The sequence below is a fragment of the Homo sapiens genome, chromosome 3 (assembly GCF_000001405.40).
Source record: "Homo sapiens chromosome 3, GRCh38.p14 Primary Assembly".
In the NCBI taxonomy this organism is placed as follows: Eukaryota; Metazoa; Chordata; class Mammalia; order Primates; family Hominidae; genus Homo; species Homo sapiens.
Genome location: NC_000003.12, coordinates 86,888,398 through 87,032,576, shown reverse-complemented (window position 1 = coordinate 87,032,576; position 144,179 = coordinate 86,888,398). Strand labels below are relative to the sequence as shown.

General features: G+C 36.5%; 1 protein-coding gene and 1 long non-coding RNA gene across 9 annotated transcripts, besides 3 other annotated features; both read left to right on the top strand.

Moving 5' to 3' along the window:
* Positions 871-1,071: a silencer, noted in NCBI's record as "peak4738 fragment used in MPRA reporter construct". NCBI's record gives its function as "represses an SCP1 promoter by STARR-seq MPRAs in K562 erythroleukemia cells {active_cell/tissue: K562}" and the evidence as "EXISTENCE:reporter gene assay evidence [ECO:0000049][PMID:32103011]".
* Positions 41,428-94,604, top strand: VGLL3 (vestigial like family member 3). Of its 4 annotated transcripts, none has more exons than NM_001320494.2 (4): positions 41,428-41,959; positions 53,934-54,051; positions 63,454-63,987; positions 85,510-94,604. In NM_001320494.2, exons 1-4 carry the CDS (start codon positions 41,834-41,836, stop codon positions 85,551-85,553), a joined length of 822 nt encoding a protein of 273 aa, NP_001307423.1. In that variant the 5' UTR covers positions 41,428-41,833; the 3' UTR covers positions 85,554-94,604. The 4 variants fall into 4 exon arrangements, with proteins under 4 accessions (NP_001307423.1, XP_006713201.1, NP_057290.2 ...); XM_006713138.5 differs by having other exon boundaries at positions 53,778-54,051; NM_016206.4 differs by having other exon boundaries at positions 53,775-54,051.
* A 12,750-nt stretch (positions 94,605-107,354) lies between these two features.
* Positions 107,355-128,545, top strand: LOC105377196 (uncharacterized). Of its 5 annotated transcripts, XR_001740802.2 has the most exons (6): positions 107,355-108,146; positions 116,234-116,328; positions 123,519-123,591; positions 123,967-124,196; positions 126,423-126,558; positions 128,259-128,545. It is a non-coding gene; the product is annotated as an uncharacterized LOC105377196 (long non-coding RNA). The 5 variants fall into 5 exon arrangements; XR_002959628.1 differs by lacking the exon at positions 128,259-128,545 and having other exon boundaries at positions 126,423-127,735; XR_001740803.2 differs by lacking the exons at positions 116,234-116,328; positions 128,259-128,545 and having other exon boundaries at positions 126,423-127,735.
* Positions 117,631-117,831: a silencer, noted in NCBI's record as "peak4737 fragment used in MPRA reporter construct". NCBI's record gives its function as "represses an SCP1 promoter by STARR-seq MPRAs in K562 erythroleukemia cells {active_cell/tissue: K562}" and the evidence as "EXISTENCE:reporter gene assay evidence [ECO:0000049][PMID:32103011]".
* Positions 140,944-141,694: an enhancer, noted in NCBI's record as "OCT4-NANOG hESC enhancer chr3:86940033-86940783 (GRCh37/hg19 assembly coordinates)". NCBI's record gives its function as "activates a minimal SCP1, AML or CMV promoter by ChIP-STARR-seq in naive and primed H9 embryonic stem cells {active_cell/tissue: H9 hESC(naive and primed)}" and the evidence as "EXISTENCE:reporter gene assay evidence [ECO:0000049][PMID:30033119]".

Sequence of the window (144,179 nt, the reverse complement as noted above, 5' to 3'; positions counted from 1 at the left end):
AAAATGTCAAATTTGAATCTTTTGTACTGCTTGGGTACAGCTGGTTTTCTACATTCATGGAGAAAACAGGCAGGTAGTGCTTGTTAACTAAAAGAAGGCTAAATTCTTTGACTTTCATTTTATATAAAACAATTGGGAAATAGGCAAAACATGTTATCTATTTTTTCTCCAAACTGCTTAGATTTAAACATATGTCCTAAATCCAGGTTTAAAAAACTTTTTTTTTTTTTTTTTTGGAGACGGAGTCTCGCTCTGTCGGCCAGGTTGGAGTGCAGTGGCGCGATCTCGGCTCACTGCAAGCTCCACCTCCCGGGTTCACGACATTCTCCTGCCTCAGCCTCCTGAGTAGCTGTGACTACAGGCGCCTGCCACTGCGCCCGGCTAATTTTTTGTATTTTTTTTTTTTTTTTTTTTTTTTTAGTAGAGATGGGATTTCACCGTGGTCTCCATCTCCTGACCTTGTGATCCGCCCGCCTCGGCCTCCCAAAGTGCTGGGATTACAGGTAAAAAACATTTTTTACGTTACTTTGGAGAACAAGAATGTACTAGGTCAATACAAGACTGTATTGACTATATGAAGTGTGGATTTAGAGATTAAGGCAAGTCGTTGGATATTAAGATTGGCAGAGATGATTCTCTTATTTCTTGCTCTACTTCCAGGAGGTACAAAATCTAGTACTGAGAATACAACATGCTTGTTTTAGCTGATGGAGTGGCCTGAGGGTTCCTGGCCTATTATAAACTTCCTCACACAACGTTCCCAAATTCAGATGTTTGAGCAGGAAAGATTGCGAGCATTGCAAATTAGTGCACATATGAGCAGACTCTCATTAAATACTTGTTGACTGAGTTGCTAGCTGGAGGAAGAACTGACATTCGAAATATGGTCTGAGAAAAGACTTGGGGAAACTTGTTAAGGAAGAAAAGCAGGGAGCAGTTGGAAAGTATGTTTCTTAGAGCAGAATAAAGGTTCAGACTGATCCTGGATTTGTGGTCTAAGTGGGAGGAAGAGCAAAAAGGAGGTTTTTTTAAAGGTTTTTTTAAAAGAAGAATTTCTCCTTGCAAAATTGGGTCACAACTGGCACTAGAAGAAAATAACTAGACTTGAGCCACAAGATAATTGGATTTTTACAAATTTGAAAGTAGTTGAGTTGTAACCTGGAGCAAACTGGTTCACCAGCATTGTGTCTAGCTCCTACTTTTTACGATGCCACAGGCTGGTATATTTCTCGGGAAGAACACCCCAAGCCCCTCAGAGTGGTTGTCTCTCTCAGAATAGGCAGCTGGCACTGAAAATCTCTGGGCATCAAATTCTTCATCAAAATGAAAAGGATGAAATTGATAAGATCTAAAGTTATTCACAAATTGTTTGATGTAAAAATGAATAAATTATCAATGAATCCTGAAATTCTGCTTAATCAATTAGCCAGGTAATATGCGTTCTTTCATTCAGTCATTCGTTCTTCAAATATTCATTAAGTGCCTACTATGTGCCAGATATTTTGGCAGCAGTGAAAATATATTTATGGGTCATAAACAAAAGCCTCCTTTCATTTATTATAAAAATAAAAGTCTTTATTATATTAATATGTTTTGGTAGGGCCTCTGAGAAGAACTTTGATTCTTCCTTCTGCTTCAGATAGCCAGACTCCAGACACCATCCTCATCCTGAAGACCTTCTTTAATGCGTTGGAGCCAGGTAACCAAGAACAATAAATGAAGAAATAACTTAGAAGGGTGGATCTGTTAAAAACATTTATATGCTTTTCCCTAAAGGAATCTTGGACTAGAATAACCTGAGATCCTTCATTCTTCTTACCTATAAGTCTCCAGTATGTTGCTGGGGAGTTTTGCTAGTTTACTTACAGAAAAGAAATATGTTTCTTCAATTGACTTGTAAACGTCTTTTTATAGTACTAGCCAAGTTAGCTGGTGCAAAAAGTTCTGAAAACTTGTAATTAGAGTTTGCTCCATTGAACAGTGAAACAAAGATACCCAGGTATGACCACACTGGCAAATACTACTGGAATAGCATAAAATGATAAAATTCAAGCATACAAATAAATGTGGATCATTTGTAAATATATGTGTGGTGACAAAAAATGCATACGTTGTCTGGTTTCTTTGCCATTTTTCTTCTCAAGATTTGTAAGCAGTTTTACTAATCATTTTGGGCTTGGGCATGGGGGAGCATAGTGTAGCTACAGGTTTTTGGATTTGTCTTGCATCACAAAGAGTTGCCTTTGCTCTGCTATCCTCATTTAGCATGAACCAGGAGGGAATTTCAAAGTTCTGCTCATTACTTTTTTGGTTCATCACAGTACTTCATAGGGAATAGCAAAATTCCTGAGCCAAGCAACTCAGTCTACAGAAGAGGTCAACTTCAGGAGGGGTGTGTTATTCAGTGTTTAAGTATTTATAGTCCACAAGTGAAATGGCAACACCATGAGGTAAACAGCATGTGTGGCTATGTGCTGATGCTTTTTCCATAGGGTGATCTTGTCAAACTCTCCTCTAGTCTCTAGAAGGATGCTTATAAGAGGAGAGAGAAAGAAACAGAGAGAGAGAGAGAGAGAGGGAGAGACAGAGACAGAGAGACAGAGAGAGTGAGTGTGGGTCACATGAAGAAAATAAATCTGTAGATTATGTGTCTAAAAGCATCATACACAGAATATATTATCAATACTTACATTTTCATTTAAATCAATTAAATAGACATCTCTAAAGTAACGTAAATCCTGAAAGTAAAGATGATAACAATCTTTGTGGACTGACAGAATACAGAAAATAATGAGTGGCTTTTCTTGAAAGTTCTATAAGGGTTTTCTTTACAATAGTCCATGATCTTAGGCCTTAGCAATATGGTTTATCAAAAATATAAAAATTGATCTATCTGTCTGTCTGTCTATCTATCTATCTATCTATAGAGAGAGAGAGAGTGAGAGATTGGGTCTCACTCTGTCATACAGGCTGGAGTGCAGTGACATGATCACAGCTCACTGAAGTCTCAACTGCCTGGGTTCAAGTGATCCTCCCACCTCAGCCTCCTGAGTAGCTGAAAGCACAGGGGCACACCACCACACCTGGCTAATTTTTTATTATTATTTGTAGAGACACAGTCTCACTATGTTTTCCAGGCTGGAAATATTTTTTATAAAAGTGCCAAACTATAAAATCTTGGGAGAATTTAAGAGTAAAAGTAAATATTGTATCATGACAGTCATAATTATAACTATCACTTGTAGAGCTTATCCAATATTTTAAATATTATAAAAAGTTTTATTCAAGCATTGATACATCATTAACTCCTTTGATTCAAATGATTATACAATCATTGACTCAACACGTATCATACAAGGGTTCCTCCGTATGAGATATGGTGAATACTGGGACTAGGGAAGGAGCCAAGCAACACACATTTATAGAACTTATAGTTCTGGAATTAAATGGCACATCCCATTGATCTCTAATAACAAATGCATGAGGCAGATAATTATCAGTACTGATATTTGTAAAAATGGAACCTAAGGTTTCCAGAGAGTAAGTAATTCTCCAAGGATACTTGACTGGTTGGCTGAACCTATGGAGTTTGAAGTCAGTTTGTTAGGTCAAAGAGCTGTCTTTATGATCTGTGCCTCCTTAAACCTTAGTACACAAAGAAGCAGTGCGATTCAGATTCTAGAATAAAAATAGAAGTGCTGTGTTAATGGTTAGCCTAAAGAAAAGTGAAGATCTGAAATGTCTTGGATAAATATTGACAGTCAAAGCATAATAGCAATTTCATTCTTGGCTATCAGAGTCTAGGTTAGAAAAAGGAAAAGTTTTACAACCAGTGGAAAGCAAGATTTAATTCATTGATAACCCCAAAAAAGATCTCCCCAGATGAATTTATTTTCAAATAAAATGTAAAATAAATTAAAAATCAATTTGTCATTATAAAAATTGCTGAATAAAATAGAAAAAATATAAGCATTCTTTTGGTTGTTCAGTCTATTCAATGATTAGCCTCTAAAATTAGAAATATATGGAAGCCTAAGTTTTAAAAAAATTTACTTGGATTTTCTGACATTGGTACAACTTTTTGGTGATAGTTTTGAAGTTAGGGGAAATATATTTTTAAAATTCCTTTTATATTTAAAACATTACCATATAACACATGAAATCATGAAAATGTAGTCAAAAAGGGAAAACTTAGCCATATTTCTTGGAAAGAGGAATGACTTGGAAAATAATATACACAAACACTGCATTTTTAGTAAAATTGAGTCCATGTGCAACATTGTTTTCCAAAAGATAGAAACTAAACCATCTTTTCTGGATATAAATTAAAAGCAGAAGAGGAAAATATTCTCTATACCCCATTTCTCTTTATGGTTTATATAAAACTAATTTTGAAGTCTTTTTATTTTATTATAATTGCCTGTCATTAAATAGAAGCATACTTGTGCTTCAAGTGTTGTTGATTGTTTTAAAAATAACCCTTCTACAGGGCATATTAATGTAATCGATTTTTGGAAACCATACTTTTATGGCCTGATATTAGCCTTGTAATGGAAGTGTGTTTTCTCTTAAATAAAATAGAATCATGAAATGTAAGTGTTGAACTTAGTGAAGGCTGTGCTACACTGTGTTAACAAATAACCCCCAAATCGGCCGGGAGCGGGGGCTCACGCCTGTAATCCCAGCACTTTGGGAGGCCGAGGCGGGCGGATCACAAGGTCAGGAGATCGAGACCATCCTCGCTAACACGGTGAAACCCTGTCTCTACTAAAAATACAAAAAATTAGCCGGGCGTGGTGGCGGGCGCCTGTAGTCCCAGCTACTCGGGAGGCTGAGGCAGGAGAATGGCGTGAACCCGGGAGGTGGAGCTTGCAGTGAGGCGAGGTCGCGCCACTGCACTCCAGCCTGGGCGACAAAGCGAGACTCCGTCTCAATAAAACAACAAAAAACGAAACAAAAGAAAACAAAACAAAAATAACCCCCAAATCTGAAAAACAACAAACATTTTCACTCACGCTATTTATCCGACACAGTCCATTGTGGTGCGTTGCTCCATCTCAATCCCTTCTTCCGGTCACCACAAGGGAGGGAGAAAGAAGGAAAGAGTGAACATTGCAATGTCTTACAAGGGGCATATGTCACTTATACTAAAGTCACATGATCATGCCATACTTCAGACTAACATGGGCCTGGTAGGTGGAGCACCAGGATATTTATGAACAAGGCTAATGGCTACCGTAGAAGAAATTGTTGAGATCCTCTTGTTCATACTCATTTTATAGATGTGAAAACTTACTCCCAGCAAAAGGAAAAAGTTTGCTTAAATCATACATCAAATTAACTTAAAATAGTGGTCTTAACCAAGAGTTTCCTTGGTTCATTTGGAAGGTTTGTATTAAATAGCTTTTATATACCAGCTCTGGCTTAGGATCTTGAAATTAAGAAAGAAGAGCCTCAGAGAGACTGGAGGGTATGGACATGCTATCAAGGGAAAACAAGATGAGATGAGACTACAGGAAGAAGTAGAACCTGTATATAGTTATTGAAGCAATTTTCACAGAAGAGGTGACCTCAGAGTGACATTTTGAAGTAAAAATTAAGGTTCAGAAAAAAGAAAAACACAGGAGTGAAATAGAATGTTTAGGTAGCAGAAGTGAATCAGAAAACAAGCATAAAATAGCAGTGTATTTTCATTGAGCCACACATAGTGTAGTACGGATGACTCCCAAGGTATAAATGAGACTCTGGTCAGCTAGAAGGAAGAAGGACTCTAATATGAGGGAAATACTAGGAGCTTGAATGCATTTGGTGATCTACTGGTAGGGAGGGTCCTTCTGACTTCCATTCCAACACTATTTTAAAACTTCATGTTACTACCAATAAAGTATGTAAGTTAATGACCTGATTTTTCCTAAGGAAGAAGGCTATTTCAGGGGCTATATTCTGGGGTCATTTGCATCTGTTTGATACAAGAGAGGTGGGGTTGAATCCATCTTCTGTAACTAGATTTTTTTGGTGTTTCACAAGCTGGAAGAGTTAATCAGTGATTCAAAAGGTCAACTGGCATAGGTCCAGATTCACAGTCCCCAAACAGGATTCAACAGAATGGGAATGGACACCCCTGAGATTATGCTACAGGCTTTGCAGGCTCTTCTGCATTCCAGTACCAGAGAAAAGCCATGCGTCCACTTCTTATGTATTTAGGAGGTTTCCCTCTTCCAATTGCATGCTCCTTGCTTGATGAAAAAAGGGCTTGATTTTTCCTCAGCAGGGCCTGAACCCAGCTTGATTAAAGAACTCAGTGGCTCATTTAAAGGAAGCTCTCTTCATTTTGCCTTGTATTTCATCCAAACCACATGCTGGGAGGGTATCATTGATTTTCTTGAGAAACAGGGGAAATATGTATGCAGAAAAATGCTAATGTCAGAGAAGCAGAAAAACTGGCTCAAAATATAGTTATCATGAAACTGACTCTCTATAGACTTTAATATTTGGAAAAGTACCACTCATGTTTTTTTTTTTTTTTTCCGACCTGAAACTTTCTTTATGGTAGGCAATTTTCTGCATTTTATAATACACATTAACAAACATGGTTGAAACTTTAAAACAACAGAACAAAACAAAACCCAAAAGAAACATTTCTGCAGCAGTCCAAACACCCTAGACTACAACAAACTTTAACTCTGACCACATGCAAAGCATGTTGCCTAGAAACCCAGAGCAAAGATGTTGCCCAGCAACTTTAGATCCCACCAGCTGCCCTGGTGACGAAACTGATGTTGGTCACCACAACATTAAAAATATGTATAAATTGAAGTCATCTGAAGAGGATAATAAAAGTAACATAAGCAGGTCTAAACAATTTAGCTTTTGTTTAATGTTTAAGAAATGGTATAAAATCTGAAGCCCTGACTTCAGTGTTTGGATGTAAGATCAAATTCATACTGCTTATGAGGGTTACAATCTCTGTTATGGCTTTCTGCCTCCCTGGTCAGAAACTATTGACTCTTGACACTAATTTTAAATAGTCAAGTTGGGGGTATGTTTAAGTATTTTTTTTATTAGTCTCAAAAATAGTCTCACAATCCTATATGGTACTACATGTGGTTATAAACTTCCCTGTGACTTCACATTAGGAATAACCGTAACCCAGATGTAATAACCAAAGGTTATGGATTGTATGGAGTGAAGCCATCTCTTAGCCAGATTATCACTGTAGTTCCATCTGTTTCATGGTGGTCTGTCCAGTCCTCAGGTCACAGATTACGTTAATAGCAGAGAAAACTTTCTAAAACGCAAATATGATCTTGTCACTTAGCTAGCTGGAAATTGCTGTTGGTTCACCAATTAAAACACAATAAAATCTAAACTCTTTAATATAGCATACAAAATGCTGTTATTGCTTCCCAATATTCCATCCTATTTTCACTGCCTTGTGAACATGCAATGTCCTTTCAAATTTCCATGTATTTTTTCAAGCTGTTTTATAGCCCTGGAATGTTTCTCCCCCTCCTCTCAGACTGATGAACACCTACTCACACTAAAACCCAAGGAAAATATGATTCCATTGAGGAAAGGCTTCCTGATTTTCCCCAGAGAAACGTAATATTACCACAAACACAAAGCCTTGGATATGGCCCAGTGGAGGAGCTTAATAACATGTGTTAGCTTATGAGTGAGATTCCTTTTCCATCACATATTTGACTTTCAGATATAGGTAATCTTCTAGTCATAATTATAACTTCATTACATGCGGTACAGTCCGGAAGTAGTTGTAGTTAAAGAAAGTTAACCTGGCATCACTGTATCAAATAATATCTTCTCATTGACTTACATTTAAATTTTGAAACTATGATTCTTCCAAAGGAGTTATGACCTACCCCCAAATTGATAAAGATAGTACAATTTTGTTATATAAATTCTTTTCTTCAAGGAGCTTTTTGGCTTAATCCAGGTATAACATCGATTACTCCCATTGTCTTTAATTATTTATATGTTTGAATTAAATAAACACATATTAGAAATCAATTTTTATTTATAAAGAATTCAGACCATGTGATTATCTGGTCATTCTTATTTTATTCGACGTGAGAATTCTGGGTTTTTATATTTCATTGATTTACCCTCATTTCTGCATCCAGTCCATCAGACACTCTCATAGAACCAACTAATTTCTTCATAGAGTTACACAGATAAAATGTTAATCATTTATTTGATATGGACTTTTTTCCTTTGAAATGCACAATACATAAATACAGTGACCTGGATATGACATCTTGCTCAACAATCTCTCCTTAGTGATTTATCCAAAGTATGAAGCACATGAGTCTCTTAACAAATGTTTATTGAAGGAATGAAAACAAGAATTGGATACCTAACACACATATTCAATTTTCCTTTCTTGAAAATATTAAGCACAGAGTTTTAGCATAAAGGACTTTGAGAATATTTACTTTAATTTACACAGTATAACTTGGTAATAATGCCACCCTCTCAAACATTATTAATTGATTTTTCCAAAAAGAAGAGTTTCAAGTACTTATTATTTATTAAGAATAGCATTTATGATAAAGACTGGACCAAATGGAGATGATAATACCATCATCATAAGTAGCAATTTCAGCAGTTAGTGGGCCTGTAATGAATTTTGCAGATGATGAATATTTTAAAAGTTTCTTTTGTGGCAAACTATCTGCTACTAAAAGCACTGGGAGTTTTTGTTTGTTTGTTTGTTTGTTTGTTTGTTTTTTGGTGTGTGTGTGTGTGTTTTTCAGACATGAAACTTTACTAAATGAATGGGCAAATTTGGACTTTTACAATCTCTATTGATGTAGGAGATAAATGGATGGTTAAGCATGAGGAAAAGTTAACACCTAAATCTACTAGTTACAAATACTACTAGGAAGAAAAGATTAGGTTTTTGTTTAAGAAGAGAGTGGTGTGTTAAAGACAATGAGGTCTAAAAGCAGAGGGCAGAGGGGACTGAGTGTGAAAGAGAGTCCAAGGGGTGGTTGGAAGGTTGGAAAGAGAAAGAAAGAGTGAGAGAGAGAAAGGAAGAGACAGAGAGACAAAAAGAAAGAGAGAGAGAGATCAAGACACGTTTGATCTGAGTAATTATATTCCAAACATGATGAATTGTTTTATGAAAGTATTAATGGATGGGAAATTTTTCATCAAGCTGAAAAAAAAGAAAATATGCTAGAGGTGGTGCAGGGGACATTCAATATGAAAGAAAGAACATCAATATATTTGTAATTAGAGAGTGCTAAGATTCTACATACTTTGAAAAAACCAACGGTAATGCTTTTAGCAGAATAAGAGATATTTGCTCGGATTTTGTCTTCTTTTTTTTTAAATTATTATACTTTAAGTTTTAGGGTACATGTCCACAACGTGCAGGTTTATTACATATGTATACATGTGCCATGTTGGTGTGCTGCATCCATTAACTCATAATTTAACATTAGGTATATCTCCTAATGCTATCCCTCCCCCCCTGCCCCCACCCCAAAACAGGCCCCAGTGTGGGATGTTCCCCTTCCTGTGTCCATGTGTTCTCATTGTTCAATTCCCACCTATGAGTGAGAACATGCGGTGTTAGGTTTTTTTGTCCTTGCGATAGTTTCCTGAGAATGATGGTTTCCAGCTTCATCCATGTTCCTACAAAGGACATGAACTCATCCTTTTTATGGCTGCATAGTATTCCATGGTGTATATATGCCACATTTTCTTAATCCAGTCTATCATTGTTGGACATTTGGCTTGGTTCCAAGTCTTTGCTTTTGTGAATAGTGGTGCAATAAACATACGTGTGCATGTGTCTTTATAGCAGCATGATTTATAATCCTTTGGGTATATACCCAGTAATGGGATGGCTGGGTCAAATGGCATTTCTAGTTCTGGATCCCTGAGGAATCACCACACTGACTTCCACAATGGTGGAACTAGTTTACAGTCCCACCAACAGTGTAAAAGTGTTCCTATTTCTCCACATCCTCTCCAGCACCTGTTGTTTCCTGACTTTTTAATGATTGCCATTCTAACTGGTGTGAGATGGTATCTCATTGTGATTTTGATTTGCATTTCTCTGATGGCCAGTGATGATGAGCATTTTTCATGTGACTTTTGGCTGCATAAATGTCTTCATTTGAGAAGTGTCTGTTCATATCCTTTGCCCACTTGTTGATGGGGTTGTTGGTTTTTTTCTTGTAAATTTGTTGGAGTTCATTGTAGATTCTGGATATTAGCCCTTTGTCAGATGAGTAGATTGCAAAAATTTTCTCCCATTCTGTAGGTTGCCTGTTCACTCTGATGGTAGTTTCTTCTGCTGTGCAGAAGCTCTTTAGTTTTATTAGATCCCATTTGTCAATTTTGGCTTTTGTTGCCATTGCTTTTGGTGTTTTAGACATGAAGTCCTTGCCCATGCCTATGTCCTGAATGGTATTGCCTAGGTTTTCTTCTAGGGTTTTTATGGTTTTAGGTCTAACATTTAAGTCTTTAATCCATCTTGAATTAATTTTCATATAAGGTGTAAGGAAGGGATCCAGTTTCAGCTTTCTACATATGGCTAGCCAGTTTTCCCAGCACCATTTATTAAATAGGGAATCCTTTCCCCATTTCTTGTTTTTGTCAGGTTTGTCAAAGATCAGATGGTTGTAGATATCTGGAATTATTTCTGAGGGCTCTGTTCTGTTCCATTGGTCTATATCTCTGTTTTGGTACCAGTACCATGCTGTTTTGGTTACTCTAGCCTTGTAGTATAGTTTGAAGTCAGGTAGCGTGATACCTCCAGCTTTGTTCTTTTGGCTTAGGATTGACTTGGCAATGTGGGCTCTTTTTTGGTTCCATATGAACTTTAAAGTATTTTTTTTCAATTCTGTGAAGAAAGTCATTGGTAGCTTGATGGGGATGGCATTGAATCTATAAATTACCTTGGGCAGTATGCCCATTTTCACAATATTGATTCTTCCTACCCCTGAGCATGGAATGTTCTTCCATTTGTTTGTATCCTCTTTTATTTCATTGAACAGTGGTTTGTAGTTCTCCTTGAAGAGGTCCCTCACATCCCTTGTAAGTTGGATTCCTAGGTATTTTATTCTCTTTGAAACAATTGTGAATGGGAGTTCACCCATGATTTGGCTGTTTGTCTGCTATTGGTGTATAAGAATGCTTGTGATTTTTGCACATTGATTTTGTATGCTTAGACTTTGCTGAAGTTGCTTATCAGCTTAAGGAGATTTTGGGCTGAGATGATGGGGTTTTCTAGATATACAATTATGTCATCTGCAAACAGGGACAATTTGACTTCCTCTTTTCCTAATTGAATACCATTTATTTCCTTCTCCTGCCTGATTGCCCTGGCCAGAACTTCCAACACTATGTTGAACAGGCGTGGTGAGAGAGGGCATCCCTGTCTTGGGCCAGTTTTCAAAGGGAATGCTTCCAGTTTTTGCCCATTCAGAACGATATTGGCTGTGGGTTTGTCATAGATAGCTCTTATTATTTTGAGATACGTCCCATCAATACCTAATTTATCGAGAGTTTTTAGCATGAAGGGCTGTTGAATTTTGTCAAAGCCCTTTTTTGCATCTATGGAGATAATCATGTGGTTTTTTTCATTGGTTCTGTTTATATGCTGGATTACATTCATTGATTTGCTTATGTTAAACCAGCCTTGCAGCCCAGGGATGAAGCCCACTTGATCATGGTGGATAAGCTTTTTGATGGTGCTGCTGCATTCGGTTTGCCAGTATTTTATTGAGGATTTTTGCATCGATGTTCATCAGGGATATCGGTCTAAAATTCTCTTTTTTGGTTGTGTCTCTGCCAGGCTTTGGTATCAGGATGATGCTGGCCTCACAAAATGAGTTAGGGAGGATTCCCTCTTTTTCTATTGATTGGAATAGTGTCAGAAGGAATGGTACCAGCTCCTCCTTGTTCCTCTGGTAGAATTCGGCTATGAATCCATCTGGTCCTGGACTTTATTTGGTTGGTAAGCTATTAAGTATTGCCTCTATTTCAGAGCCTGTTATTGGTCTATTCAGAGATTCAAGTTCTTCCTGGTTTAGTCTTGGGAGGGTGTATGTGTCGAGGAATTGATCCATTTCTTCTAGATTTTCTAGTTTATTTGCGTAGAGGTGTTCATAGTATTCTCTGATGGTAGTTTGTATGTCTGTGGGATCGGTGGTGATATCATTTTTTATTGTGTCTATTAGATTCTTCTCTTTTTTCTTCTTTATTAGTCTTGCTAGCGGTCTATCAATTTTGTTGATCTTTTCAAAAAATCACCTCCTGAATTCATTGATTTTTTGAAGGGTTTTTTGTGTCTCTATTTCCTTCAGTTATGCTCTGATCCTAGTTATTTCTTGCCTTCTGCTAGAATGTGTTTGCTCTTGCTTCTCTAGTTCTTTTAATTGTGATGTTAGGGTGTCAATTTTAGATCTTTCCTGCTTTCTCTTGTTGGCATTTAGTGCTATAAATTTCCCTCTACACACTGCTTTGAATGTGTCCCAGAGATTCTAGTATGTTGTGTCTTTGTTCTCATTGGTTTCAAAGAACATCTTTATTTCTGCCTTCATTTTGTTATGTACCCAGTAGTCATTCAGGAGCAGGTTGTTAAGTTTCCATGTAGTTGAGCAGTTTTGAGTGAGTTTCTTAATCCTGAGTTCTAGTTTGATTGCACTGTGGTCTGAGAGATGGTTTGTTATAATTTCTCTTCTTTTACATTTGCTGAAGAGTGCTTTACTTGCAACTATGTGGTCAATTTTGGAGTAAGTGTGGTGTGGTGCTCAGAAGAATGTATATTCTGTTGATTTGGGGTAGAGAGTTCTGTAGATGTCTATTAGTCAGAGCTGAGTTCAATTCCTGGATATCCTTGTTAGCCTTCTGTCTCGTGGATCTGTCTAATGTTGTCGTGGGGTATTAAAGTCTCCCATTATTATTGTGTAGGAGACTAAGTCTCTTTGTAGGTCTCTAAGGACTTGCTTTATGAATCTGGGTGCTCCTGTATTGGGTGCATATATATTTAGGATAGTTAGCTCTTCTTGTTGAATTGATTGCTTTACCACTATGTAATGGCCTTCTTTGTCTCTTTTGATCTTTGTTGGTTTAAAGTCTGTTTTATCGGAGACTAGGATGAAAAACCCCTGCCTTTTTTATTTTCCATTTGCTTGGTAGATCTTCCCCCATCCCTTTATTTTGAGCCTATGGGTGTCTCTGCATGTGAGATGGGTTTCCTGAATACAGTACACTGATGGGTCTTGACTCTTTATCCAATTTGCCAGTCTGTGTCTTTTAATTGGAGAATTTAGCCCATTTACATTTAAGGTAAATATTGTTATGTGTGAATCTGATCCTGTCATTATGATGTTAGCTGGTTATTTTGCTCATTAGTTGATGCAGTTTCTTCCTAGCCTCGCTGGTCTTTACAATTTGGCATGTTTTTGCAGTGCCTGGTACCGGTTGTTCCTTTCCATGTTTAGTGCTTCCTTCAGGAGCTCTTTTAGAGCAGGCCTGGTGGTGACAAAATCTCTCAGCATTTGCTTGTTTGTAAAGTATTTCATTTCTCTTTCACTTATGAAGCTTAGTTTGGCTGGATACAAAATTCTGGGTTGAAAATTCTTTTAAGTATGTTGAATATTGGTCCCCACTCTCTTCTGGCTTGTAGAGTTTCTGCCAAGAGATCAGCTGTTAGTCTGATGGGCTTCCCTTTGTGGGTAACCCGACCTTTCTCTCTGGCTGCCCTTAACATTTTTTCCTTCATTTCAACGTTGGTGCATCTGACAGTTATGTGTCTTGGAGTTGCTTTTCTCGAGGTGTATCTCTGTGGCGTTCTCTGTATTTCCTGAATTTGAATGTTGGCCGCCTTGCTAGATTACTGGGGAAGTTCTCCTGGATAATATCCTGCAGAGTGTTTTCCAACTTGGTTCCCTTCTCCCCCTCACTTTCAGGTACACCAATCAGACGTAGATTTGGTCTTTTTACATAGTCCCATATTGCTTGGAGGCTTTGTTTGTTTCTTTTTATTCTTTTTTCTCTAAACTTCTCTTCTCGCTTCATTTCATTCATTTGATCTTCCATCACCGATACCCTTTCTTTCAGTTGGTCGAATCGGCTACTGAGGCCTGTGCATTCGTCACATATTTCTCGTGCCTTGGTTTTCAGCTCCATCAGGTCCTTTAAGGACTTCTCTGCATTGGTTATTCTAGTTAGCCATTCGTCTAATTTTTTTTTTCAATGTTTTTAACTTCTTTGCCATGGGCTCGAACTTCCTCCTTTAGCTAGGAGTAGTTTGATTGTCTGAAGCCTTCTTCTCTCAACTCATCAAAGTCATTCTCCGTCCAGCTTTGTTCCATTGCTGGCGAGGAGCTGCGTTCCTTTGGAGGGGGAGAGGTACTCTGATTTTTAGAGTTTCCAGTTTTTCTGCTCTGTTTTTTCCCCATCTTTGTGGTTTAATCTACCTGTGGTCTTTGATGATGGTGACGTAGAGATGGGTTTTTGGTGTGGATGTCCTTTCTGTTTGTTAGTTTTCCTTCTAACAGTCAGCACCCCCAGCTGCAGGTCTGTTGGAGTTTGCTGGAGGTCCACTCCAGACCCTGTTTGCCTGGGTATCAGCAGCGGAGGCTGCAGAACTGCGGATATTGGTGAGCAGCAAATGTTGCTGCCTGATCATTCCTCCGGGAGTTTCGTCTCAGAGGGGTACCCAGCCTTGTGAGGTGTCAGTCTGCCCCTACTGGGGGGTGCCTCCCAGTTAGGCTACTTGGGGGTCAGGGTCCCACTTGAGGGGGCAGTCTGTCCATTCTCAGATCTCCAGCTGCGTGCTGGGAGAACCACTACTCTCTTCAAAGACAGGGACGTTTAAGTCTGCAGAGGTTTCTGCTGCCTTTTGTTTGGCTATTCCCTGCTCCCAGAGGTGGAGTCTACAGAGGCAGGCAGGCCTCCTTGAGCTGCAGTGGGCTCCACCCAGTTCGGGCTTCCTTGCTGCTTTGTTTACCTACTCAAGCCTTGGCAATGGCGGGCGCCCCTCCCCCAGCCTCACTGCCTCCTTGCAGTTTGATCTCAGACTGCTGTGCTAGCAATGAGCAAGGCTCCGTGGGTGCAGGACCCTCTGAACCAGGCAGGGGATATGATCTCCTGGTGTGCCATTTGCTAAGACCATTGGAAAAGCACAGTATTAGGGTGGGAGTGACCTGATTTTCCAGGTGCCCTCTGTCACTCCTTTCTTTGACTAGGAAAGGGAATTCCCTGACCCCTTGTGCTTCCCGGGTGAGGTGATGCCTCGCCCTGCTTCAGCTCACGCTGGGTGCGCTGCACCCACTGTCCTGCACCCACTTGCCAACACTCCCCAGCGAGATGAGCCTGGTACCTCAGTTGGAAATGCAGAAATCACCCATCTTCTGCATCGCTCACGCTGGGAGCTGTAGACTGGAGCTGTTCCTATTCGGCCATCTTGGCTCCACCCCCTGATTCTGTCTTGTAAACCAAGGAAGCACTTTATTCAGGAAGAATGTACCTTTAGTAATTTATTCTAGTAGTTGAAGAGTCTAACATCCAAGGAATGGGTAGATGTGAACATGATCAGCAATGTGTTCTGCACTGTGTTTTTCACTGATATTATAAAATTTAATAGCTTTCGTGTGTTGCTTTTTTAAGGCTAAAAACATATTGACATTAAATGCAACTTATTAATAGGAAAATTGACAGGGGAAATTAGAGTGTAGTCCAACAGGAAAGTAAAAACTAAGGCATTTTTTTTTCACATTTACAATGGCATATTCTGCACATTTTTTCTGACATGAAATGCTAGTAATACTGATTAGTTAACATTTTAGTTAAATAAACAGCCCTAGGTTACACAGCTGATAAATAAAGCTGGGATTTGAACTCAAGTTTGTCTGACTCAAGAGCTTGCACTGTTGACTTTGTGACATTGTCACTACATAAGAAAAAGGAGGCAGCTTATCCCTGGGTGTGCTGAGTGACAAGATCTCAGGGGGGTGATGTGAAGATGGTGAGAAAAAGCAAGAGAGCTAAGTTAAGTGAACCAAGGAGAGAACATGGATGGACTCAGTGTGGAATAGAGCCATTTTATGTCTGTGTCTAAGACCTCCACTTAGTGAAAGTTACATAATGATGAAGGAGCAGAGGTTGAAGGCCCAACATTCTTGACATATGATATATCTTAAATTTTTTCTTTACCAACTTTCAAGCTGATATTTAAACTCTGCACAAGAATCACTTAATCCATTACTATGCCCAAGCCACCTTTTGCATAGAACTCAGGGATTAAGTCACCTAACAATTTAATTTAAAGAGAAGGAATTTAAAATTAATACTTATAAAAGGGGTTCAAAGTAATAACTAATTGACATAATGTTTATGTGGTTACAGTGGAAAGCACTGGGTGATCTGATAATATCGAAAGTTATCAATGGAATAAAATGGCGAGTGTAGTGCAAACCTTTATAAGTCCTCAAAGAAAATATGATTTTGGAGATGTTTTTGTCACTGGAAACATATCCATTAAATTGATCTAAGGACATGAAAACTATATCTAGATTTTTTAATGTCATAGAAAATTCTCAGTTAACTCATAGGCAACTAAACCCAACATTATAACTTACACAAATAGTGATGCTCTAACACACTTATATCAATTCAGAACCCCTATAGTTGATAAACTACCTGAAACTTCCTAAGGAGTGTCAGAAATACATTTGAAGTTTTACAAATCGGATGCTGGGTTTTACATTAGGATCTCTGGATGATTATAGTTAAAAGGTACTTGAAACAGTTGATGACAAACATCTTCCTGTTGATTTCACTGTTGCTGAGGGTATGTGCAATAGCTTAGATTGTGTTAGATGAGGTGGTATTTTATAACGATTAGTAGTGCTGGCTCTACGTTCTTCTCATCTCAAGACATAAATCAGAGTTGTCACTTGATAGTTTTGTGACTCTGAGCAAGTTCTTTAATCTGTGCCTCAGTTTTTTCATGTGCCCAAAGTAAATTTTCATAGAACCCTGGTCAATAGACAGCACTTGGTACCATGTGTGACTCACAGTCAGTGCTCAGTGAAGAACAACCATTACCATTTCAGTGAGTATCATAGTTATAGTTGCCAGATTTCACCAATAAAAATAAAAGATTCCCAGTTAAACTTGAATTTCAGAAAAACCACTCATAAATTTACTATAAGTGTGTCCTAAGCTATACAGAAAGCATACACTAAAAAATTATTCATGGCTGAGATTTTATCTGGCAACCCTAATCGCAGTGCTTGGGATGATAGTGCTCAAGAGTTTTTGCTTGAGTAGTTTTGTTTGAGTATGTAAATGACACTATGGACTAAATTTTTTAAAATAGCAAGATGTTGTTGAGTTTAAATATATAAATCTGGCTGCATCTACTAACCTTCAGTTGGTGAGTACTCTTATTCAGTAATAGCCAGAAAGCATGCGTTTATTCGACTAATAACTTAGGATGCTTGGATGTGTTTGTTGGAATAGCAGTGATGCAAACAAAAAAATTAGCAAGGAAGAGTGACAAAGACTTAAATTACAAATCAATATAAGACTGTCAATCAGTATGATAATGCATAACAAATGAAAGATAAAGACAGAAGGAAGGGCCCAGGCATCATGGACTTTTTGAGTAACAGTCAACAAATATTTATTGAGGGTGTACAGCATGCCAGATACTGTTCCATGGGTAGAGCAGGTCTATAATGCTGAAGTCCAAGCAGGTAGATAATGTAATAATCCAAAAATAAATATAAAAGTACAACAATACTACATACTCTGAAGGAGGGGTAGATAAATCATGCTATAAAGGCATGATCAAAATAAAAAGTTTGGATCTGCACAGAGAGGTCAGAGGTTTCTCTGTGGAAGTAATAAGAGAATTAAGAACTGAAGGAAAAGAAGGGGTTAACTATAGAACGACAAAGAATCACATTCTAAGGAAAGCAAATAACAAGCACTAAGATCCTGTGGTTGGAGAGAATATGGTATTCAGTAGAGCCACAAGATGGTACCTGTGGCTAGAATGCTAGAGAGAGAGTAGAACAGATAATACCTCTGTAGATTCTTCAAGATTTTTAGTATTTTTTTCCCTAAATGCCCAGTGAAATAATTTAAGTAGGGTAGAGAGAAGGGATGAAGGATATGTGTCGTTGAAAGGTCATTCTTGCAGCTTTGCAGAGAGTGGCTTGAAGGGGTCAATGGTAACTCAAGGAAATCAGTAGAAAGAATTTCTTGGAAAGAATGGAATTTAAGATATATGTGTTGGAGGATTTCAAATGATGGAAAGAAATAGGGTTCAAAAGAGACTGAAATATATGCTGCAAATCCTGAAACAAGGAGTATACCTGTACAGTTTGAAGAGTGTTAATTCAATAGAGAAATGGAAGATGCTTGCAATGGTAGAAGTGGCAGGGAAGGCAGTTCAGAAACCAACTGAAGGACCTTGTTAACAAAGGTGAGATGGTCAGATTAATCCTATAAATCATGAGTGGTTACTAATGATTTTTAGTAGAAACATAATATAAGGCAAATATTGTTTTTTAAGTTCAATCTAATGTCACAAATACATAGTCCAAGCTAGGGGATTATAGATTCAAAATTGTGAAACTAATTAAACATTTACTACAGTACAATTAGTGTGTGGAGGTAAAGGTGTGATTTACAAATTTAGTTTTGTAAAGAATGGCAGTAGAAAGAAAATCCAATGAAAATAAGAATGAAAGGAGCAAAGAAGAGGTTAGAAAACAAAAAAAAAAAACAAATCATAGATCAAGTTAAAGGGGATAAAGAAAGAAGTCCAAGGAAGTGGGCTTCAAATGATGCATGAAGTTAAGTGGAGTAGAAAGGAGTTTCCACAGTTTATCAGTTAACTTTGGCTAGGTTATGGTGACAAACTCAGAGCCTCAGTTTTACATGCTGGCAGATGTTTGTTTCTCACTCAAGTTACATGGAGGCTGTGGATTGATTGTGGCCCTGCTTCATCTATCATCTTCATTCCTAGATCCAGGATGAAAGAGCAACTTTATTAGGTACCTGTGGTTCTCTCAGTAGAGAAACATACATGAGGAAGAATCATGCATTCTTTTTTGGTTGTTTTGTTTTTGTTTTTTGATTTTAATAGACTTTATTCTTTAGAGCAACTGTAGGATCACAGCAAAATTGGGAGCAAATTACAGAGATTTCCCATATATCCTCTTCCTCTCACCTGCATAACCTCCTCTATTATCAACACCATCCACATAATCGTATGTTTCTTACAATTGATGAAAATACAATGACACATCGTATTCACCAATGTCCATAGTTTACATCAGGGTATACTTTTTGTGTTGTACATTCTATGGGTTTGGACAAATTTTTAATAGCATTTATGGATCATTATAGTATCATAAAGAGTATTTTCACTGCCCTAAAAATCCTCAGCAGTCTGTCTATTCATCCTCTGCCTCTGTATTCCCTCCAGACCCTGGCAACAACTGATCTTCTTCTGTCTCTGTATTTTTCCCTTTTTCAGAATGTCATGAAGTTGGGATCATATAGTGTGTAAGCGTTTCAGGTTGACTTCTTCCACTTAGCGCATGCGTGTAAGTTTTCTCCAAGTATTTTGATTGCTTGATAGCTCATATCTTTTTAGTGCTGATGGGATTTTCTTGTCTGAATGTATCACAGTTTATTTATTCTTTCCTACTGAAGGACATTTTGGTTGCTTCAAAGTTTTGGCAACTATAATTAAAGCTGCTGTTAACATTTATGTTTAGGTTTCTGTGTGGACATACGTTTTCAACTCCTTTCAGTAAATACCAAAGAATATGATTGCTAGATCACATGCTAAGAGTATGTTTAGTTTTATAAGAAATTCTCAACTATCTTCCAAAGTGGCTGTACCATTTTGCATTCCAATCAGCAATGAATGAGAGCTCCGGTTGCTTTACATCTTTGCCAGTATTTGATGTTGTCAGTGCTTCGGATTTCTGCCCTTCTAATAGTTGTAGTTGTGTAGTGGTTTCTCATTGTTGTTTTAATTTGCATTTCTGATGATATATGATGTGGAGTATGTTTTCATATGCTATTTGTCACCTGCTTATCTTCTTTGGTGAGGTATCTTTTAAGGTATCTTTTTGCTCATTTTTCTATTCAGGTTGTTTGTGTTTTTCATTGTTGAGTTTTAAGAGTTCTTTGTATATTTTGAATAACAGATTTTTATCGGATACTTCTGCTCTGTGAAAGATATTGTCAAGAAAATAAGGCAAGCCACAGACTGGTAAAAGATATTTGCAAAAGACACATGCTTTGTTTCTTAAAGCTTTTACTCCAAAGCTGCACAGGTATATTTATTCACATTTTATTGGCTAAAGCAAGTTACACGGAAACCCTTAATATCAAAGGAAAAATTATACAATGCTCTTGTAGGGGAATACAGTAAATAAAGTTAAATATATGTCAAATATTATGACTCAGCAATCCCTCTCTCTGTGTGTATCATATAGTGAATGGAAAAATGAATTGTGGTACATTCAAAAAATGGAATACTATTTAGTCACAGAAAGCAGCAAACTATTAGTGATACATGTAAAATCATGGATGAATAGCAAAGACATTATGCTAAGTGAAAGGCCAGACTTAAATGGTTACATAACTTATTATTCCATTTGTATTACCTTCTGAAAAAGAGGAAATTATAGATAGAAAACAGATCTGAGGTTGGTAGGAGATGGTGGTTGGGAAGGGCATTGACTATAAGTGGGAACAAGGGAATTTGGGGAGGATGATGGATATTTTCTATATCTTAAATGTGATGGTGGCAACACAACTGTATTTGTTTGTCAAAACTCATAAAACTGTACTCCAAAAGGGGCAAATTTACTGTATGCAAATTAACCTCAATATGTATTATTTTAAAATAAGAAATTATATTTACTGCCATAAGTAGTTACTTCATACTTAAAAAATTTAACTCATATTTTTAAAACAAAAAAAGACTATGTATCAACAAATTGGAAAAACTAGAAGACAATTTCTGGACATACACAACCTACAAGATTGAACCATAAAGAAATAGAAAACCTGAACAGACCAATAATAAGTAATGGGATTGAAGAAGTACTAACATGTCTCCCATCAGAGAAAAGTCAGGACCTGAAGGCTTCACTGCTAAATTCTGCCAAATGTTTAAAGGTGAACTAATATCATTATACTCAAATTATTCCAAAAAATTAAAGGGGAGAGGATACTTTGAAACTCATTCTATGAGGCCAGCATTACTCTGATATCAAATCCAAAGATACAACAAAAAAAGAAAACTACAGACCAATATCCCTGATTAACATATATGCAAAAATTCTTAAGAAAATACCAGCAAATTGAATTCAGCAACACATTAAAAAGATCATTCACCATGATCAAGCGGGATTTATCCCAGAGATGTAAGGATGGTTCAACATATTCAAATCAATAAACACGATACATCACATCAACAGAATCAAGGACAAAACCATATGATCATTCCAATAGATGCTGAAATGTATTTGATATAATGCAACATCCCTTCATGAAAAAAACCTGAACAAACTGAACATAGGAGAAGCATTCTTCAAAACAACAAGGTCATATATGACAAGCCCACAACTAATATCATACTGAACAAAAAAGAAAAAATGAAAAAGCTTTCCACTAAGATCTGGAATAAGACAAAGACGGTACTTTCCACCACTTTATTCAACATAGTTCTGGAAGTCCAAGCCAGAGCAATTAAGCAGGAGAAAGAAATGGAGGGTATACAAATTGGAAAGGAAGAAGTTGAATTATTCTTCTTTGCAGACAACATAATCTTATATTTAGAAAATCCTAAAGATGCAAACAAAAAACTCTTACAACTGATGAGTTCAATAAAGTTTCAGAATCCAATATCAACATACAAAAATCAGTAGTGTTTCTGTTTGCTAACAGCTATCAACCTGAAAATAAAATCAAGAAAGAAATCTCATTTACAATAGCTACAAAAAAAATCTGGGAATAAATTTAACCAAAGAAATGAAAGATTTCCACGGGGAAAACTATAAAACACTTATAAAAGAAATTGAAGAATACACAAAAATGAAAGCCATATCTCATGCTTATAGATTAGAAGAATTAATATTGTAAAAATTTCCATACTACCCAAAGCAATCTACAGATTCAATGCAACCCCTATCAAAATACCAGTGACATTACTCAGAGAATTAGGAAAAACAATCCTGAAATCTGTATGGAAACTCAAAAGACCTTGAGTGGCTAAAGCAATCCTGTGCAAAAAAAAAAACCACAAAAAACAAACAACAACAACAACAAAAAACAAAGCTGGAGGCATCACACTACCTGACTTCACATTATACTACAAACCTATAGTAACCAAACAGCATAAACTGGCATAAACACAGACATGTAGACCAATGGAACAGAATACAGAACCTAGAAATAAATTCACACATTTATAGCCAACTCTTTTTTGACAAATGCATAAAGAACATACACTGTGAAAAGAGCAGTCCCTTTAATAAGTGGTACTGGGAAAACTGTATGTCCATATGAAGAAAAATTAACTACATCCTATCTTTCACCATGTAAAAAATTAGCTCAAAAGAGATAAAGACTTAAATGTTAGACCTAAAACTATGAAACTACTAGTAAAATACTTTGAGGAAACACTACAGATTTTTTGGAAAAGACCTCAAAATCATAGGCAACAATGGCAAAAATAGACAAATGAGATTACATAAAACTGGAAAGCTTCTCCACAGCAAAAGAATCAACAATGTGAAGAGATGGCTTACAGAATGGGAGAGAACATTTGCACACTATCCATCTGACAAAGGATTGATATGTAGAGTATATAATCTGCTCAAATAGCTCAATAGCAGTAAAACCAAATAATCCCATTTAAAAATGGACAAAGGACCTGAATAGACATTTCTCAAAAGAAGACATACAGTCAACGAGAAAAAAAAAATGCTCAGCACCACTAATCATCAGAGACATGCAAATCAAAACCACAATGAGATACCATTTCACCCAGTTAAAATGGCTGCGATCAAAAGGAAAACAATTACAGAAAGAAAAAATTAATAACAGATGAATGAGAGTGGGGAGAAAGAAGAATGCTCTCATATACTCTTGGTAGAAATTTAAAGTAGTACAGTCACCTTGGAGAACAGTATGGAGTTTCCTCAAAAGACTAAAAATAAAACTACTGTATGACTCAGAAATTTTACTGCTGGGTATATATCCAAAGGAAAGGAAATCAATATATTCAAGAGATATCTGCATGCTCATGTTTATTGTAGCACTAGCCGCAATAGCCAAAATAAGAAATCAACCTTCATGTCTATCAACGGATGAATTGCTACAGAAAATGTGGTATATATACACAATGGAATACTATTCAGCTATAAAAAAGAATACAATTTTGTCATTTGCAGCAACATGGACACAACTAGGAGTCATTATGTTAAACAAAATTAGCCAGGCACAGGAAGACAAATATTGCATGTTTTCACTCATATGTGGGAGCTAAAAAAGTAGATCTCATGAAAGTAGAGATGAGAAGAATGGTTACCAGGGGAAAGGGTAGAGAGGAGGGGTGATGAAGAGAAGTTGGTTAATAGGTACAAGAATACAGTTAGAAAGAAGAAATAAATTCTAGTATTCAGTAGTATAGTAGGGAGATTAATGGTTTAAAATTTATTTTATATTTCAAAATAGCTAGAAGAGAAGGATTGCAACGTTCTCAACAGGAAGAAAAGAGATGGCAGGTATCCCAATTACCCTGATTTGATCATTATACATTATATACATGTATCAAAATGTCACATGTACCTCAAAGATATATACAATTGTTATACATCAATTAAAAACAAGTAAAAAAACCTAATAGATACATGAAAATATGTAACCAAACTAATAAAGACAAAGCAAAGTATTCATTTATATATTGTTTTGGAGGAGCAGTAATTTATGAATCTAAATATAGCCTTTGATAACTACCACTTAGATATGAAATTTTACAATTAAAAATTTAATTTTTATTTTATTTTTAGAGAAATAATATTTAGCATATAATGCCTATTATAGATTTTATGGCCTGTTTTACAAAAGTAGGTCTCAATAAATAATTATAAAATGCTTTTGAGTCACTCCCATTACTTAAGAAATAGTGCATAACCTAAATAAGGAATGCTACATTTTGATGGGCATAATATTTTAATTTGGTAGTTTTACAAAACTGTGTTCTGGCAATTTATAAATTATATAAGCATATGCAAATTCAACTGGCATGCGTTATTCAAGAACAAATAACTGTCCAGAAATATGAGTGGAGAAAAAAACAATAAACTATAACCTCTCTCCCTCTCTCTCTCTAAGATAGCATAGTAAATGTGGAAAAGGGGAAATATTATTTAGTTATTTTCAGTAACAATCCAGTAAACAATAAAAACAAGCATTAACAAACAATATGAGGAAAATAGTTCAGAACTTTGTTTCTGTCTAAAGTAGAATCTTAAAGTGTCTTAGTCCATTCTGGCTACTATAACAAAATACCATAAACCGGCTGGCTTGAAAACACCACAGATTGATTTATTTCTCACAGTGCTAGAGGCTGGGAAGTCCAAGATCAAAGTGCTGGCAGAGTCGTGGTCTGGTGAGGGCCTGCTCTCTGGTTCATAGATGGTACTGTCTAGCTCTGTCCTTATATGGTAGAAGGGGCAAGGCAGCTTTCTGGGGCCCCTTCTGTAATGTCACTGATTCCATTAATGAGGGCTTCACCATCTAACTAGTAATTAGACCCCCGCAAAGCCCTCACCTCCCAATACCACCACACTGGTGATCAAATTCCAACATACAGGTTTTGGAGGCACACAAACATTTAGACTCTAGCATGGAGTAAGCAAATATGTTTCCTAAGAAGATTGAAATAATGTGAGCAAGTCATTGATCTCAATCATCTGAAGTCTAAATTGACAGCAGGGAAGGGACATATTTTCATCATGTAATGACTGGGAAGTTAACTGAAATTGAGTTTTTTTGTCCAGTCCAGCTCCTGGACATTAGAATAGTGCTTTTTATAAGAAGGTCTTCATCTCCATTTCCTTGCCCCAGGAATTGCTGATGAGTAGATTCACTATAGGAGAATCATTTGACATTTGGTTTCTACGCTCCTCTAACTAGTTTTTCCAACTTCCAGTTTCCAAGAATTTTCATTTGCACCCTTTTGCTCCCTTATAAATATATGGATTACTTTTCTGCCTTTTGTTCTCCCATGTTAGGATGGACAGACTCTTAGAGAGGAGCATAACCATGCATTAGAATAAAGCCCAAATCCATTAACAATTTAAAACAAGTATTTATTCTTAATTAAAGATAGAGATAACTTTGTTTTAAGAAAATTGATTCTCATGCTTAGCTCAAGTCTAACAGGAAAAAAATAGATGCTTCATGTTATTCTGGGAAGGAAGTATGCCCTGAAAGTTGCGACTGAATGGCTCCTTCTAGTGGAATACAAAGGAAACTGGAACTTTTATATAGAAAACACATGTTGAAGTTTTATATATTATTAGGAGAAAGAATTCACTCAATTTACTTTAAAATTGTTACTTCATTCTATTTTTTTTTCTTTTTTCACTTTTTCCTTTCTATTTCATATTTTCATAACGTATACCCACAAAGCGGTTTGGAAAAATTATTGAGATTCCAGGTGAAAAGGAAAAATACAATTAAATAAGAGCATCTACTGATACAGTCTTTTCCTTCAAAAAGCTGAAAAAATTGAGTTTTTGAAAGGCCATTATAAAATATCCAAATGCTCATTCAAGTATAGAGGCAGTAAACACAAGCTAAAAGGATACTAATAGGGAAATATTGTTCTATTTTTATGACTTAGTTAAGTCTCTCAGTTTCTTTAGTCCTCAGCTTCTCCACTTGAAAATCAAATAACTATACTAGAAAAGCGTATAGTGCTAACAATCTATGAGCCTACCCCATTCCCAGCTTATTCTTATCCTTAATCATTATAACAGTCTGACAGTATATAAAATCCCTCCTATTTATTGACTCTAGACAACTAAAACACTGCGCTGATGAGATTCACACCTGATCCCTTTACCCAGCCAATTACACACGTGCTTACAGTTGGACAGATTTTCTTAATGTCAGATAATCCCATACTAGGTATTTCATAGCAATGATGAAGCAAGAAATAACATTCATATATACATATGTACAAATGAACTTGCCTGGATTGTATGCATAGGACAAAATGGGCACCATTCGTTTTCTGCTTTCTTCTTCTGCTCTATCAAACCTGCTCCTTCTTTGTTCTTATAAATGCATAGATGATTATAATAAGGCTAGATTTTAGTATTGCAGTGGTATGTACATTTTGAAGGAGGGCAGTTGTGAAGCTCTAACCTTGAAATTTCAAAAATCAGCTATGGGTAAAGGAAATCCCAGGAGAATCATTCTTTGGCACCTCTGGAATTATTCAATGTCAATTCTGCTGTCAGAGAATTCAATGTGTTAACATTCAGGCTCTGTAATGTGAATCTTGCCCAAAACAGAGAAGACTGTCTAAAGGCAGCATGCACAAGTCCAAAGGAAATGTGAGCTGAAAGAACACACTTGTATAAAATACAGAGAAAAAAGCAGTCTGACAAGATGTTCAGTATGAGGCTATTTCCTAAAAATTATGTTTAAATAAAAATAGAAGGAAGGAAGAAAGGAAAGAAGAAAAGGAAATTGCAAACAGCAAATATAACAACCATAAAAAAAGTAGTTGAAATCATTGGCTATTTTGTTAAGATCATTCAGTCCTTTAAAAATGATGATTATGAAAACCAATGAGTAACCTGGAAAATGATTAAAAGTTTAAAAGATAGCATTCAAAATGTTATACGTACTATCTAGAAAACCATCTCTAGAATGTATGCAGGAATATTTGTTTCATTTTGTATACTGCTATATGCCCAGCACCTTAAATGGTATCTGACATATAGTAGGTGCTCAATAAGTATGTGTTGTGTGAATTTGTTGATGAATCACTTAAATATTGGAGGAAAAAATACAAGTTAATATGATAATGGTTCTACATTGGGGTATGGAATTATGTGCACATTTATTTAATTTCCTGATTTTCCAAACTCCTCTTTTTTCCCACCTTTTTCTCCATTATATCCCTGCTGATATGCAGTAATATATATTTTTCAGTCTCCTTCTATCCAAATGCATGCCACTTTATATTTACAACCTGGAAAAAAGAGATCATTCTATGAAGAGGGGGACTAGAAATGAACAGAGTATAATTTCTGAAAAACAAAAATCGAGACATAGAGCAGTATATACTTTGTGTAGCTACAGTCATGTCTATATCCAGGGACAGCTACATAGCACAGAAATGACTTCTCTCTCTTTTAGGCATGAGCTAGTTTTTCCATTGTACATTTATTCCACAGCTAATAAAACAGAGCCATTCTTCTTGTTTTTTAATGTTCTGCCAGTGGACATACTGCTAAGAACAATCAGTATGAAATAAATTCTTGTATTTTTCAGATAGAATTAGTCTTTTACCGTGAACTTTGGCCAAGTCAGGCAAATTAAACCTAGACACTAAAGCTTCCATTAGATATGTTACAGCACAGGCATCCTTGTAGATTCCCTGAGCAGATTGCAGTTACAGAAATCAACAAATAGTAAAACAATATGCATTAGCCTCTGGTTTTAATAGTATGTGAGGTCTGGAGAAAGAACTGCACTGTGTTCAAACTCATAATTGCAGCCTGATACATAGCTTGATGCATATAATCACACAGCCTTCTTTTCTGTTTCATAATTTTCCAGCCATCTATTAATCCAATTTACGTCTTCTAGAAATATATATATATATATGTATATATATATATATATATATATATATATATATATGCTCCAACTGTTGTTAGTTGTTTGGTCTTAGATGAGTTTCTAAATTATTTTGACTTCAGTTTCCTCAGGTGCCAAATGAAGGTAACATTTGTAACTATATAATAGTAGTTAGAATTGAGTTTACATACACGGTATTTGAAAAGTTGTGACATATCATGAGACCTCAGTAAGTCTTAGCTCCTTATACTGTGCACTATGCACTAGACAGTGGGGAAGAAATTGAATATGGTGATGAAAAAGATGGGATCTGGTTCATGGTAACTTGAAATCTAGCAGGTATGATTATTGCAAGACAATTTCTATGGATCTCTAGCGTTTCTGTGCGTCTTGGGAACGGAAGTACTGACAGCCTTTTGTTCTATCTTTTCAGAGAAGTTTCAGGTTTGTATAGAAGACAACTTTTGAAGATAGAAAGTGTCTCATTTGAGGGCAGAGACCAGGCTTGTTTGCTATCCATTATGAAAATAAGTAATGTCTTCCTCAGGGACAACGTTTGGGCAGGCTTGCTTGCAGCCCATTCTAAAAGCCTGAGATTTCCTAAATTTGGTATTCCTCCCCTGTAATCTAATGCAACCCGTTGCGTGTGCGGGCATCACTTGGCCTTCCTCACATCTGCTTATAGGAATTGGGACTCAGGCAACCAGTGTAAATGCTGATATTTTGGTTACTGCTATTGATGTAAGCGATAAACCGTCCTTTGTTTCTGATTCAGGAGTCTTTTGCCTTCTGTTAGCATCCATGAAACTAGGGCAAGCTAACTTGTTATCTTACAAGTAGGATAAAAATCTCAGATTATTTACAATTCTTAAAAATCATTAGGCAAGTTATAAGAAATATAAAACTGTGTATAAATAAAAATGCAAAAATATGCATACACACTAATGTATATGGAAAAAATGAGATGGCTGAATATTATAGGAACTTTAATGTGCAGTAGGATTTAGGATCTATTATTAAATTGATCCTAAAACTTTTAGGATCAGAAGCAAACATAAAAATCACCTAATCAAAACAACCAGTCAATCTGTAGAGGCCATGCTGATCTTGCCTACCAATTTTTCTTCATTGCATACTAGAATAGTGGGCACATAGTATGTACTCAATGAAGATACGTATTTTAAGAAATGTAAAAGTAAATTTAAGGAAACATTTATTGAATAAATGTATTCTTTTTACTGCTCAATAATTTCCATAATAGAATAGGTACTTCTGCATGGGAAATCCAGTTCATTGCTAAATATCTGTTCCAGGAAATTCTTCCTTACTATATGATTCAAGGTAGGAGAATATGCTGTGATAAAATAAAAATCACAAAATATTAGTGATGGCATTACATAATAAAAATTTTATTTCTCCCTCATATCACCATTTGATATGTGTAAAATGCATGCCTTCCTCGTGGCTTTTCCCTTCAAATCATATCTCAGGAATTGGGGCTTTTCTATAATGTTGCTCTATCCAGAAGTAAAATGAAAATGGCAATGTTTTGTCTGCCATACTTAATTTGAACTAAAGTGAGATTTCTTAAATATAATTCACCGATTCTAATTCATTCTGCTCTTGGAACAAGCAACAACAATAGCAAAAGCTTACTTACTTTTCCCTATAAATATGATAGATATTTAAATATTTATTTCCTCTTAGTCTATTTTTTTGTAGGCTAAGTAATCATATTTCATGTAATCAGGCCTCACAGGAAATCATTCCCAGACACCTTTCCATTTTGATTCTTTTCCTAAGACCATCCCTTAGGTTGACAATGACATTTAAAGAGTGGTACCAAGAACTGAATTCAGTATCTAAAATATTCTCAGACAAACAGATTAGATGAGCCCAAGTTTCCATGGTTTAAACTCTAGAAAGTCCAATGCTCTAGACTTTCATATATCTCATGAGAATTATAGGACACCAGAAAGGACAATATTTTTAAATATTAACCGATGCTTGCCATACCTCATTCCATTTTACCCCGTTACCTCTCCTCCATTTAGGTCACCAGACGGACTTGAGGCAGGCATTGCCTTAAGGGGAAGTGGCAGCTATGGAAACTGAAAAACAAAACCATCCAACTCCTGACTTTTAAGCTTTAAAATTAAAGCCACATAAGAATACTGGAAGATCTAGTTTTTCTTGCCTTTGAAGAGATAAGAACTCTCTGGGCTAGAAGAAATAGCGAAGAGTTGTACAGGAAACTAAAGAGTAGAGAATTGGTGAAAGCATATGAGAGGGGGCACCTCTGGCCTGTCCACTCCTCTCCTGTCCCCACCCTTGGAGTTGGATCCTAAAAGGGAAGAGGAGAAATAGAAGCCAGTCATAAATGGAATTTTACAGGATGGAATGCCTGTGCCTCTGCTCTCTGCCTAGCATGCCAAGAGGCAGCAGACTCCCAAGAATGTCACCATGGCAAGGGGAAAGAGTAGAGATGGCTACGTGGGGTGTCAGGACTAAGAACCTGAGGCAACCACAGCGTCTCCTCCATACCATGGCCCCACATGTGCACTCCCCTACCCCACCAAATAGCCTAATAAACATTTCAGGCAGAAGAAGGGAAACATCTGAAATGTCTAGTTTAACCTCAAACCATTGTGTTTATCCAGAAAATGTCAAGAAAATCTTAGAGTGGTGACATAGTTTACATGTGCTTGACTAAATCACATTTTCTACCTTCATGAAGACCGGAAATTGTACTGGGAATACATTGTGTCTCAGAAAAATAGACTGTCAACTCTTCAGAATTTCCTGAACACAACTTAATAACGTTCTGACAACTGTAGTTGCTTGTCTCAGAAATGGAAAAGGTCTCACTATGTCTCAAAGGTGAGGGTGTTAAAGTGGATTTGGATACCGAATTTGGATTTGCAAGATAAAGGTTTAAACTACCACCTCTGTGTATTTGTCCCCATGATAATTTCTCTCTTAGCAACAGTTTACCATTAAAAACATGTACATATTCTGAATTTCTCAAAGGCAGAATAAGGATTTTACATGAGGTAAGTGCCCGGGAAAGGGCTTTATATATTTAAATTGCCATAAATATAACATAATTAGTCTATTTTTTAAGGTGGCTGTGGTCTAAAAATTAGGCTAAAAGGTAATATAAGTGATGTGATTTTACATTTTGATATTGGGTATAGAGAGACACTTTAGTTCAGTGAATCTCAAATTTTAATGTGCTTGGAAGATCTTATCAAAATGCAGATTCAGATTCTGCAGATTTGAACTGGGGCCCTGAGATTACTCATTTCTAACTCAGGTAATAACAATCCTGCTGGACCATAGACCACACCTTGAGTAGCAACGCTCTAGTTAATGTCTAATTTTTGCACATTTCCTGAGTTTGAAGTAACAATTAATATTCAGCATCGTATCTCACATTGTCCAAGAATAGCTCCCAATATCTTTATCTCTCCCATTTGTTCACATTGAGTTCCTCATATTCTCATCATTCCTGAAGTTGATGATGTCATGACCTGATTACCAAATGCTCAGAAATTTCTTTTAGGTTTTCTTTTTAAATTGTTTTTATCTATACAGAACATGGTGTGCTCCCAAGGAAAATATAAACAAGCAGTTCAGTCTTTGAGAATTTATGAGATTTAATTCTACAAAGTTGGCAGCGGGCGTGCCATTATTTCAGTTATTCACTTTTAAGAAAGAATAAAATTTATATTTGGATTCTACAAATAAGATAACTGGGCAAGTATTATATTAAGGCATTAGGTGTTGTTTTATTTTAGTTGGTTTGTTTACTTTCACTGTCCCTGTCCCCTTGAGATTCCAAGAAGCTGGCATATGTAGGGGACAGGTTATTATCACCCACAGTTTTTCCTTCTAGTGAAGATCATTGTTGTCTAGAGTACAGAACATCATCTTAGATTTCAGAGATGATGTTATCTGCTCAGTTTCTAGGAACAAATTGTAGACAAGAGACTATGACTTTTTATAATAGAATGGGTAAAATGATCTAGAACGGGCAAAATTACACATCAACTTTCTTCAACACCCTCACCTTTGAGACATAGTATGCACACTGGTTAAGGGCTGAACTGTGGAAACAGATTGACTGGCTGGATAACGTTGAAAAAATCACTTAACCACTTAGTGCCTCAATTTCCTAATCTGTATGATGGGGAAAATTATTGTTCTTACCTCATGAGGCTGTTGTGAGGAGTAAATGAGTTAGTATGTGTAAAGCACTTAAGACCTGCCTACAATATTGTAGGCACTCTAAAGGTTAACTGTTATCATCATTATTACTATTGCTGTTATTGCTGTTACTTTATTCCTTTATATTCATCAAGTTTATGTTATGGTTAGATAATTTCAGGAAATCTGTCCCTTACTATACCACCAAGATGAACTTGATTTTGCAAGGCCTCAAGATACAAACATGTGAAGATGAGATGCTAGTATTTATAGTTACTGAAGGTGATGCACAGCTTCTGAAATAATTTATTTTATATTTTTCAGTTTTACTGTAATTGTACTATACTAACAAAACTGCTGTAGTTAGAATTCTTAGAAAATAAAAAACTTCAAAAGTATTGCCCATCACATTCAACATTTTGACATTATTCTGTAGATATTTTTTTCAAAGAGACATCTACTTGAAGACATAAGTTACTCATAAAAGTAAATTAGGCAATTAAGCTAAAAAATAATGCAACATATATTTCTTGTATAATGTTCACATAAAAATTCTTAGCATCTCTGTTCTTCTTATTTGGTGTTGAAAGAGACCAAAGCAAGAACATTTGTAGATTAACAATCCCACAATATTCATAGATCACAGGTGTAATTGTTAAATTCAAATAAAATTCAGCAGGTACAAACTTTGTGCCTACCTTTTGTGCTGTGTGAGTCATCCAAGAGGTATCTAATTCTGCCTTTTCCTTTAAGGAATTTGTCTTCTCATTAGGGAGACAATTACGATAATGGAAATGATTGGAGCAAAATAAGGAGCAACAATAATAATTACATACAATCAAGTCTCCAAATGTAAGATGCAGGCAACACAAATTATAACAGTATAGGGAAGTCAATTTTCAAATGTTAAGATACACTTCCTAAAGGAGGTACTACTTATAATGGGCTTTGGAAATAGATGGGATTTTGAATATATTCCAGGAATCAAAATCCACAGGGACAATAATGCTAAGACATCCTCTCCAGTGACCTATTTATACAATGAGAATGAATTGGGCAGTTGGGATGCAACTGAGTTACTTTTAGGATGTGAAAATACATGCATACCTCATTTTTGGATCAAACACAAAACTGAAAATCTGGAAACAGCAACAACAGAGCAGAAGATTTTTGTTTTTCATAACAGTACTTTATTTTCATAAAAGCTATTGGCCTTCAAAGTGGTTCAAAAAAGCTTTCCTTATATACAAAGCTTCTTAAACATAAATTACTTAAAAGAATTGTGATTTTCTCTCAACGTTCTCAGCTGACACCTCTCGTAGAAAGCGAGAGCACATCTCATAGTCTTACTTTGTGCTGGGAATTCGTGTGGGATAGCTTTTCCTTCCTGCTTTCTCTCTTCTGAATGATAGCAACATTGCCTCTGGCTTCATTTCTTCCAAAGTTTTTATTTTTCTTTTCTCTTTTTCTTTTTACATTTTTTATTTTAAAATATTTAAATCAAATTATAAAAATAATGTATTACAAATGAGATATAAATGCAAACCAGATACTTCTGGCTGCTGTGATTTATTAGTCCAATTGGTCTTTGTCTGTGGTTAGTTAGCCTGGTGGGTTAGAACACAGTGCTAATGATGCCAAGATCAAGGGTTTAATCCCCTTGGCCTACTTAGCTTTGTTCCATTCCATGGACAGAACTGTACTCATACCCAGGCCAGACTTCATGTGAATGTATTCCACTTGTCAGAGGCCGAGAGAGACAATGTGGTTACATTAGCCCAGATCTGTCATTACTATGAGGAAAACTAGCAAAGAAACAAACAACAAACTCAAAGTATGCAATGAACTCAAGGTCTGTCATTTGTGAAGACAGATAACCCTATTATACAGTTAAGTACATATTCTTTGCTAATATTTTAAAAATAATTAACATTTTAACAGCACATAGTTAAATGATGAGGTGATGTTATCTGAACATTTGTTAGACTAACCTGTATTTTTTTAAACTTCATTTTAATTACAAATAATAATGGTATACACTTAAGGGTGTACAATGTGATGTTATGATATATTGTAGAATGTAGAATATGTATATATTGTGGAATGATTAAATCAGGTTAATTAACATATCTATCACCTCACTCTGCTGATAGATCCTAAGTAGTGTCTTGACATCTTTTCATCTCACCTCACTATTTCTCATCTTGGATTCCTCTATGTTTAAGTATCTATAAAATATACTAGTAATATAGTATCATACACATATATTTGCATATGTGTGTGTGTATGCCTTCTAGTGAAATCCTGTAGCTCCAGGCAAATTCATGAAAAAATATGAAAAAATTTAATGAAATTATGGAAAAAAATCATTTAACAGAAAGAGTGTGCTGACTCTTTCAGGAGTGTATGCTAATGGTAGATAGAGGTGCTAAGAGAGGGTCCTGGCCAACCCTGGCTGGGCTCCCAGCGAATGAGAATTTTGTGTGAAGCAGGTGCTATCATTTGCTATGTGTCTCTGCTGAGTCAACCAGAAATATTTAAAGTCTCGTTTTTCATTAAATAAATCAAACCATGAAGATTGAAAGTAGCCCATCATTAATTGTTACAGTTGAAACCCCAGCCTCAGAGTCTTTATATGAGGTGTACTCTAACAACCTCATAAGAGTCATTAATAAGAGAAGGGAGTACTTCACTAGATGTTGTAAACTCATCAGGAAAAAAAAAAAAAAAAAAAAACCTCGAATTAGAGTACATATAAAATACCTTCAAGAAGTACTACCTAAGGATGAGAAAAGGGCACAGGACCAAATACTAAGATACTCAGCGTTTAAAGTTTAGGTAGAGGAGGATGTAGCAAAGGAAACGGGAAGAACAGCCAAAGTATAAAGAAACAGATGCAGACAGGAGGATACCATGAAAAGATGTCAGTAGAAGAAAGAATTTTAAGAAGGGATTAATTCACAATGGCAAAATTTATAAAGCATCAATTAGGATGAGGTTTTAACAGTTAACTTTGAATTGGGCAACATGTTCAGTATTATTGACCTTAATATATGTTGGTGAGGTGATGGAGCAAAATAGGGAACAGAGATGGAGAACGTGGATAAACTTGAATTGGACAGATATGAGAATGGTGGACAAGACGGGAAGCAATAGTTGCCAAGAGGATGTGGGTAAGCACATTTAGAGAAACATAGTAAAGTTTCAGTGCCATTGAGGAGGGCAGGTGATCCTGAATGACAACTGATTAAAATGATCTTCATTCTTACATGCAAGTTTTGACCTCCTGTTTTTACTTCTATCCCATTGGCACCATTGATACCACTCTTAGATCCAGGCAACTAGAGGCCTTCCCTGGCCCTGAGCTTTACAGTACCCCTCACTAGCTCTCTTCCTGTGGTGGCTTTCCCCATAGGAAATTGTAGGGCAAAGGGGAATTGCTCACCCAAAACCTCTTCCAGCGTCTCCTTCACCATCCTACCATTGTATTTGGGTTCTATTGTTACTGTAACCAATTACCACAAACTTAGTGGCTTTAAATAAGGTAAATTTAGTAACTTATGGTTCTGCAAATCAGAAGTACAAAAACAGGGCTCACATGTGTCAGCAGGGCTGTGATCTTTCTGGAGACTTTAGGAAAACCCATTTTCTCGCCTTTTTCAGCTTCTAAAGGCTGTCTGCATTCCTTGGCTGATGATTCAATTCCCCTCTATTTTCAAAACTAGCAATGGCCTGCAGAGTCATTTTTCTTTCTTTGCATCAGTATGGGAGACTCCTCTGTCCCTTGCCTCCCTTATATGAGGAGGCCCACCTCATAATGATTACATTGGGCCCGTCCAAAGAATCAGGCTTATCTTCTTAAAATCCTCTCATTAGCAAGCCTTAATTCCATCTGCAGTCTTAACTCCCCTTTTCTAAGTAACAGAACATTCAAGAGTTCCAGGAATTAGAATGTGGACATCTTTGGGGAGGGGCATAATTCTGCCTAGAACAACTATGTTTCTTTACTCAAGACCTGACAATTTCCTGCACAGATGACGCAGGCCCATTTCCGCAGAGCCATGGTTCCTAGAGCAGGCTGCATTGTCAGTGGACTCAGCTTAGGGTAAAGGACTGGTCAAAACTCAACTGTTTGGTAGCAGGGGGCAGGTAGAGGAGATTTAAATACTTAGTTTGAGATATCTACATGTACGTACTGCAGGGTCCAGGGAGTTCTCTTACATTGGGATCCCAAGTTAAAGGCAGGGGTGGCTGTCACCACTCAAAAAATAAGCTGCCCCCACTTTTTACCCTATCTTATTCCAAAATATATTAGGAAAACCCACTTCAAGTTATCCCTCCAAATAAAACTAGAGGCGGGGGGTGGTTCACCTCACTAATTTCCAGTTGGAGAATTTGGAAACAAACATTTTGAGAAATTTGGTGGTGGGGGCAAAAATGTAGTGACTGTAAAGTCACAATTCAGAAGAGTTGGAAATGTTTAAGTCCATTTATTTAGATCAGGTACCACATCAGAATTGAACCAGAAAAGCGGTGGAGTAGTGTAAAAGGATAAATCAAAGAAGGGTAAACTTTGAGGAACTTTAGCTCAGAACTACATAGAATTAAATTCCATACCATTGCTGCTTTTTCCAAGTAATTGTGACACCCTTACATAGCAGAGACGACAATGAGTACACCAGCGGTCAGATCACATTCTCTGATCTGAGTGACTCACTCTTGCTAAATGCAATTGGCCCGCATCCCCACCCCATACACACACTCCTCTTCTTCAACTCCAAGTTGACCCAAGGACGATCTGATCAAAAACTTCTTCCTTTGTATATGTATGTGTGTGTGTGTGTGTGTGTGTGTATATATATATATTATATATAATATATATTATATATATATTATATATAATATATATTATATATATTATATATAATATATGTATAATATATATTATATATATAATATATATATACACACATACATAAGTAATATCTAGGAATATGTACACACATGTATAATGTATGTATGCATATACATATGCATATGTATTTGTTTATATATCTTTATTATGCAATTATGGAAAGAGAACTAAATCAAGAGTCAAGAGAAACAGGACTTTGGTTTTAGTTCTGCCACTAGTTCCCTAGAAGACATTAATCAGATCATATATTTACTTATCTATGAAAAAGGATGTTTTAAGCTTGATGATCCTTTTTATTATTTTCCACTTTAAAACCCTAAATAGTTACCCAGGGGAAGTCAGGTACATCTGCTTTCCTACTAGAACTCAAATGTAGATTTCCCTAACATGAATTATCGGAATTTTTATTAATGACCTCACTAAGACTGCAGGCTTTGACAAGCTATTTTCTCTCTCTGTCCACTTCTGTAGATTCTAAGTCTAGGTAGAATTAATCTTTACTCTCTTATCTTCTTCCAGCAGTACACAATATAGAAACAAAGAAAGGTATCAAAAAAGATATTGCATTGTAGGAAGATTTTGCCAAACACCTACAGACTTTTGTGTCCATGACGTATTAGTACCAAATAACTTTTTTTTGTCATAGAATAAATATTTGCACTAGAGGCCATAGGGAGCACGGAAGATGCAGCAATGAGGGGTATGGACATGTTGAATCAAGTTCTGGCTTTATTTTATCATTTGGAAAATATATATAGAATGTCTTCGAAGTGTTAGATATGGAGATGAACAAGATATAAATAACCTCTGCCAAAGTCTAGCTAAAAAGACAGATATTAAACTCATAATTGTACAAAAAAATCAACTACAGATAAAAGTTATTTGAAAAAAGTTGGAGGCATTAAACATTTGAACAGGAGGTTTGGCATTGAGAAGTGGCTGTCCTCACAAATTTGCTCTGTGTCCTAATTCAGTCACTTTATATTCTAGGTCCTATTTTTTTTTAACATCATAAGGATTTTCTCAATCTAACATACAGCAGAAAGCCTAAGACAGAGTTTGAAATCATATTCTACATTATAGCTTCACTGATTTTATATGTGCTCAGATCCCACCAAGAATTTGTAAGTTATTCTAATAGTTTTTGTTTCTCCTCCTATTATATACTTTACTTATTCAAAGAATATTTACTAAGCCAGATATCATATGATTGAAATTTAGTGAAATTTAGAGATAAAAGTCACAGTCTCTCCTCTCAAGCAGCCATGGTCATATTGGGGAAACAAGCAAATAAGCAACTTCAAATCAAGTAGTTAATTATTAGTATGATGGGAGCGTATTCTTAAAAGAACAAGAGCTGGTGAAAATAGGAGCATTAAAGCTGATCCTCATCGGATGTTTTGGAAGACAATTACATGAAGAGCAAGAAGGAGTTAACAAGTGAAGAGGGTGAGGGATGTGTTGGTGCAAATGCTCTGCTCATATGTAAAATGACATGCTGGTAGAAAGTACCACGGCTTCTTCGCAGAATGCAGATCTCAATTCAGATAGCTGGTAAACATTTGCAGGAGGTAGTGACATGGGCAGGGATCAGAATCTGAAGGTTAAAGAGTTGTTTCTACAGACTGCGGGATGTGACTGTGAAATTTTTAAAAGAAGAATGAATCATCATTGCACAGTTGGATTTGCAGTGGCTGGGTCATTAAAGAGTAGTATAAACTATGAAGAACAGGAAGAAGTCTCGCCTTGGGACCCGGAAATCACTAAGAGTCTCTTGCAGGAGTCTGAGTGAGAGATGCCGAGCAAACTAACGATTATAGCAACAGAGATAAGGAGAGAGTCAGTAGAAATGGAAAATTTGGGGTCAACTTGACTCCAAGACCAGGTGTGGGGACTGTGAGGAGAAGGAAGGAGTGCCAGAAGATTCCCACATTTCTAGCTGGGACAACTGGTAGTGGGGGAGTTTCAGTAGAGATGAAGATTAAAAAAGAGGATCAAACTGGGGACATGAGACAATCAGTACTATTAGGATTGAGGTCCTTATGTAACACCTATGTGGAGCTACCTAGAAAGAACTGAATAGATAAATCTGGAACACAGGAAGGGATCTGATCAAAGGAGGTCAATTTGGGAAAAGACAATAATAAACGTTTAAAGTAAATTATGAAACATATTATTGCTGGAAATACTCTTGTACTACAAAGAGCACAATTTAAAGTCCAAGAACTGTGCAAACCCTTAATAAATATGTTTTTAATATTCAGTGATAAAATGATTGAATAAAAGCTGTTGCGGCGTAGCAAAAAGTTCCTATCCAATTTTTATAGTGTCAGTGTGTGTGTGTATGCCTGTGTGTTTATACATGTGTATGTATCTGTGTACCTAGACATACACACAGACACTTATGTAAACATTAACGATATATGATAACTGTATATCTGCATTAGTGTGCTAGGGCTGTCATAAATACCACAAACTAGGTGGCCTAAAAAAACAAATTAAGCTGGGCATACCGTGGCTCACGCCTGTAATCCCAGTACTTTGGGAGGCCGAGGTGGGCGGATCACCTGAAGTCAGGAGTTCAAGATCATCCTGGCCAACATGGTGAAACCCTGTCTCTACAAAAGTACAAAAATTAGCCGGGCATGATGGCGGGTGCCTGTAATCCCAGCTACTCGGGAGGCTGGGGCGGAAGAATCACTTGAACCGGGAGGAGGTTGCAGTGAGCCGAGATCGTGACATTGCACTCCAGCCTGGGCAACAGAGCGATACTCCGTCTCAAAAAAAAAAAAAAAAAAAAAAAGTTAATTTTTTCATAGTTCTGGAGGATAGAAGCACAAGATAAGGTGTGGTCAGTGTTGGTTTCAAGGTGAGACCTTTCTTCTTGGCTTGTAGGTAACTCACTATGACTTCAGATGGTCTTTCCTCTTTGACAGAGCAGAGAGACAGGGAGTGGGGTTTGGGGGAGACATAGATATCTCTGGCGTGTTTTCTCTTCTTATAAGGAACCTAGTCCTATTAGATTAGGGCCCAACCTTTTAAATCTCATTTAACCTTATCACCTCCTTATATGTCCTGTCTTCAAATACAGCCATATTGTGGGTTAGGGCTTCAATATATACATTTTTGGGAAGACATAATTCAAACTATAAAAACATTAGTGCATTTGACTTTCAAACTGACTTTTTCTCTGAGAAAAGATAGACTGTAAAAATGAGAGATTGCTGTGAGTCATAAAAGAGGATGCCTACGTATAAGGAGAGATATGTTTGCTGAATCTCAGAGCTAGAGTTTGCTCATTTATAAAATGAGGCCCAGTGCGGTGCCTCATGCCTGTTATCCCAGCACTTTGGGAGACCGAGGCAGAAGGATCACTTGAGGCCAGGAGTTGGAGACCAGCCTAGGTAACATAGCAAGACCCCTTCTCTATAAAAAAAAAAATTAAAAAAATTACCTGGGCGTGGTAATGCACGCCTGTAGTCCCAGCTACTCCAGAGGCTGAGATGGGAGGATCTCTTGAGCGTGGGGGTGGTAGCTGCAGTGAGCTGTGCTCATGTCACTGTACTCTAGCTTGGGCGGCAGAAGGAAACCCTATCTCAAAATAAATAAAATAATGTGAGTATAATTATTTCTACTGATTATGTCAGAATACAAGTATATTCTCACAGACGTTTTTTTCCCCATTTTGGAGAGGGTCAGATCCAATTGCAAAGAGATAAACCTTTATTAGCGAATGGGCTTAATCAACTACCCTTTATTGCTCTGTGAAAACCAGGCTGTAAAAGCCAGAAATGGTGGACGTCTCACAGCAGTGTCATACCATGAAGATGTAAACTTAAAGCAGAGATTGCTTGTGGAAAACTGTGTTGCATTCTTGGCATGTGGGCACTTGCAGAGATGTTAACTTTCACTTATGATTATTTTAATGTAGGAGCTAATCCCCGTGTATTCTGCGCCTGCTCTGTTTTACCCCTTTGTACACTCGGCTTTTGTTTGGTCCCAGCCTCTGAGTTGGTGTTCCCTGTAAAATCTCCTTGGAGTAGGGAAGCCCTCGCCCTGGCGGCCAGGTGACAGAGACAGGGTGGGAACCTGCCGAGCCTTGAGGGCGCGGAGCCTCTGCATACCATTCCCCTCCCACCACCATCCCATGCTGGGAGGCGGAGAGGGCTGCAAACTTCGCTCCAATCCGCAGCCAGCCTTCCCCGGGGTCCCCCTGCAGGGTGACCCGCCCGCTGCAAAGCGAGTTGGAGAAACTTTGCAAAGTTCCGCGTCAGAGCCTGGGGAGGCAAAGTGCTCCCCCTTCTCCCCGGCGTTCCCCCTCCCTCTGCCCCCGCCTCCCTGTCCTCGCACAGCCGGGAGCACCCGTGATAGGACGAGCCCCGGGCGTGCATTGTGTATATGCAAACCGGAGCTGGGCTCCCCACGGCTGCCCGACCCGGGCCTGGGCTGTGGCTGTGACTGGCGCTGCCGTGGGCGCCGCAGCCCTCGCGGGAGCCGGACGCGGTAATGCCCCAGCGGCGCAGCGGGCGGCTGCGTCCCTGAGCCGCTATATAAGCGCGGCAGGGAACATCCGGAGGGGCTGAAGATGAAGGTGCCCGCGCATGGGCCCCCGCTGATTGCCAGTCCCTCCCGACCCCGCGCCCCGCGCGGAGCCCGAGGCCGCCGAGGACCCGCCTTCGCCGCAGTAGCAGCTGGAGCAGCGACAGAGGCGGCAGCTGCGGCGGCGGCGGCGCCCGCGCCCCTCGCGCCAGCGCGTAGAGCGGCGGCGGCAGCTCGGGGGCCGCCACTGCCCCGGCTGCCATGAGTTGTGCGGAGGTGATGTATCACCCCCAGCCTTATGGAGCGTCCCAGTATCTGCCCAACCCCATGGCAGCGACAACCTGCCCCACAGCCTACTATCAGCCGGCGCCCCAACCTGGCCAGCAGGTGAGTCACCGGACGGGCAGCCTGCTGGGGGCGGGGGCGAAGGGCATCGAGAGTATCGGTCTGGGGCTCGGCGACGTCCCGCCGGCACGCGTGGCGCAGAGGATGCTCTGGGATCTGCGGGAGCGTCCTTGAGCAGAAAGCCATCCCGAGAGAGCCGGGAAGGGAGAGCAGCAGGGTGGACGGGTGGGTGAGGCATGACCTAGCTGGGGGCTTCATTGAGCTGTGGTCACCGGAGCTCAGAGGCTGCTCCTCCTAGGCACCCTAGCTCTTAGGACTCAGTTCTCTGAAGCTCACCAAGGGCATCTATCTTAGGACCATGTGAGTAAACTTCCTTTCAACCAACTATTTTGTTTATTTGGAAAGATGGAATGTTTCAGGGTTTTATTGATGAGGAAGATGAAGTGCGCTGACAGAGGTAGGGGAAGCTACCTGGAGAGTGAGTTCACGAAATGATCTGGGACTTTCATGGGGGAACACTGGTCTAGCATAATGTCTATCGGGTGTTACTAGAACTTCTCCACAGAATCTTTCTCCCGGTGACTGTGACTTAGAGGACAGGGATGGATTCCAAGGTTCTTCATTCATTTTTTAATTCCAGCAAAGCACAGAGTTTGTACGTGTTCAGTCTGTTGACAGTGGGTCCCTCGGCCAAAAGGTTACCTTGAATCTCTGGATGCTGAGTCTCCACTCTTCCAAGAGTAACTGAAGATGTCCATAATAAGGGGTCGTGAACTGAGGAGATGATATAGTTACTTTAGAAGGAACAGTAGAGTTCTGGGGAATTTGGCACGAGGCGCCCTTGGACATTACTCTCTGGATACAACGGAGAGTGTGCCAAGGCTTAGTTAGTGCTACATTAAAATAAAAAATGTATGTGGCAAGGGCTGTACCAAAATAGAGTCCACCTCAGACTATGGGAATTAGGGTGGGCGGATTTGGAGAAACTTAAAAAAAATAACTAGATTTGGTTAGGAAATTACCATCCATAGAATATATTGATTTATTTCTTTTTACTTTCTTAGGTACCACATGTTTTATTGCAAACCTTCTTAGGTTTGGGCTGTTAATTAATCTGACATTTTACTTTCTGTATTTCCTCTACTTCTGTCTCTTTGCTAGAATTACAGTGCTACTCTTTAGAAAGAAATCTAACTTTCCGTTTAGAATTTAGGAACTATGAAATTCAGCTAATTCTGGAAGGGTACATGCCCCAGATTCATCTGCTAAATAGTACCAGCTTAACCAGAACCAATTAGGGCAAAAGAGGAAGGAGCCCTACTTTCTTGCTATCCTCTTAAAAAAAATATTCAGCAGCACCAGCATTTCAAAGCATCTCTGATATTACAGAGGTCTTCAATTATCATTTGGAATGTGGATGAGCAACAAACTAAAACTTCTCTACATGTTCAGAAAGATACTTTCCTCCTTTATAAAATAACAAACTAGTAGAAGTTGTTTCAAATATGGCTTTATTTTTTAGGGTTGTGAAATTAATGAATCTGTGGTGTGGAGTTAATACTGTAACACTTTTTTTTGAGCTAGAAAATAACATTCGGTATCAGAGAAAATGGCAAATTGCCAATCATAAAAGTTTTCAATAAGAAATGACTCCAGTACTTTATATAATGTTTGCAATAGCCCTGAGACTCGGTCCCCAAATTCATTTCTTTTGCTAAAACCGTCAACATACTGAAGACAACAATTTTAAAAAGTAAAAAATAAAATAAAATAAAAATCAGGAAAACTCTGACCATTGAGCTTCTTAAAAAGAAAACAATTTATCTACATTGATTGGTTACATAATGATCAACTTCTATATTTTGGGCTTTTGTAGACATTGCTTAACTAGATGTTAGGCTGAGTGAGCCATAGGGAGGTGCTTGGAAATTTTCATGTTGCTTTTTCTTCTTTTTCTTCTCCTTCTTCTTCTTCTTTTTTTTTTTTTTTTTTTTTTTTTTTTTTTTTTTTTTTTTTTTTGGTCAAGTAAAGAAACTGTTTGACCATAACTGGCTAACGAAATAAAAAAAAAAAGACTTGACAGTGTAACTACTGTTCTTTTAGTGTCAGAAGTTTATTTTGATGACCTACATTTTCTATTGGAAAAGAGAGTAAATCAGGAAATTCTTATCAGGCTGACAGCATTTTTAGACTATGCAATGCGTGGGTGAAGTGGGACTAATATTGACTTGGCCCTAATGCAGTCATCCGAGAATACATATTTTGGTTGTTTTTGCATTCCATAAGGTTTTATCATTATTATCCATGAAGATTGTTTTCTCCGTACATGGGAAGTGACCCCTAATAGCATCTTGCCTGGGAGACAAAAGTAAGGGCTACAACTCCTACTGAATTTGAAAAATTGATTTTTGGAGAAGGAAAAAATGGAAAAGGAGCGAAGAAAAGTAACAGCAATCAAGAAATTTTAATAGCCATTTAAAAAATGCTAGAAAAGACAGCATTAAAGTTTTATATTACTTCTGTATTCAATTGTAGTAGTGTATCTGTCAACTAATTTCCCCCTCAAACTGTATGGCTCTGAAGTCCTTATTAATTACTGTATCAAAATGATTCCTTATGATGGATTTTAAACACAGGTATATTTTTCCTCTTAACAAATGATCATATAACATTGAGAATTATTTTGGAAATAACAGAACTTCATTATCCAGGCATGTGTACTCTCACCTGTTTTCCGATAAGCACAAATGTGCACCTGAAATTTAAGTTTAGGTTTTTGTTGAACATATTGCATGTTGTAGGTGGGTAATAAGTGAATGTCATTTTAAAAACCTAGTTAACTGTATATATATATTAGCTTGCACTGCAGTGTGTTACTTAGGTATACAGTGGGCTAAAAAGTCAAAGTAAGCTAAAATATGTGCAAAGTATACATTTTATTGTCCCTGACATTAATTACTAGAAATTGCATGGCTGGGTATAAATCCTACAGTGGGGTTTATAGAGCCAAAATTACTGAGGGATGCTGGGTGACCTGTTTCGCATGCCCACCATCTCTTTCTGGCTTTAATATGTCAGTCTCTAACAACTCCTCAGGAGAACCCTTGACTCAGTCTCTCAGCACATGCTGTCAAAGGTTTCAGAATTATGCAGTTTATAGATGAGACAGAGAACAGTCACTGGTTTTCTAATTGTGCATGGGGATTTTTAACAATCACACTTTGGGCTTCATATAAAATGGAGTATATTTACTCTGTCCTCTTCCAGGGTAACAGCTGGATGAATCTGCATGCATGCTTTCACTTGAAAAAATTAAGTGCCCTTGGAGGGAGAACTTCAGTTATAAGTTTTGTAAGGTGTTTTTTCAAACTCTCTCTGGACTCTGCTACGTTGGTTGAGTCATAAAATTGTTCTGCAATTCGGTTTGTCAGAGAAAAAAGCCCTGGAAAAACATAACTTCAACTCTTCTTTTTACAAGTGAGAAAATGGATTTTTATAGGGCTGAAATGCCTAGCTAAAGATTTCAAAGCTGGTGACAAAATTAGGATCACCAGATCCCCCTTTCTCCGGTGTAGCATCTTTGTACAATGACATGAAATTTCCTAAAGCTTTTTAAATTTTTTTAATGTTTTGCTATTGCACAATAGGCTTATTTTTGTCTTTAGGTCCCCAATCAATTTTTTTTCTAATGAAGATTAATATGCAATAGATTCTTTGGCGTTGGAGTGCGAGATTCTTTCCAAGTCCTTGGTAGTGTACTTTTTTAAGTTTAGGCATTCCAAAGGCCGTTAGCAAGCATTTGGATTATGCTAATGACTTATGCTATCCATGTTGCACCCTTGTTGATGAAACAGTATATCCAGTTAGCAAATGAATATTTATTTATCTAAAATAAAATACAGGAAGTGGTATTAGCAGTTAAGTGTCTCATCTATTATTGCTATTCCAACATAAGTTTAGATTCATTAAGAGAAAAGAATACAGTTATAACCAAAGTAGTTTCAATTCACAGACAACTTATTTGAGGCAGAGGATCTATTTTTCTTGCAACTGTAAGTAAGGACTTAAGTAGATTTATAAAAATTTATACAGGACTTCTTTGAGAAAGAACAGCCCCTATAACTTCACACTACACAAATTAACTTCACTGTAGAGACTTCGAGACTTAAAGTGCCCCACAGCTTCATGCTCCCTATAACTTCCCAGCCAGAAAATTCAAAGCTGGAGGAAAAATTAAATGTTAAAATAATTGAACTCTTATCTCTGGCAGTCAACCAGAATCGAGATTACAATGATGATGGTAAGGGCAAGATTGAGAACCATAAAATCATGCATAGTGAGGATGTGTTCACCAAGAAACAAAATGCCAGGACAAGGTGACACTGTGGAAATTTATGTAAAGGGTATTCTGGCTAAATGCAAGGAAGTTCTACCTTATCTAGCCCTTAGTAAAATTTCACATCTCACAAAGCCGGAGATGGCAAGGAGGTGACCTATAAGATGGTAAAAGAGGTGTTTAGAGTGGAAAGTCTTGTTCTCCTATGCACTGTTTCTTCAGGTTACTGAAGAAGAAGCTGGGCTATGTGCGTGTGTGTATATATGTGTGTGTGTGTATACGTGTGTGTGTGTATATATATATATATTTGTCATATCTATCTGTGCAAAGGGAATTTTCAATGGGAATAAAACTATTATGCTTATGATGCCTAAGGCAGATCTTAAAGCAAACTTGTAAGCTAGGTGACTGTCATTCTAAGACCTGGGTGCTTAGCTTGGTTCTCACTTCCATAGGCTCTGTGTCCAACTAACTTTTTAAAAATCTGAAAACTAATATATCTTGTAATAGATAATATGTTAGGGTATTACCTCCAAGAAAACATTTTTATTCAAGAAGCAAAAGCTCTCTAAGAGTTGAATTTGAGGCTCTGTCAGGGACAGTGAAAGCAAAACTTTTGAGCTAAGCTCTGCTCTGAACCTTTCAAAACACATCTCTTTAAGCAGCTGGTTTTCTGCTCTGACTACTCATTTAGGAAGACCTAAGACTGCCTTGAACCATTAGACCCAAACAGCTGCTGCTAGAACAACTCATAAATCCATATTTACTGATAGTTCAGTGGATACCAGATTTACGCCAGTAATTTACAAGTGTGGTCTGAACTAGGGTAACTGAACCATTTTTCACTTGTCTCCTTCTTTAGTTGAAGAAGAAAAGAAGAATGACTTAAATTCAACAGGTGTCATTTCTCCTTAAAACCAAATGATTTCAGTATGCCAAAACACTTGTCATTGGAGGATGCAGTAGGGGGACTCTAAAAGTCTATCCTTTCTTGTTAATATGAAGACAGATAAACGAAGTGCCATAACTAATTCCTAGGAATTGGGCTAGATGACCCATGTCTGAAAATAAATTGTTCTTCAATGATCTGTAGGGTTTTTTTGGCTAAATATCAGAAGAGGCAGCCAATGTAAGAAAGAAAATTAAGTGTGAATTTGTCTAGAGCTCCAGCATGTTGCTTATTAAGATATAGAGTTGGATGAGAGACCTCTGAGACAATCAAATCAAAGTTTCTTGTTTTCAAAAGAGGAAGCTAAGGGCCAGAAGCTTCAGTGGCTTGCTCAGACTCATGGAAATAGTTTCGGTCAAATCTTCTTTCCCATTTCAGTTCTTTTTTATTGAATTCCCTTCCCATCTGTGCTGCTTTAGAAACAAGAAAACAGTTAGTAATTAACCTATGTTATCTTTTGAATTTTCTTACTTTTAAATTTTGGAATATTAGCCACTTAGAGATTATAATGCCATCAGCCATATAAATAAACCATGAGGCTCTCTTTATTTATTATTGCCCTTACTATACTCTTCCAATTAACTATGAGAAGTTTGAGTTTAGGAACAGGCTATGACTTTCATCTTTGTGACTCCAAGTCTTTGCATAATTTCTGACACAAGGTAGGTATTAATTGACAACTAGATAAATTAATGAATAATGGATAAATTACCTTAAAAATGAAATTATACCCTAAGTCTAGTAATAGAATTATACAAACTAACTAGAAATTTATATGTTGGAAACTGTTGTCTCCTTCAAAGTAGTTGGTTTGAGAGAGAACACATACCCTCATGATATGATCATTGCTTAAAACATTTTGGGAATGTAAATTTTGAAATCGCCTCTAAGCCTGTGGCACATTTTTTTGAACATCATCAAAACTGGCAATTTTTCTTCCTTGGAGGGGTTAGGTTTGATTTTTTGATAATGTCAAGAATCATTTAGAGGCAAATGCACTCAAAAGTAACTCATCCTGTTAAGTTATATTATTTTCGGTTGGCTCCTCCCTACTGTTAACAAAAACAGAGAAACAAACACAGAATCCTGAGGTGTGATTTTGTCTCACAGACTGACTGGTCAAATTTCCAAAATAAGATTTTCAGAAAAATTGTAGACAATTGTTTTATGTATCTGATTTGTCAAGGAGATAATATGTTCTTAGACATAGAAGTTCAATTTCACCTAGAATTATATATGTTTTTAAAAGCATGACATTGTTTAATCTCTAACTTTTTAATGTCATGAATTTTAGACTGTCCTAGTTAGCATGTGATGCCATGCTGACTGATGTTTTCTGTTTGTCTGTTTATTCAGTTAAAATAAATATCGTAGAGACACATTTTCTTTAGTCTATTTTCTGGGTACATGCTTTGTAAACAGACAGAAATAGGTTCTAATCCCATCTCTGCCACTTACCATTATAGTTAGGCCATCCTGACCCAGTAATTTGCATATTAACTTATTACTTGGGAATACTTATTCTGACAAAATATGTGTATGTGAGAGGACAGTTATGTGAAATGAAATATACAAAAGATTTGTGATATATGTTCCTTAACTTGACCCAACCTCATATAACTTGACCTATCCTTCTCCAAATAGACTAAGAACCAAAATCTGTTATCCAAGTAAATTAGGAAATATGTGGCCAGGCACGGTGGCTCATGCCTGTAATCCCAACACTTCTGGGAGGCTGAGGCAGGAGGATCACTTAAGGCCGGGAGTTGGAGACCAACCCTGGCAACATAGTGAGATCCTGTCACTACAAAAAAATTAGAATAAAAAATAAGGCCAGCATGGTGGCACACACCTGTAGTCCCAGTTGAAGTGAGATAATCATTTGAGCCTGAGAGGTGGAGGCTGCAGTGAGCCGTGGTCACGCCATTGCACTCCAGCCTGGGCAATGAGTGCAATGAGTGCAAATGAGAGCGAGAACCTGTCTCAAAAGAAAAAAAATATATATGGTCACAGAGTAATGTGCTGCTTTTATGTCCTCTATGATTTTGAAATATTTACCCTGGGATAGTGATTTCTTCTTATAGCTCCAATCATGTTTTTGAATATGAAAGAATCATTGTATTTTAAAAAGATAGCCAGTAGATTTTATTTTTAAATCTGTTTCTAAATATCCAAAGACTCCAGTGATTCATTAAAATACTTTTGTTTCCCTAGGAAAAAAAGTTTCCACATATGCACGGTAATCATTTGGCATTTTGTAGGCTTAAGCCTTGGGGAGTTAGTGGTATTTGGCTCCTGACATGGAAGTCTTTCTCTTGTCAGACAAATCCTTCCCCTGCACATTCCTGCTGAAAAATTTGTTGCTGTTGTGCCTAATGGCAAGCAGTGTGGTGGTTGGATATGGTCTGTACTGCCCAAGCGAACTCTCCACATTGATACTTTAACCTCTTTGTGAGTTAGCTTTAACTTTATAACTATTAACCCATTTATTGTTTCATCTTACTCCAGAGTCATTTTACCGAGGGAAAAATTGTCATAACTATGTAGTGGTGAAGAGACATAAATGTGCATTTAAGAAAAACAACAACTTGTAGTCTTTAAAATCCCTTTAGATGACTTTATTTTTGTTAAAATTTCTGCAGGGTCTTCGAAGAAAAACATAAATATTTCTGAGAAATCTGGATATTTTTAGGAAGTGATTGTGCATTTTGAGAAAAATACCAATTAGATTACATTGTGACCTTCAATCAGGAAATCTTGGTTCTGATGATTTGATATTTAGTCTCGATGTTTTGAATTTTATATATTATTCCCAAGAAAGAATGTAACACCAGGAAAATTTCACTGAAGGAGCAAACACCAAGTGAATACAGAATGTGGCAGAAGTGCTTATGAGCAAAATACTTAGTTAAAAAAAAAAAAAAAGCAGAGCTGGACGCAGTGGCTCATGCCTGTAATCCCAGCACTTTGGGAGGCTGAGGCGGGTAAATCACCTGAGGTCAGGAGTTTGAGAGCAGCCTGGCCAACATAGTGAAACCCCGTCTCTACGAAAAATACAAAAAATTAGCTGGGCATCGTGGCAGGCACCTGTAATCCCAGCTTCTAGGGAGGCTGAGGCAGGAGAATCACTTGAACCTGGGAGGCGGAGGTTGCAGTGAGCCAAGATCACACCATTGCACTCCAGCCTGGGCAACAAGAGCAAAAGTCCATCTCAAAAAATAAAAATTAAAAAAAGCAATAAATTGATTTACAGTCAACAGAACACAGACATTAGAAAGTAGTTGAGGCACCAGAGTCTATGGAGAATGAAATTAAGATGGGATGAAAGGCAGCATTTGAATCCATTGCTGTTTAAATGCTGTATTTCTGTTTTCCTCATGATCGCACTTAATGTTAAAAACAAGTATGCAAATTCAACCTTGGCACATTAGTGAGTTATCAGGCCATTTGGATACTTTGAGATTCTTATTTTAACCAGTACTGTTGATTGTGAGGCTATGTCTGTGTATGTGAGTGTGTGTGTGCTTGTGTGTGTTGTAAACGTAAATATTTAAATTGGTTCATTATAATCTGTGAAAATTAACCTAACTTTATCTGAAAAAAAATTGCAAGTGGCAACGGTAGACATTCTTGTGTCCTGCCTATGGGTAGATAGAAGCTTTTTTCATTTTATTTGTTTGATAGTTTTCTAGCAAATTTATTTAATTAGTAAAAGAATCGAGAGAGATAAAAAGAAAAAAGAAAGTATATAATCATTACAAAAAATTTTATTTAATTAGAGGAATCAGTATAAATATTTTAAAGAACCATATATATTTGCTATATCAAAAAGGAATATTTCAGTATACATATTTATGTAAATATAGATATATTACATATATGAAATAAAAAGAATATAAAGAATACATACAATGAGAGAATTCTTTTTCTAAAATAAACTGATGACAGATATTTTAATGCAGGGGCAGCTTTTGCTTACTATTTCCCATTGCATATTGAAAAATATAATTTTTAGGTTAGTTTATTTCTATCCAACCATTGAAAAATTGGTAGGAAAAGTAACACAATATTATGAAGCATTTAGAAAACTGTGAAATCTTAAATCAATTGAAATTCTATAGTTTAAATACAATAGTTTAATGGATTTTAAAATATCGATTTTAAAATTGATATTTTATGATTGCTACTATTGATAAGAATACTATTTGACGTTTGTATCAGGATTCATGGCCTTCAAATCCTTTACATATATATAACTTCAATTTTATTTCATCTAAGAATTAATTGCTGTCAATTAAGGATAAAATAAAACTTTGACTTTATTTGGATTGTTAATGTAGCCAGGCTCTTCTATTTAAAGAATGAATGTTACAATTAAACAAATAAAGCATTTATATGCAAAGCCCCACTCTCACAAACTGATGCTGAGCTGGACATTAACAGAAAAAAGAAATTAGTTTCACGGATAAGAATGAACACTTGTGGACAATGATGCCACCATGTAGATAGGTTTTAGGGTTTTTTTTTTTCATAGAAAAACAGAGCTGCTTTCTAATGTGCCCGAATATTCAGCAGAGAGTGTGTGCATATGGTTAAAACAATACATGTTTTAGGTAAATACACATGCACCCGAAGAAGCAGCACTGTGATTTGACTAATAAATCATAATATTCATTTAATTTTTTAATGGAATTTAAAACTAGGAATAGTTTTAGAGGTTATTTAGTTCGATTCCCTCATTTTACACATACCATATGTTTCTATGGTGTTTATACTATTGAAGTTAAATATAAACATGTTCAAATCTGTGCAGAGGTAGATTATGAGAAATAAAAGCAATCATCTATTCATCAGCAAGGCACATTCACTTACAAAGTATGAATTATCTATTCATCAACAAATCATAACCATACTGATACGAATTTTAAATAAAAGCAAAACACATATTTATAAATAACCATCCTGAAACGATAACTAGAAGTTCATAGTATTTCTGAATATTTCAGTACTCACCTTATACAAGAACAACATATTCACTGCTAGGGGAAAGGGACCAATTTATTGAATGGTGCATTTATAATTTGAAGCTATAGATATTGAAGCTAGTAATTACATTAGAAATATAGAGTCTGGGGTATGTATTTTGCTAACATTTGAAAAATTACTGGGTATTCTGGAGTGATTTATCTATTTCTACTCACATTCATTTTCCAGCATGCGTTTTTTTCAAAGTAAAAAAAAAAAAAAGGTATGATCAAGGATCAGGTTTTGCAGACATAAAGATGACAGAGAAAGCTCATTTCGTCACTAGAATAATACATTTCATATCTTTAGCATTATCTCCTTATATGTAATTCGCATTGAAGTTGATAATAAATGGAATATGTGCTCAGTGAAAAATGTTTGGAAATACTGAAAAGCAGAAATAAGAAAATGACAATTAACTATAAACGTATTACACAGAAAAACAATACAAAATACATTTTTGTAATTTTTTTACTCTAGATATCCCTCCCTGCCTTTCCCCACCAAATGTATGCACACGCATATCTATATGCTAGATATCCCTCCCTGCCATTCCTCAGAACATATATATGCACACACATGTCTATACCTGTATGTTTTTCTTATGCATTCTGACTCTGCAGCTTACATGATTTGTGACTTTTGGCAAGTAACTTAATTTTTCTGTGCTTTAGCTTTTTAATCTTTACAATATGGATAGTATTAATAGCCATGTTATAGAATTGTAAAGATTAAGTGAGGTGATAAATATAAAGTTTTAGAAACATGTCTGAAATAATGTATATTATTATTAGAATTATATTTTTAAACATTTTAAATTAACAAATCTTTCTCATTTTTAATTGAAAGATTAACCCACTACTAGTATTTTGTAATATTTTCACTAAGCCATAATGAAATCTTTTCCCCTCATGATAATGGTGGTAAACGGAACATCTAAAAAATATGTTCCATGCAAAATGCATCTTCACACAGACTTATTTTGCCATTTTAGTTTGATTTTTGAAGACATGAGTTCAGCACATCTGCCAAATCCTTTTATAAGATGCTACATTCCTGTTTTTATTTTAGTTTATTTTATTTATGAAAAGTTCTTTTCTTCTCCACTCCACCCCCAGACAGTCATTCCTCTCTGTCCTAAACCATAACACTGCTGTACATTGCATTTTTAAAAATAAACCAAAACTGGGAAGAAAAACTTTTTAAAAAAGTAATTCTCCTGTTGGCCTAGCTAGATGAAAAAACAAAAAGCAAAACAAAAACAAAAGCAAAAACAAAATCTTGTATTGAAAATATACTATTTGATAATGGGCTTTTATGTTCGTTTGCCAAATGTAGAATCACAGAGTTTTTGTTGTATTTTTTTTAGTGTGGGAAGGAGGCAACTGGTTTGGGGAGGAAAAAGATGGAGTAAAACAGATGAAGAAGAATCAGTTTGCAAACATATGTTAATATTTAGATTCTTTTTTTAAAAAAGTGAAAACTTAACTAGTGAATGCTTTTCTACAAACTGTCTTTGATACTGTGTTTTGTTTATTCCATCCCAGAAGAAGTTAGCGGTATTCAGCAAGATGCAGGACTCTCTGGAAGTCACCCTTCCCAGCAAACAAGAGGAGGAGGATGAGGAGGAGGAGGAGGAGGAGAAAGACCAGCCTGCCGAGATGGAGTACCTTAACTCTCGCTGTGTCCTTTTCACTTATTTCCAGGGAGACATTGGGTCAGTAGTGGATGAACACTTCTCAAGAGCTTTGGGCCAAGCCATCACCCTCCATCCAGAATCTGCCATTTCAAAAAGCAAGATGGGGCTAACCCCCCTATGGCGAGGTAAGAATTCAAAAGCAGATGTTCTCCAGGGCACTGTCTTTGTTTCGCAACTGCCTGTACCAGGTTCCAGCTGGAGACTTGCCCCTGAGGATGGATATCCACTTGCTTTTTAATATTTAAGGACAGTGAGGAATTTCTTTCAGACAAACAGCTGGATCGGTTTTGTCACATGTGGAATGTAGGGTTGGAAAGGATGCAGTCACACCCCTTAAATTCCTCATGGAAAGTAGTGATACAACCGGCTTGAGTTTATAGTGGCTGCACTGAGCTGCGAAGTACCATTCCTAAAGCCCCAGTGGCCCAATTTGGATCTCTAAATAATAGGCGTGTCTAAATCAGCTTTTAAAAAATTAGCTCTTGCTCATTCCAATAGGTGCTATGTGGTGACATACCAGAGACCTGAGTCTGACCCAGGAATACAGACATTGAAAGCTGTCTGTGTTCTTTGAATAGGCTTCTTTATCCTGATTTGTTATTGTATTAACTCTTTATAGTATACACTCTAGGCATTTTGGCAGCATCCACATGGCTTAAACTAGTGTTTTTACCTTGATAAAGAAAGAGCAGCACATTGGACTCCTTTATTTCTCTCTGTATCGAGCTCACAGAGATGTGTTTGAAACTGATTTCTGACTCATAGAAAATTATTGGTGACATCTAAATCAGGGTAATTACAGGGTTAGATAAAAACATAATACGTCATTCCAATGACAGCTTCAGAGAAATTTGCTACAGTGGTGATTTCTTCCAAATTCACCTGGTTATAGGAATGATCTAGTAAAATGGTTCTCGAGGTGTGATTTTCCTGACCAGGAACATCAGTGCCACATGGGAGCTTGTTAGAAGTGCGAATTCTTGGGCTCCACCCCAGACCTGCAGAATCAGAAGCTCTGGGGTGGGGCAATCTGTGTTTTAACCAGCCCTCCCAGTGACTCCAGTGCAGAGTTTGATAATCATTGATCTAGTCCTGTTAAGGACAGTTTGCAGGACCCCCTTATCTCGAATCTATTGAACTAGAATCTTCATAGGAAGGTGTGGGAATCACACTTTAACAAGGGCTCTGGGTAATTCCTATCATGAGGAAAAGCTGGCTACCTGTGGGCAGGGCCAGGTGAGCAGTGAGCAGTGACTAGTGGTACCTTCTGGGCAGCACAGGAATGGTTCTGCTCTACTGTAGAAGTCCTGGCCACATGGAATTGCTGGGCCTGATCTTTTCTTACCTACTTGACCTTTCTTTTCTTCTCTCCCTCCCTCCCTTCTTACCCTCTCTCCTTCCTTCCCTCCCTGTTTGCCTCTTCTCCTCTCCTCTCCTTCTTTTTTTTCTTTGCTTCTTTACTTTTCTTTTTAGTAAATATAAACAACACTAAACAGTGACTATAAAGGGGAAGGTGGAATACAAATAAAATATCCAAGGCCTTGATGGAAATGAACTGAAAAACATACTAGTTATTTGATTAGTAAATAATATGGGCTTACTATGAGAACTGAGACTTAGTCCTTGGAAGCCTATGATGCTTATGTAATAGACTAATGTCCTATTTAACAGGACGTGATGAATAATTTTAATAATTTGTAGAGGAAGAAAATAGGAAAACATTAGTGAGTTAGATGGCTTTAATAAATAATTTGATATATCAATAATGAATCCTATTAAGATAATCAGTGCCAGGAGAGTAATAAATATAATGTCTACTTCTTTTAGCACATGGGCATATGCAACCTTGCTATCATTTAAACTGAAAAATCAGAATTAATGTCCCAAATTATTTCTTGGTGTGAGAGTGATTGTCTATAGAATCATATTCAAAATAATTTTTAGTGGGATGTTGTGAATGTGCAGAAACCCTACAACACATCAGCATTTTCTCTGTAATTTGCAAAACACATTACACAAGTTCCTTTAGCAGATGTTAAACTGTAGCATAGAAAGGGTTAATAAAGGCAATGTTTTCATAACTACTACTAAAGTTTTCTTGGAACTATCTTAAATTTGATCTTCAAATATGTCTCCTGTTTTATTCATTGACATATTCAGCAAACATTTATTAACCTCCTGCTATGTGTTAGGCAATGTGCTAAGTCCTGAGACAGCCCAAGGCTCTACCCTCATGGAGCTTTTAGGGTAGAAACAGGAAACAAACAATTGTTACAAAATATGTTATTTTACATAAGGTGATAACAAAAGCCCTGTGTGGCACAGTTATGTTTGAGCAGATAGCTGAAGGAAATAAGAATACTCATCATGTGGTTACCTAGGGGAAAGTAATTCTACACAGAAGGGACAGATAGTGCAAAGGCCCTGAAGATGGACTGAGCTTAGAATATTCAATGAGAAGCAAAGATGCTGGTGTGAGGTGAATGAAATGCAAAGTAATAGGTGGAGAACAGATGCTTTAGAACTTTTTTTTTTTGAGATGGAGTTTCGCTCTTGTCACCCAGGCTGGAGTGCAGTGGTGCGATCTCGGCTCACTGCAACCTCCGCCTCCCCAGTTCCAGCGATTCTCCTGCCTCAGCCTCCTGAGTAGCTGGGATTACAGGGACCCTCCACCATGCCCAGCTAATTTTTGTATTTTTTTGGTAGAGACGGGGTTTCACCATGTTGGCCAGGCTGGTCTTGAACTCCTGACCTCAGGTGATCTGCCCGCCTCGGCCTCCCAAAGTGCTCGGAGCCACACTTACAGATGTGAGCCACCGCGCCCCACTGTTTTAGAGCTTTTTACATCAGTTTATCAGCATATACCAGGAGCACACAGCATGCGCTTCAATTTTCATCTCCTATTATCCCACTAAGTCTACAAATACCATATCTTCTTATGGTGCCTCATTTTTTCTGATGCTCACAACAATGTGTTTCTATGTGGAAAATCTGAAATAGATATGCATTGAATGATTAAGTGACTGAATTAAATGAACCAATTTCATACCATGTATCCGGAATTAGAAAACAAGAGTCTTTAATAGAAAATTTCTTGGTAATAAGTTATATGAACTCTTTGGGTACAGTTTTTTTTAATTTATAAAATAAGGGGGTTAAATTAAATAATTGGTAAAAATATTTTCTTCTGTAAAGTTCTGTAATTTCAAAGGTATTATTTGCTTTTCTTAGATCTTTGTCATAATTGTCTTAAGTTGTGAATTAGACAGATTTAGATAAATATATAAAACTTGTGTAGGATTTATAGGAAAGCCACAAACGATAATTAAAAATATAGAAAATGTCTTAAAGAAGAGGTTCAATAAAATGAGACTCACATTTTTATTCTCATAAAATGAGAGAGTTGGTGACAATTTAATATTAATTGGCAAAGCTACACAGGATTGGAAAATACAGTCTTTGGAGTCCATTTGTTTTAGATTCATGTTCCAGCCTTTACCTTCTGGTTGCAATGTGATCTTGGATTACTAAATTGAAATCTCTTACATCAACTTCCTCAACTGTAATATGTGTTTATTGATACCCATCTCATAGAGTTATTGTAAAGATTTTTAAATAATGTATATGAATAATTTAGCATAGAGCTTGACTCAAGGTGCTAAATGAAAGCCAGATGCCTTTTCTCTCTTCCTTAAGTAAGTTTCCACTCATTTGACACATAGAAAACAAACCCTGAGCCTTTATCCAGGAACATTGTTTTCTGGAACTTTGTGTTTTTGGTACAAAACACACAGTCTTAGATAATAGTAGATACTAAAGGCTAATGATAATGTTAGTGGCCATGGCAATGATGCTTAGAAAGGAACTGCTGACCGAGTATTAAAGGGTCTAGTTTACAGCATAAAGTTATTACAGTGCCACAGAAGTGCTACCATGCTACAAACAAATTTAATAACTGAATCGTGTTTGACTAAGAATATATTTACACGGTAAATCTTTAGACAAAGAATAGTGTGTCAGCTAATAATGAAAGAATGGTTATACTTTGAATGTATATCTCCTTCATGAAGCTAGGTAAGTTTTTTTAGGTGTTTTTCAGCTGTAAGGCAAACAATGATAGGAAGTATATGTATTTTACTTGGCACAATGTCTTATCAGTTACCTCTAATCCTGCTATATATTCTAACAGGGTTGAAAGAATTTCATTTCTTTCCATTAAGAAAACCTAACTAGCTGGGCGTGGTGGCTCATGCCTGTAATCTCAGCACTTTGGGAGGCCGCGGCCGGGCAGTTCACCTGAGGTCAGGAGTTCGAGACCAGCCTAGGCAACATTGTGAAACCCCATCTCTACTAAAAACACAAAAAATTAGCCAGGCAAGGTGACAGCCACCTGTAATCTCAGCTACTTAGGAGACTGAGACAGGAGAATCGCTTGAACCCGGGAGGTGGAGGTTGCAGTGAGTCGAGATTATGCCATTGTACTCCAGCCTGTGTGACAGAGTGAGACTCTATCTAAAAAAAAAAAAAAATAACAAACCTAATGAATATGATTGGTCCCTTATCTCCATACAAATATATGTTTCTTGATACCCTTCTCCTAGAGTTATTATAAAGATTTTAAAAATAATCTATATGATTAATTTAGCACAGCGCTAAACATTGGTTTCAAATATGCCTATGCACTGATCTTTACAGAAATGAGTCTGTGTGTATCTGTAGAAAAGGGCAGGAGCTATGTCAAGCCATAGCAGAGTAAATCACTGACTTAAAACCATACAGAATGCTAATCTTACTGATATTGCAGTTGCAAAGAAAATCATCTGTTGGCTCATTGATGTACATAGGGTCTGCTTGGGCAATTCATTCTCATGGGAAAAAGCTCTCAAAATAAATACGAAACCTAAATAGTCAAATGGAGAAAGGAAAAGGAGGGCCTGTCTGATGAGCTGGCTGATACTGGAAATGAACAGAATGTCCATAGGACCAAGACATGGGGAAAAAAGTGAGGCGTGACTAATCTCACCCTGCTGCCTCCAAGGAGTATCGGCCTCTGACATCATCCCTTGAAACTCTCATTGTAGAGTCACAAGGCCCATTTTGAGCAACTCTAGAAGAAAGTAACTAGAAGGCAATCTTTGGACATAATGGTAATGCATAATTACTGAATGACAGAAAACACTGGAACACATGTCATTTCACTTCTGACCCAGCCATTTATTTTTATGGGAAGAACAACAAGAGAATGGCAATGAAATTACAGCAAGAACACTTTAGCTTAAGAATTGAGTAGAATTTTGTTTTTTAACTGATATTAATAAAAAATGTAAAAATGTTACCTTTTAGCATTTAATAATCATATTTTAATCAATATTGATTCTAATGTGTTTTCTGGAAATTTTTAAGATGACTTAGAGTTTCTATAACACTTCATTGTCCCATTTTCCTTTTAATTTAGTTTTTGTTATTTTCAAAATTAATAAGCTGTATCATTCTTTAAATTTTGAATCTTATCTTTCTTAAATTTTTTACTCGGAGATTTTAAAAAATTTTTTTGGAGGTAATGTGTGTGTGTGTGTGTTTTTTTTAAGAGACATTTACAATCAGTGTAAAAAGTATCCCACTATTGTGAAATTGAAAGAAATACCTGGTATACCATGTTGCAGTCTAAATCAGATAGTGAGATTACTGGGTTTGCTTTTAGTGGATTTTATTAGACAATGTATCAATATTATCATTTTCTTTTTTGTCTAGAAATAAACTCGTGTGTATGTATGTGTGAGTAATATTTTTAACCCCAAATGAAAATTGAACCAAAATTACAGTTGGGCATTTTGTATGTGTTAGACTGTCAGTGTCAACATCATCCAAATATTGGTTAACATCACCTGTATACCAGGTAATATTGAATCCAAACTCACCATATAGTGTTAATAGCATAAAGTATTGTATTTTCTTCACTCACCTGAAATGTAATATTGCATAGAAATAGCCCATGCAGTTTTTCATATGTCTTCTTCATCCAACAAATGTGGCTGTGATTAAGTACTCATAAGCAAAGAATCATGTAATGAAAAAAATTTACATACATATGAAATAAGCACACTGGTTCTCAGGCATGAAACAAAGCATATCATCTCTTCCTTTGCATCAAGACTTTTTTTTCTTAAACAAGCAAGACACCGAATAGTGATTTTGAAGTATAAACTTCTTCATAAACATATTTTCAACTCAATATTGTTTCAATTGTAAATGTAACAGGTTTTTTTTAAAGGGCTGCATAGATCTTTGCAAACTTTATATTCATCTCAAGAGACATATTGACTGGGAAAATATTAAGTTCCTTTTAATTTTATTTTTCCCTGGAGCATTTTAAAACTTTGTTCAATCTTTATGGAGTGCATTTTCAAAAATAGATTTCTACTTTCAGTAATAATGTCTTCACTAATCATGGTACAGTACTTCATAAATAGACCAATAATATTTTTGATAAATAATTGATTCATTATTCCCATTTGCGCATGCATATTCAAACTGCATAAGCATCTATAAAATAAGATTGGCTCCATGTACATATAAATGAGACTAAAAGCATACAGAGAAATGGTATATACTCTCCGTACTTTTGACATCTTAATGGTGGATTTTAATAAGGGGAATTCTATATCTCTGGCACGTACTTGTGGTTGGGGCTCAACGGTTTTCATAATAGGATTCTAGCCCCTCGGGAGATGGAAGTTAGGAGCAGAATGAAGGCTTTGGTCCCAAAGATGGGAGTTGTGAGAGCAAAGTGGCAGATGTGTGGTAGCAAGGATGAACTATGTAGAATAAGGAGCCTCTCTAAACTCTCTGTATGGGTTTTAAGCTTTAAACATTGATGGCTTTCATTGTGGGTATGACAGAAATATTTTACAAATGACCATCACCTAAGGCAAATTGAATTTTCTTCTTACAACTTACACGACTTTCCTTCTTGTCATTAATAGTATTTTTCATATGTTGCAAAGAGACGATTGTTAATTCAAGAAAACATAGTTACCTCAATGTCAGTAAGGCTGATTATAGGTGGTATTTTTGGATAGATTGTGATTTTAACAAAGTCATTCAATTAAAAGTTTCCTGAGGTTGTTTGAAGACTTAAAGTGTGCAGTTCCATTCTTTGCCTTTTGAAGAACACCATTTCCTAGATTTCCCCAAGTGTTTTGAGATCGATGGAGATGTTGTGAGAGAGGGAATTGACTGTGAATAGCTGTGTGACCACAGGATGAATGGGATGAATGGTCATGATCATAGCTCTGGTGCCCAGCTGAAGGGGAGAGAATAGAAGAGCTTGCAGTGCTGCTGCCACAGCCTTTAGGGGAGAGGAAATGTTCACACACCACAGTAATGCCGAATTATGTTAACCAAATGATATATGTGGTGGTTGACTGAAGTTTTTTAAGCTTTCCCTGAGGCAAGAAAACTATGGCCTGATATTTATAGAGAGAACATAGATAATGTCAGAGTTTTGAATATTCTTATTTTAAAATACTTCTTAAGATATCCTCCATTCATACCCTTCATTCAATGGAAAGATCTAGCAAGGTTCTTTTATGTGGAACTCAGTATAAAAATACTCTCTTAAACTCACATGACTAACATCTTTAGAAAATGTCTTCTTCTGTAAATAAAAATAATCCATAGGGCACTTCACAGACTGTTAGCAGTATTAAGCCGTAGATAATTTGAATTAATGAGTTCAAATACTTCATTTTCTTAGTGAAAGAAAGTAAACCATGGAAAGATCAATGGGTCCATATTGGGTGATAAAATGAGATAGGGTAAGACCTAGGATCAGAGCTGGGCTCCTTGGTCTCCCAGCCCAGTGCTTGTTTAGTTATACAACACTGTAGGCAACAGGCTACAGGTGGAGGCACTGATCTTTCCACAAACGGATTTGACTGTGTCACTTACTAGATTAAAACCCTTCAAAGCCCATTGAGACCCTGCCACCTCAGAATAGAATTTACATTCAGTACCATGGCCAGCAAGTCTACACCCATCTTGGTCCTCATTTCAATAGTCTCAATTTTTCTGTTGCCACCTTCTGCCTATGGAACTCTTTTTGTCTTTCAAATGCTGCTGCTGTCATATGTGTGTGTGTGTGTGTGTGTGTGTGTGTGTGTGTGTGCGTGTGTGTAATATATGGCCTTTTCTTATGTGCTGATCCATTTGCCTAAAGCTTACTTCCCAGGGCTAGCCCCCACTCAGTCTGTCAGCTTCCACTTATCACTCTCTAAGCTGGGTCGGGGCTCTCTGTGCTTCCTGTTGGGAGAATACCTACCGTGTCACCTTGCACATGTCTGTTTTTACTTATCTATCCTTCTGCAGATTGTGACTAAAAATGATGTCCATTTGGTCATCCCTGACGCCTATGTTTGATACATAGTAGGTCGTGTATAAATGTGTTATTACGATTGAGTAGGAAATTGAACTGATGAAGAGTTAGGGGATCGTTTTCTTTCTTATTCGTCTCTAAGTGCTATTCTTTGATATTTCCCTCTCCCCAAAATACTTCCTCAAACCCATGACTTCTACTTGAATTTCCTCCACTCATCATTTCCATAGGATCTTCACCAAATTCGAGATGTTGAGGTTCACAGTTACAATTGCGCCCTCTTGTGGCACTTTATGAAGAGGCCCAGCCATTGGCCATTTAGGCCACCTGGCTTCAAAGCCTAGTCCCATTCTTGCCATCTTAAGCCTTAGGCTTCTTCTCTACTGGGATTTTCTCATCATGGGAATAATAACAATAACTACCCCATAGGCCTGGAATGAAACTCCTATGAGATTATCCATGAAAAGCCCCTGGAAAAATGTTGGGCATTTGATACTGTCATTAAATATTGACCATTTTTATTCTCGGTCTAGAGACTCCCAGATCTCCACAGAAAATAAATAAATAAATAAATAAATAAATAAATAAATAAATAAATAAAATGAGGTTGGAATACACTCTTCTTAATGGAAAATGAGTGTTAGTGAGTATAAGTAATTGTAATCTTACTTCCATTGTTACCTTCGGCATTAAAATGTTTCATTTAAATGAAAATTGTATTTGCATTTAGAAGTTGGTAAAAATGATCATGTCCAACTTATACAAACCTCATTTATGGCATAAGATTTCTTTACCAGTGAAGTGGGTAGATATGACCTCCTCTTAGGCCTAATGGCTGCAAGGTACTCAGAAGGAAATGAAATTTTTCAATCCCCAAATTGCAAACCTTAGCACAGACTGTGACGGCATAAGCCAAGCAAAGCAAATGGAGGGAGGCTCATTTAACACTTTGGATCTTGCACATGGACCCATTGGCTTGCGAGCCCAGAGGCCAACCTGGTATCAATTCACCCCTGTTTGGGGAGAATAAGAGTGCATGCTAATTTGACTGCTTGTAAAATATTATTGGACAATTAGAGTGGACAATTAGAGGCAAGTCTATCCCAAAACTGAGTCTTATGTTAATAATGTTTTTTATTTTCTGTCTTCTCAGACAGCTCAGCTCTCTCAAGCCAGCGGAATAGTTTCCCAACTTCCTTTTGGACCAGCTCTTACCAGCCCCCACCTGCACCTTGTTTGGGGGGAGTTCATCCTGACTTCCAGGTCACTGGACCCCCTGGCACCTTTTCTGCAGCTGATCCCAGTCCTTGGCCGGGACACAACCTGCATCAGACTGGCCCAGCCCCTCCCCCTGCTGTGTCTGAGTCCTGGCCTTATCCTTTGACATCTCAGGTGAGCCCATCCTACAGCCATATGCATGACGTGTACATGCGGCACCACCACCCTCATGCCCACATGCACCACCGCCACCGCCACCATCATCACCATCACCACCCTCCTGCTGGCTCTGCCCTGGATCCATCCTATGGGCCTCTGCTGATGCCTTCAGTGCATGCGGCCAGGATTCCTGCTCCCCAGTGTGACATCACAAAGACAGAACCAACTACAGTCACCTCTGCTACCTCAGCATGGGCTGGAGCCTTTCATGGAACAGTAGACATAGTGCCCAGCGTGGGATTCGATACAGGTAAGCTGCTGGATTTCTTTCTTCCTATAACAAGATAAAGTTAATTTAAGAAAGGGTGGAAATTTGTTTTGAAATTATTTTTTCTTATCTGTAAAGTTAAACTTTACCAACATGTTTATGGAACCTAGCCATTTTGCAATAATTTCTGCATTCCTGCAGAAACTGGTATGACTAGCTCATGAAATCCAGCCTGAGAAAGGTCTCAGAGCTTTTCTCTCATATCTTAGGTTAGTAGTCTGTTCCTTTGAAATGGAATCTCTGGTACCTTCTGTTTAAAAAGAAATGAGCCCATTATTTAAATCTCCCATGTCTCTGAGCATTATACCATGTGTCAGGCCTAACAGAATTCAGAAATGGTGCACTTCAGTAATTTTTCTTTCCTTTCTTTTTTTGTTAGGCCTTATGTATGACTTATAAAAACTGGTTTCTGAAATATAGTCTATAGTGTAGCCTTTTGAACAAGAATTAGGGAACATATTTTAAAAGAATGATTTTTTTCTTCATTTTCTTCCTCCTCTCCCCTCCTCTGCCCTCCGTTCCCTGACTTTATCCTCCTTTGCCTTTCCTTCTTTTCTCTTATTCCTCCTCCTTTGTTCCTCTCCTCTCTCCCTGTCTCTGATTTAAATAATACAAGACTTAAAAGACTACTATAAAATTTATATTCAACAGATTTAGAAACTAATAGTAAGGAAATGATTTCTTCACAGAGCATTCATCTCCTGTCTGGAATTCAATAGTTCTGAAGGTTCTGTGTCAAATGTCTGAGCTTGATTTTTGGACCAGACTGGTCATATTAATAGTATTCATAGTTCTGAGCTCATGAAATCATAGGCATCAGAGCCCAAAACGACAAATTGATCATTGTATCCCTGGAGTCCAAAGTAGTGGGTCCCAGGTTCTTTTGCTAGAACATTTTGTGGCACATTGGAACTCTCTTTCCAAAAGCTTAAAGAAATTCTTTCCTTCCTTAGCTTTTCTGTAGTGTGGAGAACCCTTAATCATGTGCTGGTTCACAACAAATAATTCCCCAGAGTCATAAATGCTCAGCTTTATTTTACCTCTCCCGTGACATGAGTGGAACGTTCTTATTTTGGTTAACTTTTCTCCACTGAGCTTTCCATTGTTGATCATTGCCCCATCTAACACATTTCAGCTTCCTATTGAGACTGGGTTCAAGCTGCTTTTCTAAACAAAGTATCAGGGGACTTGGTAATCCCTCTGCAGATGCGTGTGTGATGGCACAGCAGGCACAGGCTTCCCTTCTTTCTTTGCCACATACTAACAAAATAAAGACAACTTGGGAGTCATTTGATGCCTGAGGCCAGATCTTATTAGAGTTCCCAATTTGGCAGCTGCCTTCATGGACAGCAGGTCTCAGGAGGCTCTTCTCTGTTTTATGTGGTACTTATGTGGCAACAGCAACAATGCTCTTAGCAGGCAAAGGGCGTGTTCTTCCCTCTATGAATTCTACCAATAAGGGGGGAAATGGATGTGATTATTGCTCTTTCATTTTGAGAGCCTACTTTTGTACTTGTTCACTTTGGTGTGAGCTTGATTCACTCACTTGTTACAGAATTTCAGCTTGAAATAATCTCATCAAGATGAAAAGCCATTCTCACACCTTTTGGAAATAGACAAGAGGGTTTTTGTTCCCTGGAAATTCTTGAGAGGACCCAGTTGGATATCATTTATAATAACTCTTCATACTTACAGAGCTATGAATGAGCATTTATTACTCACAATATAAGGCATTACCTGGGGTACTATATATATATATATATATATATATATATATATATATATATATATATATATACACACACACACTATTACTTTAAGTTCTTAAACTAAATCTGAGATAGACCTTGTTAGTTTCATTTATGAATAAGAAACCTGAGGCTCAGAAAACTACTTGCTTAAATTACATTGTTATGTGTCCAAGCTGAAGTTTGAACTAAGACGTGTCCCTCTCTGAGAGATTGCTGGGATAACATCTCCTTGTATAAGTAAATCAGATAAAATTAGGTGAATTCAACTATTAAAATGGTTAATAGTGAAAGATGAAGGTTTTCCTATTGCATGTGTGGCATGCTGCCCTTTGTCAGCATGGGTTTAGGACAGTAATCAAGATTCGTTTCATAAATTTTGACCCAATTGAGAAAACAAAGGAATCATGAAAATAAAGATAAAATTATTAGCATAATCATTGATCAGGCAGAATTGGAGATTCTAGGTTAGACTTAATGCCACAGTTAGACCTCCTACTGCCTTCAGCTAAATTTAGATTCTGGAACATGCAGTTCTGGGGAAAATCTAGAGTTCAGAGAAGATTCCCGTAGACACCTTCCTTGTTATACAGCTTAGAGCTCCGTTACTGTGAAGAGACTGATGATTGCTCAGATTTGTCTCTGAAAAACGTAATCCAAGGCCTAAGCCTTGTGTGTGTCCCTACAAAAGGCACAAGCAGGAGGACAATGCACCATCATGCATCGAGGCTGGCCCGAAAAAGAGACAGTGGGAGGGGCTGAGCCATATGTGGTCATTTTATTCTGCTAAACTCAGATATAATGACAAATATTACATCTCTCTATCTTTGGGAGGAGTTAGAGAGGGGTGTTGTACGTCAATTTTTCTAGGAAACAGACTCTGAGACTCAGATTTGCTTGTAGACAATTTATGGGGTAATGTTCTCAGGGCAACATCTTTGGAGAATGAGAGATTTGGGCAGAAGTCTCACTGATGAAGTCAATAGAGGCCTGGATTCTACAAGGAGCTCTGGAGTGAGATGGTTCTTCATAACTGTTCTGCCTGGGGTCAAGGGGGTTGGGCTTTTACATTCCTGAATTGACCAGTTAGAAGTTGTGATCTGCCTCTGGTAAGGGGACATGATATTGGGCCAGGTGGGTTTGTTCAGCTGAAGGCAATTCCCAAAGAGAGAAGCAACTGAGAGTCAGGAATTGCCGGCAACAAGAGAATAAATGCCTCGGTCCTAAAGGGAGAGGGATCTGGTTGCACACCACACTGTCCTCTAAAGAGGGACAGCAAAGGGGTAGTAGCTACTGTACCACTTTTCCAACTCCTTTTAAATGAACAGAAGTTTCTGCATAGTAGGACCAAGCTAGGAAGGGGTAGCAGAGCAGTTGAGAACAGTGAAAGTTGGGTCCCTCTGTGTAACCTGTGCCACATTGGCCTGAACATACAGCCAGAAACGGTGACTCAGCTGAAAACTCAGCATCGATATTGGGTGACTACTGAGCAGCCAAGAGAAGAACCTTCATACAGTCATAAAACTTCTCAAAGTCCAGGTGACCGGGACCATTAAAATATAGGTCATTTTCACATCCATTAGAAGATAAATACATTAAACCAACTATTTTGAGAAGAAGTTGGTAAAAACATGAAATTTGCTTTCTTTCCTTTTTTTTTTTTTCTTTTGATGGAGTCTGGCTCTGTTGCCCAGGCTGGAGTGCAGTGGCGCAATTTCAGCTCACCGCAACCTTCACTTCCTGGGTTCAAGTGATTCTCCTGCCTCAGCCTCCCGAGTAGCTGGGACTACAGGTGCATGCCACTATGCCCGGCTAATTTTGTATTTTTAGTAGAGATGGGGTTTCACTATGTTGGCCAGGCTGGTCTCGAACTCCTGACCTCATCATCTGCCCACCTTGGCCTCCCAAAGTGCTGGGATTACAGGCGTGAGCCACTTGCGCCGGCCTAAAAACATGAAATTTTCATTAGTAGAGAAATGATGTCTTAGTGCTTTCAAGCTGTTATAATAAAATACCATACACTGTGTAGCTTATAAACAACAGAAATTTACTGTCATAGTTTTGAAGGCTGGGAAATCCAAGATCAAGGTTCTAAAAGATTTGATGTCTGGTAAGGGCCTGTTTTCTAGATGCCCATCTTTTCATTGTAACTTCATGTGGTGAAACGGGCAAAGTAATCTTCAGGATCTCTTTTATAAGGGCACTAATGCCATTCATGAGGCCTCCACCCTCATAACCTAATTACCTTCTAAGGCTCGCTTTCTTATACCATCACCTTGGGGGTTAGGATTTCAACATCTGAATTTATTTGGAGGGGAGTCATAAACATTCAATTCATTGCAAATAATTTAATAATTTTAGGTTCATTTTTTCACTGTATCTACTTGAAGAAATTAAGAAAACCTTGAAATCTAGAAGGTTGAACGTCATATAATGTGTAGTGACAAACGAAAGTTTTATAATATCATGTATGGCATAATCCAGGGGTTAGCAAAATTTTTCTGTAAAGAAACAGATAAAAATATTTTATGCTTTGCCATGCCATACAGGTCTCTGTTACCACTACCTAATTCTACTCTGCTCATGTGGTACAGAAACAGCTATAGACAAAACTTATATGAAGATAGTTGTGTTCCAATAAAACTTTATTGGTTGGTGCTGAAATTTGAGTTTTATATATTTCTCACGTGTCATCAAATGCTACTCTGCTTTTTTTCTTCTTTTCTTCCAACCACTGAAAAATTCACTCCTGCATTCTTAATTCATGGGTATACATAAACAGGTGATGCTGAATTTGGCCTGTGGGTAGTTGCTGACCCTCAGTATCATCCCTGTGTATAATTTTTATCTTCTACACACATTCATGCAGGTGGGTGCATGCACTCCCTCAATGAAAATTATCTTGAAGTGTATATCCCAACTTTTAATTGTAGTTACTCCTGGAGAGTTAGTGGACGGCATGAGCTTTGAAGCCAGACTGCCTGATTTTGTCAGCCCAGCTCTGCCACTTACAAAAGAAGCAGACTTTGGACCAATGACTTTACCCTCCTGCTACTTCAACTTCTTTATCTGTAAACAATGCCTAATAGGATTGTTTTGAGATTAAATTAGTTCATGCAGTAAAGCATTTACAAATATACCAGGCATATAACATGTACTCTGTAAATTCTAGCTATGTAAGAGAAGATGGACAGACTTACACTTTATTTAACTTCTAAAAATTTATTATTTAGATATATTTCACAATAGCATATGCTTCACCAGTTTAATAAGTATAACTGATTGGTCTTATAATATATTCACAATATTGTGCAACCTTCTAATTAGAGAACATTCCATCACTGTAACAAGAACTCCTATTCCTCTTAGGAATAACTCCCAATTTTCCCTATCCGCTATGCCTGGCAAATATTAGTCTACTTTCTACTTCTGTGGATTTTCTTATTTTGGAAATTTCATACAAATGGAATTATATGATATGTGGCTTTTTGTGTCTTTTTTCACTTTGTGTAATGTTTTCAAGTTTCATGCGTGTTGTAGCATCTATCATAAAGTCATTCTTTTTTGGGGCTAGGTACGATTTCATTGGGTGGATAATACCACATTTTGTTTATGCATTTGATGCATAAGCAAATGAATATGGACATTTGATTTGTTTCTACTTTTCGGCTAATAGGAATAATACTGTGATGAACACTCATGTGCAAGGTTTTGTTTTGTTTTGTTTTGAGACAGAGTTTCACTCTTATCTCCCAGGCTGGAGTGCAATGGCGAGATCTTGACTCACTGCAACCTCTGCCTCCCGAGTTCAACCAATTGTCCTGCCTCAGCCACCTGAGTAGCTGGAATTACAGGCATCTGCCACCACGCCCGGCTAATTTTTTGTATTTTTAGTAGATAGTCACTATTTTGAATAGTGAAGGCTGGCTTCCCTATTTTGAATAGTGAAGGCTGGCTTCCCTATTTTGAATAGTGAAGGCTGGCTTCCCTATTTTGGCCAGGCTGGTCTCAAACTCCTGACCTCGTGATCCACCTGCCTCGGACTCCCAAGGTGCTGGGATTACAGGTGTGAGCCACTGTGTCCAGCCCTCATGTACAAATTTTTAAGTAAATGTGTGTTTAATTCTCTTGGAAATATATCTAGGAGTAGAACTGTGGGGTTAAGAGAACCTCACTTTTTATTTTATGTATTTCTATATTTTTTGAATTTTTTTCAAAGAGCATATATATGCAATTTTTAAAATATTTAAATTTAAATTTTTGTTTTTTAAATTTTTTTTTAGTATTTAAATTGTTAAGATTCATTACAACATATTATAGTAGAGTTTGAGGTTTGGTAGGCAAAACTGCCATAGGAATGAAGTAAGGTGGTCCATTTTTTCCGAAGGGCTGAGTGGTGGTGAGGACAGTGAGGTGCCTCTGGCACAAAATTTAAAAGGATCCATACTGTGAGGGCTGTGCAAGTGTATGCCACCCCATATTTTGCACCCAGGGCTCCTTATTCCTCTAACCTCTGTCTTGGTGTTGCTTTGCTGTCATGCGAGCTCACTCTTACTTTTTGCTCCCTCTGTTGAACAGGTATTACATACAGGTACCTTGAAATGATCAGTATGGTATGATCATAAGTCATTTGTATTTGCCCTCCACGTGAAAAATGCTCATCTTTACCAAGAGGCTGTTATCACAAATCTCACATTAGGCTTTTTCCCTTTCCTTTATCAGTCTTTAAACTGAGTTTCATGGGTTCCATAGGAAAAATACTCAGAATGTGATAATAAGGGCTTAATTGAAAAAAGAAAAGATCTATTATCAAATGAATTTATTTACATTGCCTACCATATACCTCTTAGAGATCACAGTTCCCTATAGCATATAAAATGTTTTATATATTCTTCAGTAAAAAAGCATTTTAAATTGTGTTTAGCAGGAGATTGTTTCACTCTGCTTTTCTGATGAACACATTTTTTGAGGGTGTACTTATTAACTTCTCATTTAGCTTTGTCACTTCTGCATAATAGAAGCCATAGTTTTCAACTTTTGTGAATGACTTTCACCTTACATTAAGCTGCGTGTAACCTAGGTTAACAAGGGTAGTTGGGGCCAGAGATAACACCTAGAATAGTACAATGAATAAGGGAGGGTCACAGGATGTGGAGGACTGATTTCAGCTATCTCAGAGTATTATACTGGGCCCCTTTGTGTATAAGGAAGGAGAGAGTTAAATGTGGAAATATTTGTGATCGTGTACAACATATTACCAGGCATTCACGTGTGAATGCAAGAATATGTCTCCTCTTATCTTCCTCAGATTTTTTAGTGATAACATTAAGTAAATTCTGACATAGTAGTCCTCTTTTAGTGGTCATAATCATTCCGGGCATTTTAGTGAAATGTTGTCATTCTTACTTCCTGTTGTTGCCAATAATTTACCTAATGTAAGACATACAATCTTGTACATTCCAGCCAAGTTTAAATTAATTTTTCAAGTGAAGATTTGTTAATAAGGGCTTTTTACTGAAATTTAAACTTGACTTTCATAATTTCCACTTCATCCACTTTATTTAAATGTACCAAAAACAAAAGTAGTCATGCTTTGTGGTGTGACTTCTTTATAAACACAAGCTGCTCATGGCATGAGATTGTATTCATCTGTAGATCCACAGATTTATTTTTCTTGGGATCCCTCATGTTATTTTAGCTACAATTTTGTTATAAATATCTATTTTTACTTTGATGAATGTCACAACAATGCAATATACAGTATACATAAACAACTTAGAATTGAGGTATTCATATACTTTTTACTACAATATATTTAGGTAACCTAATATTAAACAAACAAAACAACATCATATGCATATATATATATATATATATATATATATATATATCACAATTACTTTTGCATAACCTAATATTTCGCAGGTCCATGAAATCTAGAGCTTAGAGGGAGTAAACATATGTTGATGTACCTTTTGCCTCTCAAAAAAACTAGGCATTAATTTGCGTAAGTAGCCACCTAATAGTGGATTTTATGAGTGAGTCATTATATGAGCTGGCCCCAAACTGTGATTATATCCAGATATTAAACACTATCTGGTTCATCTCTTACTTAGCAAGATACCTTTAGATACAAGTGAAATCAAGACTGTGTGTCACAGACGGGGACAATGGTTATTTGCCAGACAGAGGGAACAAAACTACAATAGCTACTAGTCCACAAATTACTTGCAAAGTACAGACTGAGAAGTTTGCCATAAGCACAGGAAGTTGTTTCTAGTATTCTCTCTGAACAGACTTTCATAGCAATAAACTTTACTCTCTAATCTGTGAATGAAGTTTATCTGTTAAGAAAACTGAAAAAAATTGTTTGAGGGTCTCCATTTTGATATTAGATAGGAAGAGCTGGGTACTACAGAGGAAGTCAGGAGTAGATAAATGTCCTAATCTATGCTTTTCTCTTCATGGACAGCTTGTGCCTGATGATATCATAAAAACAGAATCACATTAAGTGGTATTCCGAATTATTTATGGTTTAAGGCCAGTAAACTATATTTAAAAACAACATTCTGATTTAATCTGAATATTCTGTGAAAGGGACATTATTCACAAGTGACAAAAATTATATTTTAATGGGTTTAAGTTCTCAAAATTGTTATATACTATTCACTTTGGAACATACTAATTAAACTACCTTAGTGTTTAAGATTATGACGGTTGGCACTACAATGATGCTTTATAATGAAATCTATTAATTAAAAACATAAATATCTTGGTTTTGTTAGGTACAGGCAATACAAAAAACCGGGTGAGAATAGCGAATATACTAGAGAAGCAAATGGAGAGGCAGTTTCTCTCCATGAAAGAGAGATAGATCTATTTAATTCTTACTTTTCCATTCCACCTGTAAATTTGCCAAAACTTAACTCACATCTCAAGACCTATGATTTCTTTTAGGTGGTCTGGTGCTAACCCACCTGGGTAAAAATCACTAGTTGCAGGAAAGTTCTACAAATAACCTTGCTAAATAACACACTTTAAAAGTTAGTTACGATATGTTAATTTCATTGGGGTACTAATGTTATTAAAATTATGGAGCTTTATACCCAGTAACATCTACAATACCCAGTTACATTTACAAAAAGGACTAAAGGAAACCTAGATTTACAACTCAAGACCCTTGAATATTTACTAAATATAATAATGCTCCAATTCCAGGCTTTACAATGAAATGGAGATGAATCATTAGCCTCAATAATAAACAGAATAGTTTGATTTATGTTAAAATATTAAAGCACTGTGATATTTTTCACCCTAAAGATGAGAGGGCATCAAAATATCATATATTGTAGATGCTCAACTAAAAATAGTTTACTTCCTTCTACTTCACTTCTTCTCAGGGAGCATACATTAGCCATCTGAATTCTGAGGGCTATGGCATTAGGGATTCATTGAAGCCTTTCCTGACAATATTAGTAATCTGTATAAATGATTAGGAAGTTATGAAGATGTTTAAAAATGGTATTAAAAATATAATAGGCATAAAAGTTTACTTATAATCATTTGATCTCAGTATGTAGGCAGGTAAAATGACAGTTCTATATGGAAGCCAGCCCTAGGACTATATGATTTTTTTCCATCTCATTATTATGATTCAAGAAAGATTTATAGAATTTTGTGTACCTACCTTGAGGGCATTATCTCAGCTAGGATAGTTAGAACATCATAAAGCAATAGGTGCAGATTGTTTTTAAAAATACCAGGCAGAATGTTTATGAATAATGGAAATACTTTTTCTGGACTTTGTTGTCATTATTGAGTTTATGATGATTTGGTAACAATAAAAATTTTTCTAATCAACACCCGATTGCTTCACACTTTCTACAAAACTTTTTCTTTTTCTCTGGCATATGTCATAAGCCTATTTTCCACTGAGGAAAAAAACATCAGAGTTATGTTAAAATATTTACAAACTCTTGATTGGTGTTAGTTGTGTAGGGCACGTGTCCAGAATGACAATTTCATGACCAGAAGGGTAATGGAAACCATCTTTGAGATGCATGCAAAATGCCAGGAGATCCCAGCCTGTGAGATCTGCATGAAAAGTAACTGGATGATGAATAAGAGGGGAGAAATGCATTCCAGAGCATTGCTGTCAGTTTCAAGTATTCAAGCCTGGATGCTGCAGGACCTTAATGAAATTCCCCTGCTCTCTGAGATCCATGTAGCTATCATGCCCATGGGCTTCTGTGGGCTTTCCTCCATAAAATGGTGCCATAATGTCACAATGCCTAAAGTATGGGGATTTGCCTCAGATTCTTCTCCTACTTGGTGGAACAGGTGCAGGAGCTTTGTAAAGGTGTTATGTTTTAGGATGTGCTTGCATAATAATACAAATAGTTACGTGGTGTAAATTTGAATCATTGTAAAAGACGTCTTGGTAAGAGAAACTGCCATTTCTCATATATTGCTGGTAGAAAATTAGAGTTTTAGTATTTTAAAGAAGTAGACTGGAAAATGTAGTAACAGTAATAATTTTCATAAACTTTGGCTGAGCATTCTTACTCCTATGAGTCTACCTCCCATAAATAGAAGCAGCAGCATATGATATGTGTACAAAAATGTTTATTGTGACAATGTTTGCAGTAACAAAAAAAAAATGGAATTGAGCGATTACCATCAAGAGGTGGGATCTATGAGTGAATTGTGTTCCATATGGTATTGCTGACTGAAAAAGAAAAGCTCAAGAAAAGCACATATATGTCTTTTTTGGAAAATAATAACAAAAAAGTGTGCATATTTGTCTGTATCGTATGTGCACGTACATATCATTCAATGAAAGCAGAGAAGACTAGTTTGTCAAAATGTGTTTTCTTTTGGGGCTGCAGGTATTGAGGTCACTAATAGGAGTTTGAGGAGGAAAGAAGGAGAAGGACTTTAGAAGAAGAATATATATACATGTTTATTTATGTACATATTTGTATGTATGCATTGAAAGAGAGAGAGAGGCAGACAGGGAAAAAAAGAAAAGAGATATATTAATTTTATTAGTAATTTATTACCCCCTCCCAAATTCACTTAGGGGCTCATAAAAATCCTGGTCAATGTAGGCATCTTTAATATTTGCAGAGATGTAGAAATTCTGTCCAGATATATGTAGGGAAAAATGGGACTGAAACACAGATTCTGCATACATATCACCACTTATTAGCTGCATTACGTTGAGTAAGCCTGTAACCCCTCAGCTCCTCCTCTTCCTTAGATGCAAAATGGAGAGGACACTTCCTCCCCTGACACAGCTGGGAGAACCCAATGAGCTTGTGTTTTCTAGACGGTGATACATGATACAGAATGAAAACTCTCATGGTTCTGAATCTGAGATATGGTTCATTACGACAAAAAATTAATTCACATTGGAGGTTTGAGGCATCCTGAAGAATTGAGGTGCAAGCTGTGAATGCATCTGTCATTTTTATTTTGTCTGTGTCTGACTTAATTATTTCCTGTTCTTGAAGATTAGCTGTGATACTTGTTACAGTTAAGTTTCCTGATAGTAGTGTTTGCTGATATTGGCCGTGCAGTGAAAACTAGGTGCTTTTGTATTGATTGGGCAGACAATGGAAAAGAAGATAAAAATATTGCGGGGTTAACATCTTCAAGACATTTTTATACATTTGAACATTTTCCCTATCTAGAATACCCTGCCACGTGGAATGAGAGGGTACTAAAAATAAAAACCTATCCCATTATGCTTACGTATTGTTGAGATATTTATTCATCCCTGGCACTCATATAAAACAAAAAAAATTTTAAGTACAAAAAAGGAAGTTAGACTATGAATTAGGCTCAACAAAACTTCAATAATAAATGCTAATCCTTAAAAGTTGCAAATCTAATCAGTTTCTTTTAATCTTAGCATTAATTTTATGAAGGAGTTTTAAAGCTCCTTTGCCATATAAATTACTACGTAAATTGGAGAGCATCCCTCGTTATCTTAAGTATTTTCTTTCTTTTTTTTTTTTTTTTTTTTTGGGACGGTGGGACGGAGTCTCGCTCTGTCGCCCAGGCTGGAGTGCAGTGGCGCGATCTCGGCTCACTGCAAGCTCCGCTTCCCGGGTTCAGGCCATTCTCCTGCCTCAGCCTCCTGAGTAGCTGGGACTACAGGCGCCGCCAACATGCCCGGCTAATTTTTTGTATTTTTAGTAAAGACCGGGTTTCACCGTGCTAGCCAGGATGATCTCGATCTCCTGACCTCGTGATCCGCCCGCCTCGGCCTCCAAAAGTGCTGGGATTACAGGCGTGAGCCACTGCGCCAGGCCAAGTATTTTCTTAAAAACTGCAAGCAAGATTAGGCAATGCCATCATCTTTTGAGAGTTTTCTTAAAGGAGTTGTCATCAACTAGCTGCGGTTGGAAGGTGGAGACTTTTTCAAAGTAAAACTTGTCTTCCCAAAAGAAACTGATGTGCTCACTCACTATAGAAGGAAGCCATAACTCGCAGGTTGTCCTGATATGACTCTCAATAGAGAACGACACAAAGCATTGGAAAGCCTGTTTCAGTGGTCAGGTTCTTATCAGCAAATAATACTTTCAGCTTTGCTGTTTCTCATCTGTCATATAGGGGTGCATCTAAAGGAACAGCTCAAATGAAGAAATCTGTTTCAGAACTTGTTCCCTGACAATTTTATATCCGTTTTCGAACAGTCTGCAAAGATTATATAGAAAAATTCTATATGGCCTGAGGAATTTACAGATACTGTTTATTCCCTTTCAGGCTGCCTAACTATTCTTTTCTTGTTCTCTTTATCAGTAATATAAGGTTTCACAAACAGTTGTCTGCAGGCAACATGTTCTGAATTTCTTGGCAAAAAGGACTGATGAGAAGCAAAATATGCTAGGTATTTTTTATTTTTGGGTTACAGTCTGATATGCTGGGGACTTAATTCATAATTTTTTTAACACAAGTATGTGTTATAGTGTTTATTTTCATGCCTGGTCTACTTGAGCACTATTAGGTGATGCTTAGCATCTTCATAATCATTGAAGCCCTATTTATGTTTACTTGAATTGGACAGTCTCTTTTGGAAAATGTCAGAGAGCGAGCTTCTGTTCATGTCACATAAAAGTGAGATGAGGCCAGGCACGGTGGTTCACACCTGTAATCCCAACACTTTGGGAGGCCAAGGTGGGTGGATCACCTGAGGTCAGGAGTTTGAGACCAGCCTGGACAACATGGTGAAACTCCGTCTGTACTAAAAATACAAAAAATTAGCCAGGCGGGGTGGCACACACCTGTAATTCCAGCTACTGGGGAGGCTGAGGCATGAGAATCGCTTGAACCCAGGAGGCAGAGGTTGCAGTGAGCCGAGATGGTACCATTGCACTCCAGCCTCCAGCCTGGGTGACAGAGTGAGACTTCGTCTCAAAAAAAAAAAAAAAAAAAAGAGAGAGAGAGAGAGATGAAAAGTTTCTGATGTCAATGCAAGAATTGATATATATGCAACATATCTCATTCTAATGGAATGCTTTCCAATATATCTTGCATTAATAGAGAGATTGATTACTTATATCAAATAGGCATTAAAATGCAAGTATATTTCAGCAGTTTCTAAGCGTCTTTTGAAAATTTTGGAGTAGTAAATGTTATAAGTCATACTCCTAGGTATCATGTTTCCTATGTTGGTGTTATGTCCTTAATTACTTTTTTTTTGGGTAGGAAATGGATCCAGATTAGCTCTTTCTTTGATTGGATTATCTGTTTTCTGGACTGTAAAGCTGTCACTGCATAACCTAGAAACCTCTTTAAAGATGCATGTTTGGCTACATTTGTTATCCAACAGATGTCTGGATAGTTAGAATCTCTTGAGACTATTATAACTTGTGGTTTTGGTTACAATAAGTGATCCAAGCTTTTTTTTTTTTGGTTTTGCTCCTCTCCAGTTCTGGGAGAAAGCCTGTAGAAGAAATTACAAAGAGTATTCCATTTCATTTTCCCCACTCCCTTCTTCCTTTCCTTTATTCTTTGTCTCCGGCTTCAAAGTTTCTTTATATCTGCTTTTGAAATTGAAGTCACCGAATTGGTAAGCAGTGTCTAAATTCCATATCGTTCCATATAGTCCCCAGCTTCTATCACCCAAGAGGTTATTGGCCACCTTGACATTCAAATTTTGAGACTGGTAAATTGCCACTATGATAAAAAAAACTACCTAACTCTATGATTCATGTTTTTTATATATGTCCACAAGGTCAGTTTTTAAACAACTGGTTCAGATTTGTAACTTTATATCCTGATGCTTTAAGTACTTGCCAATTTACCCTCCAGCTATGCATTTTAATATGCACATGTCTGAGGAAGTGGATGTCGCTAAAGGCAAAGGCTAGAGATTCTGTGCACAGGAGAGTTTGTGGTTTTTGGAGGGAGGTGGGTACTGAGAGAGCAAACAGAATAAAGTGGCTTGCTGTCTGGGTCTGGGAAACACCAGCAAGTAGAAACACCTGGGTGGCTGAACTTTTCTCACCTGCAATGTTTCCCTCAGGTGAGCAGGTGCTGTACTTCTTAAAATAACATAGTGGATTATGGTTTTCTAGTAACATCAGCTTCAGTGGGTTTTACATTTCTGCCCTATTTTGAATCTGAGCTTAAAGACATTTTGACAAGTTCAGACAGTTTTTAACCTCATTGTTTCTGACAATACTACTACGTGGAGATTTTAAGTGAATTCTAAATGTGCCTGGAGAAAATACCTCTATAAACAGAAAACCTCCTTTGCCAGAAAATTATTATGCTGCCATGCTAGGTATCTTTTGTAATGATTTTAGTGTGCAAGAATTGTAATTATAAGAGAATAATTGCACTTAAAATATAATAAATTTAATCTTTGGTCTGGTTTAAGAAAATACACCTTATTTGTGATTACTTTAAAAAGAATTATTGTTCAAAATTTGCATATTAAATATGGAGAGAAGTCATCAAACTAGCAAAAGTATTTGTAATACATGGGAAGAAATGCTAGTATACCTAAAAGTATACTAAATGCTAGTATACAAAAAGCATTTAAAAATCAACTAGAAAATTACTTTTTAAAAAGCATAAACATGTGGCCAGAGTTAAAACACAGAGGAATAAATGCCATAATCGGACAATATCCAGCCTCACTAACAGTGAAAGAAACTAACATTGAAACAACTAGATACTTTTAATCTATAATATTGATCATAAATAGGAAAAATATATAAATATGGGTACAAACTTCCTAAACACATTTAGCCACCACAATTAAATATGTAAATGTAAATGTTCATATGCTTGGATTCAGCAATTATACACATGTATATTTTTCTAAGAAATGTAACTCGTAAATATTCACACAAGTAACAGCAACTTTGTACACCCGTGTGTGTGTGTGTGTGTGTCTATCTAAAAGATGTACATCTATAGAGAATTGGGTAATAGTATACTATAGAATAAATATTGTGCAGCCCTCCAAAAGGATGGGGTCGAGCTACACATACAGACCTGGAATGGTTTTCCAAGATAATACTGCTGATGAAATAGGCAAGTGGTATGTGTATATATGTAGATTGGGTACACTTAGCAAATTGTCTGATGATAGGTGATATTATGTAGGCTTTTTACTTTCTAAACACTATGTAACTTGATTTTTAAGCAAGAATTCCATGATGTTTTAAGAGTTTTAAAAATGTTTTAAAATGTAGCGCCTATATATTAATCTTGATATTCACCTGAAATGAAATCACAGTTCTCAGATTGAGTAGCCTTCTCTCTTACATTTTTCTCTTGCAAGTGTTAAGGTCCTACCCCTACACAGATCTTATTTAGAAATTCTTCACTAGTATTTAAAGTGATTGCCTCAGGGCTCAGACAAACAAATGCAATTGTATGATCATTAACAGTGATAATTTCATAAAGTAATAGAAAATAGTATGACTGTCTCTCGCACCTTTTTGTGATCATATGTCAATGTGTCAGTGTTAGCTGTCAATTTGCTGGTGAAGTTTGGATATTTTGATGTAGCATCTGACACAGTGTTGTATGTATTTAACTTTGTAATAAGTATTTCTTATCTTTATTAAAGGATGGATGAAAGGGGAGATCTATTTTTTAAATATAGAAATGTTACCAGGTTCTTATAGTCTAATAGTAAGCATTCTAATCCACATGGCTTCTTGACTTTTAATATGTATGAAATGAAAAGTTTACACTTACCCATACAAATGCTATCTTTACTTTTAGGTCTTCAAAGTTTCTACACACACTTTCAGGCTTTATGTTCCTATTTATGTTCTCTTTTTTTAATCAACAGCATGTTTCCCATTGTATGGTTACCTCTTTTATCTCCCGCAATAAAATTAATTGAAAGCATATTCAACTTACTTAAAAGAGCCATGATCAGTGGTGTTGTTAAATGACTATACTTTCTCAGAAGTAGAGCATGTTTATTTAGTGGGTTATGACTCTGACAAACAAACAGTACCTAAAACTCAGCTGTATATTAGTGTAACGTTTTTTGTTACCCAATGTTTATTTATTATTTCTATCTAATGGTAGAAGACTTACCCTCATCAATTATGTTTATTCTTAGTTCAATCCACTGGCAGCTCCGTTATTCTCAGTTTAAAACAAAATCCCATTTGAGTTGAAAGGTCTTCTCAGATTCTTTCCTCATTTTTTTCCTTGGGGTTGCCTCTGTTCCTAGAAAGTTATTCACGTCCAAGTTAAAAACTGTCCAGTTGATAAGTTGTTGTCTGCTTTTTGGTTCTGTCTTTTCATTCTTATCCTGGACTGCTGTTTCCAATATACCCTCCTCCTCTAATCTGTTTCTCCAGGCATTCTCTATACAATATTCTTTCTAATGTTCTTTCTAATAATGGCCTACTCAACATGGCCTATTTGAATTCAGTTCCCAGTGTTTGTGATCCCTGCAAGACGCTCATCTGGGGTGGCCCATGCTATTTCTTCTGCTGTGGGATACCCACATCACAGCTAATACTGACAGGACCCCAGAATTCTCACTGAACTGTCTCCTATATCAATTATGGGGAACATAGGCGAGCTTTAAGATTTTTTGGGGGGGATAAAACAGGGTTTGAGGTAAACTAAAGAGGGGGGAGTCTCTAGGCTGTTCATGCTCAGACCTACCATGTTGCCATTTCTATTTTCTTATTTCTATAGCATTTTACAAGAGGTAGATCTGTGAAGCTGCTGCCTCCCTGAATCTCAGTTAGAAAATGAGTCATAATGCCTTCTTATGTACAGTCAGTGCTATGATCTGAATCACTACATCTCTCCCAAATTCATATGTTGAAATCTTAGCCCCCAGGTACTGGTATTAGAAGGCTGGCCCTTTGGGAGGTGATTAGGTCATGAGGGCAGAGCTTTCATGAATGTAAATCAATGCCCTTATAAAAGAGATCTGAGAGAGATCTCAGGTGATCACACAGTAGAAGGCACTCTCTGTGAACCAGAAAACTTGATCTTAGATTTCCCAGCCTTCAGAACTCTGGTAAATAAGATTTGGTTATTGATAAGCTATCTAGTTTATGATATTTTGGTATAGCAGCCCAAACGAACTAAGACTGTTTAGAATCTTCAAGTTTTTAAGGAAAATCATATTCTCATCCTCTTCCTTGACCAAGACTTCTCACTTACCCATATGCAAAGGTTTTTTGTTGCTGTTGTTTTTCTGTTTTGTTGTTGTGGTGGGTGTCTTTTTTTTTATGTTTTTATTTCCTTTACTCTCATCCTGGCTCTGAATATTGTTTTTCCTTTTCTTTTGGTGGTCAGGCAGTAGTGGTGTTGGCATTGAAGTAAGGAAATGGGTCTAAGGACTCTCAGTTTCTTTCAGGCTTTTGTCCTAACTGAATTTCAAACTCAAACTCTGGAGTAAACAATTGAAATCTTTGTTTCTTCGTTCATTTCTGACAACCGCCTCAAGAGGCAATTGACCACCCTATGTTTTTAAAGTTCACACTGGAGAAGTCCGGCAGGGGGTGTGGTGGTTAATTTAAAGATACATATAGAGAGACACATCAGTTAAATATGACACATCCTATCATACCACTGAAGTGGTCTTCATCAAAAGTGTAACCTACTACTATGCCATCATTTATGTCATCTTGGGAAAAATGTGACAAATGGAGAATTTTTAAAAAATCCCTGAGGGCTGTTTTGTTAATCTTCATATCAGTTCTGTTAAATCAGGGTGTTTCTAAGCAGTGCAAAAAGGAGTATAATAATCTGTTAAGTTTTCCTTGAATTGATTTTGTGATAATTTTGACTTAGGCTACAGCCAGTATAACTCATATAATGTGAACACGTATATTGTGGTTAAGACCATTGACTCTGACATCAGACCACCTCTTTTAAAATCCTAGTTCTCTCAATGATTGCGTAAATTCTCTTAACTTAAATTTTTTCATTTGTAAAATAAGTATTATTTTAGCATGATTAGGAGCATGAAGTATGATGTTTCATATAAAGCACTTAGCACTGTGCTTAATATAATCATTAAGGCCCTAAGAAAATGTTAGGTCACTTCATTTTTATGATTTTTTTTCCTTTCTACTGAAAAATCTCACAGTCTGAACAACAGAACTAAAAGAAAATGGCTACTATAAAGAAGGCAAGCAGATGTGATTTCAGACAGCCAGTGGGGAAATCTCAGGATATGTTATGAATTAATTTCAAGTAGGTTTGATTTGGGTAAGTGAGGAAGCAGAAAAGTATGAATAGGAGCAGAACCTGTAGCAGAGTGGATTTTGTTCTGGCAAGAAAAGTCTTGGGAAATCCCAAATAAATGTAGACCACATAAGATTCATGGGTTAACAATTTTGCCCCCCTCCACCCTCACTGGGAAAAACTAAATGTACTTGTTGACTCTTAATTTTTCCAATCTACCATTACCAGTTGTCTTAATAAGAAAAAATTGTAGCCCTGCTTTTCTTTCTTTTCTTTTCTTTTCTTTTTTTTTTTTTTTTGAGATGGAGTCTCGCTCTGTCACCCAGGCTGGAGTGCAGTGGCATGATCTCGGCTCACTGTGAGCTCTGCCTCCCGGGTTCACGCCATTCTCCTGCCTCAGCCTCCCGAGTAGCTGGGACTACAGGGCGCCCGCCATCACGCCCGGCTAATTTTTTGTGTTTTTAGTGGAGACAGGGTTTCACCGTGTTAGCCAGGATGGTCTCGATCTCCTGACCTCGTGATCCGCCCGCCTCGGCTTCCCAAAGTGCTGAGATTACAGACATGAGCCACCGCGCCCAGCCAGCCCTGCTTTTCTTTTGCAACTTATTTGTAGGGTTTTTTGTTTGTAGTTGCTCATTTTCTTGTGCTTTACATATGCCTATTTTGAGATTTACAAATATGAATGCCTGGTAATTAAAGCAAAATTTTTTATGTTCCATCACCAAGAAGAAGTTTAACCACAAGGGTCCATTAGATATCTGATACATTTTAGGCCACAGAGGAATTGACTTTTTAAGATTCGCATTGTAGAAATGCAGAGACATGGAAACAAGAAATTGAATATATGAATTTATAACGAGAGAATGACTTCTGTTATTCTGATTGGAAAATCTGGGGCGATCTTAAGTAATGAAATACTTGTCTGCAGCAAAAGTCTCACGTGATTTTGAAATAGTCATATGTCTTTGCAAAGCAAATAAGAAATTGCCTTTGTTTAAAAGCAAGAATAAGACAGGCAAACCACTTGATGATTACAACAGTATTCATGACTTGCAGTGCTGACATTCTGTAGATTGATGCAGTCTTCAAGTGTGGAAATCCTGAGTCATACAGAGGATGAGATGTTTTAATAATTAAAAAAATATTTATATAGTCAGCAGATTGTCAGTAAAGGTGGTTTAGATTACAAGAGTTACCCAACAGAGACTATGTCAGGTTGCAAATTATTCTAACCAGAAAACCATTTGAAAATGAATAAAGCAAACTTAGAGTGGATTGACATACCCCAGATCCTTTTATTTTTTTTCTCCCTCTCATTGTCCTCTTTTATCCTTCTCCTCCTCTTCTTTCGAAATGGGAAAGGAAAACTATTGCTTCTTTATCAAGCATAAAACCAGTATGCTTGTGGTAAAAAGAAAAAGGTGGAGCCAATCTTTTGGCATTCAGGAAGTGTTGTTTGTTCCCAGTACACAAATGCTACACAGTACAGAGATTGCGACTTGTAATTTTATGAGATGCTGCTTTTTTAAAATTAATTAATTTATTATTATTATACTTAAAGTTTTAGGGTACATGTGCACAATGTGCAGGTTAGTTACATATGTATATCTCCTTCTATTTGTTCTTTTGCCCTTTGTGTAGTCCGTTTTGTAGATTGCCTTAATGTCTCCAAACACTAATTGTGTCCTATTTTGTAATGAAATCCATATTTTACAAAATTCTGTGACTAGTTGAGGGATAAGAAATGTTGTTTAATAATAGAAAAACTTTGAACCAAATTGGCTCATTTAGCTATTAAATTTCTGACATCCATCCTGGGTTTACAACAGTTTCAGATCAAAGGTCAAGCAGACAACTTGAGATCCTTGCACCCACACAACAGCAACTTTGCTGCATTTCTACACACATGTTTAAAGAGTTTTGCTTCATGTTTTGTTATTTAGTTTTAAACAACATAGAAGCACCTATTATTCTGTGTTTTTACTCTTCCAAACAATTATACTTCAGGTACAAAAACAAAGAGAACTAAAACAGGTGACAGATGTATTAACTAACTTTATTTAGGTAATCATTTCACAATATATAAGTTCATCAAAGTATCTCGTTATACACCTTAAATATATACAATTTTAATTTTCGATTATATTTCAATGAAGCTGGAAAGAAAAAAAAAACAAAATAAAAGTAACTTCGAGTACGTGCAAATTGAAGGTGCTATGTGAATTGCCCATATCAGAAATTATTCAATTAACTGTATTAGACACAGATAAAAGTCACATTTCCCGTTTTCTGTTTGATAAACTTCTTACTGATTTTAGCTTTGAGTTTGAATTAATCTATGTCCTATTAATCAATGTATACCTTCCTTTTGTCACTATTATTAACTTCTAAATTTTAATTTTTGCTGTTATGATTTTTTAAATCCACTTTAAATACTTTTTGGAGGAAGATAAGATAAAATAAGTAAATTAATAAATAGAATATAGGTCTGGACTGTTAGTTATGAACCAACTGTGTTTATTTTACTGACTATAGTAGACTCAGTTTTTAGCCATCTAATTGCTCACATAGTTTATAGTAATCCCATTGTGGAGTACATTTCAAAATAACAACAGAATTTATTTATCACATTAGTCTAAAAGAATAATTTTGATTGTTACTGAAAGTATTAATTGAAGCACTGCATAAATGCTCCAAAGATTATTTATGTCTTTTTTCTCCCAATATCATCTCCTTTTGAAATTACAAATGTTTCGTTTTTGCTATTTACTATTCACTCATACTCCAAGCAAATAAAAAATATAGCAAATAATTTGTATTGTATAAATAGCACTGTCCTAGTCTTGTGTTTTTGTCACATACTGTGTTAGTTGATTTTTTGAAAATTGTGAGCTCCAGCACAGAATTTGCTTAGAGATCATGATGTCTTCAGGTCAGAACTCACAGTTGCCTGGATTATCATTTTGGTTTCTATATCCAATGTATTGCAGATTATGCTTATTTTTGGTACCATATGTATTAATGTTCTTTATTTTTTCCCCATTGTCATTTGTTCCAGGTCTACAGCATCAAGACAAGAGTAAGGAATCACCGTGGTACTGAAACACACAATCTTAGTGAGTTAAGTTGCAGCATAAATCCAAGGGCCCACTGGGAAAAGATACTGTCGGGTTTTTCCATTCAGCAATAGGACACGAAAGGCATAGAAGGAGAAGACAAAGTGTCACGCAGTTGACTGGTTTTCGGCCTTTCTTGAGAAAGCAAAGTGGGTCCCAGACATTGAAGAAAAGCATTTTTATTTGTTTATTTCCTCATCTGAGCCTTTGCCAACTGTGCAACTCTCTCCTTTTGTTATCTTGCTTTTATCAATATATAGCTAAGTTTTTGTTTCATTTTGATTTTTTTTTTTAGCCAACCACCTTGTCAGGAAAGGATGAACCACACATTAAAATGTTCATTCTTTCAGGAATACAAGTTTGTAGCTCTATGTGCATCTATTTTTGTAGAAATACAAAAAGTTTGGTTTAGCATTGATGGGCTATTTTTGAGGGATGTATTTTTTTTAAAATTGTAAAAATTGTTGAGTTCTGTTTAAAGAACTTGCTCTCAGAGAAGCACTGGCAAAAATGTTTAAAATGCTTATCTCTAAGATGTCTATTATATGCTCTGTCTGTGCTTTCTAGGTTACCTCAAATGTTTTGTTTTTTTCCTTCTTACAAAAGTAGCTATACCGTAGTCAAACCAATGCAGTATTGTTTTTACATTGAATCTCAGTAAAGATTTAATTCCATGCTAGCTCAATTAGTTTTGAATTATATGTATAGCTTGAAAAGTTTTTTTTTAATGACTGTGCTAAAGAAATGATATTTTATTGCTTTGATTTCTCCCAAAGAATAACTTGGAGGTTGACTAATAAGAAAGTTGGCATAAACTTTCAATCAAATGAAGAGTTTGCCTAGAGGAGACTAATTCTCTTTCTAGCCCATCCAAATTTGATAAATGGAACCAGAGGTTATATACAACTACAAGGAAAAAAATGCATTTAACCATGCCACCTATGAGTGCCAGTGACTTATTTTACTTGTTTTTAATTATTCATTCATGGCAATTTAAAAAGTCATATTTTAAGTGGGATTTGTTTTTCCTGAAGGGCATTTGAAGGAACAATATCTGGGAAGGTACTAGAGAAATTACAAAGCCCGAGCTCTTTCTTATAATGCCACCTATCCCTGTAAGCTAAACAAACAAACAAACAAACAAACAAACAGTTCTATATATAATAGTTTCAACACAGAACTTAACAAGTCTCTTTTTTTGTTTGTTTAAATCTGGCTTTACTTGATTTAATTCCTTTTTAGAAAGAAATTTAGGGCAAAATAAAGTGTATATTAGGATTTAAATTTATGCCACAATTTAAAAATAAAACCAGAGGTTATATACAATTTAAATTGGGCTAAAAATTAAAAATTTGAGGATTTAACTTGATATAGCTCTCAGGATCTAAATAAAGTTTAAATTATCATTAAGACACTGCTAGGAGAAGATTAAGATTATGAAAGTAACAGTTATTGATACTGCTGGACTTCAAAGGCAAAGTTCATTTCTTCCATTAACTGCTTCCAGAGATGTCATGTAAAAAAGTTAGTGTATTAGAGAAGTTTTTTAGCTTTATAAAGAGGTTTTTTCAAATTTCTCCCATTTTTCTCTCCACCCACATAAAATAGTATGTTCAGTGAAATGCCACTTTCTATCTTTAATTGTTCGTATCATATATGCGAACTTTTTAGACATGAACATGACATGTTCAGCTAGGCAGAGTTCTCATAGATAATTTTCAAATATTTTCCTTGGCTGTAATTTATGTATTCATTTATATCCTATCCGTCTTTTGAGCTTCAGATCTATATACTCTTTTGTACTCTCATCACTCCGCACTTTGCTGTTTCTTACCTAGACTCTCTTTTACACAATATGCACATTTTTACCATTGTGGGGTCCAAATTTAAGATACCTTCCACTCACTAATAATATGAACTTATATTTCCTGGGAGTAGCCAGGTTAAATTTTCTATACTTTGGTCCATAATTTGATTTGATATGATTGTTTCATTTATAATTTGCCCAAATACATGGAGCACAAAATTTAGTGAATTTATAAATCTGGATTTGCCTTGTGTCCTTCTGAGTTTTCAAAGGCAAGTATTCAACAGTCCCTGTGTGATGACTGACAGGGTTATTTGCCTCATCCACATCCACCTTCGGAATACATTAACTTCCTTTGTAATTTATTTGAAAGTAGTGTTAAACTCATTCAGATCATTCAGTTGGATTTTCCCAATGAAGAGGAAAAGGAAAGTAGTTATTCCTAGCTCCATTTCTTATTTTCCACCAAATTTAATTGAAGGGCATTAATTAGATGTCTTCACCCTGAATTTAGACTTTGCTCTGTGTTCTCCCGGTAACTGTCAGACAAAAAGTTTATTGGCTCTGAGGAACTGAGAAATGTTGGGAACCTGGTTTCTGCTGTACACAGGAAAGATTTGTAAGTGAGCTCTCTCTTTGAAAACAGGACCCAGGCTGGGCACAGCAGCTCATGCCTGTAATCCTAGTATTATAGGAGGCAGAGGCTCGGGAGGATTGCTTGAGCCCAGGAGTTCAAGATCAGCCTAGGCAACATAGGGAGACCCTATCCCTACAAAAAATTTCTGAAAAATTACCTGGGCATTGTGGGGCACACCTGTTGTCCCAGCTACTCTGGAGGCTGAGTCCGGAGGAACGTTTGAGCCTGGGAGTTTGAGTTTGCAGCTTGCAGTGAGCTGTGATTGCACCACTGTACTCCAGCTTGGGCAACAGAGCAAGATCCTGTCTCAAAAGGAAAAAGAAAACAGGACCTAGGTGTTTGGGGTACACTGCCACCCAGGGAGTGGATCAAAAATATACATAGAAAGAGAATGAGCATGTCTCTATAATTGTCTTCTAGGACCATATTGCTGTTAGAAGTCCTAAAAGAGGATGGGTTGTAATTTAGCATAATATTCTGAATTCATTCCAAGTTTAAAATCCTGTCATTCTCTGGCTCTTCTTTTTTCACATCAAAATGATGCTGTTGGACTTAGAGGCTTCCGAACTGTTTTATTGAGGGCTACTATCTGCCTCCACAATTTTATTAAAACCACTCCACCTTTAGACAAAGGTGACTTTTGTCTGATTTTACAAATCAGATTTTATTCAAGCTTTCTAAATATCTGTGAAGTAGACCCTAGAAAATTGTCTCGTTTATTTTAAATAGAATCTATGCTTCCACCAATAAACCATCGGGAGCTAAGAAACAACATAATGTTGACAAATCAGGAACCTAACAGATTATTTTGTCTCTCATTATTAATTTGAAAGAGCCTCTAAACTTTTGAGAAATCAATGTGTCTTCTTAAGAAAGTTAAGCACCCTCTCTTAACTTTCCCCTCTATTTGCTCTCCTTTTTCTTTCTTCTTAAGAGTATTTATATTATTTTGTTAAGCAAAAATGGCTAAGATTGCTCTAAAATTTGCAAAATGAGGAGTGGATTGCAAATAATTGAGGGATTTATTTCTTTAACTTTATAAGACTTTAAAAAAAAAACCCAAATTCTAAGCACTGACATGAAAGTTGCCTTTGAGAAGCTTGTTATTCATTATACAAAAAGTATTTGCCCATTCCTATTCTAAGATTTGCAGAATATGTCACCCTATCTAGCTTTTGAGTTTGCTATCTGGTTTAATGTTGTATTTATAATTTAAAGTGGAAATCAGAAACTGTTTCAAGAACCTGTATTCTATTCCTTACTGAGTGTCCCTTCTTTAAATAGTGTTTGCTGAATTAAGCCGATGGGGGCAGTGGCGTTAAGTGGTGGAAAAAGGAAAGTATATATGTTAGAGTTTTGAATGAGGGATAAATAGAAAGCAGAATGAATTAATGGAAAAGAACTCGGCTGTTAGGCCATTCTCTAAATTCTAGTTTAGCCAAAAGTTTATGTGTGGTTTGGGGCTTCATTTATTTATCTCATGAGTAAAATGGAATAATACCTAACAGGCAGGCTCTGGAAGTTGGAAATCACATACACACACACACACACACAGACACACACACACACGATCAATCATGTAGCTCATATTAGATGTTCAATAAATAACAGCTACTACAGATGCCTATCAGTTGAGTAAGTAGTTCATTAAATTGAGCTCCCAAAGGTCTCTTCTCTTCACATCCATATCCGTTTCTGCAGCAATCAAATAGATACATGATTGTTTTTCTGTAAGAAATTACTGCAAAGAGAATCTTTTTCTCCTACTAACTGTTCCTTCTACCTGGTATAGGAGATAAATGTACGTTTCTTAATTAGCTGACTTTTTAGTATGTCATTTCTGAAGGAAAAATAAATTAACCTTAAAGTGGCATGTAGGTCCAATTCAGTTTTCCTACATGTTCCAAAATTTTATTTAAATTACTGTGTCCAAAATTATGAGGACAGTGTCATTCATTCACCATAGTTTATATTTTTAGTTATATATCAAACTTCCTTGGCACCTAGGATAAGAACATTTCTTTTGAAGTTATCCAATTTTTTTTTATTTTTACTTGACTTGAAGGAAAGTTGGAAAATATGGTGGAAAAAATCTTCCGCATTAAAAGGGGGAAAAACACAACCATTTACGATCTCAGTCAGCAGATTTACTCTACTCAAGGAAAAAAAGAAACAATCTTATTGGAAGCAGATGTTGACACTGTGTCAGTTATTGAAGACGGAAGGAGTTCACTTGAGCCATTGCAGTTACAAAGGGGTATTGATGGCAGTTTGGATTCCTGATTGATCACCTTTGCAGCCAAGGGAAAGACAGCAGAAACTGTATGGGATCAGAAATGAAATCAGCCTGCCAGTTTAATGGAGAGGCTCCTAGAAACTCATTTTTTTTCTTTCCTGTAAGATAAAAGACATCTTTCAGAATAAGAAAGGCTTGTTTGAGAGAGAAATTACAGTTTATTCTCTGAAAATATTTAAAGGCCAAAGTGCCCTTTAAATCTATTATTAAAGCATTGAAACTGTTATTAAAATCATTATAGAAAAATTAGGTAAAAATTTTAGCCTAACTTTCAACATCCATTCAAAAACGAATGTTGAAAACAAACATATAACCTATAAAAAAGTGAATGGCTCTGGCAAGTGGGGGCATGGGTGGAGTCCATAAGGAAACCTCAGTCTCAATAACTTCAAAATGTTACTTTTCATGGTAACTTGGTCATGGAGATTGGTCACAGCACAGACATTTAGAATTTTTTAGCAGGTTTTTTTTTTCTTTTGAATCTTGTAGTGCTCTCTGGGAATTGCACCATGTACACTTTTACAACCTACAGAAATCGTCATTATTGTTAAAGTATCTCAACTTTTCTATTTCTTTTATTGTCTATTGTGCTTTTTTGTTTAAAAATACTTTTATAGTTTTAAAGTATTGGTCAAAGTAGTATTCTCTTGAAGTTCTAGTCAATTTAATTTGATCCAATAAGTTTTTCTGAATCTCCTTTTTAAGTTCCAAGAAATTCTATTATAAATAAGTGTACTTTTACCAATTCCATTGTATAAGCAAACAGACACCTTTTAGAAAAGGATAAGTAATCATCAATTTGTTTTTTTAAAAAAAAAAACAATTTCTAGACTACTAAATTTGGCATAAGAATAATTCTTTTAAAATGCAACATACTTTAATTAGTTTTTTTGGTATATGCATAAGATGTGAACTTTCCTATTGATATCACTTTATATTAATAGAGATGTACATTTCTTTCTATGCCGTGGCTAGAGCAAAAGTTAATAATGATTATTTACACAATTGATTTAATTTCTTAGGATATGTATAATATTGGATATTATATCTGATTTAAAAATACTATTCCATACATTTTTTTTTTCAGGAGATAAAACATAGGGAAAGGTTTTCATGTGAATTCTTTGTATCACTTTGAAGTACATATATTTAAAGGGAAGATGGATACAATTTGTTTTTATTATATAAATCTAGGTAAGGTGAAATGCTTTTGTCAACAAAAATACAGTGTAGTGAATTTTATATTTGTCACTTGATTAGGTAAACTGAAAACTAACAATAGAAATATTATTTTACTGCATTGAAATACCATGAACTTTCAGACTTGTTAGTTCTACAAGAAGTTGTGCTACCTTAATTTTGTGTTTCCAGAAATAAAAATTAACCTTAGTTATGCTGTCATTTTTAACTAATAAAAAAAGTATAATTCATAAAACTTTTGGCTTTATAAGATAATTATAAAATTATATATTTTTTTCTGTTTTTGTGGGGTTGGGAAAACATTTTCTTATTTCTATTCACTCTTCAAATGCAGGTCTCATAATATGTGTCAATGATATAAGATGATGGAAGACTTTGTAATAAAAACATATGTCATTATCTTCAATTTGTTCAATAAATAATTTAATGTGAATTGAATGTTTGTATTTTAACATAGCATTTGGATTTGGTCTGCATTTCTTGAGAATTTAAAGCTCTTTTTGTTTCCTCCTTATTCAATTAAGCATCTTATAAATATTTTGGAAATTACAACATCTTAGGTGTTATTAATTAAGAAGTTAATTTCTAGGGCCAAGAAGTCTATATGTTACAGCAAGGAATAGATTATAAAATACATGTTTATAATGGAAAAGAAAATGAAATGGGGTATATTAATTACATAACAGCAAGAGTCTTGAGAATTTTATAATACAATGCTTCTAAGGATATTGGTTGACCAAGGTGTATTTTATTGTTTTTACATTTGTTGACAGGGACTCTGCCATAAGTAGTATGAAAAAACAAACAAAAACTTTTCTACGATTCATTAACATTGAAAAGAGAATTCCAAGACCTTGTATTCTGAAGAAAGCTAGAGTTTCTCTAAGTGGGCCTTCAATTTTCTTATTACACGTATCTTTAATGTGAAAGTACTAAAGTCTGAAAATCAGCATTTAAATAATAGACTTTCCAGCATTACAGATGAAATAATTTGGCGCAGGCTTTTTAACTGTCTACCATATTTAGAATGTGGTGTCAAAATGAGATTTTTAGAACTGCTGTAAAATATTACTACATTACTACAACGATAACGGCCTAAAACAACACAAATTTATTATCTTACAGCTCTGTCAGTCAGACATTCAGCAAAGATCTTAGTCTTGGTGGGCTACAGAATGTAGGAGGCATTTCCTGGATGCTTCCAAGAGAGAATCTTGCTGTTCCCTGCTTCTAGAGTCCTTTGCTTAGTTTCCTTCCATCTTCAAATCCAGCAACCTGGTCAAGACCTTCTCACATGACATCACTGACTTCCTCTTCTTCCTCTCCCTTACATATTTAAGGACTCATGTGATTACAATAGCTGCATCTGTGTAATCCAGAATAATCTCTTCATCTCAAGGTTTTTGTTCTGTTTTGTTTTTTTGTTTTGTTTTGTTTTGTTTTGTTTTGATGGAGTCTTGCTCTGTCGTCAGGCTGGAGTGCAGTGGCGCGATCTCGGCTCACTCCAACCTCCACCTCCCGGGTTCAAAGGATTCCCCTGCCTCAGCCTCTCGAGTAGCTGGGACTACAGATGCGTGCTACCACACAAGGCTAATATTTTGTATTTTAGTAGAGACGGGATTTCACCATGTTGGCCAGGATGGTCTCCGTCTCCTGACCTCGTGATCTGCCTGCCTTGGCCTCCCAAAGTGTTGGGATTACAGGCATAAGCCATTGCGCCATGCTCAAGGTTCTTAATTACATCTTTAAAGGCCCTTTTTCCATGTACAGTAACATATTCAATGGTTCTGGGGATTAGGACTTGGAGCCATTATTCTACCTACAACAATTAGTATTGGACTTCCATCATTTTCTATCACTCTTGTAATCGAGAAGGACTATTTCACTGGGAGTAGCAAGTCATAATGTTTGCGTTGGCATTTGTGTGGGGGTTTATCTTCATTCATTAAATAATTGCATGTAAAGAAAATTCCTGTCACTATTTCAAATGTTTCATGTAGTTATTATAGTGCTTCAGAATCCAAAGGGTTATGTGTTACTTATGTAAGATGAGCAGTCTAGGGGGTGGAGAACAGGTCATCTAGTGCAGATTCTTCCTAGCTGAAGTGTGTTTTCTCTGGGGACAACCAAGTAGGATTTAATTGTTTTGCTTCCTTTTTTGGGAACTTAGACCCATCTTGCGATGTCCTAAGTCTCCAAGCATCTTATTTGACCTGCTTATACACATTTGACTAAATAGCTAAATATGACCACATTGACGTGGTAAAGCTTTAACACTTTTGTCCAGATTGAATCACTCCATCTGCTATCAGTTAAGCAGTGGAAAACTGTTATGGAAAAGCAAACATGTTTTGATAGATTTAATGTGTAAAGAAGGTATCCATACTCTGGAATGCTGCTGATCAATAAATGAGCTGCAAGACTTTGTTCGAAACAACACTCAAGCACAACTGTTTTACTTTCCATACCAAGTTTGGCTGTGACTGAATGAAGAACATCAGCATTGATCTTTGCTTTGCACTTGTACAAGAGACTATTTGCAGAGAGCCAAATATAGCAACAGAGGATTTAATATCTTGCCAAAAAATACAAAATCTGTTCCCCTTTAAGCATGACACTCTATCCTTTCTTGTGGATCTTGCTAAAAGGAAAATATAGCTTTAAACTCCCCTATTCCTTCTGTTGAAAGCTTAAGAATCTTTTTCAAATGAGCTATGTATGGTTTTGTGGTATTTTATGTTTCCAAAAGAAAATGGCTACATGAAAAATCTGTCCAGTGTTATCATTTTTCTTACAAAAAATACTTCTAGTTATGGTTGTATTAATTAATTTGATTGTGATAATGATTACACAATGTTTACCTATATCAAATCATCATATCGTATACCTTAAATATATATAACTTTTATGTGTCAATTATAACTCAGTAAGTCTGGGAAAATATCGTTAAGTCAAAGATTAGAGTCAACAGAAATAAAGAAAAATCATACTTTGATAACTTCAGGACTAATCAAGGATCAATGGGTGACATGATATCATGCTATGTGCCATTTTGTGTTAAACAAATTACACCAACAATAAAAAAAATTGGCTTCAATCAACGAGGTTCTTTCTTTGTCTTAGAACATGGGTGCTTTGTTCTGAGTGTTGTCTGATGGGTAGGCAGATTAGTTTAGATTTCTCTATAATGTGGTTAATGACAATAGCTCTTCTGCTCAGTTTATGATGCATATAAAGAATTTTGAAAGTAGTCTTACAAACTTCACCATGAAGTTTCTGCAGTGACAGCTTTACCAGACATCTCCGTGTGGGATTTTAAAACAAACACAAGGCTGTTTGGAAATACTTGGTATATATAAATATGCAAAATATGCTGAACAGCGCTAACAGCTGTAGGGTGAACTCCCTCATCCTTGAGCAGAATATTTTGGTGGCAGTGTGGTTATTTTTTCCATCTTTGCTTTTAATTCCCGCCCCCCCCCCCGCTCTTTTCTCCACCCACTCACCCATCTACAATCCACTCCAAAAGCACAAATTTAACACCCTTCCCCCTACTTCCACACTGCTTCCAAGAAAATCATTTTAGTAGATTCCCACTGGAAAAGGTGGGTGGTGGCTTGATGGAATGTTTCTGAGTTACACGATGTTGTAAAGCCTGAGCTTCGGGGAACTTGCTTGGACTTGATCTGACATCAGGCTCACACACAGCCCAGACACTCTGCAGGCCAGATTCCATTAAGGCTTATCATTGCAAGAAGAGGAAAAGTCCTGTTGTGAGTGGCCCTCCAGCCATGATGATTCCAAAGATGGCAAAATAATCATTTTAAGTGTGTGCTATCAGGTTCTGTAACATCAAGGCACTCATCCTTTTATGAAAATAAGCATATGCCCTATTTTCATATGCCTTTCCTCAGAGCCCGAAAATGGAGGGAGGACACAAGAAAAGTTAAAATTCAAAGTTTCTTCTTATGGTATCTTGAAGAATTGAAGGTTTGAAGGAAAGAAGGTACCAAATATGAAGAGAGAAGGCCCACATCCTAGGACCATTTCCACTGGTGATTTGTTGATATTATTTAATCTTATATTTCTGTTTATCTGTCCAAGGAAGATCAAGTGAAATAAATCTAAACTGATTTGGGAAAAATAAAGTGCTATATAAATACAAAGAAATAGGAACCAATATTTAATGAAAGTCATTGATCTATCATGAGTATTACATGAATTCACCTCAAGTGATTCTCACAAATAGCAATATGCAGATAGCATTATTTGAGAAGCTGTTAGCAATATAAAAATGGGGGTTGAGTTTCAGCAATGCTACTTAGAAGCTGTATATTTTGGATAATTTTCTTCACCTCTTTAAGTCACAGTGTGGTCATCTGTATGTAAAATGAAGATTTTTTTTTTTTTTTTTTTTTTGAGCGGGAGTCTAGCTCTGTCACCCAGGCTAGAGTGCAGTGGCTGGATCTCGGCTCACCGCAACTTCTGCCTCCTGAATTCAAGGGATTCTCCTGCCTCAGCCTCCCAAGTAGCTGGGATTACAGGTGCCTGCCACCATGCCCAGCTAATTTTTGTATTTCTAGTAGAGACTGGGTTTCACTGGCCAGACTCGTCTCGAACTCCTGACCTTGTGATCTGCCTGCCTTAGCCTCCCAAAGTGCTGGGACTACAAGCGTGAGCCACTGAGCCCAGCCATCAAATGAAGATATTAAAGGAAACTACTTCACAGAGTTGTTACTAGAATTAAGTATTTAATTTACTTATCACTAAGTAAATATTGTTGTTGCTCTTTAATTAATCTAACTTTTCAGTAATTGAGGAAATCATCAGTTAAGTTCATTCTGAAGGGCACTGATATAATTTGGCCCTGAGCACCCACTCAAATTTCATCTTGTAGCTCCTATAATTACCAAGAATTGTGGAAGGGACCCAGTGCTGTTCTTGTGATAGTGAATGAGTCTCACAAGATCTGATAGTTTTACAAAGGGGAGTTTCCTTGCACAAGCTATCTCTTTGTATGCTGCCATCCATGTAATATGTAACTTGCTCTTCCTTGCCTTCCACCATGATTGTGAGGCCTCCCCAATCATGTGGAACTGTAAGTTCATTAAACCTCTTTCTTTTGTAAATTGCCCAGTCTCGGGTATGAAATCAGCAGCACGAAAATGGGCTAATACAGTAAATTGGTACCAGTAGAGTGGGGGCACTGCTGAAAAGATACCCAATAATGTGGAAGCAACTTTGGAAATGGGTAACAGGCAGAGGTTGGAACAGTTTGGAGGGGTCAGAAGAAGACAGGAAAATATGGGAAAGTTTGGAACTTCCTAGAGATTTGTTGACTAGCTTTGATCAAAAGGCTGATAGTGATATGGACAATGAAATCCAAGACGAGATGGTCTCAGATGGAGAGGAGGAACTTGTTGGGTACTGGAGCAAAGGTGACTCTTGTTATGTCTCAGCAAAAAGACGAGGAATTTTGCCCTGCCCTAGAGATCTGTGGAACTTTGACCTTGAGAGAGATGATTTAGAGTATCTGGTGGAATAAATTTCTAAGCAGCAAAGCATTCAAGAGGTTACTTGTGTGCTGTTAAAGGCATTCCGTTTTATTAGGGAAGCAGAGCATAAAAGTTCAGAAAATTTGCAGCCTGACAATGTGATAGAAAAGGAAAATCAATTTTCTGAGGCGAAATTCAAGCCGGCTGCAGAAATTTGCATAAATACTAAGGAGCTGAAAGTTAATCCCCAAGCCAATGGGGAAAATGTCTCCAGGGCATATCAGAGGTCTTCATGGCAGTCCCTCCCATCTCAGGAGGCTTAGGGGGAAAACATGGTTTTGTGGGCTGGGCCCAGGGTCCCTGTGCTGTGTGCAGCCTAAGGTCTTGGTGCATCCCAGCTGCTCTAGTGGTGGCTGAAAGGGCCCAACATAGAGGCTGGGCTGTGGCTTAAACCTTGGCAGCTTCCACATGATGTTGAGCCTGTGAGTGCACAGAAGTCAAGAACTGACGGTTGGGTAACTCCACCAGGGGAAAAAACCACGACCTGCCAAGATGCTTGCTGAAGGCAAAGGGAATACAGAATGGGTAGCAGAACAAGGTAGTCATCAATATCAGCTACGACCATGTGACCAGCTGCAGAAATGGGGACTGTAATTGTCATGAGTATTTCCTTCTCCTTTTGTTAGAAATATGTTTGTGCAAGTATACACTTGCACTAAGAAAATATCTTCATTTTATTCCCTTTTTCCTTTATCATGTGACGTAAGATTTAATGACTTCATGTCAGCATTTATGTGTGTTAACTTAATGTAATAGCATTTGGATTAGGGATTGTTGCATTTCTGGTTGTATGAAGGAGAGTTGTAGTATGTTAGGTGTAATTATGACCTTATTATTGTCTTTATTTGAAGTTATGTATGATTTCAGGAGATGTGTATGGGTTCAATTCGACAAGGGGTGGACTTGTGATGTTAATACTGAGTGTCAACTTGAATGGATTGAAAAATGCAAAGTATTGATCCTGGGTGTGTCTGTGAGGTGTTGCCAAAGGAGATTAACATTTGAGTCTGTGTGTTGGGATATATATATATATATAGATATATAGATATAGATATAGATATAGATATATAGATATATAAAATCTCCTATTAGTTCTTCTCCTGTAGATAACTCTGACTAATATAGGCACCCAGCTGTGAGTGACAGAGCCAGGATCCAAACCCAGATTTAGCCAAACAGGAAACTCAGAACTCCATACCACCCCCAAATTTTTGCTATTGTCACATCTGAATGTATTTGCTGTGAGAAGATTTTATAATCTCATAGCCAACTGGGATAAAAAGAGACAGTAGGAGAAGCTAAAAATGGCCAGGAAGGATAGGATACTTTGGAAGAGTGAGGGAGAGTAATGTGGCTTTCATGAATGAGAGCTATGAGAGACTTTGGAATTGTAGAACATTATTTGCCACTTGGGGATACAGAATAAATTCATCTGACATATACTTCTGATCTCAAGGAATATAATTATTTCTTTACTCAGCTTATCCTCAAATCTTATACCGGATTGGAAGAATTATAGCTTCTTGATGTTGACATCTTATTTTTCATCTGAAACTGTCAACTCCCCAATCTCTTTAGGTGTTCAGCACTTGTTTTGTCTGCTAGAAAAAAAATCAAAATTACATTTTAGTCCTGAAAAATTTTTTTAATGAAGTACCCTCATTTCTCACACTTAGAGTATGTGTTTGGGCAAGACTTTAACAAACATGAATAGAATAAATCATTTCAAAACACTTGTCTTAATCTGCAGCTTCTGTGTCAGAAAGCTGAGAGGCTATAAGATTCTATCATCCTCCTACTCCCCACTTGCCAGTTGTTTGACATGGGAAATGTACCCTTCCTCATTAGTAAAAAGGAGATGGTAATACCTACATTATAGGATAGATATGCAGATTAGATGGGATAATGTGTAAGTGCCTGTCAAGTACTAGACTTCCCAGGAAGCTTAGAATTTTATGCATCAATTAGTACTGGCTCAAATTTACTAGGCATCTATAACCAGGAACTTTACAAAAGTCACCTCTTGGAATCCTCAGAACAACTTTTCAAGGCGAGTTTCCTTATTTTCACATTAGAGATGAGAAACTGAGTTGCAGGGATTTTAAATAATATGACACAGCAGAATCAGGATTAAAAGTCCAGTTGTGTAATTTCATAGCTCATGTATTTTCCACTACACCAAGCTCCATCTCAATCTACTATATGATTAATATTGAGTGCCTAGTGTTTGCTCACATTCACATACAAAATATAAGTAAGGCAGAAGTCTAGAGATCGTACTGCAGGTAACCGAAAGCCTGGTTTTTAAACCGCTTATACCACAAACTAGCTGTACTCTCTGCACTACTGTCTTACTTTCTTAAAATTGCATTATGAGACTGACACATCATGATAAGTAATTGGACAATCTAGTCCAATTTCTGCATCAAAATTCAGATTGCTATGAACTATAATCCCCATTTCCTTCTTTCTCTAAACTCATGAAAATAAAGCAGGAGAAATCATCCTACCCCCAGAACTTGTGTGAGTGTGTGTGTGTGAGTGTGTGTGTGTGAATGTGTGAGTGTGTGTGTATCTTTTTTTTCTCTTTATTTAGACTTTCTATAGGGTCAACTATACGTGGTAAAAATACTAATAGAAGTAAAACAAAGTAGTGATTTCAATCCCTAGAAGTCCTGATTTGAATTCATATGGATGTTTCATCCATTTCCCTTGTCAATGTTGACAGTGAATATGGTGTCTGTATTGACTATTTGTAATAGGCTAACCCACTCTCTCTGATCAGGTAGTGCACATTCATAAAAAGCAAGTCTCAGAAATGCCAGCTTTTTCATGGAAATATTTTTAGATGCAACCACTGCGCCTTGCTCTCTGCTGTACTTTTGGACCCGTGAGGCTTCCAAACTTGCCCGTGCTCCCTGGCACCATGACAATTCTCTTAGACTTGTCAAAAAAAATTCAGCTTCTCTGATGTGGAACTTTTTATTGCATGTCCCAGAAAAGATTTTTACCTGTTTTTATTTCTTGATTGTTCTACTAGGTCTTTGTTACCCCAGCCCTGCTAAACTTCAGCTGCTAAAGCGAGCCAGGAACAGGCTTTCCCTCTGAGGTCTAAAAGGATTAGCTTTGGAAACTTAATCACCTGGATCCAGGATTTGTGGGGCCTGAGACTTATGAAAGCTGGGGGGAGGATGACCTTTTAAGAAAAAGAATACAAAATGAATACCAAGTTATGTACATAAGTGAAGACTGAAAATGAGAAATCACAATGGACAAATTTTGAAAAGCAAATAAATGCCATAGAACACAAAATTCAGAAAAAAATGTATATTTTCATTAATTACTTGCTTAAAGATGCATATGTGATGCACTGCATTTCTAATGACTAGTTTTAATCCTCTGCACATTTTAAACCTGTTTTTTATCTTTTTCACTAAACCCTTGTGCTTGCTGATAGAACACTGATAGGATATGTTCATAGAGAGAGGTCATCTCAGGCCCATTTCAAACATTGCAATGGATGGGGTTGAAGGATTCCTAGAAGCCATTTATACACCAGGGAATGACTACTTAATTGTACATAGAAGTATTTGAAAATGGCATAAATATATCCACTAAATCTCAGTTGTATGTGTTGACCAACCCAACCTTGTCTTAGCTTTATCCCTCCCATCCCATAAGAGGAACATGTGATGGAGAAGACAGTGTATGTGAGTGAAGGAGACAGTGTTCTTAAACAATAGTGCTTAAAAACAGCTAATTTTTGAGAAAATTACAAAAACATATGTCAACATGAGCTCTAGATTCATCCCAAGACCTGGGAAAGGGCCTGTGCAAGTGAGACCTGGATGCTTTAGCTGGTTAGCCTCACGGCAAATCCCCTATGCACATGTCACCTAAGCATGTCTCCCACGATAAAAAAGGAAGTTCTATTTAGAAAGGCATTTGATTGTGGCTTTGCACTTTTAATTTCTGGTTTCTATCTGTTGCAGTACATTAAACTGAAAATTCAAAGATAATAAGGTGGGGTGTGGTGGCTCACACCTGTAATCCCAGCACTCTGGGAGGCCAAGGCGGGCAGATCACTTGTGATCAGGAGTTTGAGGCCAACCTGGACAAAATGACGAAACCTTGTCTCTATATCTCTACAAAAAAATACAAAAAGTAGCCAGGTGTGGTGGTGCATGCCTATAACCCCAGCTACTTGGGAGGCTGAAGTGGAAGGATTACTTGAGCTCGGGAGGCTGAGGTCCAAGTGAGCCGAGATCGTACCACTGCACTCCAGCCTAGGTGACAGGGCAAGACCCTGCCTCAAACAAACAAACAAAACCGTAAGATGATAAGAGAGTTACATGCTGAATAACTAAGATGTAACAAGACCTGGTTGACTGAGAGAGACAGAAGGGAAAGTTAAAAATGTTTGGAAAAAATTTTAAGCAGACAAACAAGGAAAAAGTCTGTAAGATGACTCTGAACTGAAGAATTTGTGTGCAAATAACCTGATGCCGAGAATTATGAGGAATGAGTTATCCTCTGGATAAAGCAGTCTTGTTGTTCTTAATAATAAAACTATATGTTGTTTGCAACAATGCATGATCATGAACCAGAACTACATCACATGTTAAAGTAATGGAATCTTACTGAATAATGAAGAGTTACCTAAAGAATGCTTTCGTAGATTATCTGAAAAACAATCTATTCCTGACCTACTTTTGTCACTAACAACCCGTGTGCTCCTAGAAAAAAAATAACTAAATTTCTTTGATGTGTTTTCTTCTCTATAAAATAGGAACAATACAACTAGACAATCTTTAAGGCTTCCTCTAGTTCTAAAAGTTTTTGTACATGTATTTTCTTTAAATATGACACCGTACCTTATTTAGACATCATCATTCATATTTTCCTGGAGCTAGAATAGTTTGGAAAGAATAATCTAATTGGAAAAGATTATTTAACAACTTCTTCAGATATTAATGGAAGTTGGAGCTGTAAAAATTCAATAATGACAATGTTGTTCAGAGTGGAACAAAGAAAAATTCCAAACAATCTCGGCAACAAATGCCATTGGCATTTATGTAATCTGAAGTTTTAAAAAAAAGAGAGAAAAGAAATAGCAAGAAAGACATGATTCTCTTAGGAATTTGACATCCTGGAATTGTGTTTTTAAGTTTTTCTTTCAAGGAGCCAATATGCAAACCTGTGCACAATTTAGACTTTTTGCTCATCCCATATGTTTCATGTGCTGGTTTGAATTATTCAGTGGTGGAAAATAGAAATGTAGAATTAAGAAAAAACATTCACAGCATTCCTATTACTAATTACAGGCAGCACAGTAGACAAAGTTACAGACATATATCATTAAAGACATAACAGGTTATCCAGCTCAATCAGCTCTGCTGCATTTTACAAAACAAAATCTTTGTTATGTGTCCAGCTTAATTTCAACGATCCATGTTGGCGTCTATAGATTCTTCTGGGACACTAATAAATGACTAAATTTCAATATAATTTTCCTGCACTTGCTGACGGCTTAATCTCATGACTGAATTTCATGTAATTACCTACAGTCATTCACACTTTCATTAGTAAGAACAGTTTATCGTGATAATTTGAAGGCATTTGCCACCTGCTCATGATGCCATCCAGCATGTAGACAAAGCAAGTTAAATGAATACAGTCTCTGTGCCCTAAAAACACCCTCAACCTCCTTGATCTGACTGTTTCATGTGTATGGATCTCTATCACATTCTCTTCTATCAATAATGTTTCCATATTAGTCAATTTGACTTGCCTCATTTCTCATGAGTACGTCTTTCTCAGCAAATGCCCTAACACATACTTCATCAGTTTTTACCCTCATCATAGCTTTACTGTAAATAGATTGATCACATCAAGCCCGAGGCCCCCTAACTGCGCAAGGGTGGATACAAATTACAGCCAGAGCAGTCCATTCCGAGGTGGAGGAAGACATAGTTTCTCTTCCTTGATAAACCACTCTGTTCTGAAAAGGGAAACATTAGTTTCCTTGCAGGTACTGAAACTGTTTTCCCAAGACTGATCCCTTCCTAGACTTTCCAATGTCCCGTGTAGATTGTCCCATGTACAATGTACCATGTACAGTGTCCATGTAGTATCACCAGCGGATTGAGCTCTGGCCCTGGCAGGAGATTGCAGGGTGAGACCGCGTACAAGGAGAAGCCGGGATATTTCTCTGTCTCCTACTCTGCTTTGAACAGCATCTCTGGCAGCAGCTGTGTCTCCTGCAGTGACTATGACTCATCTAAGGCCTCAGCTGCTGACACACTCCCAGCTACTGCTGGGTACCCTAGTGTCTGGGCTCCTTTTAGAATGCTTCTCCTCTTTGCGCCTATGGGTGGGAGCGGCTTCCTGATGTTGCTAATCTCTAGTTTGTTTGACCATCTCCATAGCTCTTCTATCACTACATAACCAATTTCCTGCTTCAAATTTGCTGTTTAAGAACTCAGAGTGGTTTCTATTTACCTGGTTGAAATATGGCATATACCATTTTGTCCATAAAGAGTGATCCCAGGAAACAAATCCTCAAGAAAGGATTTTATGTTAGAGCATGAAAGTAGGAATGAGCCGCATGAAGGCAGAGAGAGAATTTTAGTAATCCATGGTATGCAGAGGCATCACAACTACCTGGATTATCAAGGCTCTAAGAAATTAAGTAATCTGCTGTACTCTGCCACTATGGCAGTAACAATGATTACAAGTATTGTAGAGCTTGATAAAGTATTTGAGACAACACTTCAAGGTTTCCAAAAAAAGAAAGCCAATGCAAGACTTTAAAGTTTCAGCTCGAACACAGGTAGAAAACCAGAGTACTTGACGACAGCTTTCAGTGAATTATTTTTATCCATTATACATACAGGACAGCATGGCTGAGAGTCAAGACTAACGTCTTGTGGTGTAGTTTGGAGAATTTTGAAGCAAGTTGGTCAGATAACTTTGCCAAATTTCTTCTGTTAATATTCAGGGGTTAGTGAGAAAGCAATGATTCTCTTAGAAATGGACAGAAACCTGTTTGTTCACGGATAAAGCTGGACACTGGACTTCCACAATGAAATAAGTTCCATAATTCAATATCAAAACTGATTTCCCAGTAGAAACACCTCTCCCTCTTTTCATTTTCCTGAGGAAACTAGCCTTCTTTTGAAATTCACACACATCACGCTTCATTGTTTATAGATCCAAAACTGGAATCAGATTCCAGTAAGACCAGGGTAGAATCAATAGTTATCTTGGAAGAAGACAGCATATAGACCACCAGGAATTGCAAAAACTTGCCCATATCGATTAATTGAAATTTAAAGAGCACATATATAAATGAATCCTAAGCATGTGAAAGGAAGAAAATGAAATATAGAGTTAGGTTGGCTATATCTATTGGATTCATGATTTAATGTATTAACTTGATCATCTGGAAATAGTTCACTTAGTTGACTGCCTAAAGCATGGATTCCACAAAGGACTATGTCTAAAGAGGTCAAGATGCGAAAACTTTCCTGTAATTATTTAGAGCAAGGAGTCCAACAGATATACAAACATGATAAATTTAGAGTAAAATAATTATGGACAATTTGCCTTCTCTTCCTCTGAAAATTTTATCTGAAAGTTACAAAAAAACACTTATATCACCAGGGCATTGAGAAGTGCTTCATGAGGGAAATACCAGCATTTTTGAAAACTTGGTTCTGAATTTCAACTGGAAATAGGGGTTGATGATGGGAGTTGCCACTTGTGAAGTAGTCTACATGATTTTAATGGAAATTGTGGGATTCCAGAGTGACAGAGGCCAGGTGGCAGTACTTAACCATCAGAGATAAGGGTGGCTCAATTACCATGATTGGTTGTAAAGGTGGACTGCCATCCAGAATGTTTTAAACTTGAGGGACCTGAGTCATGGATAATTGATTACCGGGACCTAGGGACAAAATAAATAGGCATAAAATATTACTTGATTTTTATTATAGAGAATCACTATATATAGGGAGCACAGGTCTTATTTGAGTCACTGCAGTAAGAAGTCATGGCGTCTCCTCCAATTCCTCCACCTAAACTAGTCTATAAACCTGGATTGCTTAATTGAAGGAGAGACCAGGCCCCCTTGGGGAAGGTCTTGCAACATCCTCATGTATACAGATTATAAATCTTCCTCTAAGCATAGCCTGAATGAGTAGATGGCCATTTCACCTATGACTTCGCACTGGAGAAAGGGAAAATTCTAGACACGGGCTCTGAGTTGACACTCATCCCTGAGCACCTGAAGTGCCACTATAGTCTTCTGGGACTTATGGAAATTGGCTGATGAATAAAGTTTTGGGCCAAGTCTATCTGAAAATGGTCCTTTTGGGTCCAGGATTCTCCTTTGGGTATTTTTCCAGTTCCTAATAGCATAGTTGGGTAAAGCACATTAGGAAACTTTCCCAGCTCCTAATAGCATAGTTGGGTAAAGCACATTAGGAAACTAACAGAACCCCAGCATTGTCCATTATGATAAGAAGTCCCAAGCGTTAGCACCTGGAAGTGCCATCTGTACTTACACAGTAAATGAAAAGCAAAGCCTCATCCCTGGAGGGCCACAACAAGTTTACTTCCAGGAAAAAGGCATAAGGAGTCATAAAGAATGACTGAGGGCTGTCTTAAACTCAGGTGGTTACTCCAATTGCAACTGCTATTCCACATAGGTATTCTGAGTACAATAAAGCAAACAAGGCTTTAGATTTTGGTACACATCTATTAATCTGGCTTGAAAAATGCTTTTTTCTTCTTCTCCATATCAATTTGAAAGGTTGACCAGGAGCAGCTCATTTTCTCTTGTCAGAGCTATCAGTGTATTGTATGTATAAACATAGTATATGAGGTATCAACACAGTATATGATATGCTTCTATATTATAAAAGGTATGGGAGTGTTCATACCTTATGTAATATGCTTATACATACTCAGGACCTTGATTAGTACCTTTCACAGAACATCACATTTGTCCATGACTTAGATGCTGATTGAATCTGGTTAGGGGGAATAGAAAGAATATCCTAAATGATTAGGAAGTCATTTGTGTGTACAGAGTAAGAGATAAAATGAAATTTCAGGCTTCTGCCTTTAGAGAAGTTTCTAAGGGCATATAGGTGCATTCCTTTTAGTGTGAAAGACAAGTGTTGCAATATGCACAATATCTCACTCAAAAGGAGAAACAAGTCTTGGTGAGCAAAATTTTTTAATATAAATAGATATATGTTCAAAATTGGATTTGACTTATCAATGCATCTAGCTTCTAGTACTATCATCCAAGCAATTATAGAATGCCTTACTTACAAGTTATGGTATCCCACACAGCATTGCTTCTAACCTAGAAACATAAAAGATTGGCAATTAATTCATATCTATGTACTAGCTGATCTAGTAGACTAGTGGAATGGCTGAAGATTCAGTTTGGGGGCCACCTAGGAGACAACACCCTCCAAGGTTGGATTTGCTGTCACACAAGATGCATAACTTGCTTCGAAATAGCAACTAATATGCAGTTGTATTTTTTCCATAGTTAGAATATACAAGTATGGGAACTAAGTCAGAAAGTGGAAGTGACTCTTGTCACTCATATTTAAGACCCTGATGGGAAACAAGTCTACATGGCTCTAGAGGCTCATTTTCTCCTCTTTATTGGTATCTTGGCAGGGAGCTGGCTCACTTGGTGTAATGGCCTACAGAGAGAAAAGATCTTTGATGTCTGCATTCCTAGCATGCATAGCTTTCCGGACCCACCTGATTTGTATGCATTCTCTGTATCATCCTACCTGGGCTCAGAGATATCTTAAAATATTTTTTGTTACTTTGTGAAACTAGGTATTCCCTAGCCCCTCATAGGTTAACCAAAAAATATGTAATGCAGTGCAGGCTCCAGGCTTATTCACTGTCTTGGCATGTTCTTAGTTTTTCTTCTAGCTTCTCATCCTGGCAGACCCCTCCTGGTGAAACCATGGCCAGGGTGCATTCAGACCATCTATACCCTGCTTAAGTTGTAGAATAATGAGCTTGGAAGACAGCGTGTGCTATACTACTTCTTTAGTTTGAATTTTCTCCAGTAAACTCTATATATGCATGTTTTCCCAATAAACTCTACATATACATTACAACCACATGTTGTTCGTGGTGTGTGTTTGTAATTCTTCTGCAGCACACAGTCCATTTGCATGTTTGCAAGGATGTTATTGAAGAACCTGCTGTATATATGGTATTATGGGATTTTATATTTCTAAAGATACACACATGCACACATTCACAAAAGAGAGATTTAAGGAATTGGCTCAGGTGATTATGGAGGCTGTAAGTCCAAAATCTTCAGAGTAGGGAGAGAGGCTAGATACCCGTGGAAAAGTTGATGTTGCAATATGAGTGCTAAGGCAGATTGCTAATAGAATTTCCTTTTCCTTAAGGGATATTAGCCTTTTTTTCTTTCAAGGCCTTCAACTGAGTGGATGAGGCCCAACTGCATTGTGAGAGTAATTTGCTTTGCTCATCGAATACTGATTTAAATGTTAATGTTATCTAAATAAATACTTCATAAAAACATCTAGACTGGTGTTTGACCAAATACCTGGGTACCATGGCCTAGCCAAATTAACACATAAATCAGCCGTCACAAATTAGAAACCTACTGGTAAAGACTTAGAAAATTATTTTAAAAAATATTTCCCCCCATATTAATATAATCATGTTCAACATAATTTTTTAGAATAAACACATAGCGTAGCACTTTTTAGTCACACTGTACATTGAAATAGATATAAATAAATATCCACAACTCAGCCCCACCTACAGAATTTTTACTAAAAATTAGTAGTTAACACTGTTGATCAAACCCATTGTTTTTCCCATAGAGAAGCTGCTCTCCAAGTGAATACAGCTCAATGCAACTCAACAAGTGTTTGCAGAGCACCTGCTGAAAGTCAAGGAGAAGCCTTACTCACTTCCATATCAACTGTACCATTCACTTTCTGTCATGCACAACCTCCCAATATTAAATACCTTTTCACATTCGAAGGCCTGGATTCCTCAAGGTAATTTTCCAAGACAATAATATGCATCTTGAGACAGGGACTGTATCTTTTCTTTGTAGTCTCTGCAACATAGTGCACAAAGCACGTGCTTTAAAGTATTGGTTTGATATGTTAAAATGAAAATCCTTCTATTTCAGAAATCTTTAGAGAGAAATTCGGTCATTATAAAGCACAGACTCATTTTAGAAGAAAGATTTATTCACTTAGGTGTCAAAAGTGCATAGTACTAAACTGGGCATCAGTAGGACTGGCATTTCCTTCTGGCTCACTGGGAGGCAAAATTGGTCACTCAGGGCAAGGTGATCCTCCCTGCCCCTAGCAAAGGAGAGATTTGGACAAGCAAACTTTAAGACTGCAAAGATTCTAAGATTTGTAATTCTTTGAAATATTCTAGAAACCTATTTACATTTTGATTTCTCCTAAATTAGCTTGGTTCTGACATTCACACTGAGATAATACGTAAAGTATAATGAATATTGAAGTACTATCTTGAAACTGCTTTGCAATTTTCAGAAGAAAGTTCTTGTAGAAAGAAGAATTGTATAATTAATCATGGAAACCCAGATGGCACAAAATAAACAGAAACATTCTGGTGTTGTAGCATCCTGTTGTAGTTGAAAGATATTTTGAAAAATAAAAATAAAATCAGTGCTAATGGTTTTGAAAGGACTGACTTCTTTTTGTGCTTATGGCTGAACTTTCTGACTATTATCTATGCCGTTATGATTGACAGAATTATTCCAAATAGAATATTAGCAATCCAGCCCCAAATAGTGTCAAAACCTCCATGTCCAGAATGAGTATCAAACTCTCAACATAATCCACAATTACCAGACTCTCTTGCAAATTACAATTCTGTCATTTTTTATGGGAAATCTACAAGCACAGTAATTGCCTCTTAATAGGATACTTTTTTTTTAAAGGGGTCAAATTTAAACCATCTGTAGACAGATGGAAGAGAAAGTGGAATTAGGGCTGTTACCGAAAACTCTGCAGCTGTCAGGGTGTGTTTGAGGCAATCCTAGTGGTTCATTAGCAACAGGCAACACTACATCCAAGCTACAAGCAGGGCCTGGGGGGAGATGGGCATCCTTCTTACGGCTGGTTGTTTTGGCAAATGTGAGTGAGTGATGGCTGGACTCATCACTGCAGAACACTCTTCCCATGGGCCCAGACTGCAGATTCTACTCAAAGTCTTTGCTGTTCATTCTGGTCATCAAGCCACACTGTGCTTTTCAATCATTTCAGGGAAGAACCAACTCAGGCCCCAGGCACTGATTTCCTCACACCTCCTACGCCCACATTCTTTCTGTTATGATCATCACCCAACCTCCCCTGCTTGTTTTAACCTTTGAAGGGAAGGAGAAAAGAACAAAGAGTCCAATATGTCACAGGACTGGAACATTTTATGAAACACGACAAAACTAACCTGTACAGCAGAGATAGGATCCTTCTAGAGATACCAGCATCAATTTCACAGTGGATACAGCACCCACTCACTTCTCAGTTTCTGGCTTTTTCAAGTGAAAATCATTCTAGGTTTTATTTATTTATTTTTATTTTCTATTTTTCTGTTTCATGTAAACAAATTAAAGATGCCATCACTTGGTGTCTGGTAGAGCTTGCCAAAGTCAAGTGGATTCTTGGAACATTAAGTCCCCATTAAAAAGGAAGAGGAAAAAAAGACATACAAAAATCTTTGTTTACAAGAATATTCATCTCGCAGCCATTATTTATATTGTATCTCTGTTGATGCTTGGGAGTTCTTTTCTCTTCCTTCAGAACTCTTTCTAGTTTTTACTAGTGAGAAAAATTATTCTATATAAAAATTCCTCACTGTGGCCCAAATGACCTACTATTGTTTCCCAGGCTTGCCATGTGCCTTCCCAACTCCACACAGGCACGCACCACACACTTGCTGTTGAAGGTGCTGTGATACACTGACTTCCTTTGCCTCAATCTTACTCATCTTTTAAGACTCTTCAAAGCCATTTTCTACTCTATGAATAGCATTCATTACTTTCTGATCTTATAACCCACATGGTAAATAAATCTTGCCTGGGATTATAATTTTTCTGTGCTTCTACAATTTCCCTAAATAGACTCTTAGCCTCTCAGTGAGAAAGATCCTTTGATCTTAGTCATGTACAATATCTTTTCAGTAGGTACAATGTCTTTAGAGCACCTTATGCAGAGTAGGAGTCCATGGAAAGATGATGATGGCAATAATTTGAGGTCCTATTTGGAACAGAAAAACAGTTTTAAAATACTTGTGGAAATAGTTGCATCATATAATATTTTCAAGATGTCAGGGTAAAAATATGCTTAAAGATAAAAGTTCTGTGGGCTTAATTTTCACCATTTATCATGACTGAGTAGTATCTGTTTGCCTTTCATTTAAAGTCAATTTCCCTTTTCAACAAAAGGGTGAAATACAATGCAGTTCTCAGAGCTAGAACAAGAAAGTAGTTTAACCGTTACAACTTTGAAAGTAAAAAGAAGAGGCACTAATGGAAAGGTAGACAAAAGGCAAAAGAAAGAGCTTATAAGTAGAAAATATGAGGTTGGTCTCACACACACTCTTGTGGCACAGGGTACAGATTTAGTTCTGTACTAAGAATCGGTAAAAGTAGGGGCTAAGTAGGGTCTGACTTTCTCCATTGTGTCAATTGAGTTGGGAATGAGTTGGTAATGTTGACGGCTGTCCAAGAACATCACAGAAGTACTTCAACTGTTGGTAAGCCTTATGGCTACTAAAAGTCAGAGTAATTATTAATATGAGAGCTATTAATATCAATATACCAGTTGATACACTAGTTACCAGAATCTTGATATTTTTACCTTACATATATATTTGTGATTCATTTAGATTTAATCCAAACAATACAATTTGAAAATGTTGTATCCCAAAGCAGCAAAGACCACATCTGATAAATCCAAACCTGTTTTGGAAAGCAAAATAATGGTAAATATGACCCCCAAACTATTATATAAAACCTTTTTGATTTTAGGCAAGTAAAAAATAAAATTGGGTTTTTAAAAAGGATTCTATCTATCCAGATTTTGCTAATAAACTATGTTGGGTTTTTTGGTACCATTTTTATGGAGAGGGTTAACATTTGCTTCGTAACATTCTACAGAGCTTTCCTTCCACCCATCTAGCGCAGTACTTCCAGAAGCCAACTGGGAAATTCTTTTCTTTAAAGCCTCATAAGCACTATGGGAAGTGCTTGGTATCATCCTCAGGCTCCTCCCATGGGAAGTGGCCATGAGGTGATGCACAGTCAAGAAATGAACTCAAACTAAAAATTTCAGCGCATTCACTTGCTGTACCATTGGGTAAATTAATTAAACTTTTTCAGATTTCTTCTGAAACTCTTCCCACAACTGGAAAGGAATCTCTAAGTTTGAAATACCTCTATTCTCTCTCATTATTCTTTCCCAATCTCATTCTGGTCACAGAGGAAATAAAACCTCTTTTATCCAATCCATAACTATGCCTGTCTTCCTAGAAATCTTCACTCCTTGGTAAGGAGAAAAGTATTAACTTTTAGTTGTATCTAATTTGAAACTAAATAAGCTGTCTCTTTTAGCAGTATTTAGGTTCAGATATTCTCCTCCTACTTCACCTGCTATGAAGTTAAGCTTTTCAGACAGAGAAAAGGGAATGTTCACATGTCTTTGTGGTGGCTGTTAGTTTTGTATTATTTTAATTTCGTGAGAGGTACAATGGGGAGGACTCCTCCGACCTTTGGTTCTTTGCTGGATATGCACTTGCTGATATTTTTAATGTCACTCTTGTCCACTTTGTAGTTGGGCCTCGTACATGCTTCCTAAACTAAAGTTTGAGGTTTTAAACTTAGGGCTGTAATCAAGTCCTTCCAGAAGCATAGCCCTCTCCCACCTGGTTAGCTCAGCTTACCCAAGTTTTAGCTGGCAAAGATATACAGTTCTCTTCCGTTCATCTCTCTGGCCTTGACAAGAGTGTGACTTATGCCACTTCGGGAGGCTGCTCACAGATCTGGTGACCTCCTCCATGGTCTCCCTGCCATCAAAGAATGACAGGAGCTAGAGGGTGCCCACTGTGCTCCTCTTTTCCCACGCCACTCCACCTTGTCTACTAAACTGGCTGCCTCATGTTAGTGCAGGGCGCAGTGCATAGTGGATCCTCCCAAATTATTTCAATTGAAGTCACAAGTTCCTGTAACTTTCTACTCTCCCCTAATTATCTGATAGACTTTCCCCATCCTCAGGTCAAATCCAGAGTGGGAATACTGAGACATAAGTCAAATAGTTTCCTCTCTCCCCAACTCCATTCTCTGACCAAACATCAAGTCAGTGTGAAGTGTTTTTATGTATCACATTATCACTTTCCTTTCTCTTCTAACCTCAGAGAATGGTTGCCTTTTCTAACTTTCGGGAAACATCTAGTTTAGCCCTTCATATATAAACTGAGAATTAAAGATGTTAAAGTAATCTTTATTTTTCTCTGTGATGTTGGAACTTACAATCACTGTCTTGCTGTAAATCATTATTGATATAACTATTATCATCTTCTTTCTCTACATTTCTTCTGAAACATTTTCATCTTCTCACCCACCACTGATTCCCACATCACTGGACCTCAGATCAACCAGCATAATGGTTATATACTCAGAAAGGTAAAAGGAAAATTCCTTAATGCTTTTCAAATCATTTCTATTATTGCCATTATTATCTACCTTCTCTTTCCTGTTCAGATGCATATATTAACTGCTCATCTAAAAACATCTACCACTAGGAAATCCAATAATCAGTGAAAAGTGTTTGTGCAAAATCTTAATTTTGTATTTCCTCCACTGCCTCTCAAACTCTCCAATAAATCTCATTTATTGTTATAATTTATTCCATAATGCCCTACTCCAGAAACCACAGTCATTCTTGACTTCATCATTTCTTCCCTTTCATCCTCCCCTTCAATTAAGAAATTACTCTCAAGCATACTGCCTCCCGAGTAATCTTTTCAAAATTCCTAGGAAACTGATTAACCTCTAAACTTCCAAGGATTCTATTATGTGTAGAACATGCTATTGGGACAGGCAATTGAGATTATGAGTAGATATAAATTCTTAACGAATGGTAGCAATCATTCTTATTTCTCTCTTTCAAAAGCTTCTCTTTTCCATTAGGTCCTACTATATTATGTTCACCCTTTTAGCAGAGTATTGAAGGTTGTTCATCATCAGCTGCCATCACCTGTGCACACTCAGTGCTTGAGCTGCTTTGAACATTTTTTTCCATTCATCACAATGCATCATTTTTTAGGTATGCTCTCCAGTGCTTGTCCCATTACTTAAAATGGATTTCTGCCTGTGCTTACTTTCCAGCTCTTCCATCTACTCCTTGAGTAACCTTGGGAAAATTTCATAATCTCTCAAGGCCTCAGTTTCATGTCTTCAAGAGTAGCATAATCTCTCAAGGCCTCAGTTTCATGTCTTCAAGAGTAGCATAATCTCTCAAGGCCTCAGTTTCATGTCTTCCAGAATAAAGATAAAAATGAAACTTGACTCATGGGATATTTCTCAGCATTAAACAAAATAACACATTTTGTTATTAGAAATTAGCCAATAGTAAGTGTCCAATAAATTTTAGCAATTAACTAATAATTATATAATTAATTCATTATTTATTGTCATGATCAATATCATCATCATCAATGGCAACAACAGCAGTAGCAGCAATGGCATATTAGCAAGCTTTTACTTAAACTTCAAGATCTGGATAAAATATCATCTCATCTGTAAATATCGTTTCAGGGAAATCTGCCCATTCACACCATTGTGGTGTCCATCTCCTCAAGTTTTTCAGCATCCTGAGGACAGAAAACACGAGAAGTTTTCTTTGCATTTCTAGTACCTGGTCAATGATTGCATGTAGGAGGTTCTCAATAAAACATCACTGCAGAAACACACACACACACACACACACACACTTATTGTTATTAGGGTGTGTCAATTTCTTCTAATATCTACCATGTATTCAGCCACTCAGTTCTTCAACAGCCCTGTAATTAGGTGCTCCTATTATCCTTCTCCTTGCACAGGTGGGAAACTGAGAGGTGGAGACATTAGGTAACTTGGTCACAGCCGAGACTAAAACTAAGGTTGTTTGGCTCCAGATTCTGCGTGTTTAACCTTAATGCTACATTCCTTTTCCTGGGCAAGAAGGAGGATCTAAGGACAGAGGATGGAATTGAATGCTCCCTAAAATACCCTCTGTTCTAACAGTCTATGATCTTAGGATTTTTCTTAGAGTCTTTGAAACTAATATATATGGAATAATATATTAAAATATCTATTATTTCTTCAGAAATTTTATGAAAGGTTCTAACTATTCATCATATTTATTCACTGAGCATGTCTAGTCTGATAAAAAGACTACGTTTCTCATCGATTAACCATAGCATGCCTACTCATACTCTCACCTATTTATAATTTTATTCAAGTTCATTTTCTTGAAATAAGTGGTTCTGTTTTAAATGAAATCAATTAGAGAAAAGTCACCTTGAATTTGGAATTTTATAGTTCCCAAAGTTTGAGCTTTAACTGCCTTCACCTCGAATAAAAGTTTTATTCCAGGTTTGACTGTTAGACTGATACATTCAAAAACACATAGCATTCAGTTTGGTGCTCTTGGAAAGATTATGGTGTACGCAAAGAAGCAGGCATTTCTCTCATTGTTTTCATCAACTACCAGTATTCCTGAAAAGAAGCAACAAATGGATAAAGTTTGTTTATATAACTGTTTGTTAACATAACTATTGGGGAAGTAGTGATAGAAGAAAAACCGTCTGATGAAGCAAGCTGAAAGTTTTGTTTTGTCATGTCACTGATATAAAAGAGGATTGCCAGCTAAGATTGAGTTAGCAATCTCTATTCCATTCCAAATTATGACAGCCTTGAGAAGTAACTGACAACCAAGCAAACTTAAAACCAAGAGGAAAAATGTTTATGAATAGAAAAATATTCTGAATGATTGCTATCCAAATTATCATTCAATTAAAAAATTTAATAGGCTGAAAGCTTATAAAGAATATTATATTGAAGAGTAAGAGTAGTTATCAAAAATATCACAAGTTATATTAACCTCCCTAAAAAGGAGATAAAACTTAAAGGAGAAAAAAAAAAGTCACTTCCCCTAAATAACTGAACAAACCTATTTTCCAATATATCATTGAAGCACCATACTAACTGGAATCTTATCTCTACATAAATATTTTGATTATCTTATAACAATTTTCCTAAAGATATTTCTACTTTACTATTTGAACAGTTTAGTTTACCTTTCTAGAGTTTATGAGTGAGCTCATTACCAGTGAATCAAAAATGGTAAAAAGTATACTTTGTTCCATAATCTCTTGAAAAGTAAACTAAATAGTTCAAGTAGTGTATTAGTCCATTCTCGTTCTCATACTGCTATAAAGAACAACCTGAGACTTGGTAATTTATGAGGAAAAGAGATTTTGATTGACTCACAGTTCTGTAGGCTGTACAGGAAGCATGGCTGGGAGGCCTCAGGAAAATTACAGTCATTACAGAAGGCCACGGGGAAGCAAGCACCTCTTACCATGGCAGAGCAGAAGAGAGAGAGAGTAAAGGGGGAAGCGCTATACACCTTTAAACACCCAGATCTCATGAGAACTCACTCACTATCACAAGAACAGAAAGGGAGATGTCTGCCCCCATGAGTCAATTGCCTCCAACCAGACCCCTCCCTAACATTAGGAATTATAATTCAAGGTGAGATTTGGGTGGGGACACAGAGCCAAACCATATCAAATAGTAAATTAAGTAAAATCTTTAGGAAAATTCTTACAAGATAATTCAAATATTTATGTAGAGATAAGATTGAGCTTGGTATATACTCACTCATTACCAGTGAATTACCACTGAAACCAACATGATTGGGCTGCAACTACCAAAAAAATAACCAGCCAGCGATATTAGTGATAAGTGACTGTAATTTAACTGTTCTTTATTTCCTGAGCCTCCATAAGTTTTCAGACACAAGCTATATCCCTCATCTGTTTCTTTCATGTCTGTGTCTAGATGCTGAAAATTTCTGCCAAATATCTTGGTAACATTTAGAACTGTTTTCAAAAGAAAGAAAGGCACTATTAAGACCAGCTCTAAGCTCAAGCAAGGTAGGTTATATTCTGTGCATAAATTTGAGATGTGCTAACAGGCAGTTTTGTCATCATAAACCTTTCAAATTATCTAAAATTCCAAGAAATAGAATCAGCCCCCCAAGACCGATTTTATTTTTCCTAAAAATAAAGACAAAATAACATATATTAGCATGCATTTAGCGTTTTTCAGGAAATACTATTTTGGCTCACTTCGCCAAATAACAACCATCTTTGACATCATGTGGTAGAGACATGTACATTTACATTAAGATAGCTTACATTTTACAAGACATATTTGTATCCATTAGCTTACTCGGACTTCATCTCAACTGAGAAATTATAAGAAATTATAATATTTTGAAGACAATGAACCTAACGTTAAATATATTGGTGAATATTTTAAACATAAAATAAAATCCCAGTAAGTAAATGAAACAGAGTCAAAATCCAATTCTTCAGGTTCCTATTGTAGTGATACAACACTCTGCCGCTCAAGCTCCAGACATATATGAATGAAAAACATCAGTTGGCCCTCTGTACATGGGAATATGCTGGCTTAATTTCTGGCTATAGGTACATTTGCAGAGTATGATGATATTTACAAATAACACCTATCTTTTAGTTGGTTATTTTCTCCAAAGAACTATAAATATCTTATGGCAAAGAAAAAAATCGGAGGATAGGAACATGTACTGGGTACTGATTATTTATCAAGCACGGTGTAGGGCACTTTATATCTGTTCACAATTTAGATTTTCTCAGAAAGAGTGACTGTTTTTTTTTTAGGTAACTTACTTAGTATGTGATCCCAGAAAGCAATATCGGAGGATCCAGGAATGTGGGGTTGAAAGGAAGAGATGCCATTAAAGGGTGGGTTATGACTGTGAGCCACTGGGGCTCAGTCCTGTTGGAGACCCTGAGAATAGTTTCTCTGTAGAACAGGAAACTGGGCCTTTACCATGACCCTTGTCCATTACTGTTGAGGGCTGTGCCCCAGGGCAGTTAATCATCTCCCACTCCCAAGCTGCCCTGTGTGCGGAGTGAGGGTCCACACAAAATGTAAAGAAGAAAAGCAAAGAAGAAAAGTGGGATGCTGCTGGAGTGCCTGGGAACTTTCCATAAATGCAGCTAAAATTGCAAGTTGGCTTAGGGACTCTGACACAAAACACACAAGTTGTCTGCTATAGTATCCCTTTTCACTGCTCAGAAATGCTACTGCTCCATATTAAGTTCAACTTTTTAACAACTCTGAAGTCGTGCCTTGTCACAACCTCTTTAAATATGAATTTAAAATAGGTTTAGTAGAGCGAGCTACAGTTCCTGCTACAGTCTGAGTCCCAAGGCTGTAACTGATATTCATTATCTTCCTTCTCTACCACCCACTGTACAGCTTTCTTTCACATGGCCAGCCTTACAGCTGGCATACAGCTGCTTGCCTGATAGAGAAGCACAGAGCTTCAACCCTTAGTTGTCTGAGTCTTCTTTGTCTTGCCCCTTATCAGATTGTTGCTGCTGCAAATGCCTGTTTTCTTTTTTCACTGAGCATAGAAACACCACGAGAGGCTACAGTGATTTCCCTCAGTGCCCAGTGCACTCCTCCACACCTCCATTATATGGCAGCAAACATAGAAATGCATGATAACTAGGGTTAAACATCCTGTCAATCTAGTAACTGTTTTTAAAAATCATTTATGTGCTGGTCTACAGGCATGAGGAGTCCAAAATGACTAAGCAAAAGCTAAAGGTTCAGGTTTGAAGAAACCCTTACTGCATTTCCTAGAAGCAAAATTTCCCCTATTGGGGTTTAAGACCTAGAATCTACAGAGTCTAAACGTGCAGCAGTGAGAAACACAAGTTCCACAGTGGGTCATTTGTGGGGACGGGGGGATGGTGAGTGTGGTCGATGCTTCTTTCAACATTTCATTCTCTCACCTGTGTATTCTAGTACTAGGAACAAGGCATCATATAATAGTTATTTCTTAAATATGAACATCACGTCACAAAAGGCAGTATCCTAACCAAATAAGGTGCCATCCCCACAGTGACAACTAGGCTGAACCTTTATGAGGCCATTCTTACATTCTATCAGATTGTCTATGATCTTGTGATTACACACTTTCAACTTGGATATAGCATGACTTTTGATTTACTATCATGACTGGGAGTGGGTGGGAAATCTCAGGTTTGTTCTTGGTATTTCACCCTAATGTCTCTTATTCTACAAATCAGAAATCTAATGTAAGGGTTCTATCAGATCCTAAATTTGATTAAAATTCAGAGTCTTGAGAAATAACTACAGGGTGATTCCATGGAAAAATTAAACTCATTATAAGCTAGATTTAAAGCCGGAAATCTACTTACCGTCTGGTCATAATACACAAGGAATTAGAGTTACTTTAATTTCAGTATGAAATAAGACTCAGTTTTCAACATCTCTTTGAAAGAGCTTGATTATGCGTTTTCCTTAATGTGCGGTTACTCTGGTACAAGACCATAGGTACTTTTGAGGACAGACTGATATAACATTTATGATATATGCTTTTGGTGGCATAAAAGGGTCTTTCCTCAGGAGTATCTATCCTCATTTTGGTCAATAGATCCTATCTGAGGCTATCTCAGATCTGAAAACTGGGCCAGGAGTAGTAAATTTTTACTGCAGAATCTGATAGAACTCTTGGCCTACTACCTTTTGAGTTTTTTCTTGGTTTTATACATGTCAAGCAACATCTTTGATGGCTGCACATTTATTTCACTTCCAGATATACACTACAGTCTTTTAACCATTGCCAGAGTTCTCTGTAGGTTAAGGAACCCTTTTTTTGCCATACAGATATGTCTGTGCCTTCTAGTATTGCTTCTGATGGCTAAGCGCCACCACTTTGTTTTCTGCTATTCCGGAACTCTGTCAGCTTCATTGACACTAGGGGCCTTTGTCTCATGGAACTGTCTCCTTCTGTCAATTCTGTACAGCAGAGGATAGCCATACTGCACTTCTCAAAAACGTTAGTGTTTTCTTCAATAATGCATGCCTCCTTGGATGCAGAAACCCAGGTATTCCTATCCCAGATATATCAGTCTCTTACTTCTTTTGTATCTTGGCCATGATTTTAGCTTAAAAGACGCACTAAGGCTGAACATTGTCTCCTTTGCAGTTTTGTTACCTTTACTATTAAATCTTGGGCTTGAATTTCAGCAAAGTCTACCCAGAGCTATAGAAAATAAAAGTCTTTTAAAAACTTCCATGAAGGTCTTCTGGCCAGTGTCATTCTGTTTCTCCAAGGTTTTCAATGCAAATTAAATGTCAACTAATTTTACAATATTTTAAATTATCATTGCCCCCACAAAGTTCAAGTATCAGAGCTACTGCATAAGCCAATGTTTCCCTCTTTTCTACCTTTTATCACATTTCAAAATAGGTAACAGTATCAGTAATTGTGATGCCAAACTAGTTTGAGAAAAGGACTTATGAAAAGGTAGTTTATTTGAAAGCATCCAAGAAACAGAAGCAGAGGGGTGGGGAAAGTAAACTAAGAAAAGAGGAAAGCTTGTTACCACTGAGAACAACTGGAATTCCATCTGCTATGGGCCTCAGTCCCTCTAAAGAACTATGTTGATGCAGGGCATGGTAGCTCATGCCTGCGATCCTAGCATTTTGGAAGGCTGATGGGGGTGAATTGCCTGAGCTCAGGAGTTCGAGACCAGTCTGGGAAACATGGTGAAGCCTTCTCTCTATTAAGATACAATTAGCCAGGCATGGGGCACATGCCTACAATCCCCACTACTTGGGAGACTGAGGCACAAAAATCACTTGAACCTGGGAGGTGGAGGTTCCAGTGAGCCAAGACTGGGCCACTGCACTCCAGCCTGGGTGACAGAGCAAGACTCTGCCTCCAATAACAAACAAATGAACAAACAAACAAAAAACTGTGTTGAATGTGTTGAATGCAGTTTTAAATAAAGAACGAGAGCCTAAGACCTTTCTACCAGTTCTTGAGATCTGCTAATTGAGTGATTTGTCCGTGGCTCGTCCCTGCATTTCTGGGCTGCTTTGTTGGTGTTATCTGAGTTGCAGTAATAGAAAAGCATAAAAAGCAGTGTTTCCCTTATATCCATGTTCTCATTTATATGCACAATATCAATTTTACAGGTGAAAAAAATTAGGTTTGGACACCGAAGTAATTTACTCAAGGTCACACAAAAAGTAAATGACAATGCAATTAAAGCTTACTAGAAATGAAGACTTTTTAGCCCAAATCCAGACCTAGTGAACCGGAATTTGCAATTTCACAGGAACCTTAGGTGTGACATATGCATATTTAGGTTTGCTATGCACTAGTTTAAAATGTTGTTCTTAAATGTCCATAGCCATAAATCAAACAAGAACATCTTATATATAACGGCAAGTTATCCAAAAGATACATTGCTCTTTCCAGTCAAACCAAAGAGATTCTCCCAGGTATTCTCTTTTTCAAACATTAATTAATTAAGAGTATTTGGCTGTAAGGAACACAATGCAATTTTTTTCAAGATGTTTGTGTGGATTAGGGAGGGACTGGAAGGTGATACAGAAGGTACACTATTGCCATAGGTAAGTAGCATGCCAGGTGGAGCTGAGGAGGCAATGGGCATAACTCAGGAACAACATATTTGAGAGTGTATTATTTTCCTATTGCTGCTGTAAGAAATTAGCACAAATTTGCTTAAAACAGCAGCACACATTTTTCCCATTGTTCTGTTGGTTCAGCTAGTTTCTCTGCTCTGGATTTCAGCTTTTTCACAAGGCTGAACTAAATATATTGGCAAACTGGTTTCTTATCAGGAGGTACCGGGAAGTGTCCACTTTTCTTTTCTTTTCTTTTTTCTTTTTTTTTTTTTTGAGACGGAGTCTCGCTCTATCGCCCAGACTGGAGGACAGTGGCACGATCTCGGCTCACTGAAAGCTCCGCCTCCCGGGTTCACGCCATTGTCCTGCCTCAGCCTCCGTAGTAGCTGGGACTACAGGCGCCCACCACCACGCCCAGCTAATTTTTTTTTTTTTTTTTTTTTTTGTATTTTTAGTAGAGATGGGGTTTCCCCGTGTTAGCCAGGTTGGCCTCGATCCCCTCGTGATCCGCCCGTCTCGGCCTCCCAAAGTGCTGGGATTACAGGCATGAGCCACCGCGCCCGGCCGAAGTGTCAACTTTCAAACTCACTTGGACTCTTCTAAGAATCCAGTTTTTTGCACTTGTGTTAGGGGGCTGTCGTTAACTCCCAGTGGCCGCTGAGGTCCTTGCCTGTGGATTCCTGCTTCTCAAAGCCAGCAAGGGCGTGTCAAATCTGCTCATGCTTGGAATCTCTCTGACTTTTCCTTGGGTCACATATCTCTTGCTTCACCCTCTGCCACACTTTTTTTTTTCCTGAAAGCCAAAAAGATTCTTTGCTTTAAGGGGTGATGTATTTAGATTGAGAGCCCACCTGGATAGTGGGTCCTCTCCCCTCCCGTTTTAGATTCTCAGGCAGTTCTTTATAGCAGTGTGAAAACGGACTAATACACAGTGCTTTGTGCTTGGAAAACGGCATGAAGGAGATGGAGGTAATGTGCGATGACTGAGAGAATTTGTAGAACAGCAAAAACCACTGAAATGCCATTCTTCAATAGAGGCACCAGGTAAGCCAGCAGCACACAACAAAAATAAAAACAATAATTTTGCATTTCCATTTTCTTGTTTTTTCCACTTGTTACAGGCTGTTAAAGTGGCAGTTGCCTGTTATAGTGCATATCACCTTAACTTACCCACCAATAAATCTCAACATAACCCAGCTATTTATGTTTTATAATTCTTGCCTATGGACAGAAACAAAATGTCATTCTCCAAAAGTGTCTTTTCAACAAATACATAGGGAGAAATTAGAACAAAGTATGGACCAAAAGCATTCAAAAATGACTCAAGCTCAGAACACATTTGAACCCACTGAAGAGTACAAGTTGTAGTTAAATTAATCTTACCACTAGGGGAGGGTTGACATTTTTCTTATACATATTCAGATGTCTCCTCTTCTATGTGAACCAGAAACCTTAGGAAGAAATAAGGCAATAGACACAAAGCATGACACATATGGTGGGCATTTGCTTGAACTCTCAGACTGGAAGATTTTTTTTTAGAAAAAAGAAAAAAATTCAGTAAATCCTCAAAAAATTTTTCATTCAGGTCCATACCTTGCTACAGGTTTTATTGCTTCAGTTCTAGTTAAGGATAGTGTTTATTTTTAGATTCATTTAATACCCAGAAACACAAGCAATGCTGAAGGTCACACTACAATCTGAAACTGTCTCAAATGTTTCTGGTTTGGCTTCACCAAAAATGCATTATGCCAAACACTTTTCGTCCTTAATTTTTAAACCCTTGTATGTTTTTAAACAAAATGCAATCCACATGTTTCTTACACATTTACACTTAACTCATCAAATTCCTCTTGTGTAAAGAGTGACTTGGAGACCAAAAAGGAATTGGAAATTATTTATTTGCCTTTGAAGCTTTTTTTGTTAGGAAAGGAACAGCGTGTTCTTTGGAATAATTCACATTAGACAACCAGGTGTTCAGTAAACCTGAAATATTTAAATAACATAATCTAGAAAAATCTACATTTGTCTGTTCATCTTGCTTCCCCTTGATTACTAATATAATGATAATATTCATCATTTTTCATCATCATCAGTCGTAATGCTATTATGTTATCATTTACTATTATTGTTGTTAGAAACTTAATAGGAACATTGGTGGTATTATAAGCATAAGTGCATTTTGTAACTTCTTCATTTATGAAGTACTTTTACCTCACTCATTCTTAAATACTTCAGTAGTGAAAGCCTTCCATGCTCTGTAGTATATACCTTTTTTCATTTCCTGTTGCGCCATCAGACTGAGAAAAAGAATTTGCCAATTGCTTTACGTCCTCCACAAAGCCTCTTTTTGGTGATATCAATCTCATTTCTACTTTTATGACTTTGAGTGTTCTCTTCATCTCCCTTAACTTTTTTCACCTTCTCTTTTCAGAGCCTTGTTTGTCTCTGTCTTTATAATTTGAATTAAGACTAATATCATCCTAAAATATTTCATTGCTGAGCTGAAAGTTCCTGTCATAACGCTTCCATTTATGTCTTCTTTATAACAGTGGATGCAACATTGTTTTAATTTGCTTATTCTCTGAATTATACATTGTTACAGATCTCCAGGTGTGCCTAAAGAATCTTGGGGATGTGTCTTCTGAAGCTAAAGAGACCCCTAAGCATCCTGCAAAGTAAGTTCTATGTCTTTTTTCTTCACGTCTTCTCATGGCGTTTACTTGCAATTGTTACAACATACAAAATCAGTCAATGTGCCTGCTTGGCACTGTATTTGTTATATGACATGTGCTATTTGTTTTCTCCATGAAAATATTACAATAAAATACTAGATAAAAGTAAATTTTGACCCTGTCTCCCTTTAAAATTAGATTACATGTTTTTAATTTAATATGTGAAGCTTAGGCCTTTATATATTATATATATATATTTATATATATATATTTTAAATTTAACTAAGGTCTTGAAAACATTGCACAGAAAAAGAAAAGTGGTGAATAAGATCTTAATCAAAATTACCATTTATCAAATATTGTTCATTCATAAAACAGATACCAGTGCACAACAATTTGGGACATAGCTTAAGCTTTCTGCTCGATGCTGGCGACAAAGAGGAGAAAGACAACTTCTACTCTCAGACAACTTAGTCTGCTTTAGGAGTTACAAACACAGACAATTTCAACACTGGATGAAAATGATGGGACAAAGGTAAAAGGAGAGAGGAATGCATCTCAGCTGAGTTTCAGAAAAAAAAAAAGTTTTGAAGAGATCTCAATGTTAGGTAAGCTGTGCAAGTTAATCAATATAACGTGCAGGCAAAACAGAAAGCCTTTATTTAATAGACATAGTTATTAGTTAATAACAATAACAATGAATCCTTCTAATGATTGTAGAGGCAAATACTGTTATTATCCTAATTTTACAAGTGAGAAAACGTAAGTTACATATAACATTTAAGTGAGGCCGGGTGTGGTGTCTCATGCCTGTAATCCTAACACTTTGGGAGGCCGAAGTGGGTGGATCACTTGAGGCCAGGGGTTTAAGACCAGCCTGGCTAACATAGTGAAACCCCGCCTCTACTAAAAATACAAAAATTAGTTGGGCATGGTGGTGCACACCTGTAGTCCCAGCTACTCGGGAGGCTGAGATGGGAGAATCTCTGGAACCTGCCCAACCAGGGCCACAGAACAAGAGTCTATCATCTCAGAAAAAAAAAAAAAAAAAAAAAAAGTTAAGTGAATTGCCCAAGGACAACAGCCAACAGCTGACACAGCTAAGAATTAACTATATGCAGTATTCACCCAGAGCCCCAGCTCTGAGCCCCTACATGAAGCTTCCAATATGGAACTTACCCACTCATGGAAAAGCAGCAAACAGTCAAGGAACAGCAAGTGTTTGGCATTGCCTCAGGGCAAGCTACATCTGAGATAATGTCAAGAGATGAATGAAGCTGAAAAAGTAAAGGGGAACAGTGTTATACAGAAAAACTAGGATTTTATCTTAAATGAGTCATTATAATCCTAGGAGTGACAGGGTGTTATTTCAATATTGGGAAGAAAATTCTGACAGGATCTTGGGATGTGGAATATAAAATGGCTAAATTGACGGTCAAAAGACCTGCTGAAAGGTATTTGTGGTAATACAAGTGAACAAGAGAGGAAATACGATTGGAGGGGAGCTGAAACTTACAAGTATTATTCTACAAGTGAATCTTTTAGGACTTGGTAAGCTGCTGGTGCTGGACAAAAGAAAGAAGGTAATGTCTGGAGTGATACCCATGAGTTTCTGATGACAGCAACATTGTCGATAGTAGCCAATCTCTGAAATAAGGAAGAAGAAAAAGAGACTCAGAAATTAGAAAATGCGGCCAGGCGCGGTGGCTCACGCCTGTAATCCCAGCACTTTGGGAAGCCAAGGCGGACGGATCACAAGGTCAAGAGATCAAAACCATCCTGGCCAACATGGTGAAACCCCATCTCTACTAAAAATACAAAAATTAGCCAGGCGTGGTGGTGGGCGCCTGTAGTCTCAGCTACTTGGGAGGCTGAGGCAGGAAAATTGCTTGAACCTGGGAGGCGGAGGCTGCAGTGAGCCGAGATGACGCCACTGCACTCCAGCGTGGTGACAGAGTGAGACTCCATCTCAAAAAAAAAAAAAAAAAAAAAAATTATAAAATGCTCACTCACAATACAATGTCAAGAGAGGAGTTTGAAACTTTGTATTACCTTTTTAAAAATGTGTATTTAATATATACATAAGCTCTGCTGAAAAAACATACAGCCACTAATTGTGAATGGCAAAATTTATTCAAATTTTTAATTTTCATCTGTATTTTCTAAATTTTCTGTAATGACTATGCATTAATTATATTTCTATTGAACTAAAATTAAATTTTATCAGAAGTCTTCTATTTTTATTTTTTCCATCAGCTTTATTGAGTTACAACTGACAAAAATTGAATTTTTTTAAGGTATACAACAAGATTACTGGAAATATTTTAAACAGTGATGTTACTTACTGTTGCCTGGTATAAACTTCCTGAAAAACAAAATACAGCACTTACCAAAAATAAATGCTTTATTAACTTTAGATCAGAAATTCTCTTCTTAGGAAGCTATTTAAGGTTTTACATAATTGCCATCTATTTGTCTATAAATATCTTTATTGTTATGACATTTATAATACTGAAAAATTGGCATCAACAATTGGGTTATTGAAATGAATTATAGGATGAATGTGTTAATATATATTACTCATTAGAATAGTTATTTACAAAAGTATTTAGTTACCAGAAAAAATATTTGTGATATATGGAAATGGCAGGGTATTTATTTTTCTTTCTTGTATGCATGTAGGACAAGGTGATACTGATTTTCTTCTTTGACTTTGTTTTGTACATTTTGAAATCTATGTAATGTACCTACATATTAGTTATAAAATATGTCAATAAAAAAACATTTCATTTGTAACCTGAGCAGTGTTATTGCCTTTTATTCATTTCAAACAGGAAGCCAACAAGGCCTGCAAAAGTCACCTAGATCATGAAATTGACTATGTCAGGGGAGGCAATTCGTCACAATCGTGTTTGAAAATGAGGATAAGCATGGAGAGCCAATGATTACATTTCACAATGTCCTTCATGGGTATGTGAATATGATAGTAGGAATCTTAGCTCTTCACTTAAAGAAAGAAGCATTAAAATTTGGAATTTTAGAGAGTGAGATGATAAAAAGATACGTGGTATGGTATTACCACCTTCTTGGAATTTCTGAAAAACCATGTTCAGGACCCAGACATAGATAACTGACTCCTTCATTTGAATTTTAGGTAGGTACTACCTGTGTTATTGTGTTTAGTTTCTGAGATAAATTGATAAGCATTCAGAAGTGCCTGGTGATATGAGTTGACTTCTATAAAAAATGTGATGCTTGAGGTAATCATGTTTTCTGTTTTGTCCCATGAAAGTAACAGAATTTCTAGAAAATTAATTTGTTATTATGTCTCAACCTTAATCAGTTGTTGAAGAAAAAAATAGCTATTTTAGATTAATTTGATAGATTCAAAAATCCTAGGGTGCTAAAATGACTCAAATTATGGTATTCAAATAGGAATATTTTTAACTGCATGTCAATTGCACACTTGCATGTTAATTCTTTAGTATTAATGAAGCTAATATTTACTGAAAGACTAATATATGCGGATATTTTAAATACATTGTCCCAGTTAATCCCCAAAATAAACAACACTCAGAGATAGCTCAGAAATTGGGCTTGAAGTATTTAAATGCTTGGTTATGTGGTCACTTGAGTAGTGAGCACAGATCCATTAGAGAAGCAGGTAGTATTATTTACATTTGGTAAATGAGGGAATTAAGGTTGAGAGAGTGTAAATACCTGGCTCAAAGTCACATTACTGGAATACACAAGTGCCGGAATCAAGATTCAAATAAAATTTGCTTTAAGCCTCAATACCCACACTGTATCTGCATTCTTAGAAAACAGTATGGTGCTTCACATCCTTTAAAGACACTGGAGAATTTGACATCTTAATGATTAATTTCTTCTTTATAAAGTGCACATGTAAAAATATAGATAGCTGTTAAATATTAATATTTCTTGTACTGCTTAATGTTTGTTCCCTCTGTAGTCATACTTTTCATATAGAACTGTTGACAATGTAATTTTTATAGTATGTAACTTTTCATATGTTCTATATATTCTTGTACTGCCATTATTTGATTTAGTCATTTTGGATTAAAGAAAAGTAATTCTTTTCTAGAATTAAAACGTGTCTTTTCATTCCTACCTCCCTTCTTCCTTCGTTTTTTCCATCTCTTTCCATCGTTCATTTCTTCTTTCCTTCCTTTTTAAAGCAATTTCACTTACTTTTCTTTTTAAAGCAATTTCATTTACCTTTCTTTTTAAAACAATTTACACCTTTTAGGGTTGGGTAAGGGAAGATTTGAAATGGAAGTTGGTATGGATTTTCATTCTGTAGGGTTATTTACCTTACAACGAAAAAAAATGGGCAAAATGCTTTGCTTCAGTGGCTTGAAAAAAATTTATATTGGAATTTGTTCTTCAGTTTTATCTGTTTTTATGAAGTAAGGATTATTGTTCTCTTTTTGCAAATAAAGTCACCTGAAACTTTGAAAGATTAAATAGTGTACCCAAAATCATTCAATAAGTGAGCATTCTGAAAGTGAGTGGTTTTCAACCCAGATCTTCCCTGTGTCAATACTCATGATTACTCACATTGTTTTTTCTTTATTCTAAAAGACAGATTTCAGATATGAAAGTGTATTTGAAATTACTTATTTTGACTATTTTAATTCATGTTTTAGGAAACTATATCCCAGAAGAGTTAGGCCACTTCCTTAAGATCATGCAACCTACTTCTACAGTACCATCAATATGAAGGTGATTGCTTTTTCTCCACATTTTAGAACTAACTAATTTTGCCCAATTCTTTGGCTTACTAGGTTTGAATGAAAAAATATAGACTCCTGAAGTGAGGAGATAAATTAGAAAGGGTTGTGCAGTCCAGACAAATTATTATTTTGTGCCAGCAAAACTACACCCCTGCTTCAGCATCAGATATGAGAGTGAAAGTATTAGAGGTAGATTTCTTATTTATTTATTTATTTATTTATTTATTTTGAGACAGAATCTTTCTCATCACCCAGGTTGGAGTGCAGTGGCACAATCTCGACTCACTGCAACCTCTGCCTCCTGGGTTCAAGCGATTCTCTTGCCTCAGCCTCCTGAGTAGCTGGGATTACAGGCGTGCTCCACTATGCCTGGCTAATTTTTGTATTTTTATTAAAGACAGGGTTTCACCATGTTGGCTAGGCTGGTCGCAAACTCCTGACCTGAGGTAATCCACCTGCTTCGGCCTCCCAAAGTGCTGGGATCACAGGCATGAGCTACCACGCCCAGCCTGGAGGTAGATTTTAACTCCCTCTGTCAGCTTCTGCTCAATACCCTTGTGCTGTGTACCAATTCATGACCTTTTGCAGTAGTCTTCAAAGAGAGACACTTCAAAGACAGTTCTTTGGTCTCTTCTTAAGTGGTGTCTTCTTTCATATATGTGACCTAATGTTGCTTTGTTACCCCAGTCTTCATTTTGGGGGGATTGTTGTTGTATTACCACAACTAAGGTTCCAACGGTTTCTTTAACTATTGCTCCTAGCCACAGCCTGTTCTTATGTCAATTTCAACAGGGCTTTCATCCTGAGGGCTATGAGCAAGCATCCTGTTAGATTGTCAAATGAACTCCAGACTTCATTGTAAAAAGTCCTTTCTTGGCAGGCCCTTCAAGCCTATAGTTAATTACCTTTTAAATCACATGATTTTAACATTGTAGGCCAACACTAAACATCTCATTTTATGAATTACAAACAATAAAACCTTTTTACGTTCCACATTGAAAATCAGCAACTCACATGCCTCTAAACTAGTAGTTCTCTAAGTGTGTTTTCTGAGACAGAAGAGCTAGGGTTACCTGGGCACTTGTCAGAAGTGAAAATTCTTGGGCCCACCTGGGAGTCACTACTGAGTGGTACTAAAATTTGAGAGCAACGGATCTAAACCATGATGTCTCACCTGTTTTCTTCCTCGAATATTCTGTACTACAATCACACAAGATGACACACTCATTTCCAAATATGCCACACACTTTCACACCTTTGTGCCTTTTCTCAAATTGTTTCTTCTGCCTCAATAGTCCTTTCCCCATTTTCAGATATTCACTGGTTCTTCTTCAAGTTACATCTAATGCCAGCTCCTCCCAGCTTTATCCAACTTGTATCATGTGCTCTTCTTTCTGTGCATTCAATGATTTTTGTACATTGAGCATACTTAGATGACTTGTACTTATGCCATGGTTTGTGTTAAGCTCTTTGTGTTCACGGCTATCTTCTAACATAGTAGATTGCAAGCTTTATTGAGTGCAAGCTCTATCTCTTTTTTTACTGTATATCTTTAGTCTTAGTTTCCTTGTTTATTAAATGGAGATAATATTTAGCTTACTGGATCCTTTGAAAATGGAAATGTATAATTAATGCAGAATAGATACTAGTAGTAGCTAATATTATTAGCAGGTACTATGTAAGTGTTTGTTGAAGTAAATGGACTTTTAGGACTCTAGTTTGCACATAAAGTATCCTCACAAAAAGAGGAAGAAAAGAAAAAAATAAAGTGAAAGGAGTCTGTGCAAAAACTTTTTAAATAATAGAAGAAATTAGCCTTTTGTTACTATATTTACAATGTAATCTCAATATTAATTCTGTTTTAAATAGGATCTCTGCAACATGGTGCATTATATTTTTTACATATAAAGCATTATATTCTTTAAAGGTGTTAAGTAGAGTTGGGCATACCTGCACACAAGTCTTCACTCCTCAAAGATGGATGAAAGACAAAGTGTTTCTTTGCTAGATGTCAGTTTGTCTTAAATATATTTAGGCACGGTTAATTGCAGAAGCTGTTAGATTTCTTATTGTAGAAGATGGTGGAGCCAAAGGATCAGATCAACTAATGAGCTCAACCACAAAAGTTGATCAGGGGTTGAATTGAATTCAAATAGATAACAACATGTTACACAGCTTTGAGCTCACTTGAAGAATAGATGGTTGTGTGTATATACAGTTTTAATGTAAATAAAATATCTGAAGAAATAACTTATTCTTTGTTTCTAGTCCCTCTCTACAAATGGATCATGAAATTCTACTGTTTAGAAGCCAGGTTAAAAGTATATTTCTCAATGTAACAGATAGGGCTTATAGTCTCTAAAGCAATAAAAGTAGCAATTCATTATATATTTATGAAATGCTTATGGAAAGTTATCAAATTATTTTAAATGAATACATGTTAAAGGAGGGTGATAATGATGGCAACAATGATATTAATGTTAATAGTTCCATATACTAGGCCTTTTCTATTTTTCCAGTCTCTTTGCCAAGAACATCGCAAATAATAAGACTAATCTTTGCTTAATTATGCGTACAATGGTGAAAGGACAGTGTTATTTTTTCTTATTGTTTACACATAAGGAAATGAGGCTAAGAAACTGTGACTAACCCCAAATCACACATCCAGTAAGTGACAAGGATAGGTCAGAATTCAAACTCAAGTACAACAGACTTTGAAGTCTATCAAATTTCAAAACTTCTTTGAAATTAGGCACAATAAATAACAATTTGATGATAAATTACTTACTTGAAAGCAGACTTAGGGGTACAATTCAACATTTTTCTTCTTTATATAAATTTGGAGCTTTAATGAACAGTGAAATCCAGGTTCCTGTAGAAGTTTAGTGTGTAGCAAAACCTTCCTACATTTGAATCATGTCTTCACAATTTACTTGCTTTTGGTCTTTGAAAAGTTAATTAAATTATTGGTGTCAGTTTCTCATTTGTGAAATCGAGGTGATAGTAGTATTTATCTCATATAGATTGCAGTAAAGTCTCTCTCTCTCCCTCCCCCATATATACAATAAAATTTGTTATTGTATTATTAATTGTGTTGTGGCTAATTATAAAAGCAGACACTAAGAGTGAAAAGTCTGTTGGAATAAATGTGCTGACTGAAAAAGGATCATTAATTTATTTTTAGTTGTAATTCTCCAATAGCAAAGTAGATAGGTATATTTGAAACTAAAAATGGATTAACACTAAAATCAGTTAACATCAGTTTCCAAAAAATCCCTTACCTTCAAAAATATTACAGTACATTACTTTCATTATCAGAGCCCTAATGTGCTGTCTAATTTTGAGTATCTTGATCACTGAGCTGTGAAATACACAAAAAATTTTGCACCATTCCAATATAATTAGATAGCTGATTACACTAACAGACAATCACAGCTGCTGGAGCCCAGTAGTACTTAAACATTGACGTCCTCAATTTCTTAATAGATAAAAAGAGTGCCTATATGTGGTGTTCATAAATTAGTTCCTTGCCACTTGTATTGCTAAATTTGATTTTATATTTCAAGACTGAATGTACTTTCGCAGCAAAAGAAATAGCATGTATTCTTTTAATTAACCATTGGAAAACAAAGTCGGATATTATAACATTTGCTTTCTTTGTATATCATAATTGCTCATGATACTTAGATATTTTGGAGAGTGTTGTTACTTAAGCATGAAAGCAGGTTTATCTATCTCTGCAGCTGAAATATCAATTAGAGGCAAAGTCAATGAGTGTGAAATTCCCCTACTCTTTCTTGTGTAGTCCTTGAACTCCTTGGAGCACTTTGTATTGTAACAACAGATATGTGCTGTCCATTATGCACTGCTGTCTCATTTTATCTAATTGGTCCTGATATTGTAGCCATCAGATATGCTTCCTTTTATTGCCATCTGATCCCATTTACAATGAGGACCATCCATCATTTCTACATGAGAACATAAAACGTGTATCGTTTTAAGACTGGTTCTTTGGACAAGGTGGTTATTTCTCCGGTATAATGTCTTCCTGCTCTTCAGTCCTGTGGGTAAACATAAATCTATTTTCTTTGTTTGAGGAGTTTTCTTTAAGACATACACTATTGGCTCAGAATAGTTTCTACGTGTAGTAGATTATTCGGGAGTTAAAGATTTGCATATTTTGGTGAATGGATAATAAGCATTTATTATAAAGGCAAAAATTCAGACAAATATGCATAGAAGCACACATGAGCACAAACACACACACATACACAGAATATTATTGATGCCGGTTTGGGTACATGAGACCATAGGCAATCTGGAATGATGGTTTTAGTTTAGTCATCTGATCTTATGACAGGTGCACACTTTCCTTCTTTATCTCTGTTATCTCTAAACCCTTCAAGGAAATTTCCCACTCACTATTCTTGAGTGTAGACATGGAAAATTCCAGAGATTCAAAAAGGAGCAAGCTACTGGGGGATAAGATTTTATCCAAATGAGGCAAACTCCAGAAAATCTTCAACTTTATATTTATAAGAAAAATCTGTTTATAAGGCTCTTTAGTTTATAATGTGGCTTTTAAAAAACAGTGTCTTACAGCTTTTGGTAATCACCATAAAGTTGTAAGTCAAGGAAAGTTGGACAGTTTCCATGAAGAAATTTGAACCCAAAATGGTTAAATACATGGCAACAGGTTACACAGCATTACATGGCTGAATCAATAGGCATCCAGGTCTCTGACTCTTAAATCAGTCATCTTCAAATTATACTACCAACAAATATCAACAGTTAAAATAAAGGAAGAATATTCTCTCTCTCTCAGTACCTGTAATATTGAAATAGGCATCCATGATCCTTCACTAAGGCCTTACTTCCTCATTGGTTTGGTTTCCCCCCAAAACAGCTGGGATGGACTCAGTTTATTCATTTGTTCTCTAATTTACTCAACGAATATGTGAATGGATTACTATAGAAATTGTAATTTCTTTCTTTTCTTTTTTTTTTCTGAGACGGAGTCTCGCTCTGTCCCCAGGCTGGAGGGCAGTGGCGCGATCTCGGCTCACTGCAAGCTCCTCCTCTGGGGTTCGCACCCATTCTCCTGCCTCAGCCTCCCGAGTCGCTGGGACTGCAGGCGCCAGCCACCACGCCCGGCTAATTTTTTGTATTTTTAGTAGAGACGGGGTTTCACCGTGTTAGCCAGGATGGTCTCCATCTCCTGACCTCGTGATCCGCCCGCCTCAGCCTTCGAAAGTGCTGGGATTACAGGCGTAAGCCACTGCGCCTAGTCAGAAATTGTAATTTCTATACACATTCAGGAATATCTTTTCATCTAAATTTTTGGATTTATTGACTTATAAATCAATAAGCTACATGTTGATAAAATTAGTCAATTTATTTGCCCATCTATACAGTATAAACCAAAAATATGGGAACTAAAAGTATGATAATAGAATTGGGTTTAATACTGACTCCCCTAAATCAGTTGTTACATGTCTACAATAAATTTTGAGTTCTATAGTTATTTCTTTTGCTTTGGATATAATGATTACGCTGATGAATGTTCAACTTTGAAAATGGAAGCAACTTATGATAATAATGAAAATGTCAAAAATGTGAACATGGCAGTGCTTTGTCTCTTTTTTTTTATGGAGAACTATGTTGCAGTGATGCTGCTTTCCACAGGAAACAGTCTGTTCTATGGCCATGATGCGGCTCCTGAGATACAACCAGCTAAGAGCATCCAAATGGTATAATAGAAATACAATTATGGCTCTTAGAGAGTTTCTTCCGTCACTATATCTGAATCATACCAATTGAAGAAGCAAAATGAGCACTTTTTCGGGTAATTTAAATACATGTGTTTTTTTCTCATTTGCAGACAATAATGGGTTCAGATTTGTTTTCTAGTTCAGTCTTTCTTTAGAATTTTTAGTGGTACATTGACATATTAATAAAAGTATGAAAAATAAAAGAAACTTCTCTTTGTCTGAAAAACTAGAATAACATAAACAACTTGACTTGTAACCAGGCACACCTATGTAAGCATTTTGGGAAACAGGAGGACAAAATAAGACAAATCAAAGTAATTACTGTAAGGGAAACAGATCTGGTGCTTAAAAATGAACAAGTTCTGTCTTTTTTTTAGGTTTTTATATTTCACCATTAATAATGTGGAAAAGTTTTTAAATAATTTCATATTTAAAACATTAAAATAAATTATATTTTTGATATAAAATACTTTGAAAAATTGACATTTCCAGCCATGTACCTTTTTAAACACAATTTTTACTTTTTTGAGAGAGGGTCTCACTCTGTCACCCAGGCTGGAGTGCAGTTGGCTCACTGCAACCTCTACCTCCCAGGCTCAGGTCATTCTCCTTCCTCAGCCTCCTGAGAAGCTGGGACTACAGGCGTGTGCCACTACTCCTGCCTAATTTTTGTATTTTTTTGTAGACACACGGTTTTGCCATGTTGCCCAGCCTGGTCTGGAACTCCTGGGCTCAAGCAATCCTCCCGCTTCAGCCTCCCAAGTAGTCGGAACTGCAGACGTGCATCACTATGCCCACCTTAGCCATGCACTTTTGATTCTAGACTTAGTTGAAGAACTTAACATGCTGAGGTAAGGACTCTAAATAGTCTGATATATATTAGAAAAATATACACACACACAGACACACAGTGAGAAACGAATGTGGTACACACACTACAATGCCAACAAAAAGTAGCTTTGCCAAAGACCGTAATAAAGGCAACAAGTTAGGATCTGTCATGTTTGGCCCCGCTATTAGTTGAATGAACTGGGACAAACTCTTTTAACATCTCCAGACCTAATTAAATAGGAATGATAACCATAATACCTATATCTTAGGATTGTTGTGAGGTTTATGCACAATTTTCAAAATTGCTAAGTGGTACTTAATGTAATAGGAATAATTGTTTTAAGAAAAACTGCTGGCCGGGCGCGGTGGCTCACACCTGTAATCCCAGCACTTTGGGAGGCCGAGGTGGGAGGATCACCTGAGGTCGGGAGTTGGAGACCAGCCTGACCAACATGGAGAAACCCTGTCTCTACTAAAAATACAAAATTAGCTGGGCATGGTGGCGCATGCCTATAATCCCAGCTACTCAGAAAGGCTGAGGCAGGAGAATCACTTGAACCTGGGAAGTGGAGGTTGTGGTGAGCCAAGATTGCAACATTGCACTCCAGCCTGGGCAACAAGAGCAAAACTCCGTCTCAAAAAAAAAAAAAAAAAAAAAAAAAAAAGGAAGAAGAAGAAAAACTGCTTATAATCATAGGCATACAATATAAAAACTATTAATGATACTTTATCAAAAGGAAAATTCAACACGAAAATTAACATTTTTACAAAGAGAAAAACTGAAAATGCAAACTTAAGTCTTTTGCAATTTAACCAAAGACTTCTAAGGTGTACTTACATTAAAAAAAATAACATAAAATAAAAATTACTAGAGCTTTTGGCACAATGGGAAACTGACATACCTACCAAAAAATCCTTGGATATTTGTGAAAGGAAAATATTTGCTGCCATATTCGATGAGTATATTCGTCACTCTAACAGTTTTAAAAATAACTTCTAAATGCTAAACTGGAACAGTTAAGTACATTCAGCCATTCAGTCATTTTTCATTCAGCAAATATTTTTTAACTGCCTACTATGTGTCAGAAATTGTGCTAGACTCAAGATGAAAAACATATGGTCTTAGCCTCAGGGAACGTTGTCACAAGGCACAGCCAACATAATGACTCAAAAATTCTTGCTCTTTTACTTCCATACCTAGCACCAAATCTATCCATATAGATTATAACGTTTATATTTATTGATTCACTGGCCAAACGCTAAAGCTAAACAATATCTGGAAAAAATGCTTCACTTCTGAGGAGATCATAAGGAAAACATATTATGAGATCTAGTAGTAATGTTTTTCAAATAAAATTTTTTGAATTTATACTTTAATGAGAGTAAGCCTTGAATAGTCAGAGCAGAAAAAAATCATACAGCATAATAGTGATTTAAATAAAATATGTGAGTTATTTCCCACACACTATAAGTTAGCAAACATATTTGGTTGATGTGTTAAATTTTTAATTCCACAAGAAAGGCTCTGTCTTACCAAGTCACAACAAATAGCTATCCTGAAATATTTTATCTTAATATTTCTATTTTATTTTCTTTGAGAAGTATTTCCATGGTCTATAGAGACTTGTTATTTTAAAACTTTTCTCAAAACTGAATAATTTTTTAAATCATTATAAAAATTCAAGAATGTGAATTTTGTTGAACCTGATAAACAGCTCTTCTGAAATTATAGTGTCAATTATATCTAAGAATATATATTTGATACATCCACGAAGTAAAAATTTACTTAAAGACTATGACTAGTTGTATGTATAAGAGAAACAATTACTGTTTTAACATTATACTTTCACTTTTCTTAGGCAGTGTATCAAAATACATGAATGCTTCTGCCTTTTAAATATGTCCCTCTCTCTCACTTTCTGAGATATCTACTTGAGGTCACCAAAAGTAGAACATTACTTTAGAAAAAAAATAAATCCCAAAATGTAATTTGTCTCATTATGTCTTTCTAGACACTCCTAAGAATAAGGTAAAATTAGAAGAAAAATTATGTTTTAAAATGTAATAATAGTGACAATATTACCCCCAAACATTTGTATATATATGTATATATATTTGTATCTCCAAGTGGTAATCATAAGTTGTATATAAAAAGTGATCAAGGGATGTGTCAATTGCTAAAAAATGTTAGAATCAGATATTTCTACATGGTCTGAGGTGGTGAGTTCATAGGCCTGAACACTTGAAAACTCCAAATGACTCACACCAAGCAATTTTGAATATATAGGTTCTGCCATGACTTATCTTAAGGCCACTGAGTCTTTACAAATAATTTCCTAAATTTATATAGAGAGCAAAAACAATATAGCGGTTAAAAAACAGGCAAAACAAACAGGCTGACTTCAAATCCTGATTCTGCCATATAAAAGCTTTGTGATCTTCTCTGGGACAGAATGTCCATGTAGAAATGGGTATGATTCTCTCTCCTTCAAAACCAGTATCTTTTTTTGTAGAAATGTAATGAGGATTAAATAACCCAATATACAAAGAAGCGCTAGAGAAACACTTGGATTTGAATTAGTGCTCAGGAAGCATTAGTTCTTATTTTTTAAAGCTCATGAGTCCACAGCTATGAAAAGGACACCTGGTTTCTAGAAAATAAAATTAATAAATTTAAGTGAATATTCAGTGCTGTAAGTGTTGCCTGTGAATTGCTCAGTGGTATGAGTGCTTCCTACAAACATTATTTGTTATTAAGTAGTTTATAGTTAGGCTTCTATAATGCTAAAGGCAAAGAAAATAAAGCATTCGAAAGAAGAAAAAAAATTAAACTTTCAGATATCCCCAAATATCTAGACCCAGATATTCCCACAACAGCAATATCAAACCATTTCTGGGTGATTATATGGATAGACATTTAAATGTTGGCATATAATTTTTATTACACTTTCAAAAAAGGAACTAAAGTAGCTATTAATTAAGTGCACAACTAATTTGAGACTGTGAATGCCAAAAGGAAAATTGCCCAGCAGAACCACCCATTTCAAAGAGAAGAGACTGTAATTCTGTCCTCATAACTTTCTGGCCAAGGTCAAACTTTAGAGACATATTTAAAGAGTGAATGAGACTATTTCATAAGATCAGCACAAGGTGAGTGGAAAGTAGTTTTCTTCTTAATTTATTTCCACTTGGCAATTTCTGAGTAGCTTCCATTTGTTTAATGAGCAAAACTGCAAGAAGAATTTTTGTTTTCTAACTCATGCAGATGTTAAGAATAATTAGAATTTAGGTATTGAGAAATCTTATCTAATTAATATAGGGCATAGTCGTACCTAGTGTCTGGGAGACATAGGTAAAAGAAAAGAAAAGTAAGTATCCAGTTGCACATAGCTATCCTCAAACTGGCATAAACAGAAAGAAGAATTCCTGTTAAAAGTCAAGTGAATTCTGGAATGTATAGTTCCTTGCTGTCCACACAGACCAGAAATTTGGATAATTCAAACAAACTGCTACAATGGATGCAATGCCATTCCTAGAATTTTACATGTTCTCATTTAAAGTGTCATAGTAAAATATCGGCAATTTAAATATCATAGACAGCATTTTTCATAAAAAATAAAATTATCTTAAAATAATACCTCAGAGCTACTATTAGATACCAAATTAAAAGTTCTTATAGTTTCCCAAATTAAGAATTTTCATGGCTGTAGGAATTATTCTAAATGATATTATCTGTCATTTCAAAGTTGATCTAGTAAATGAATAACCACAGTTAAGGAGAATGCTAGAATGAGTTTGTTGCTACTGTGGCTGAAACTGATTGGGTGAATATTTCACTTGTAACTTAAAGGTACCTGCCAAAGGAAACATCAGAAGCAGAGGCCATAATGATTGGATTGACAGCACAGAGCTTTCAAAATTTATTCTCAAGGAGACACAAAATTGCCTTTGAGTTAAATAGGGACAGGTGAAACAATCTCCATCATAATGTTGGCATTGCACAAATACCTGTTTTAATGGTTTTCAGTGGGAATTTAAACATACAGGAGATCATTATGTTGTAGTTAGTTGCTGTTATACCCTTTATGTAAGAATTAAAAGATGCTAAAATAAATATACTTTTTAAATAGACAACCAAAAGTTGTATGTATTTATTTTGTACAACATGATGTTTGGAATAATGGATAAATTGTGGAATGGCCAAAATCGAGCTAATTAACATATGTATTACCTCACATACTTATTGTTTTGTGGTAAGAACATTTAAAATACATTCTCTTAGCAATTTTTAAGACTATAACATATTAACTGTAAGCTATTAATTATAGCCACTATGTTGTATAAAATAAATATTGACATAAAAATAAGCCATCGAATGAAATCCTTTCTATAAGACAAATACCAACAGTGAATTAGCTTTTCCTGCATTTTGGACTTGGGTTATCACCTAGAACATGCAAATAAACAAGTTTCTCTGGCTGGATTTTAATTTATGAGTTCTACAGTACAAAATTGGAGAAATGACATATTCTATTGATAGCTATATAATTTTAGGTTTACTATGCACACAAACACACACACGTAACAGAGTCTATAGAACCATCCAAGAACCTTAGGCAAATTCGCTTTCTGGTCACTGTATTTCAATACGTTTTGTAAGTTTTTATATGAATAGTATGGCCAATTAAAGATGGTCACCATCTCTTTGCCTTTACTTCCATGAAAACAAGGAGTCCATGTCACCCTTCTTCATCTGGGTGAGCTCCGTGACTGCTTTACTCAATAACATAAGCCAAAATGATGTTGTGACAGATGTTAGGGCTGTGCCTTAAGAGACTGGGAGCGTCCATGTTTCTTCTCTAGGAGTACTCCCTCTGGCATCCCTGAACAACCACGTTAGAATTCTGATGACCGGAAGACTGCTGCACTGGAGCTGCACATATAAGCGCCCTGATTGACAACCCCTGGCCAAACTTGGTCTCTCAGTCTTCCCCACCAAGGACTCAATGTGTGAGAGAAGCCGCCTTGGACCCTTACACCAACCTATGCGCTGCTGAATATCAGAATGGCCTTAGTCAAAACCATGTGTAACAAAATAGGAAGCCAAGCTCTGGCTCAATTCTTGACCCATAAGACCATGAGATACTACAAATTAAAAACGGCTCTAAATATCGCCTACTGATTTACTTAAATCCATGTTTTCTTCACAAATGAAGCCAATAAAAGCATTTCTGTCAACCTCAGCTGTGCATAGCTGAGAGACCTGATTTGGTTTCCTGTGATAAATAGAACAGGATTGCTTCAATTATATCCTACAGTTTTCAAGTAGTGTTGTTTGTCCTCAATTTCAGAATGATAAAAATATTAAAGGATTCTCAATAAGTAAATAAATAAATAAATAAATAAATAAATAAATAAAGAGACTGGACTCTGCTCAAATGTCACCGCCTCAGAAAGGCCTTCCCTGACTAACCGACTTAAAATAGCACATCCTTCATTGATACCCTTACTCCGCTTTTTGTCTCTTCACTGTATTTATTACTATTGACATGACATTAAATGAGTAATGTCCACCTTCACTTTTGCATATCCCTTCCCTGAAAGTAGTTTCTCTATTTTGTTTACTGTATAGAATAGTGACTGGCACATAGTAGCCTTAATATATATTTGTTGAATAAGTAAAACTTGGCCTTCAGATATTTTGCCTGTAAATTACAAACTTTGCTTTTACAAATGAAAATACAGGTCATCCCAATAATTTTAAAGAGAACATTATTCTGACATTGTCTAAAAATAGAAACTTACAGTTTCCAGGAAATGATAAATATATTCATTTATCAATGTTTTTGTTTTGCGGGATGATTATAACAAATATTTACTTAATATTCATTTGAATAATGAAAAGCCACTTAAAAACTAACCTGCATTTAAATAATCATTCAACATTAAAATGTGGTTCTTTCCAGAGTTAATAATCAGCTAAACATTTTTCCTTGTCTTCCCTTGATTTATGTTTAATTTACATGACTGAATTGTATATGAAATACTAGCACCCATATTTTGTGTGATAATCTGTATAAGTCATGATCATGAGGGTGTTAAGACATTTATTTTAGCACATGTGAGTTTATAACACCATTGAAAGGTTATGTTGATACAACTAATTGTACTATTTGACAAAGAGTGGAAAAAAATCCAGAAGACCTTTAAGTAAAAGAGAAATTAACTTTAAAGTGGCACAATATATAGTGGTTCCTTATTTGGTTTAAATGAACACACTATTATCAATCTATTCATATAGTCTCAGTGTGGCACCATTTCCTTATTAAAGCTCTATGCAGAAGGAGTGGAGCTACTTTGTATGCTTATTCTTTGTTCTTCTACCACTTTCTCTTTCCCATGTTTACATTACAAGGGAGAAGTTAAGAAAATAAAAGAAGCCAACTGGGAAAGGCCACATAGCAGATTTGAGGCTTTGGGAGTAGGAGCAAGGAGCACAAATTCTCCAGGCATGCTGCTTGCATGCCTAACAATACATTTCACTTTAAAATTCAGTTAAATGACATGAGAAGCTGCATCATTATTTTCCTGAATTAATTTCTCTTTCCCATGCAACAGTAACTGTTCTTCTTATCAACCACTTTCATAATGGGGAGTAAACAACCATCTCAGCAACATATATTATTAAGATTCTTCTTTTTTCAGGCCAGCTGTCCCTGCAATTATATTTTACAAATACAATTCTACACAGCTCCTCTCAGTTGAACACAATAATGTAATTTTACTGAATGACTCTGCAGAAAGCCTAATTATTTCTTGAAGCAGGGCTCCTGATGTTATTTTGCATTTAATTCACGACCACATGCTGTAGGTTATTATCTGTGCAGCAACCAATTGAAATATTTTCTGAAAAGTATTTCACATACTTTTTAACCTGCGACTTTTAAAAACAATTGTACTTTGCTTCTCAAACACACTAGAAGAACTCAAATCTAATAAAGAATAAATTATCAACTTCATATACATTAATTAGATCTGTTTTTTATTCAAAAACATGTACTAATTCTATTATTGTTGAATAATAATGCATCTGTGTCATCCAGACAATTGTTTACATAATTTATAGCAATAAAAAATAAAAACTTGTAAATTAATAACATGTTATAGATATCTGTGTCAGTGACTGGGAAGGGTGTTATTCATTCATGGAATCTTTTCAAAAAACATTAATTAAATATTCTTTCTTCCTTCTGAGTCTTTGAGCCTGTATAGATTTCCTTGTGAAATCCATCATATGCCAGCTTAAACTGCTTTTTAACAGACATACATACATTTATGCATATTATTATCTGTCATTTAAAATTATATTGATACGAAAAAGATACCACAAAAAAGATAGTAGTCAACATATGGTCAGTGCTTAATATGTACCAGGAATATACTACCCTTTAGGTACATGATCACTCTAAATCTTCACAACAGTCCTAAGTAAAATCTCATTTTACAGATAAGAATTTCAAAACTTAGACTGAGTAGCTTACAAAAGGATGAACAGGTAGTAAATGGAGAACACAGAATTTTATTCGAGATCTAATATCACAGGTCTAGTTCATAACACTGTACATACTGACATATATTTGCTGAGACACTGCGTGTGTGTGTATGTGTGTGCATGTGTTTATTCTCCTTCAAGATGTGTAGATACTTTTGAAAGGAATGTAAGGATAACATTAAAATATTCCATATGGATTTTATAAAATGTATATTTTCTATATGACTTATTTACTTAGGGAAATTAACTGTAGTGCATTATTTTCCTATAGATGGCAATACAGACAATTCACTCTGATATAGTACTTAGTTACTTTTTGAGGAAAAAATTTTCTGCTCAAGATTGAAGATGAAAATTATATTTAGAGTCAGAATAAAAGAGAAGTAAAATTATGAATAAAAGTGTAATAGTAAACTTGAAATATGAACATATTTCATAGAAAAAAAATCAAAGTATCCTATACTTTTCAAATAGTTCTGGAACCCCAGCAAACCATCTCTAAAATCTAGGCTCATTCTCTTGTTACAGAGGTACATTTGTTGGAATGGCATTATAATACACCTACAAACCTCACAAATTCTACTACAGAGGCTTGTCTGTAAGAATAATTAGCTATTAGTCAACCTTGTGTGCAAAAATATATTATTTATTTATATTACACACTGAATTTGTCCATGTGATGATTTGAAGTGTAATTCCAAATCAAGAAGATGGAAAAATACCCATGTTAATGAAGTTCACAGAGAAAATACTCTGTTACATAGAAATAAGTTATAAGTCATTTTCTTAGTATGCAAATGATGAAAGTCAAATATTGTTGTAAGTTTGTTACATTGCATATGGAGATCTCATGAACACTTTTTAACTTACCCATAAGAACCTTAGGAAATATTATTGCTGTGCTGAAATATTAACTGCATTAAATCATATATGTCAATGAAACATATGATAGCAGTGTAAAATAAATCATGAGATCAATTCTGCAAAAAAAGAAAAGTCAAAAGCGAGGATATGTGATTTCAGTAAGTACCCTCAGACTGCAATGCTGTTAACATGATTAATATAGTTATTTACATGCTTCATCCAGGTGGATAAAATGATTACAATTGATGAGGTCATAAAACATGAATATATAAGATGCATTTTCTTATGGGAAGACTTACATTGTTAAAGATGCGAGTGTAGGAAGAGACATCCTGTGAATAATATGGAAACTTCTTTTTAGGTTTTATAAATTTTAATATTTTTTTAAGTATTAGGAAGAGATAAATTGGATTCAGCAACATAACTTTTAATACCTAGTAACTTAATATATAATTTAGAATTAGATCACAGAGTGATTCTAAATGTAAGAGGCTAATACTTTGTCAACATTATACTTACAGGAAAATCTTAGAATGGTCTTTTGGGTTGAAATCGTAGAATGGCCTTATGGGTTGTTTGTATGGCTTTACAGTGAATCAATTATTCAGATTACATTTTGGCAAATACAATTAATTGTATAGTGACAGGACATTACTTTAACTGAAAATATTACATTTCTACCAATGAGATGCTGTTGTCAAAGATACTGTACCTGGCCAAACTTCAGTCAAGTTCCCCTAAGCCCTCCACTCAAGTAGCTCAAACTTGGGCTTTGGTCTTAGTTCTTGTAGAGTCTAATCAACCTTAATATCTGGA

Coding starts and splice junctions, on each gene's coding strand:
- VGLL3 (NM_016206.4), top strand. CDS start 41,834: ATGAGTTGTGCGGAGGTGATGTATCACCCCCAGCCTTATGGAGCGTCC. Junction 54,052..63,453: donor GCTAACCCCCCTATGGCGAG/GTAAGAATTCAA, acceptor CTGTCTTCTCAG/ACAGCTCAGCTCTCTCAAGC. Junction 63,988..85,509: donor CAGCGTGGGATTCGATACAG/GTAAGCTGCTGG, acceptor CATTTGTTCCAG/GTCTACAGCATCAAGACAAG.